The following is a 110,132-nucleotide window of genomic DNA, read 5'->3' as shown; positions in this document are numbered from 1 at the left end:
ATACTTATTTGTGCATAATTATGTATCATAGCTTTAATTTGCTTATCCAATGAGACCATAAAGTCTAGGAGGGGTCATGGTTTCAATTTTTTTTTCAGTTTCTTACAATGCTTGTTTCTTGCACTCTGTAGGTATGCATTCAACATTTGCAGAATGAAAGTCATTACGAGAAGTCATTAGTCTTGACCCTGACTAAAACTCATTTCTCATTTCCCCACTGTTTCTCCCCTTCATTTGCCCCTAAGTTTGGAGTCAAATAAAAATATGAACTCTACCAAGACTTCTAATTTCTGGAAGCATTACTTTTCATTTTAACAAAATTATCCATCTTAATAACATTATTACATAGTAGTTGACCTGGAAAACATTGCTGATTTTTTTCTTCCTCTTGAGTGGCAAAAAGGGAGAGCACAGCTTTCCAAGATCTTCAGATACCAAATACCATCACTAACGTCTGCCAATTGAAAAATCTAGTAAGATTTTTAATTTCCAAGCATGGTGGTTTCTAAATTATGGCACGTCAGTAGAGCTCCTTATGTACTCAGACTGATGTGTTTGCATTTACCCATCAATAACACTGCTGTTGGTCCAGGACTAAGGGAAATATTTACTGACCTAAAAGATTATCAGCACGATATGCCAGTTCTCCAAAGTGGGATGTAACAGATGATTGCTGAGGTTCAGAAAGAAACAGACATTGTATGCATGCCTATGCACATAAAATTTTTATCTCATTATACAAATTTGCTATTTTGCATAATAGTACATTATATAGTTAACAAATATACACATGCTCTGACTTTGTTATATCAGAGCCTTTGTTTTTGCTTCTCTTGAGCTTAAATTTCTCTCAGCTGTTGAATACAGCTTTAAAAAAATTTTTTAATTCTCACTTTTTAAAAAAATTTTGGTTTCCTATCAAAAAATAAACAATCATCTGAATTTAGGTTGGTTCCACTGTCTGTGTAAAAATTCTAGCTGGTATGCAAACTCAAATGGGAAGGAGAGGCTTGCTGATTCTCCAACATACAAAAATAAAAATTTTATAACTTACACTGGCTGAGTTGTAAAATGTCTTATAAATTTTGATTCTGCCTGTGGCTTGGAATTTAGCCCATGGAAAATACAATTTAAGATCTATACAATAACTTTCTCTACTGTACTCTCACCCATTGTTGTCACACACCAGTCACTTCAGAAATCACTAATTCCCTTGATCTCTGGCTTACATCTAATAGTGAAATTACTCACTTGTCAACATCTTACACACCCCTGCCATCTTTCCTGCCTGACATAACCTCAAATTTAGATGAACTAAATTTAGATGAACTATATATATATATATGTATGTGTGTGTGTGTGTGTGTGTGTGTGTATATATATATATATATATATAGATAGATATATCTATAGATCTATCTATATATATATATATATATATAGCCTCATGGGATTTGGCCCTTAATTCTCTAACCTGGTCTCGGTCCCTAGGTCATAATCTTACAAGTTTGTTTTCACTTCTGTAAAGTTTCTATGACCTTATCTACTTAGCACACTCTGCCTGAAATACTTATCCAGCATTCACCTCACTCTGACTTATCTTATCTTATGGGTTTCAGCTTAAACTCACTTTCTCAGAGAAAACTTCCCTAACCTCCCAAAGTTTTCTAGATACATGCTTTCATTGTACCTTGTAATTTTCTTTATAGCATTTATCATAAGTAGTTATTTACTTGACATTTATTTCCCTTGCTAGATGTAAACTTCATGAAGATTTTGGTCTTGTTCAGTGATTAATTTCCACATTACTTCCCAGGTCATAGCAAATATGCATACGTTTGTTGGTTGGTTGAATGAATGAAAGAAAAGTCATAGTAAGAATATAAAACATAAGAACAAATCCTTTACAGTGAGAACAGACCTTTTTATTCATATATTGAGATAAACTGCAAAGACTGAAAGACAAAAATTCATCATAAATCATTCAGCAGAACATTCATTAAAAATCAAATGTATTTTCTTTAACAGAGTTCTCACACAGAAAATTTCATTTTATGTAAGTCTGATACAACATTAAATATTTTACAACTCAGACATTTCATTTTTAAATCTAACTGTATAATTTTGAATGCACTATAGACAAATAAGATCTTTACCAATTTCACTTCATTTAACTTATACAAGGCTTCCATTAAAATTCCATCACACCTTGAAAATTACCTGCAGCTTTTAAAAAAACACATGATCTAAGCTTTATATGGAAAGAAAAGTCTTATGTAGCAATCCAAAAACTGAAAAAAACAAAAAAGGTAAGAAGCATTTCTTAATACAAATAAATTACAAAAATACCATTTATGTGTGAGTTTCTTTCTTTTCACTGATACAGTCATCCATCCAGAATCCAAAACAATTCATTTTAAAATCGATGCTTAAAATACTCCAATGTCACTGAAAAATCTATTATTTTAGTGGTACTATTAAATGGCAAAGTAGAATATCAGATTAGAATCTCCCAACTCCTGTACTGAAGTGAATGAGACATTCACATTCATGCCAGATGTCATCTGTTATGCATTACCAGACAGTTTCGCAATCAATAATCCCAATTTTTAATGAAAACTTACTAAAACATTGCAAAAAACACTTCTTACCCCTTACATATTTCCAGACTGCTATAGAAAATACAATTATATTTGAAGTATGGGCCTTATAGTAGGAATCTCTGTTAAAATATGGAAAAGATCAATAAAAAGAACTCGCACCAATGAAATTCTATGGACTGATTTTCAAATTTAGAAATAAGAAAATCCACTGCTAATGGAAGCCCTGCACTGTGCAAATATAGTGTGGTATATATTAAACAATCACACATTTGAGGTATTAGCTGGAAAATATATTTATATATATATATTTATCTATATATATACACCTATACATGGACACATCCAGAGAATATTCACAAATCTATTGGCCCCAAAACCAGCAGATAATAAAATTAAATGAAAAGAAATTACATACCAACAGGAAAGTTACACACAAGGAATTTACAAAAGATGTGGTTACATAATCCTTAATATAAGGAATATGTTCTGAACTAGTGTTTTGAGGGAAAATGTTTCCATTTATATGAAACTGTCTATTTAATAGTAATAAAACCAGAAAGGAAGCCTGAATTCGAGGACTGTATTGCCTGCCAGATGATCAAAGGGATGTACAAGAGTTCTTGAAGATGCTCATTCTATGCACTTTTTCTTTAAAAATTAAAAAAAAAAAAAATACCCAGAAACTATGACGTTATTATGAGACTATATAGAGAATTTAACAAACTTTAAGCAGTAGTCCAATGTGGCCAAGAGATAAAGTCTTTCAGCTATCTAGTACAGATTAAAATTAAGATCTATTATTCATTTTCAGAAGGTTTTGTTTAAAAAAAAAAAGATTATAAATGCCCTTTCAGTTGGTTACTCAGTATGAAGACAGACAACAGTATAGTAATACTGAACACAAGCTTCATATGGAGAAGCTAAGTAAGTGCACAAATTCTCCTTTTGAATCTTTTGGTCTTTTGACATAATTCTTACTTAACTAAAAGACGGCTTATTGGTCCTCAGGCCAACATCATGGAATATTTCACTGCCTTTACACAGGTGGGAGTTTTTAAATGAAATCTGTTGAATGAATTATTAAGTAATATTAACATGTCACATCTGTTAAATAACACCTGCATTTAAAAATTCTACAGATCAACAAAGGGAAGTCAAGAGGTTAATCATTTCTCTCAGGATCTATTTTACATACTAGTGTAACTAAAGATACAACAGGAAGAACACTTAAGCATTAAAGTGCAATTAACATAAAGAGCTGGAATTCTATCTTCCTGTTCTTACCAATAAAACCTGAGGTGACATACAAGCAGAGAGGCCTAATGTACTGGCACACATGTACCTTAAGGATTTACTTTTCTCTACCAAATCTTTGTAGATCATAAATAAGAATGGAATGATTACGAAACAAATACTTATTTAAACATTCAAATGCAGTCTGTTCCCAAAACATAGTTTCACTTATTATTTCTCATTGTCAAGAATTAAATTCTCAGATTTGCTCACAATAAATTCCAAAACTTACAAAGGACTAACATCTATCGGGAAACAAAAAAATCAAAAGAGGAGAAAAGGTACTATTTTACTTTCCCCCAAATTCCTGCAAGAACACTGATGTCTGTGTGTGTGTTTAAAAGGGATAAAAATGTAAAGCATTAATATAATTGCTTCCAAACTTCTAAAATACCAGTCAGAGAAGCTAGTAAAGCAATATTCAAAGACTGAGAGCATTTAGGCAATGATTAGAATAAAGAGGACAAGTTATCACATTAAATTGGAGAGCTCAGATAGCTAAAAATACGATGGCTAAACATTGGGATTTTTGTTAGAAGAGCAGAAAAAGTGATAATCTTATGTTTTAAGATAGCTGACACTGAAAATCAACTATACTTTGATTACAGAAACAAACAAACAGATTAGGTCATTTTACTTTGTAGAATTAACCCAAGATTCTAAGACACTTACTTGGACGGGCCTTTACATCATGACATAGGTGACATTAAGGACTTACTCTTTACTTGCATACTTTACATGTAGCTTAAATTGTCAGGCACTCGATCAGTCCTTTACCAAAGTCATTTGAACAGTTTATCAAACACATTTTATGAAATTTGCTGTAATGCAACTGAAATATAATACTGTCCAAAAGCCATGTATGACTTTGTAATATATAACTTCACTTAACATGATTAACTTCACCTGTTCCTTTAAAATCAGGATTAAGGGAAAAACAATCAGTCAACAAGAGTTCAATTCACATAAACATGAATCACAATAGTGTAAATTTCCCATTAAAACCAGAAAATTAATGGATGGAATTTTTTCATTTAAATTTTTATAAGTTTTTTGGTGCATATAAACTTTCAGTTAATTAGAATGCTATTACTTTATTTTTTTAAGAAACTCATTCTATAGGCTGAAGAAAACATTTTAGATTATATTTTCTTTTAGGCATGCTATTTTTTTTTTTTTTAAGGTTACATTTCTAAAGAAAGTTGGTTAAGCTGTCCAGTTTTTCTAGGACAGTATCTTGTTTAGTTAAACGACTAATTCAATCAAGGCATTTCTATTGATAAGAGAACATTTAAAAAAGAATGGTCATTTCAGAAGTTCTATTCAACATATGCTATATAAATTATACTCAGGAAAAAAACTTTAAATAAAAGAACACCACGCTCTAACCAGCATTCTCCCACACACAGAAAAAAACCAAAGATGTGTTTATGTTCTGTTAAATGAGTATGAAAGCAAAATCATTAAAATACTACAACTTGTTAAAACATAGAAGACTAGAAATCAAATAGCTTCATATCTCATATATAGGCACCAAAAACTTCAATTTTTCTAATTTACATTTTTGGATGTAACTGTAAGGAGCTTATTCCTATAGGATTAACTGAATTACTTAATGGTGAATAAATCTGAGCTCAAATTTTGTAAAGATAACCTGCTATAAATCACTATTCTACCTGCTGCTATATTTCTGTTCACTGTGCGTATGGCCAAACAGATCATGCTCTGATCAAGTAAGTGTGCTGTAATCTACGTATATGTTTAACAGTTGGCAATCAGGTTAAAAGGCACAAGCTTCATTTTAGTAGTAATTTTTCTTATTACTTAGACAATAGTAAGAACCCATTTACTTTTGGATCCTGCTTAAATGATCACTAAGAAGAAACTGCAGATTTCCACGGGGCAAGGGGTAAAACAGGTAGGTCCTTTTCTTCATAAATTTTAGCAGCCTTCAAAGACGTACATATGAACATGTGGGGGCCTTTTAGTTATTGGAATTGCAAATGATGTAACTGCAATTTACTGCTGAAGACCCTTTTTGGTTAATATTTATATAGCCATTTCCTCATATTTTCTTTAAAATCTATCAGTATAGCATTTCATTTCTATGCATGGCTTAGCAATTCATAAACTAAATAAATAGCAAAATGATACTTTACACCAGTTCATTTATCTCAATATATACTTTAGAATATAATGGCAATATTAAAAATATCAATTTTATCTAAGCTGATAATGCTACAAGATTTTACACAAGTTAAACAGCTTCTGTTTTTTTTCTTCTCTTTTTGATAAAGTTTCATTGTAAACTCCACACATTTGACATCTGACAAGAAAAATGTAATTTTGTCATAAAACATTTATTCCATCAATTTAAACTAAAGTGTCTCATGGAGTTAAACCCAAAAGAATTTAAATAAAAAGGCAATAAACTGTATATACACAAAATGATCATTCTATAAATATTTACATGACAAGGGAAAAAAATGGAGGATCTAAAAACCAGAAATTGCTACAGGTATGATAATCCTTTCTCAAGACATTTTTAGTTAGGAATCATATAAGCTTTTAAAGTAAAAATAATTACAGAAGCATAACTAAAATAATAATTTTAGTTTTCATTTTCTTACTATTTAAAGGAGCCAGTAGGTCATAAACAGTCCAAGATTTCAGGATCAACTATTCAGTTTAGTTTTCAATATCAAATCTTTTTCTTTAGCTCTCATGATGAAACTAAACTTACAGAAAAAATAGAAAGTACTCTAAAAGGTATAAATAAAATTCCCATTCATCCTCCTTTATAAATACTGGTCAGCCGCTCCAACTCTTTACAGTTGTCCATGCTTAAGGCTTCTGCCTTCCTTCGGAGTCGTTCATCATGGTAAACTTTTGCTGCATACTGCATATCTGTTTCTGTTAACAAACAAAAATATTTTGCTAAGTAAATAATTTAGATCAACTAGTTGTTTAAACTCATGATGCTTCATAGAAGCCCTTCAAAATATTTCTATTAACTGTTTTTTGTTTTTAAATTTATTTGGCTAGGCCAGGTCTTAGTTGCAGCACACAAAATCTCCAGCCTTCACTGTAGCATGTGGAATCTTTAATTTTGGCATGTGAACTCTTAGTTGTTGCATGTAGGATCTAATTTCCTGACCAAGGACTGAACTGGGGACCCCGGCATTAGGAGCTCAGAGTCCCAGCCACTGGACCACCAGGGAAGTCTCTTATTAGCTGTTTTCTTTTTTGAAAGAAATCCAAGTATTAGACCTAAAAGCCATGTAGAATCTTACCACGTAAAATAAATACAAGTTGCTCAGGAAAAGAAATAAGAATAGTATCCTATCAACCCTTTCCCTCCTCTACTCCTGTTCCCAAAGGTTTAAAAACAACTGCTCTAAAGCATCCTCTGGATCTCTTTCCCCAAAGATATCACATGCTATTCAATACTGTCAGTGGTTGTTTTTGCTGTGACCTTTACTAAAGTTCCAGATTAATTATGTTGAGGTCTGAGTAGAAAAATTTATAATCTTGTTCTGAGTTTATCTGAATTAATGCAGGGGCCCAGGTTTGATCCTTTCATGCCACAGCTAGAGATCCAAGTGCTACAACTAAGATCTGGGACAGCCAAATAAACCAATAATTTCTAGAAACCATATATACTAAACTTATTGAAGGAACACACACACACAAAAAAACCTTACTATACAATCAGAGTAGTGGTATTTAGCAAATAAGTACTTTTCAGCCTTCCTTCAATATGTAGGTAACATTAGTAAAGAAATATAGACTAGAAATCAAACATTCTTCAGGGAACCTATTCCTTGTCATTTTCCTGGTAGTCTCAGCCATTTCACTATTAACACTTCTAAAGGGTGGGAGCAGTTTAGGTAAGATGTAACCAAAAACAGAGACTAAATTAGAAGACATCAATCAGGACGATATTCAAAATAAACTCAAAGATAAGTGTATACTCTGTTTGTAAAAATCTTCAGAAATGATCAATCAGGATTTAACCAATCAATCAAAATCATTCCACTGCTTTTATTTACAAGTGCTGCTGCTGCTGCTATGTCACTTCAGTAGTGTCCGACTCTGTGCAAAAAATCCATCTGCAGATGATTCTTTTCACGTGAGGTAGATAAACCAAAGTTCATAGAGCTAGTAAAGGCAGAATCTAGATGCCAATTCAAATCTTTACCTCCTAGCCGAATATTCTTTCCATTACCTCAGATTACTGCTCGTATTTTATAAAACACCCATTTAACCAATCTAGACTTCTGACAGTATTAGAAGTGACTTCAAAACAGAAAAATGCTGGCGAAAGACTATCCAAGCCTTTAACCTATATATCAGATCAGATCAGTCACTCAGTCGTGTCCGACTCTGTGACCCCATGAATCGCAGCACGCCAGGCCTCCCTGTCCATCACCAACTCCCGGAGTTCACCCAGACTCACGTTCATCGAGTCAGTGATGCCATCCAGCCATCTCATCCTCTGTCGTCCCCTTCTTCTCCTGCCCCCAGTCCCTCCCAGCATCAGAGTCTTTTCCAATGAGTCAACTCTTCGCATGAGGTGGCCAAAGTACTGCAGTTTCAGCTTTAGCATCATTCCTTCCAAAGAAATGGAAATCCTTTGGAAGGAAGCATCATTCCTTCCAAATCCAGGGCTGATCTCCTTCAGAATGGACTGGTTGGATCTCCTTGCAGTCCAAGAGACTCTCAAGAGTCTTCTCCAACACCACAGTTCAAAAGCATCAATTCTTTGGCGCTCAGCCTTCTTCACAGTCCAACTCTCACATCCATACATGACCACAGGAAAAACCATAGCCTTGACTAGACGGACCTTTGTTGGCAAAGTAATGTCTCTGCTTTTGAATATGCTATCTAGGTTGGTCATAACTTTCCTTCCAAGGAGTAAGCGTCTTTTAATTTCATGACTGCAGTCACCATCTGTAGTGATTTTGGAGCCCAGAAAAATAAAGTCTGACACTGTTTCCACTGTTTCCCCATCTATTTGCCATGAAGTGGTGGGACCAGATGCCATGATCTTCGTTTTCTGAATGTTGAGCTTTAAGCCAACTTTTTCACTCTCCACTTTCACTTTCATCAAGAGGCTGAATTTGCTGAAGTTTATTTTAAAAATTTCAAATATACACAAGTTAAAGAGTACCACAATAAACATTCTAAAGCCCTTGACCTTGATTGACTAATTTTTCACATTCTGTCAAATCTGCTTTAGCATTCTACAGTAAAGGCTGCTGTTACTGTTGTGGTGGCGATTATTTTGTAGAACTTTTTGAGAGTTAAGTTACAGGCATCATGACCTTTCATTCCTAATACTTCAGCAAGTTTCTCCTAAGAACAAGGGCATTCTCTTACATAACCACAATACAATTTTCAAATCCATAAATTTAACAATGACATAATACTATTAGACATAATACTATTATCTAATACATAGTCCATACTCAAATTTTACCAGTTGTCCCAATGATATCCTTTATAACGGTTTCCTCCCACCCAGGATTCAATTTAGGATCACATACTGTATTCAGTTGTCATGTCTCTTTGTCTTTAAGAGCTTCGTCTTGTTTCATTGATATTTTTGAACACAAGCAAGTTGTTTTATAAATAATGACATTAAACAGATTTAGCTAAAACTTCTGATAGTAACTTTGAAAGACACATGGAAATGTGTACAATACAGCTGTAGACAATGTGGTATAGTGGACAGAAGATGGACTGAAGGGTCCATGAAACCAACTGATAAGTGATCTTGTTGAACTATTAAGAGATTAAATTATGCAAAAAAAAAACCCACTTGGCTCATGCTAGGGAAAGAGTAAAACAAAATTATAACAAACAGTAATATAGAATACATATGGGTACAAGGCATTATGCTAAGTGTTAACAAATATTATCTGTTCTGGTCCATATTTTAATGATGAGATAACTGAGATTTAGAGAGGTTAAGTAACTTGGCCTAGGTAACTGTGTTGATGAAGTCAGGATCTTGCAAGGGATTCCAAGAGCCAACACTTTAAACATAACATTACACTTTCATCCATAAACGTGAATTATCTTTCCTTTCTATTTATGCGGTCACTTCCCTATTATTTAATAGAATATAAGCATGCAAAACTCAAAAATCACCCGTTTTGGCTGGGGACTAGAACTTGTATTTGAAAGTGATATATGTAATGTACTCATCATTCTTTTAGCACAAAATAGGTAGGCCTTTCATTCATTCATGTGTGTGTGAGTATTAGTTGCTCAGTTGTGTCTGACTCTTTGCAACCTTGTGGACTATAACTCACCAGGCTTCTCTGTCCATGGAATTCTCCGGGCAAGAATACTGGAGTGGGTTGCCATTCCCTTCTCCAGGGGATCATCCTAACCCAGGGTCTCCCACATTGCAGGGAGATTCTTTACCATCTGAGACACCAGAGCCCTGTCATTCATTCATACAAATCCATTACTCATTCATCCAACAATTGTGCTAGGTACTACAGATAAAAAAATTAAGTGAAATAAAATTAAATAAATAAAATTTGGCAAATACTTCTCTTAAGACATTTGGCTAATGCACAGTTTCTCAACCTCAACAAAACTGGTATATAGGGCTAGATAATTTTTGTTGTGGAGGCTGTCCTGTGCACTGCAGAATGTTTCAGCAGCATCCCTGGCCTTAACCCATTTAGGTGCTAGAAGCAATCTCTTCTACTCCAACCCCATGTTGATTCACATAAAGTTTCCAGACATTATCAAATGTCCACTGGGAGGTGGGAGCAAATCATTCCCAGTTGAAAACCACTAAGGTAACCTTCTCTACACTGAGAACATACTGATTCACAGACTCAGAGACTCAAACACCAAGGAGGTTTCTACTCTAATTATCAAAATATAGAAGAAGAAACCAAGGCTAGAGATAAGAACTCTCTGAGAAATATATAAAGGTAATGTTTTATCAAATTTTCCCTAGTAGATAAGAGATAATGTTAACTGCTTCCATTTTCTGAGTATTTACTGCATATGAAACACTTTAGCTATTCCCTGATTTAATTTTCATAACAAACCCATAAAGTTAGGTATTAATGAGAAGACTGTAGAGCACACTGCCTAGATTCTGAAAGCAAATAGGTTTTGAATCACAGATTACCTTAATGACTTTGGCAAGTTATTAATTAATCTCTCTTTGGCACAGTTTCCTCACATGCAAATTGGGTATAATAACCTCACAGTGTTGTTGTAGATTTTAAATAAGTTAATATACATCAAGTGCTTGGGACAATGACTGAGAAAATAGGTATTATATAAACTACAGTTATTCCTCTTCCCTCTGATCATTATCATCCATCTTATACATGAGGTTAGAATATTTGTTACTACTCACTCAGCTAAAAATTTCAGAGCTAGGATTCAATTTCAGTCTATTTAATTCCAAAGTCTATACTATATAATCTACTTTATGACTTGGAACAGACAAAAAACTATAATGAACAGTTCACAAGGAACATTTCAGCAGATTCTTATGGTCAATCTTTTTATAGAAACAACTAAATTAAGGAAGCTGAGGCTGGAAGATGCTAAACAATTAAGTGTTCACAAGAACTTTTCTACATACAAAATAAGTAAAGGAAAATGAATTGTCAACAAAACTCATTGTACACTAACAGTGCTACCTGTTGAAGCTAAATTAATGAAGAATTTCAAAGTTAATTCTGAAACAGGATGTATATTAAAACTGATGACATTGTTTATGCCAAGACTTTCTTTCTTAGTGGTCATAAAATAATGATGCATGTTACAACCATCAACATCTTAAATACAATGAAATTTGATACTATCTACTTATTCCACCTATAGTTACTAAGAACAACAATAACACAAATACCATTGTCTTTGCCACGTGCCAAATATTGTTATAAGGCCGCAAGTACGTTAAAACACATTGTCTCACTTAAGTACCAGGCTCCGGGTAGGTGCCAGGCAATTTTAGAACATCCTTTGAGTAAAGAAATCTTCAGTAATCAATTCCAAGACTCTGAATAAGTTTTTAAATGTTAAACATTTAAAATGTAAACTTACTTTGTTGTCTTTCTTTCCAGCAATTATTTCGAATATTAGTCACATAATCTTCTTCCACACTCTTTTCTACCTTTTGTAGTAACATTCCTTTATATTCATTTTTAAAGTCCTTGTTGACATAATAAATGACACCTAAGTTTTCTGTCTGCATTTTAATTGTTTGTCCTGATCCACTGTAAAAGAAATGTTTGATCATTATTTTTTAATTAAAATTGTACATTCTGATTTGCTTCTACAAACCAAGCTAACAAAAACAATTAAAAATAATTAAAAAAATTACTATTGGTAATCAAGTATTTATATAATTTCAAATTACCTAAAGCTACTTTTTTTATGTGATAAAGTAATCATATTTTAATACATTATGTTCTTATAAGTTCTCTCAATTTTTAGTTAGCAAAAATCTTATTTGTAAGAAATAAATTATTTGTAGACCAATCATTTTAATACTATAAAAGAACTGGTGATATGGTTCTACAAAGTTTCCTTTATCTTCATTGTATTATACTAAAGTTTTTTAGAATGTATACTGCATTAAATTTGCTTTGTCCCGATCGCTTATAGAGTACAATATATTGTGGAAAAATACATAAAAAGTAATATTTGCTTTTATTTAATCAATATTTTATAAACAGAAGAGTAACATCATTTCCACTTTAATGACACAAATCTATGTATGTAGCATCAATCACAATTCTACTTGTCTTTTTTTTTTTCTTTTTATTTTTTAACTTTACAATATTGTATTGGTTTTGCCATATATCAAAATGAATCCACCACAGGTATACATGTGTTCCCCATCCTGAACCCTCCTCCCTCCTCCCTCCCCATACCTTGTCTTTAAAGTACTTTTGTCTTCTGAAGGTTTTTGTCTTTGATGTCAATCCATTACCTATTACATTAAATTGCTATCAAGTTCAAATATAGCACTTCTGTCCTTATCCACAATAGAACAGAAATGTAAACTAACAACACAAACTTACTGCTTAGGTAAACTATCTTTAAAATTAAAGATTTTTAAATGGTACACATGAAGTAAGAGAAGATTTGTCATTTAAAAGTTTAAAAGTGCACAGGGCCCTTTAAAGTTATCTAAGTAAAAAACAACAATTTTGGGGGGTAAAACTTCACTTAGCTACTTACGATCTGGGATATAAGGAATAAGGAGGATTAGAGACCATCAACTGGCTTAATAATGATACGAGGATCAATACGATAATGGGCATCAGCTGGATAAACACAGAAAAACCTCCCTGTAAAAAATCATCAAAGAATAACAAATTGCAATATAACTGTAGTTGTCAATAATCCAACAGTTGTCAAACATTTTTAGAGGAGAAATGACATTTGAGATCATCTGATTCAGTGCTTCCAAATCTGCCTGATCAAACCAACGTCCTGGGATGATTCTTAATAATACAACTTTTTAGGTGCTTCACCTAGAGATCCTGACACTGTTCTGGAAAACACTGATATAACCTGTTCATGGGGTTCTCAAGGCAAGAGTACTGAAGTGGTTTGCCATTCCCTTCTCCAGTGGACCACGTTTTGTCAGAACTCTCCACGTGACCCGTCCATCTTGGGGGGCCCGACATGGCATGGCTCATAGTTTCATTGAATTAGACAAAGCTGTGGTCCATGTGATCAGTTTGGTTAGTTTTCCATAATCGTGGTTTTCATTTTGTTTTTTCTTCCTTGGAAGAAAAGCTATGACCAACCTAGACAGCATATTAAAAAGCAGAGACATTACTTTGCCAACAAATGTCTGTCTTGTCAAAGCTATGCTTTTTCCAGTAGTCATGTATGGATGTGAGAGTTGGGCTATAAAGAAAGCTGAGCACCAAAAAACTGATGCTTTTGAACTGTAGTATTGGAGAAGACTCTTCAGAGTCCCTTGGACTGCAAGGAGATCCAACCAGTTAATCCTAAAGGAAATCAACCCTGAATATTCATTGGAAGGACTGATGCTGAAGCTGAAACTCCAATACTTTGGCCACCTGATGTGAAGAACCAGCTCCTTGGAAAAGACCCTGATGCTGGGAAAGACTGAAGGCGGGAGGAGAAGGGAACAGAGGATGAGATAGTTGGATGGCATCACTGACTCGACGGACATGAGTTTGACTAAGCCCTGGGAGCTGGTGATGGACAGGGAAGCCTGGTGTGCTGCAATCCATGCGGTCACAAAGAGTTGGACACGACTGAGGGACTGAACTGAACTGAACTGATATAACCTGATCTCATTATATAGATGAGGAAGTTCTCTGTCTCCCTCTTTTTTTTTTCTTTTCCATAGATACTCTATCAATATGCAGCAGGTTGCAAAACTATTTTTACCTTGGATTTGAGGGTGGAACGTAGACACTGATGAAAACGGCAGAACTGGGGCCCAGACCTTTTAATTTCTAGTCTAGAGCGCTTTCCATTTACCTTTCTCTTTCGTGTAATTTAACTGCTATATGCAATTAAGTATAACTGTATTAGAACAAGGAAAGTTACTTCTAATTTAAGTTTTTCAGTATTAATTCTAAACTCTTTAGACCCAACAATAAGAATTTACCTTAGGAACATGAACATTTGAGATTTATCTTCATTAGAATCATAGAATATCAAATGTGAAGGTGCCATATTGCCCAACCACCTGCCACCCTGACTTCTTCTCCTGGTCCCCCATCATCCCTAGGGGATTCTCTAGTCTATGCTGAACACCTCTGGCAAAAGAAAACTCATTACTTCCTTTTAAAACAACGTGATCTGTTTTCAGACAACTCTATCCTTTTCCTGAGCTGAAATTTGCCATTTTCTGATTTCTAATCATATCATAAACATACATCTCCTCTTTCTTCTTCTCTTTCATGTCCACTATGTCGATGCTGATGTTGATTGCTATAACCAGCTCGTCCATTTGAAAATGAATGTACACTACCTAGAAAATTAAAAGCAAGGTTAAATTAGGGAGAAAGTTATATTATATTTTCCTTTATATTTTAATTTTTTTAATTACTAAAATAATGCACATTTGAGTAATGAACTCTTACTGCCCTCCTGTAAATGAAAAGTGGACAAAACCCAGAATGATTCTTCTTTGTTTCCCTTAAAGTAAAGGAGAAACTCTTTCTTGATGAAAACTTTAGTAAGAATTCCTCTCTAATACTGCATACAAACAGGACTTTTGTTGTGGTTGGTTGATTTTACAAATCTGGGATCATTAATCTGAAACTCTGCCTTCTGCATTTATCAATGAATCATAAGTATCTCTAGAAATCAAATGATACTACTTTCATTCATTAAAAAAAACAGCTGTATAATAAACTATCATACAGGTGGACCACAACTTTCCAACATTTTCTTGTTGATGACATTCAAGCTGTTTTCAAAAAAAGGTGACCAATGAGCAAGGGCTATCACTGATAAAGTAAACTATGTTAAGACAAGCAAAAAAACTGCAAATCAACGATCAGAAAGTCACTATTTCCTGAAAGATTTCTAATTGTTCCTAGCATATTTTTAGTCAAAATTATTAGTCTGAATAATTTTTCTATGAGAGGGAATTACATATCCTAATATGTCAAGGTTATATTTTCAGTCATTAATTTGTTTTATATATCCTCTTTCTTTCAAGGATGTTTTACAAAATACCTTATCAATGACCACAGTGTTTCTCAATAATATTCAGACAGTGCTACCAGGCCAAATTATACTGCTACATTCATAAAGACTCTCCTAATTTTGAATGGGATGTTTAACTCAGCACCTTTTTAAACTGTGGTAAACAAAACTAGAGCTACAATTTTAAACACCTTAGAGAAGCTACTCTTTAAAAAAATTAATTTCCACACAAGCAACTCACAGTAAATGTAAGTAAAACTCAATACTACATATGCTGTACTAAAAAGTCTATTTAGTAGTACTTCTATAGCACTTTACTTTGATAGCCTAGTTCAAGTAATTATTTCTATCTTAATGTAAGGTGTTAAAACCCACTTTATATAGAACCAATGATTCAGACATTTTAATATTTCAATGGAAAATATCTCCACATGTATTCATAATATATCTATAATGTTATTAATTAAATATCTATGAAGATCTTCAAAGAACCCATGCCAAATAGTCCTCCAATAGACAGATTACTTCCTATAGTTGTAACAGCATTTAACTAAGACATTGCCACTCGATTTCCTACTTATAGATCCTTTTTTCAGCTTTATGTAAAATATAGAACATCTTTTTAAAATTAAAATATATTCTGGGAAAAATACAGACTTACAATAAAGCTAATAAGTCTACATTTTTATCATATTTTTATGAAGAACTATCACAGGACCATAATACTGTAAGAAATCTCAGAGGGAGGTACATAAGTGTCTAAATAGCCTAATTGGTGATAAGGATCTCTAGCTTCATAAAATATAATATTTATAATTAACACTAAAATACCTGAAGGAAATCCGCCACCAAAGAATATATTAAACAAATCTTCTGGAGTTATATCAGCTTCACAACCTCGATGGAAATTAAATCTACCATTGTTCTGCTGATTACATGCTTGTTCTTCATTGCCTGTGAGGTCATACTGCTTTCGTTTTTCTGGATTGCTTAAAACAGCATAAGCATTTCCAATCTCTGAAAAAGTAATGAGAAATTGATAAGCAAAGTTTTCACATTAAAAAAGACTGTACCATATAAAAGCTACTTGTCAAACAACAAAAAAGACTTGAGGCTAATCAGAAAAAAAAATACAACAGTAACAATTTCTTTTAAAGGTATTATATACATTGCTTATAATTATATGTATTATCTCCCAATATAATTTTTTATACTGTACAGTCTCCCTACTGCGTTGAAGATAAAGGAATGCCCATCTTGCTTTCTTACTATTGTGCTCTATCCCCTAATAGCCTGCTATGATTTCCTTTTTGAGTATCCTAATCTAGTCACTCACTAGTAACAGCAATAGCTACAAACTGCCAGGCTCTGAACCCAAATATCTTATTATATTATCCATTAGTATCCCCACTTTACAGATGAAGTCCCCGAGTTTCAAAAAGGTTAGGAGACTTGTTCAAGATCAAATTTATTTTAGCATAGTAAGTGAACTCTCTGCAACCTACACCATAAAACTTCTTTTTGCACACGCCAGCCCAGAGTGAGGTATTCTTCATTCTAATCCTGAACAATTTATTTCTCTTAAACTGTCAACTCCATGAAGGTAGGAACTGTGTGTTTCATTGCAATATCTCCATGGTCTAGCATAAAGTCTGAATTTTTTAAAAAAATGAATCCACATAGTCTCTAGTTTTCCTATCTTACTTTGCTACTTTTGTGATATTCATAAAAAGTTCGATTTCCTATCTCACATTTCCATGTCCAAAAGAGGACATTAATTACCAAAATGTCTTCTTGAGGTAATTTACAAAAACTGTACTGCTTTAATCTAACAGCAGGAATTACCCTATTCTTATTCTGAAACTTCTAATAACTAATCATTTCACAAATACAACTTGCTTCTCAAACTAGATCATAAGCCTCTTGCATATGGGATTATTTTAAAAATACTTTCTGGATCCCATGTGGTGGTTGTCATAGGTACTGAACAAGCAAATAGATGCTCATTAGATAGTTGTTTCTGGATGACTACATATCACATTGAAATTAATTATATGCAGATACTCTGGAACTTTTTTCTGATTCAGAGATAGCTTTCCAGTCATCTGTGAACACTATGGAATGAAAATTTAGATGAATAGTCCATTTATCTTGAGGAGATGGCCCAGAACTTTCTTTAGATTTCCAAATAGATCTATGACTCAGAAATATAGCAATCATTTATAATGTTGCTCTAATGGGAAAGCATAATCAGAGATCCAAGTAATGTACTTACAAACATCACCAAGGTACATACCCAAAAAAGAAGCATACTTATCAATATCTGCCAAAGTTGTACTTCCAGTATTAATAACAGTTTTAGGATTCTTAACCTCTATACACTGAACCTATTTCAGGTTCATAATACTATTACTTTTTAAACTATTAATATATTGGCAACTCAATTCTACTTCTAAGGCTTTGCTATAAAAATAATTTCCAAATGCTATGATATTTTAGATGACATTTGTGAAAAATTGTCATAATTCATAATTGTATATGTAAGACAATTTAGTCTATCTACTGTGACTAATTTACTATTTATTTACCTTGTGCTATACCTATAATCAAGATTTTTTTTCAGTTCTTTATCATCTTAAAAATTAAAACCAAAATTCATTTTGGTATTCAAAGCTCACAAAATACATTTCCATCCCAGTGTTGTTTACTTCACAAAAAGATACAGTCCACTTTATTAATTTTCCTTTAACTACACTGTTTATTTTGAGGTTAACTTTAGATTCATACGAAGTTGTAAAGAGTAATATAGATAGACTCTTCTACCCATTACCCAATTTCCCCCATGGTAATACCTTATAAAATTATTATATCAAGCATACTGACATTGATAACAATCAGGATATAAAACATTTCCAGCACCATCTCAGGCTGCCCTTTTATACCCACATCTACTTCCTTCTCCTCCTTTCCCTTTTAACTGCCTACAACTACTGACTTGTCTTCTCTATTTCTATAATTTTGACATTACAAGAATGTTAAATCAATGGAATAACAGTATATAAATGGAATGAAATCTCCTAGATTGACCTTTTTCAATCAGTATAGTTCTTTGGAGATCGATCCAAGCTGTTATGTAAGTCATTCATTCCTTTTATTGCTGATTAGTTCTCCATGGGATGGATGTATCACTGTTTCACTAATCACCCAATGAACAACATCTGCGTTGTTTCTAGGTTTTGGTTATTACAAATAAAACTGCTATGTACATTCATGAATAAGTTTGTGTGTAAATATATATTTTTATTTCTAGGATAAATTCCTAGAAATGCAATTGCTGGGTTGTCTATTAGTTAAATACTTAGTTTTGGGAGAAACTGCCAAATTGTTTTACAGAGTGACTATGTCATCTCATAACCTATCAGCAATGTGTAAGTGATCCAGTTACTCTGCATCTGTACCAGTATTTGGTGTTCCTACTTTTTTTTATTTTAACCATTCTGATAGGTGTGCAGTAGAATCTCATTTTGGTCTTACTTTGCAATATCTCTAATGGCTAATGAATGATGCTAAAAACTTTTTCACATGCATACTTGCCATGTGTATATAAGCTTTAATAGGATGTCTCTTCATGTCTCATATCCATTTTCTAATAGGGTTGTCTATTTTAATTGGGAGTTTGGGGGAGTTCTTTATATATTATGGACACTAGTCCTTTGTCAGATAGGTATGTGCTTGGCAAATATTTTCTCCTTCCTTGTTGCTTGTCTTTTCTTCTACTTCACAGCATCTTTGCAAAGCAAACAAATTTTTTTGATCAAGTCCAACTTATCTACTTTTTGTGTTATAAACTGTCTAGTGTTAAGTTTTAAGAAGTCATTACATAGCCTAAGATCCTAAAAATTTGTTCCCATGATTTTTTGCTAAAAGTTGAAGTGCTGTTTTACACTTTATAAGATTCATGTTGAACTCATTCTTATATAAAGCATGAGACTTATTTCAAGGTTAAATTTTGCTGTTTGTTTTGCCTATGAATGTCCAGTTGCTCCAAAACTATTCTGTTGAAAAGGCTATCTTTTCTCCACTGAATTGATTTTGCACTTCTGTCATATCTCTATGGGTTCCCATCCTGTTCCACTGATCTATGTGTCTCTTCTTCTGCCAATTCTATACTATTTTGCTAACCATAGTTATAATGTAAGTCCTAAAATCAGGTACACTTATTTCTCCTACTCGTTTAATGAATCATTTATTCAGGTTCTTTGTATTTCCATATGACTTTCAGAATAAACTTCCTTTCATCTACAAAGAAGTCTGTTAAGATTTTGACAGGAAGTGTATTAAATGTGTGTATCAACTTGGGAAGTCTTGACATCTTTACTACTGTGTCTTTGAATCTATGAACATGATATATCATTCCATTTATTTAGATCCTCTCTGATTTCTTTCATTAATATTATATAGTTTTCAGCATACAAATCTTAAACAAGTTTTGTTAAATTTACACCTAAATATTTCTTGTGTGTGTGTGATTATAAATAGTAATGCATTTTTAAATTTCAGTGTCTACATGTTAGTATGAAGAAATATACTAAATAGTATACATTAGTATGCAGATATATACTAAATAGTAATCGATCTTTTTATGTTTATCTTACACCCTGAAATCTTGCAGGATTCACTTATTGGTTCTAGGATTTTCTTTTTGGTACATTCCTTAGGTATTTTATACATGATCATGTTATTCACAAATAGGGACAGTTTATGGGCCTTTCATTTCTTTCTCTCACCTAAATGCACTGATTAGAATTTCCAACACTATGTTGAGTAACTTATATTTGTTTTGTTTTATAACTAATTTTCAGTTGTACTTTAGTGTGAATAACAGGGAAAAGTCTTCCTGAAAGTGGAAGTCCTCACTGACTTTTAAATCACTTCCCTCATTCTCATACCCAAGTTTTTGCCATCTTCTCTAACCAAAGAAATCACACTCATCTTGAGAATACATAATTTCCACATATAATATGGAAGCTTCTCCAATTACTCTGATTATAACTCTACTGTACCTATCTGGCTTTTCTTTGGATATCTTTATTCTATGTTTTGAATTTTAATTACAGTCAGTCTTCTGGGAGATCCTGGGTAAATCAGTTAATCTCTTTGAGATTCACATTTTCTTACTTGCAAAGGGATGACACTGGTTCCTGTTTACTTCAGAAGATTTTTAATAGCATTAAAGTTTTAAAAATGGGAATGAAAAACTATAAAATGCTTGTTGAATGCTAGATATTACTATTATTCCAAATGTTCTGTGTGAGATTTGTCTCCTCTTCATAAATTACAAATTCATTTAATAAGAGGATATCTCATATTTTCTTCTTGTATTTCTCTAGAACTTTAGCCCACAAGGTAGACTGACTTCTCTATTCTTAGAAAATCAGTCTAGATGTTAAGAATACTGAGGGGCTTCTCTTGTGGCTCAGTGGTAAAGAATCCACCTGCCAATGCAGATGACACAGGTTCAATCCCTGGTCCAGGAAGATCCCACCACATGCCTCGGATCAACTAAGCTCGTGAGCCACAACTACTGAGCCTGTGCTCGAGAGCCCGGAAACCACAACTACTGAAGCTCATGTGCCCTAGAGCCTGGCTCTGCAACAGGAGAAGCCATCGCAATGAGAAGCCTATGCAACATTACTAGAGAGTAGCTTCTGCTTGCCACAACTAGAGAAAAGCCCATGTATCAATGAAGACCTAGCACAGTCAAAAAGAAAGAAAAAAAAGAATACTGAACTACAAAACCTGACATAGGCAGTAGCATCTGATCCATTATTATTTAACAAACAAACAAACATACAGTTAATCAATGCCCTTTGTAATCAGATTCATGCATATGTCACCAGGCACATGTATTATTCAAACAGTCTACGAAATACTTGGAGTCTTTGAAGATAAATGCAGACAGGGCATATTTTGAAAATATCCACATCAGAGAGAAGGAAAGGGATATATTTCAAATATTTTTAAAGGTATGTTTATACATATTATGCAAGTTATTGTCTAGATGTAAATAAAATATTCCCTGCCTTGAGAAGTTCAAAAACCTAATTAAACGACAAAGAGCTATATGACCTTAGTTTATTTAATCTACCCTCTTTGCTGGTAAGCTTTTATTTTTACAGTTTTACAAAACACAATGAAAATATATCTTCTACCTAATCTCATTCCTTAACTAATTGTCTCTTTTTCTATTCTTGAAGGAAATTAAAAAAAAAAAAACGGTTTCCATCTTCTGTAAAAAGTATTTTAGCAATCACAGAGCAATAAATCTATACTTACTTCTTATACAAACAAAAAACTATAGTCTTTATTTAGACTAAATAGCTTGGTATCCCAGACACAGAAGTTAAGATCAATTGATTAAGGAGAAAATAAGATGATTCAGAAGGTCATGAAAAGATCCTATGAAGGATCTTGCCACTTGAATGAAGGAAACTTGCCACTTCTCTGTGATGACACACTAGCAGTAATATTGTCTAATTAACTACCTTTGTTCACCAATCTTCTGTGGCTTACAGTCTGGGTTTTCTTTTATTTCTTTATAGCTGCACCATGTGGCATGCAGGATTCCCCATCCAGGGATTGAACCTATGCCCCTTGAAATGGAAGCACAGAGTCGTAACCACTGGATCACCAGGGAAGTTCCAACAATCTGCGTTTTCTATGTAGTTTCTACTCAATGAAAAATGGGTTCATCAACCACCACCCTAGTATGATCCTCTTTGGAATTAATAAACTGGCATTCTGATTTACAAATAACCTGTGTGTTGAATAATGTGCACCTTTCCTCTACAGATGAGTCATCACCCAGCATGTTGATCAATATTGTTTCTAGTTTTGCAAATTAGAGCATTAGATTCTGAAATGTACCACATCAAAGTAGCATCACCTTTGTAAAACTTCTCTGAGTGTCTGTGTGGGATGACATTTATGTTGCTCATCTCTTCAAAACACAACACAAGCTGTAAAAATATTGGTAGATCCACTCACTGTTATTCTAAGACCAATAATGCTATTAATAACACAACTTCAATACAGAAATGGGAGAAAGAAGCATGTTCTTAGCATTAATGAAGAATTAATACTGAAATCATCTAACAGATCACAGACATGCAAATATTTCACTGCCAAACATTTTAAACATCTTACAAACACAAAAAATTTTAAATTAAATGAGTTTAATTCTGAATGTGAAAAAAAATTTTTTACCTTTGTGGGGCGAATATGTGGTAAAAGCTAGTGTTTTTGAGTAAAGAAACTTTTCCTGTACTTTCAATATGCTACTTTTAATTTAAGGAAACAATCAGAGAAGGTTCTCACTGTCACAGTGATATCTTAATTTCACCAGTACCACTTTGGCAGCTGCTTTTATTGAACTATATTAATAATCCCCAAATGTATGCAGATTGGCAACTTCCTTTAAGAAATAAAACTATTCTGGAAACAATTTTAACGGTATTTTGTTGAGTGACCAATTAAGTCATCTATTTTTTAGGAAAATTTAAAAAATTAGTATCTCCTTTCTGTTATTCCAAAACCCCAGCATTTCACCGTAAACATCATACGTTGGCTCTATGAATGCCAAATTCACAAAAACAAATAATAACTTAAGCATTTTCTTATTAACCAGAAAATAACTCCTATGAATAAATTGTAATAAACATGAAATTATAAAATCAGTTCTCTCACACTTGTTTACTAAATTGACAAAATAAAACTGAAGTAATAAAGAAAATGAAGAAAAATGAATAGTAGCTAAGAGGAAACAAACATTCTTGAAAAAAAAATCATGTTAGAACTACATATGAAAAATGCAAAAAATTGTCTGGAGTTAACAGAAATAGAAGAACACTGGACAAACAGTGATTCTAAGTAATTTTCCAATTCTAGACAGTCTCTAATATTTAAAAAACTCACAGAAAATATATTTTACTTTTAACTCCTTTAGATCCAGCTGGTAAAATGCTAGAAGCTCATGCATAGTCATCACACTACTTGTGTGGTAAACAAGAAAGCATGCTTGTGTATCTAGAAAAGTTACTTTGAAATTTGCAAAAGCTGACATGATGCTTTTGTGAAGCCAAACAGCATTTGTTTGGCTCTTGGTATAACAAGTTAAGTTTTAAAGGATTTTGAGGACCCATGCTTATGCTGGTCCTCACCAGTCTAAAATGCTTATGCACCAGTCTAAAGGTAGGACTTAGTATCTGAAATACTATAAAGTGAATTCTAAAAAGAGCTTAGAAAATTGCTTTAAAAGGTTTACTTTACTTTTAAAAGCATCTGTTGCTCCAGGTGCATGGTTTTTGTCTGGATGAAACTTCAAAGCAAGCTTTCTATAAGCTTTTTTCAAATCTTCATCACCAGCATCTTTGGTTACTCCAAGTACTTCATAGTAATTTTTACATTTGTTTATGCTGTGAACAAGAGAGTGTGTTATAAGTAAATTTCAAGGAAGAACTTTGAGTAATACTTCTAATTTTTTATTGATTCAGTTCAGTTCAGTTCAGTCACTCAGTCATGTCTGACTCTGAGACCCCATGAATTGCAGCACGCCAGGCCTCCCTGTCCATCACCAACTCCCAGAGTTCACTGAGACTCATGTCCATCGAGTCAGTGATGCCATCCAGCCATCTCATCCTCTGTCGTCCCCTTCAACTCCTGCCCTCAATCCCTCCCAGCATCAGAGTCTTTTCCAATGAGTCAATTCTTCGCATGAGGTGGCCAAAGTACTGGAGATTCAGCTTTAGCATCAGTCCTTCCAATGAACACCAGAATAGTATAAAGAACTATTTGTGGATTGTTTTCTCAATATTAAATGATAGTTTATCCATTAAGGGTCATTGCTCCATTCTCTTTTCAACCACAGACCATTTTTCCAACCCCTCTCTAAGAAGAATTAACCATGAGAATGTCCCTGTACAATTTATCTCAACTACAGAGAAGTAAAGCAAAGCTCATAACAAATGTGGATGTAGGACAGAGCACACTAAAATGAGAGAGTAAGAACAATTTTACAGTGCTCTTAAATACATAAGAAATCCCAAAACTCCTCTCAAGATGTCACAGCTAAAGATTAACAGACACTGCATTTCAAGAGTTTTGTTGTTGCATAATGCAAACCTAACCAAATAGCAAAGCAACAGTTTAGTGCATGTAAAACAACTACTGTATCCCATGGCTTAAATGTCAAAGCAAGTGAATTCAGCCAGGCAATGTTAAAGAGAGTTCACGTGTGTCACTCTCCATGAAAGATATAATCTCATAATAAAATACATTATGGGACTCAAACATATTTGTTACACCTGATTTTCATTTTGATGAACATACTCTTAAAAGACTACTTACATAGTTTATAACCCTAAATATGCAATATTTAAGCCCAGAGTCTTTGAAGTAGGTTAGGAAAAGAAGTACTGCGAATGGAGCAAAGAACAGTAATCCTTTTGGATGCTTACATTTTCTCATGACCTAATAATTTTCCTTCTCTAAAATACAGATATATTTTACATATTTTTTGGTGTGTACTTTATGATTTTAAATGTGTTCCATGTATGAGTGGCTTGATGACAGGTAGTAACAGGTTAATGGATCTGAGGCACAATTGTTCATTGACAGCTAGAGGACTGCAAAGGCTGACTCTAGGTGTTCAAAGAAAAGAGAAAAGATTGACCTTTTTTCGCTACTACACCTATTAGTCATCACAGTGCTTGGTACATGAGGGGTTCTCAGTAAATATTTATGGAATAAATGAACTTTAGTTCTCCTTTCGTAATGAAAGCACTCATCATTTGTTATATGAACAAGGGTAAAAAGAGAACACACTGAAAAGATTACAGAATTATTTTATAATCACATCAACAAAAATCTGTTAGGCAGTCTTCTTCATAGTAATAATAATTAAAATTAGACTCTTCTACTTTAGATAATAAATATTGACACAAGTCAATTTATTTCATAAGCATGGCATTTCCTTTATTTAGGAAATAATATTTATTGACTCATTACTGAGTCAATAACATTTATATCCCAGGGTTCTTGAGATCAGTTAGTGAACAAAACAGAAAATGATTACTCTACCTTTGTAGACACTCATTTTCCTAGATATGTTAAGAAACTATGTGACAAAAAAAAAAGAAACTATGTGACAGAAATAAAGGGAAGAAGGACATGTACAGAACACCTACTGTGTCCAGAAGAGGAGAAATTCTTTGAGAAGCCAGTAGAGAGGTAGAAAGTCAATGTCACCAATGGACAAACTGTAGACTACATATTTCAAGTAATGCTAAACATAAACTCATTTACTTAACTTTTCACACCTAAGCAAGAAATTACCATTCATGTATTAATTTTAATCCATATATTGTTCATCATACTCATTTTCACCAGCTAAATGCATTTGTCACAGTTTTTATAGTTTGCTCCTGCTTCTCCATTCTCATTGAAGAATTAAAAAAGAAAGGAAGTAAGGAAAAAGAAAATAAATTAAAAAGAGGTAAACTGTTACCTGCACTGGAAGGAAACATTGTGGACAAAGGCCAGAAAGATCTGTCTGGGAGCTCAACAAGGGAGAAGTATGCATGGCTCAACTTTTATGTCTTCCTTTATGTGCTAGAAAGCATACTGGCTGGGGCAGGGAGGCCTTGTTCTATTCTTTTTTCATATGTTATAGATGACTTTTTGTTGTTGTTATTATAGATGATTTTTAAATGTACTCCAAATTTAATTGGTATTTAGGAAAATAATTCTTTATTCCTGAGACAAAAGATTATTTATTTTATAAATTTAGCAAAATGATTTGTTTCCATTTAAAGAACTATAGCTTAAAACCAATCCTAATGAAATCCCCATAATTCAAATAATTTTAACAGTTATACAGAAATGTTCCTAACTGATAAATATAATGATGGCCAGTTAATGATTTCACACTGATCTTATATTTTTAAAACAAAAAGATGGGCTTTTTTTCCAATGAGATATTAAAAATCTCCTCAAATAAGACCTAGGACACCTTTTGCACTGTGATTTTTCAACACATTTCAACACTTGAAGACAATAAACAGTGCTTAGTTTCACAGAATATGAGTTTTACAAAGTTACACACTTTTTGTTCAGTCTTACTGTACGCTAGCTCTTACTTATGCAATGGATGCAGTATTATTGCATGGCTTCTCCCTTTGAGCCAAAATGTCACTGAGCAACTTGTTTGCATAATCATGCTAACCAGCAAGATAACATGGCTTTCTTCAGAAAAATCCCCAGTGTACAGGTAAAACAAAAACACACAGCATGTAAGTGTTTGCTGGTGATCTGTTACCTCACTAAAGCAACACTGATGAAGGCTAATATGATGAATAAGTGTTACATGATTAGCTAAAGCTAAGCAACTCTTATATAAAGTAGCAAATGAAATACTCTGAATAACTCAGGGATTCTATTAAAGAATGTTCTGATCATATTAATCCCCCCCAAAACTACATTTATGTAATACAATAAAAAGGTATGCTAAAATTGACCAGAGAAACCATCTCTAAACACAGGCACAAAACTAAGCTAATTCTTGTAACTCACTAAGAATTCAGTCTGAAACTTGGCTGGCTCCTCAGTGCTAGCCAGCAATCCTGCCTTCCTGTCTGCCTTTCTGGCTGCAAGTATTCCATACTTTCACTATTCTTCTCAAGCTTTCAATCTCATTTCTTTCTTCTAAACCTCAGAGGATAACTTCATCTCCAATTTCACAGAGAATACAGACCCAACAGACAGGATCTCTCTCAACATTTTATTTCCCTCTGCCCAATTGTGGCCACATACAAAAGTGGATCTGCACCCACCATCATCTTTCATTCTTCTATTCTCAAAATGTCCCCCTGCCTAACTACTGAAAAAGAGCGGAAAACAAAACACTGCTCTTCTTTATTTCTACCATATCTTGAGCTACTCCTGTTTTCCTTTCAAGGCTAGAGTAGAAGAAATGAAGAAAAGAGATTTTTTTAAAATAATATCAGATTCAGGAGATTCCTATTCTCCAAAATTTCAATTGTTTGGGGAAGGGGGTATATTTTCCAATATACAGGTGATTCTATAGTCTTTCTTTAAAAACAAATTTAAAATAATTCTAAATAAAAATCACATATAACAAAATTCACTCTAGGTCTTTTACTGAGAATATGTTCTCCTAGTAAAAAGTAATTTCTAGCAGAAAATACAATTTGGTTTTTGGAGAGAGATGGCTTCCTAGAACACATTTCGGCACACTGTTTAGTAGAAGCTTTTTCTTAAAGGAATTCAAAAGCAAATCTCTCATTTTTTCACTTATCTCACTTATTCAGCCTCTGACCCAACACTACAGTTATAAAAGTGGTCACCAACATTATTTATAATTCTTAAAGGACTTCACTACCATTCAGGCCAATCGAATACCCTTTATCATGATTTCATCATAGTTAGGGAGTCTTTGTTCTTATTGTTGTCACACACAGATAAAATGTTACATTTAAACTTTAGCATATGTATGAAAAAAAGTAAAATATAAATACATTGATACTTAATTTAAAAATAACTTCAATTCCAAATAATGCTGAGTTAAAAAGAACTAACTAAAAATAAGAATGGAGAAAAAAAGGAAAAACAAAAAAAAAAAGGAAGTACGGTTAAAAGAGGATAATAAGAAAGGGCAAAAGAGAAAGAAAACTAGCTTTACCTACTCTTCACTTAAGCTAGTTCCCTGCTATTCACTCTTCAAGTTGAACTATCTGATTAATCAGAGTCCTTCACCCTTATACTTTAGATTCCCTAGAGAGCAATTCCAGTACAACATCAATACAGCCTCCTTAAGGTGTATTGATGTTGTGTATAGAAAAAATAACAGTATTTTTTCTAGTGTTTCATACTCAGTTCATTTTCTTTCCAGAAAAGATTTTCTTAATTACAAAATTAATAAAGTTAAATCTCCAAAACCCAGTTCATAATTTACCAATTCTACCTAATTTTCCTGCTTTAAGTAGAGGTGTATCATGAAGTAAAAATATAACACTGAAGCAGAACAATGAGAGTAAGAAAAAATATTAAAAGGAGAAGACTATAGTATTTGCTATATATAAAGACAGCCTTAAAGAAAGAATATAAATAGAAAAAAAATTATCCTTCATTTATATAAGTAGAAAATTGAAAATGCTTTGCAATCGCACTCAATATTCTCCTCATATGAAATTCTCCTTCATACATATATATATATATACATTTGCTGTTGCTGTTGTTTGTTTTTTTGTTTGTTTAGTTGCTAAGTCTTGTCTGTCTCTTTTGTGACCCCCTGGACTATAGCCCATCAGGCTCCTCTGTCCATGGGATTGCCCAGGCAAGAATACTGGAGTTGAGTTGCTACTCCCTTCTCCAGGGGATCTTCCAGACCCAGGGATAAAACCCATGTCTCCTGCATTGGCAAGGGGATTTTTTTACCACTGAGCCATCAGGGAAGGTTTCACTGTACTGTGTCAAAAAATTGAAGCAATCTTCCTAAAAAAAAATTTTTTTGGTAATTAGTTTTGTGCCTTATATTTAAAAGATGGAAATTTCAATAGAATTGGTAATTTACACTACTTTATAAAGAATATGAAGCATAAGACACCAAGAGTTCAACTCCTCAATGTCTGTTCTTCTACTGAATTGTAATTAAAACCCATTTTTTAGGTGTTACAACATTAAACTTACATTAGCATCAACAACAACTGACATATATATAAGTCATATTCATTCCTACCTGAGAACTCCATCCACTTGGTCTTTGGTGTAGCCTTTTCCACTTTCACCACTACCAGATGAGCTGTCCTTTGTGCAATTAGGTTTGCTTTGATCACCACTACCTGATGGTTTTCGGCAATGAGGGCTATTTCCAGCAGTGCTTCCATTTTTCATGATAATTTCCAACAGTGCTGTAGAAAGATATGGAAAGCATACTCCATCTGTTTACATCAAGATACATACACATGGTCTTGAGAAGAAAGTTATAAAGCTGACAAAATGTGTACTCCAGAAAGATACACCATAGGGCCTTTTTAAATAGATAGTAAGCATTCCCTTATGTATAGCTGTTCACAGATCACTAATCACTATTTAGAAGTAGAATATTAAGTTTAATGTTAATAACTCAAAATTACTATCACCTAATTTCTTATGACATACTTTATTTGTAATATCATGGTGAAACTGCCAAATACCAAAGAAAACAATAATCCTTAAAGTAGCCAATGAGATTATCTACAAAGAAACAAGTTCCCTGGTGGCTTCCCTGGTGGCTCAGAGGATAAAGCATCTGCCTGCAATGCGGGAGACCCAGGTTTGATCCCTGGGTTGGGAAGATCCCCTGGAGAAGGACACGGCAACCCACTCCAGTACCCTTGCCTGGAGAATCCCATGGACAGAGGAGCCTGGTGGGCTACAGTCCATGGGGTCGTAAAGAGTCGGACATGACTGAGCGACTTCACACACACACACACACACACACACACACACACACACACACACTTATTTCCCAAAAGCAACAATGGCAGCTAAATTGAGCAATAGCTTCAAAATGGTCAGGGAGAATAACTGTCAACTTGAGTTCTGCACTGCTGCTGCTGCTGCTAAGTTGCTTCAGTCGTGTCCGACTCTTAGCAACCCCATGGACTGCAGCCCACCAGGCTCCTTCGTCCATGGGATTTTCCAGTCAAGAGTACTGGAGTGGGGTGCCACTGCCTTCTCCGGAGTTCTGCACTAATTTTCTGGAAATTATGTAAGATTAAAAACATTTTCAAACAAACAAACACTGATAAAATTATCACTAAGATTTCACTGGAAGATATTTACTACCTTGAGATACCACTTTACATCTACTAGGATGACTATAATCAACAAGGTGGACAATAACATGTTGACCAGGATGTATTACTAGGAAAATGGGAACACTCATATATTGCTAGTGGTAATAGGAAATGGGGTGCTTGCTTTGAAAAAAGATCTGGTAGTTTTTGCAAAGATTAAACATATAGTTATTATCTGACCCAATATTTCTATCTCTCAGTGTATATCCATGAGAAATGAAAACATATATACAAAAACTGGTTCACATATGTTCATAACAGTATTGTTCATAATAGGAAAAAAGTGGAAACAATTGAAATGTCCATCAACTGACGAGTAGATGAATAAAATGTGACAGGTCCATACAATGGAATACTATGACAATCAAAAAAAAATGAAGTACTGATATATGTTGCAATACGGCTGAACCTTGAAAACATATCAAGTGAAAAAAGTCAGTCACAAGAGACAATATACTGTATGATACCATTTATACAAAATCTAGAGGCAAATCTAGAGACAGAAAGGTCAGTTGTTGCCAAGGGGAGGGAAGGATGAACTCTGGGAGAAGTAAGAAGTGATTGCTAGTGAGTATGAGATTTCTTTCTGTGATGAAGAAAATGTTCTAAAATTAATGGTTGCAATGGCTGCACAACTCTGTGAATCCACGGAGTGGTATGCTCTGAATGAGCTGTGAGATATGTGAATTACATCTCAGTAAAGCACTATATATATTCCCTTGTAGCTCAGTTGGTAAAGAGTCTGCTTGCAATGCTGGAGACCTGGGTTCGATCCCTGGGTCAGGAAGATCCCCTGGAGAAGAAAATGGCAACCCACTCTAGTACTCTTGCCTGGAGAATCCCACAAACAGAGGACCCTGGCAGGCTACAGTCCATGGGTTTGCAAGAGTCAGACATGACTTAATGACTAAACCACCACCACCAAAGCTGCTATATAGATATTAAAAAAAATCCAGCAGTCATTGCCGCACAGCCTGTGAGATCTCAGCTCCCTGACCAGGTATTGAAACCAGGTCATGGTAATGAAAGTGCTGAATCCTAACAGTAGATCACCAGAGAACTGCCAGTAATTATTTTCAATATTCCAGAAAAACATCTGCTTCACTGAATATACTAAAGCCTTTGACTGTGTGGATCACAACAAACTCTGGAGAATTCTTAAAGAGATGGGAATACCAGACCACTTTACCTGCCTTCTGAGAAATCTGTATGCAGGACAAGAAGCAACAGTTAGAACTAGACATGGAACAACAGACTGGTTCCAAATTGGGAAAGTAGTATGTCAAGGATGTATACTGTCACTCTGCTTATTTAACTTCTATGCAGAGTACATTATGAGAAACACTGGGCTGGAAGAAGCACAAGCTGGAATCAAGACAGCTGGGAGAAATATCAATAACCTCACATACACAGATGACACCACCCTTATGGCAGAAAGTGAAGAACTAAAGAGCCTCTTGATGAAAGTAAAAGAGGAGAGAGAAAAAGTTGGCTTAAAACTCAACATTCAGAAAACCAAGATCATGGCATCTGGTCCCATCACTTCATGGGAAATAGATGGGGAAACAACGGAATCAGTGACAGACTTTTATTTTCTTGGGCTCCAAAATCACTGCAGATGGTGATTGTAGCCATGAAATTAAAAGACGCTTGCTCCTTGGAAGCAAAGTTATGACCAACCTAGACAGCATATTAAAAAGCAGAGACATTACTTTACCAACAAAGGTCTGTCTAGTCAAAGCTATGGTTTTTCAAGTAGTCATGTAGGGATGTGAGAGTTGGACTATAAAGAAAGCTGAGCGCCGAAGAATTGATGCTTTTGAACTGTGGTGTTGGAGAGGACTCTTGAGAGTCCCTTGGACTGCAAGGAGATCCAACCAGGCAATCCTCAAGGAAATCAGTACTGAATATTCATTGGAAGGACTGTTGCTGAAGCTCAAACTCCAATACTTTGGCCACCTGATGAGAAGAACTGACTCACTGGAAAAGATTCTGATGCTGGGAAAGATTGAAGGAAGGAGAGAAGGGGACGAGAGGATGAGATGGTTGGATGGCATCACTGACTCAATGGACATGAGTTTGAGCAAGCTCCCAGAGTTGGTAAAGGACAGGGAAGCCTGGCATGCTGCAGTTCATGGGGTTGCAAAGAGTTGAACACAACTGAGTGACTGAACTGAACTGAACATATAAGAGAACTTTCTTCCAAATCTTTTTCATAGCTCATGCATTCAAGAGGTCACCAAAGACATAAGATATTTAGTTTTTATAACAATTTAGTTGTAGATGGTACAGAAAGGCTCTTAATTAGGTAGCTATTTTGGACTCCTTTCTCATTTAAGTCAACATAGAGCATTGAGTAGAGTTCTCTGTGCTGAACAGTAGGCTCTCATTCAGTTCAGTTCAGTTCAGTTGAGTCGCTCAGTCATGTCCGACTCTTTGCGACCCCATGAACTGCAGCACACCAGGCCTCCCTGTCCATCACTAACTCCAGGAGTTCACCCAGACTCACGTCCATCGAGTCAGTGATGCCATCCAGCCATCTCATCCTCTGTTGTCCTCTTCTCCTCCCGCCCCCAATCCCTCCCAGCATCAGAGTCTTTTCCAATGAGTCAACTCTTCGTATGAGGTGGCCAAAGTACTGGAGTTTCAGCTTTAGCATCATTCCTTCCAAAGAACACCCAGGGCTGATCTCCTTCAGAATGGACTGGTTGGATCTCCTTGCAGTCCAAGGGACTCTCAAGAGTCTTCCTCAACATCACAGTTCAAAAGCATCAATTCTTTGGCGCTCAGCCTTCTTCACAGTCCAACTCTCACATTCCATAACACAGGAAAAACCATAGCCTTGACTAGATGAACCTTTGTTGGCAAAGTAATGTCTCTGCTTTTGAATATGCTATCTAGGTTGGTCATAACTTTACTTCCAACGCATATAACACACAGATACACATACACATACATTCATGCATCATGCATATATATACTTCTTAGCTCTGTCTACTGAGAGGATCTGGAGGCAATGACACACTTGTAGCAATGAGCTTATCAAGTGTCTATATATTAGTTTCCAAGTATCATTATCCACTAAAAAGAATCAGGACTCCTGGGGCAAGAATTGATTCCGAGGGCAGAGAAATGAGCTTGAAAACTTTTTTGTGTTTGAAAGTAAAGAAATTCAAAGAATGATGAGGACATGTCATAAGACACAGGAGCTTGAAGGGGCTCCTACTGATTAAATCTGAGGCAATCTGAACATCAAAATGAACAGTGATAATAATAGATTAAATAGGAATCCATGTTAATAAATAAGGTTGAATGTCAATTAATAAACTGTAGAAGGAATAATGGAATAAGAAAACCAACATTTGGCAACCATCAGAAATTTATTCTGGAAAGAATCATCAATGAATGCTAAAAGGAGCTTTGGAAGTTTGTTGTAGAATAGGACATTCAGAGTTTTAAAGTATTTTCCCACAAAATATTTATTAATTACAAGAGGGGAAAAAAAGTAAGTTTAGAGTAGACAAACCCGGTAACACCAGCTTCACCAAGTGATCAAAGTTAACCTCATCAGTAAGGACCAAATCAGCATGTTCCCTGATACGTTACACTAAGAATGCAACATCACTTCTATGGTATGCCTGCCAAAAATTCATAAGGAAATGTCAGCCAAACCTAAATTGAGGGAAAATCTATAAAATAGCTGGCCTGCATTCATCAAAACACAAAGATCAAGAAAGAAAAGAGACTGAATGCAAACTGGTACAGCCACTATGAAAAACTGTATGGAGGTTCCTTAAGAAACTAAAAACAGAGCTACCCGCAATTCCACTCTTGAGCATATATCCAGAGAAAAAATGGTTCAAAATGATATGTACACCCCAGTGTTCCCTGAAACACGGTTTACAATAGCCAAGACATGGAAACAACCTAGTCCATCCACAGATGAGTGGATAAAGAAGATGTGGCACATATACACAATGGAATATTACTAAGCCATTAAAAAGAATGAAATAATGCCATTTGCAGCAACATGAATGGACCTTGAGATTATCATACTAAGTGAAGTAAGTCAAACAGAGAAAGATAAGTATTTTATGATATTGCTTCTAAGTTCAATCTTAAAAAAAAATGATACAAATATACTTACTTACAAAACAGAAAGACTTGCAGACTTATAGAGGGAACGAGGTGGGGAAGTGTAGGGGAGAGGGATAAACTGGGAGTTTTGAATAAATACACTGCTGTATTTTAAACAGATAATCAACAAGGATCTCTCTGTGCAAATGGGAAAAGAATTTAATATACAGATACATGTATAACTGAATCACCTTGCTGTACACCTAAAACCAACAAAATATTGTTAATCAACTATACTCCAATATAAAATAAAAATTAAAAAAGGAAAAGAGAAAAGATGGTATCTAGATAACAAAATATGGCAAATAAATGCAACGTAACAGGGAGAACTGGCAGAATCTGAATGAGGTACTTACATTAATTTCATGACTCTGACAGCTATACTGTTGTTATGTATGAGTGTCCTTATCTTAAAAAACATACACTGAATTACCTAGGTGTAACAGGATATCATGTCTACAACTTACTCTTGATTGGTTCTGGAAAAAATATAAGAACAAACTGTATACCTGTGGGGGTGGAAGAGAGATAGCAGGGAGAAAGAAAGGGCATGATAAAGCAAATGCAGTAAAATTTTATCAAATAGGAAGCACTGAGTGAAATGTATACAGGAAGTGTACACTATTTTTAAGACTTTCCTATACGCTTCAAAGTATTTCAGAATTTTCAAAAAGCTAAAATGAAGAGGGAAAATTGAGAAAGTATATGCAAAGAAAATTTAACTGTTTTCAGTAATTTTATCAGTGAGGTAGTACTGGTAATGTTACACTGAAACTACTACATATATCATGTGGCATAAAGCAAATAAATAATCATGACATATTCTACCATTTGCCATGGCCTTGAAAACCAGGATTACTACTGTGGAAGGAAAAAGATAGAAATATATGCAAGAAAAGTTTAAAGACCCCAAAATACTTAACTTAAATTTCATTTACTAGTATAAATGTATAAGATGTTTTAACTTAAAAAAAAAAAAATTCCCTAGTCTGTACACTGAAAAGGCCCAGAAACAATGACAATCTATTAACCACAGCATCGTTTGTACCAGACCATGATACTAAAACACCATTTTCCACTAAAAGAAACCAGGGCTTATTGGAGTTACGTTTGATTCAAGATCTAGTACAGGGAATGTATAAGAGAAATCTGAAACTTTATGTCATACCAAAGAGAAAGAAAATTATTAAAGACTATTAGGAATGTGTCTATGAAACTCAGGAGGTAACCTAAACAGGTTCCACCAGCCACACCTAAAAAATGATATTATCTGCTTTTGGAAAACAGGAGTCAATTCCTTTTCTTGAAAACTGATAAAAGCAGTCAAGCACTTATCATATCTTGCCTTTCCTATATGAACTCTACCACTGTGTAACCCTAAGATAGGTGAGGGGGAAGTGTCTCTTTATAGAATTATTTCAGCCTATAAAAGAATAAATTATTTTGAAAAAATTGTGAAGCCAGATGGGAAAGTGGTTATATGTATTTATATTTACAGGTGGCCACAAAGTCCCTATGCATGCTAGTTAGAAGTTATCTGTACATTCCTTTCATTCTTTGCACAAACACATTCTCTCAGTTTTTCTAGACATCTTCCATGCTAACAGCTAGATGCTGGATATTGCTAAAGCAAAAGATCATATAGCTGTTTTAAATTTTCAAGTTATTATGATACTGAAAATCTTTCAGAGCCTAGGGGTTCTGCTTAACAACGGCTATGTATATATATGCACTCACACTAAGCATTTTGGCTCCAAACAGTGAAAATTTGAACAAGTTCCATTACCTCTGTGTCCCAATATCCAGTTTTATCATCTTAAAAATGGAATCAGCAAGGTTTTCTGTATTAACAATCACTGGAACCAATGCCTGAGAAGGTAATGTGGTTCAGTTCAAGTACTGCCAGAATTTGGAACTCACAACCTTTTTCTGACTTATTAAATGTCTTAGCTATTATATGAGATCACATTTATAATAATGAGCAGTATTACAAACATTAGTTGAACAGATATAAGATATCTCCTTATAAACCAGATTACTTTTGGTTTTAAAACTGTCCAACCTTATTTTGTATGTTCATTTTCCAGACATACAGCTTTGCTTGTATGTCTTAATTAATGTAATCTGTACTTAATTTATACATATCCCATATTAAGGACCAGTGAAAAAGTAAACATAGTATTAAAAATGTTTATGTGGCTAATCCAAAAGTGAATAACCAAGATCCATTTTTATTTCATAATGTTCTGCTGCACACCTATTATATATAATACCCATCACTAACAAAACCTAAAATAAGAATATATGATTTGGAAAACAGATTTTTTCATTCCAGGCAAACTGAAAATAGCTTTTATTTGTGTGATTATAAAAGTAATGTTGTTCAGTTCATTTAAAAAAGATAAAGTAAAGATCTCCTATAAATCACACACAAGAAAAAAAAAAAATCACTCAACCATTGTGATATATTTATATATCTATATATAAATATATATATAGCCAACTAGAGTAGCTAGTTATATATATCTAGCTATATATATATAAATATATATATTTATATATATCTAGCTACTCTAGTTGGCTAGCTGTCTAGCTTTTTTACATATTTTGAAACAAAATGAGAATAATCTACATATGTTGGTAGCATGCCCTTAATAGGTTTATAATTCAATGTATATATCATTTTATAGCAATAAATCTAGGTGCACATCATCTTTATTTTTTAAGACCTTATTCAGGACTATTGCAATAGGGGAGTGACAGCAGGCTGAACTCTGAATTCAGTAAAGACAACTGGAAACTTATAGTCAATGAGCACGGTAAGGTGGGTCACTTAACGGAAAATTACTGAGGCACATCATTGTTTTTAAGTGCACAGTGTATACAGGCAATTCAATTTATTTAATAATTCCCAATGATGGACTCTTTCCAAATTTTTGCTACAATGACAACCCTTATATACATTTTCCCATACTTGTCTATTGTGGGAAAATTTCATTTGTGAATATATTATCACAAAAAGCCTTACAGCTTCATTTATTTATGAACAAATTGTCTTCACTGATAAGAGATAAAACTACCTAAACAGGTATCATTCCAGAAAACCAGGATTTATAGATGCCACAAGTATATGCAAAAGACTGGTAGAAAAGATGATAACATTAAAACAGTTCCTGACAGCAGAGCAATTTTTAATCTAGGAGAGGAAGAGCTATATACATAAATAATACAAGAAATAAATGCAAAGCAGGGAGAACTACATATTAACTAAGAATGGAATGAGTACCTGAATTCACATGGAAATTAATCCTAACTTAAGGCAATTTTTTAATGTTAAACAGGTAAATAAAAAATGATAGAAAGAGACAAATATTATATAAGTAACTCCAAGCAATCATCCAAATACTTTTGCCATTGTACTAATACATGAAATTCTTATAGCACTTAATAAACTAACCTCATAATAATCCTGTGAAGACTACAGATGAGAAAACTGTGGCTTAGGAAAGGAAAAGGGAATGATAGGAACGGAACCATTTTTGTGTCTAGCAGAGATTTCCTATTTCATTTCTCTAAAATGTATAAGCTCCAAGAGGACAAGAACTGTCTTATTGATCACTGACTCCCTAGTTCTGAGAAGAGTGCCTGCCACAAAGAAGCATGGATTCAGTAAATATTTGTTGAATAAATATATCCGCATCCTACAGATGTCGTAATTGAGGCTCAGAAAGACAGTTATGGATATAAACAAATAAAACCATTAAATTAAGGTTCAAAACTAAGTTTAGTATTCTTTCTTCAACTATAATGTCTGAAACAGTTTGGTTATTAGCTGAAATGTGGAAATCATTTTATAATATTTAACTAGTGCTACCAAAATAACTGTTTTGAATGTATAATTTACACTTATCACTAAATTTTGATTAAGTCAGAAACAGAAAGAAAACGGTACTGTCTTCAAAGGAATAGCTGAATAATACTCCAGATGTGAAATGACAGTTTTAACTGTTTTATCATTTTAAATGAGACTAAAGGGAACAGAACTTTGAACTTTTTATCAGGTTTAAATTTTAAAATAAAGTAGCAAAAAAAAAGGAAGAAAAATCTTTACACATAGCTCTCACCTGAGGGGAAATAATAAAAAGAGGACTATTTTAATTTGCTATTGTACAGATAGAGGTTGCAAATTATATAAGTTATCTATTCATTAAGTAGACACAGGATGGCCGTTTTTGAAGCTGTAGACTGCCATTTGGTTCAAATTACTATGAAACTCTTGAAAATAATTAAAATGTTTTTCTCTGAAAAAAATCTATACTTCAAACTGCCTAACAATTAGAATTAAACACTAAAGTATTAAAACAGCAATGTAAAAAATAAAAAGCAATGTAAAGCATTAAAACTGAGAGGCTGTATCTCTCTGTAAAAATCTAAAACATATCAATAATCCAGTAAACATAAAGTTTAAGAAATCAAAATGCAATTTACTTCCTCTTGCTGATATTTTCCAAGTTTATATTTCCTATGTAGCATCATATACATATATTAATCCTTTCAAATGTAAACCAAACTTATAATATGAAAATATTTGAAAGTTATAAATCCAATTTGCTTAGAAGTCCATTTAAATAAACTGTAAAATAATATTCTCAACTAAATACTTAGAAAGCAAGCAATGTCCTAGATTCTTTTGAGGATGCAGTTTTTCCTTAAGGAAAACCCTTGCCAATTTTTTTAAGTGGTTTATCAATCAGATTCCTTACCTAGCAAGAACAAAATTGTAAAGGGGACAAAAACTCTGGAATTTAGCTAGAATTTAGACTCACATTTTTGCATTTACTATATAAAAACAAGAGAAATCAAAATGCAATGTTTTATTTTGCCTACCTTAGCATGAAAATACATCCAAGAGGAATATTAAGCTCTAAGTTATAAAGATGTGAAAGTGGTCTAGAATACATGAAATTCAGGGATAACAATTTTTCATTTCATTTTAAACAATAGCTTCAATTCCCTTCTACACTAAATATTTTATCAGGAGCTTATACAAATGTTCTAGATCTTTTCCGCCTCCTCTGTATTCTTAAATTATTCCAGTATACATCTGAGAACATTCTACGTAAAATACACTTTGTTAAGTATTTGCACATGATCTATTTCGCCTAACATTAACCCTGTGATGAAATCCTTATGTTATACATAACTAAACAAGGCTTGGCAATGATAAGTAACTCATCCCTGTCAGAGTAACTCAAATCTGTCAGAGGCAAAGTCCATATCTGAATAAGGTCTTCAGACTACACCACAACTGTAGCTAAACACTTTATGTCATAATCACATGTTGCCTTACAATACATTGTAATATTAACTTTCACTGTTACTGTCGTAACTTTCCCAATGTTCATGTCTTTAAAAGCAACAGCTGTATTGTGCTTTGATATCTTACAGTATCTTTAGTAGATTGATTCACGTTGCTTGTTTCATAGAAGAATTACAGACTATAGGTTTAAAAACTCTTTGTCTCACACTTGTTAAATAGAAATGACACCAAAATTATCAAGCACTATTAAATGCTTCCCATGTATTAACTCATTTAATCCTCATGCCACCCCTATGAAATTGGTACATTATTGTCCTATTTTGTAGACAGAAAAGCTACAAGCTAGATAGGTTATTTAACTTGCCCAAGATTAAGGTTACAAGGGAGTTACGGTCAAGGCTTCAAAAGCCAAGGTATTCTGTCTGGAGTGGTTACATGCTTAAAGTTAAAACTGTCCCTCAAGTCTGTGCGTGCATGTGTGCTAAGACACTTCAGTCACGTCCGATTCTTTGCAACCCTATAGATAGTAGCCCGCCAGGCCCCTCTGTCCATAAGATTCTCCAGGCAAGAAGACTAGAATGGGTTGCCTTGCCCTCCTCCACAGAATCTTCCCAACCCAGGGACTGAACCTGTATCTCTTTCATCTCCAGCATTGGCAGGCAGGTTCTTTACCACTAGTGCCACCTGGGAAGCACCCCCTAAGACTACATAATGACTAAATGAAATCATGCATTCATACAGTAGAAAGATTCAAAAAGTTTTAACTCTTGGCAATGATTTCTTGAATATGAAACCAGTGAAGTGAAGTCGCTCAATGGTATCTGACTCTGCGACCCCACGGACTGTAGCCTACCAGGCTCCTCCATCCATGGACTTTTCCAGGCAAGAGTACCAGAATGGGTTGCCATTTCCTTCTCCAGGGGGATTTTCCTGACTGAGGGATCAAACCCGGGTCTACAGCATTGCAGGCAGACACTTTACCATCTGAGCTACAAGGGCAGCTCTAATGAAACCAAAAGCATAGGCAATAAAAGAAAAAATAGACAAATGGGCCTATATCAAAAGGAAAAAACTCCCATGTATCAAAGGAAACAATAGAAAAAAGACAACCTACAGAATGGGAGAAAAAAAAACCTTCAAATCAGACATCTGGTAAGAGTTTCCTAGGTCGCATGAGTGGTTAAAAAACCCATCTGCTAATGCAGATGTAAGAGTTGTGGGTTCAATCTCTGGGTTGGGAAGATTCCCTGGAGGAGGGCATGGCAACCCACTCCTGTAATCTTACCTGCAGAATCCCATGGACAGAGGAGCCTGGCAGGCTATGGTCCATAGGGTCACAAAGAGTCAGACAAGACTGAAGCAATTTAGCACACCGGCATAACTCGACAACTAAAAATAACCTAATTTAAAAACGGGGAAAGGACTTGAATAGTTCTCAAAAAATGATATAAAAATGGCCAATGAGCAAATAAAAAGATCCTCAATATCACTAATCTTGAGAGAAATGCAAATCAAAACCACAGTAAGGTATCACCTTACTTGCCAGGATGGGTACTGTCAAAAACGAACAAAAAATCAAACAGAAAATAACAACTGCTGATGAGGATGTGGAGAAACAAGAATTCTTGCCCACTGTTAGTAGGAATGTAAAATTGTGTAACTCTTACAGAAAAAGGTATGGCAATCCCTCAAAAAATGTGAAAATTAAAATTACCAATATGATCCAGCAATCCCATTTCTAGGTATATATCAAAAACAATTAAAGCAGGATCACAAAGAGGTATTTGTACACCCATGTTCTTAGTAGCCTTATTTACAATATAGACTGTGATGGTTTTCAAGATATGGAAACTATCAATGCAATCTATTCCTAGATGGTGAATGGATATTGAAAATGTGGTATATGCACACAATGGAATACTATGAAGCCTTCAAAAAGGAACCACCATATTTATGCTACAACATGAATAAACTTCAGGGACATTGTACTAAATTAAATAAGCCAGTGAAAAATGGCAAATACTAAATAATTCCACTTACTATATAATAAGTATCCCAAGTAGCCACATTTTTAAAATAGAGTACAGTGGTGGTTACCAGGGGCTGGGTGGAAAGGGAAAACAGGGAATTGTTTACTTGGCATAAAGTTTTAGTTTTGTTAAGACAAAAAATTCTGTAGATCTGTTGTACCACAGTGTGAAAATGTTTAACGTTATGGAATTGTATTAAAAATGGTTAAGTTGGTAAGCTTCTGTTTTTGCCACATTAAGAAAAAAAATCACTTATTTTCTTTCATTTCCCCTCTTTCATTTTCCTCAACAGCAGGGAAATAAAAAGGACAAAAAAAAGTAAAGAAATTCAAGGACTTCAGTAAGTAGGAAAAAACTAAGAAAACAACAATAAAATGAAACAGGTAACCCCACACTCTTACTGACTTATTGCTAATTTTCTTCTTAACGTGGAAATATCCTGAACCTCAAGTGAAACTGTATCCTATGGACCAGATAATGGAATGTCGTGGTTAAAGGCCTTTTGAAGCTGGAGAGCTCAAATACTATTTTGACTTTGCTACAAATTACTGTTTGACCTTGGGTAAGATATTTTCATTCATTCACTCATTCATTCATTCACTCATCAAAAGGTCTGTTTCCATATGAGTGAGCCTGGTCAAATGAATTCTAGGATCGATCTGAGGAATAAATGAAATAAGTCATATTAAACAGTAGGTACTTTATAAGCACTCACGAAGTGCTGGCTATAATTACTTTAGAGCCTAGAGAGCAAGAGAAGAGCACTTGGATTTCGACTAAAGGAAGTCCAGAGCTCTTCCTAAAGATGTGTCTCATTTGTCGATAATTATGGTGCTATCAAATCAGATACTATTTAGCAAACCTTCACTGACTCTATCATTCTTGTGGTCCTCTCTTCTGAAGAACTCTCTCCCAGGGAAAAGCAATGTCATCTCAGGTGTTCGAAAATGTTTGCTTTGGGAACAGCGTTTTCTACCCCAGAGGCGGTGGAACCAGGGACCTGTATATTAACCACTGAGTTCCCTGTTCCTCTCACTTCACTAGGGACCTAGGCCTTAATCGCGGATGAGGATGGGGGGGGGCGTCACACAACCACACATCCAGATATAAAGCCCCATCTGGTAAGGCAGGACCAGATGAATCTCCTGGGAGAATGACAGCTGGACATTCAGGAAAACCGATAGGCGAACTGGCAACTCTAGCCGGGTGGCTCAGAGCCGGCATCTCGCAGGTAGGCCGGTGAGGAGGGAGTCTCGGGGAGCCCACGGCCGGCCCGGCCCGGATGTTCAGGGCCCGAGCGGGGGTGTGTCGGTGAGGAGCGTTCTGGGTGTCCGACCGGCGGGGTCCGGCGGGTGGGGGGCTCCGCGGCTCCATGAGGGGCGACGGTGGGGGCGGGGGCGGGCTGCGCGGCGGCCCGGGGACAGGGCGGGGAGGAAAGGGACCGAGGGCCTCACCGCGGGCCGAGGGCAGTGGGTAGAGCTTCTCGGCCTTCTGAAGGAAGCGCTGGGCCTTCTCGCGGTTGCCGGCGTTCAGGGCCTCCCGGGCGATCTCGACACATTTCTCCGCCTCATCCCGGTTCCCCTCCATGGCTTGCGCCTTCTTCCGTTTCCTGCGGGAGCTCAGCAACGAGGGGCGGAAGCCGCCGCCGCCGCCGCTGAGGAGACAAGGCCGGCCGGGGCTGGGGGCGTGCGAAGGCGAGCGGGGAGGAGCGCAGGCGACCGCGGCGGCGGGGCCCGGGCGCACTGGCGGGCTCGCAGCTCCGCCTCCTCACGGCGGCCTCCCCGCCCCCCGCGGGTCGCTACGGCGCGAGCCGCATCCCTCTGGCCCCCGGACTGGGCTCCGCCGCCGGGCCGTCAGAACCGGCTCGCTGGTCCTTGCCGGCGCGGACAGGCTCGGGGCCGACCGACCTGGAGGGTGAGGGGGGCGTGCGGGCGATACCAGGCCGGCTGGCCGCCGGAGGGGCTCTCTTGAAGGGGTTCCGTCGCGGCGTGGACCCAGCCGCCAGCCTCAGCAACGCGATGCCCTCCAACCCCCAGCGCGGCCCGCGAAGGCGGCAGCCCGCCTTCCGGGCGACGAGTGGGGGTGGTGACATTCGTTTTCAGGAAAATTCCCAGGGATCGAAAGCCCCACCTCCGGCCCCCCTCGGCCTCGGTCAGACTAGGGAGAATTCGGTCAGGTGAGGACCGGGCTGCCAGTCCCTGGGCACCGCTTCCGGCACAGCTGTTCAGGAACCCAGTAGGGTGTCCTTTGACCCTAATTCCCGTTTCATTGCCTTATTTCATTCATACTCCATTTTTCTGACTCAGGGCCATTAAACTTAGTACATCCCAAGAGGTACAAACACTTAATTTGTAGTTTGCACTTATTCTGGTGAAAATAAACACACTAGTAGCCATGACCAGAAAGGACAGGAATCAGTTCTTTGGCAATGTATTACCTCATATAGGTAAACTTGGGTTTTCTCCCTTCTCCCATTTTAATCATCACCTTTGTGAAATACTTGCCAGGTTGGTATCCTCAGTGGAGGCAAAGGGCCCACTTTTTGCTTGGTATTAAGAACTTGCCAGAAACTAAGTGTCAAAATGATCCACTTAACCTAATTACAAAGTAACTATTTTCACACATTGTTCAGTAAAGATATTGTCTGCTATAGCAGCAAATATGGTAACTCAGGACTTTCAAAGAAATCTTGATTCTTCTCTGTTAAATGTGAATAGTATGTTCCCCAAAGATGTTACCATATACTGAACAATTTAACGCAAGTAACCTTCAAAACAGCGTGTAGCACACTACAATTATCAGTCTAAACTGAAAAGTCCCTTCTGTGTAGGTAGCTACATACAGGACCTTCCTAACTGGTCTCTGCTCCCAACCCCACCCAAGCCCCCACAGTGCTCTGGTGTAGTGCCGCTATCACAAACAGCAATCAAAGCTAATGAACTGAGATGGTTAAACTGAGCCTAAAAAACATCAACTTGTGCTGAAGTTTTAAAATCTTTTAATAGTTCATTACACAGTATTTAAAAAAAAATACTTGGGCCTTTTAACTTTGTTGATCTACAGACAGAATTAACAGTAATTTAAAGGGAAGAAATGTGCTTACGTTATTGCTAGGTAAGATACCTATTCAACAAAGCTGTTCCTACTATAATCAAGCAAATTTTATACACAACTAGTTTGGGATATGACCTTTATTGAGCTTATCCACCAGAGTGGAAATAATGTCTGTACAAAACCAAATGTTTGTTACTATAACTTCTGCATCACAATTAAAATCCAAACAGTTTTTTAAAAACAGTCAACTCAATCAAAACCCACTACTTCAGAATCAATAGCTTCTTTGAAGCCACAGTAACACTTAAATATGGTTAAGACTCAAATGCAGAAATTTGGTTGGTTGGAAAGCTAATTAAACTTCCAACTTTCTCAAATAGAATTACAAAAAGGCAAAATTGTGTTTTTCACAGAGATACAGTCCACTGGAATCACCAACACTGGACAGCTGTTAGAGTATTTAGAGTCCTGAGATAATAAGGAATCCAGGCATCCTTTAGACAGTCTTCTGTTGTCCTTTCTTTCCAATCAGAGATTTGTGGATGTGTGGAATGACACCTAGAAGAGGGATAAAATAACATAGCACTTTAAAACCAACAGTTTAATGTTCAACTTGGAAGATGTCTTTCAATGTGAGGCTAAGTGCAGAGTAAAAATTCAGAAATACATAGAGAAATCAAATTTCATGATGCAACCATACTACAGATCAATGAAAATATACTGTGTCCTCTTTTAGACTGAAAATTACTAGAGGGAAATTTAAAAGCAAATTCTTTTCTCTAGAGAAATTTATAAGTTAATATTTACATACCACCACCAGCAATTGTAGCCTTGATGAGAGAGTCCAATTCTTCATCTCCACGAATAGCAAGTTGCAAGTGACGAGGGGTAATACGCTTTACCTTCAAGTCTTTCGATGCATTTCCTGCCAATTCAAGTACCTAGAAGGCAGAATGCAATCAATCTCCTTCCAACTTACATTAATGTCAAGATCCAGACAAGAATCAAACCTTCACGATGAAGGTGTATCTACCAACTGTCATCTCCCCCACTACCTGAATGGCAAGATAAGCAAAAGCCATAAAGAGGGCACGCAATTTTATTTCCTAAGGCCGCAAACTCAAGCTCAGGAGGATCCCCATCATGATCACCAGCCCCCCCTAGCGTTGTCGGAAGCTTCTCGCCGCGTTCAGAGCCTGGGAGTTTTCTTGCATCACTTTCCTCCTTCCCTCTCGCCGCCTCCCCCCACCCCCTCCCAACCTTTTCCAGATTATAGGCGTACACCCATTTACCTCTGCGGTGAGGTACTCCAGGATGGCTGCGCTGTACACAGCGGCAGTCGCGCCCACACGTCCATGGCTAGTCGTCCTAGATTTCAGGTGTCGATGAATACGGCCCACCGGGAACTTCGTTTTTAGCATACACAAACATAAATGCACAAAGATAGACGAGTCAAAGATAATTATACGCGCGCCAAAGGCAGGGGCATGGACGGTGGTGCAGCAACGCGCCCCAGCACAGACACACGTGATCGCCCCCGCCCCGATATTTATTGCATCGGTAAACCAAGTCGCGACACTATCACCCACGCAAAGACGAAACGCTAATCCAGAGCGATGATAAACAAGAGAGGAAAAGGAAAGAAAAACGCCACGATTCCCAGAATGCACGAACCACCACTGACCTGCAAACCGGCTCTCTGCGAGCGGGAAACCGCCTTTGTCTTGGCCTTTCCGGAGTCCTTCCCAGCCTTACCGCCAGCCTGCGGCGCGCACACGCCCGCGAGCGAAGGAGGAACGCAGAATATAGGATTACCAGAGCAGCGCGCCCTTCCCCCACCGCGCCGCGGCTCGGGCGCGAGCGCGGCCCCGTGCCCAGCCGGGGTCTCCGGCCCGCCGCGCGCCGCAAGGACGACCCCGCCCGCCCGTCCCCCGCCGCGCGCTCGGCGCGGCCGCGCGCCTCGGTCCGCCCGCTCGCCGCCCGCCGGCCCCCAGCGGCGCTGCGCGCGCCACCCAACCGTCACCGCCCGCCGCGAGATCCGAGGCTGCTCCGCTCGCCGCCGACAAAACACCTCCCACTGCTCTTCCAAATCCTGTCTCCGCGCGTTCCCAACCGTCGCCGCTTCACCCCCATCTCCGTGTGTAACGGGTTTTTCTCCCGCCGGCAAAAACCCGCGGAGTCTTCGAGCGTCTCCACCAAGTTTACCATTTCGAATTCTCCTGAAGCTCAAACAAGCAAGGCAGAGAAAGGACTAGTCAGACACCCAGCGAGAACCCGCCGCCTACTCCTTCGTCGCACCGCGATTCAAACTGCGCTGTCTCCCGCCTTCCCCGCTCCCTTTATACTGCAGAATGTTCCCTCATCCGGGAACTCGGGTTGCTCATCCCACCAATGGCTGCCACCCGCCCTCGGGACGCGTCCTTGAAGCTTCAGCCAATGAGAAAGCGAAGAAAAGGGCGGAGGGGCGGGCGCTTCACAGCTCGAATTCCTATTGGAGCATGCGGAAGGAGGTGGGGGAGGGCGGAGGGATTGGAACTGGGGAGAAGAAGGGCACAGCGGCGGGAGGGAAGAAACAGAGCGAGCTATGCTGCGGGAGCTCGGGGGCCCCCCCGCGCTGGCTGAGGTCACGTGTCCGAGAGGCGGAGTTGAGAGGCTCAGGGGAGGGGCACGCAGTATCGCGCACCCCACCATCACCCGTTCGCCTTCGTCTCCTAACCTGATTCCGGAGACCACGTGAAGTCTCCGCGGGGTCTAGCGCGCCCCACTTCCTGCCCTCCCCTTCCAAATGAGCACCTCGAAGGCAGAGACCCACCAGTCCACAGCCTTCTTCCGAGGCCCGGGGTACTCTTCCTTGATACCCTCAGCATCGCCCAGCTTTTTCAGTCTGACAGGTGGCGCGAACGCGTCCAGTGAGAGGAGCCCCAATTCCTTCCCTGACCACATCCTTGATAGTGATTTCAGTCTTCTAACCCCACTGGGCGAGTCTCGAGCCACCGACTGATCATGATACACTGCTCCCACGTCATTTTCAGTTCTAACTCCCTCGTCTTTCCTCACCATTTTTGAATGCCCTAACCCCGCCACCCCACCCCAGTGGGATACTTTCACGGGAAAAACGGTGATGAAAGCCCTCTTGCTGGTCAGAAAAGACACTTCGGTCTACCCCTAGAGGGCTTGGAGTGAGACGGTATTCTTTAATCAAATCATAACCCGTATCTTTCTGGAGATTACACATCAATGGGTTGTACCTATAGCCTGGTGTCTAAAGTTGATTTAATGAAACCTCAAAGCTATTCTGTGTCAACTTTTCTATGCTAAACAGTTTGCTACATGACAAATGTTCGGTAAATGTCAGTGGGGTAACTTCTAACGTGATTCAAAGACAGTTACAGATGGTCCATGTAATCAGTTGCAAATGATGGGCTAAAAAAATAGTACTGTACACACAGTACTATCATAATGCCAGCTACTTAGTCGTCCAACTAATAGATTAATAACACCTGTGTACATGTCCAGCTGCTTGAAGACAATAATGATCTAAATCTTTTATATTTATAGCATTTAATAGTGTATTACCTTTTAAATATATTTCTGATGTCAAAAAGTTTTAATATATGTATTCTTAAGTACTGTAGTTTGAGTTTCAGTTTGAAAGAGTTTATCAAATTAGAGGACCCCTCCATATCTGGTAGGTAAGTAAGTTCCAGTGAAGAAGTTCCCAACAATTTGACAGAGAGTTTTGTTATTTTCTTCCCCTTACAAATGAGGAATTTTTACATTGTAGTCAGTAGCAAGAGTTAATCAGTTCTCCCACTGAATTGTTACAATGACATTTTAAAACTGTGAAACCTGATGTAATAGTTAATCTGAGCTCTGCAGAGGCTTCCTGATATGTAATTTAGAAGCCAACGTTAATACCTTTTCCAGTTTGGATAATATGTACTCTTTGCTATGAGATCCAGCTATAGGAATTCACTGTTGCCTCACTGAACAGTGGTTAAGAGAATGTGCTCTGGAGCAAGTAGACAAGAACTCTGCTCTGCTTCCTTCTCAGTATGTCATCTTAGTTACTTTTTGGAGCTTCAAGTTTCTCTTCTCTCCATCCATGGGATTTTCCAGGCAAAAGTACTGGAGTGGGGTGCCATTGCCTTCTGCGTATGGAAAGAGTACAGTACTACCTATTCTCAGCTAGTTGTTGAAAGATTAAAGGAGAAGGTATGCAATGTATGCTCCAACGTGTGTTTATCACATAGCAGCAGATAATAATGATGGTGTCCTCTACATTGGATGCTGAAGTGAAGTCGCTCAGTCGTGTCCGACTCTTTCCGACCCCATGGACTACAGCCTACAAGGCTCCTCTGTCCATGAAAATTTCCAGGCAAGAGTACTGGAGCGGGTTGCCATTTCCTTCTCCAGGGGATCTTCCCGACCCAGGGATCGAACCCAGGTCTCCCACATTGCAGGCAGACACATTGGATGCTGGGGAAGGATGAAATAAAGTATCTTTGATTCCTACATCTTTTCCCTTGTCTAGCATACCGTCTTCGTTTGACATGAAAGTAAAAAGCCGCAATGCAACCCTGAAACCTACCTAGGCCCCCTGCATTGGGATAGCAGAGTCTTAGCCACTGGACCACCAGGGAAATCCCCACTTTAATTTTAGATTGCCTATCACTTGCTGAAATGGATCTTAACTGTTATAGTAAGTCAACACCCTAAATCTTGGGGAAAGAAACACACTTTACTCTGCAGCACTGAGAAACCCATCAGTATTTCTGAGAAGGGGAGAATACAGCATTCCTCAATTTTAAGGTACTAATTTAGCATGGGGTAAAAGCCAAATCATAAAAGAGAAAATTTTTGTGAGAAGACTGGTAAAGCTGATGTATGTCATTTAGGTATAAACCCTAAAACCATGTAACACTGAAACCAAGACAAGGATGTAAAATCTTGAAGGAAGACTGAGTAATATTTAGTAACTGGGTGTGGCATTTAAGAAAGTGTAGGAAGGATGTAGATAAATGAGAAAGGGCATACAAGAAGAAGCTCAGGTTTTTTGGATTGATGGTTTAGGATATGAAGTAGCATCTATAATAATGAAAATGCCAAAAGGGTAGACATGGATGAGCAGAGGAGAGAAGAAAGAGGAAAGCCAGGAACGTTATGAAAAGTTTAAGCTGACATTCGGGGAATCCAAGTGGAATTTTCTAGTAAGTATGTTGACAATGAGGGCAAGAGTTTGTGAAAGAAAAATTTTCAAAGATATATCCTAAGAAGCATACCTAATAAAGAAACTTTAGGTGATGATGTCAGCACTGTTACAAGATAGCATGAGGCATGTTTAACAGTTTATGTGAGCAAAAATTGGTTGGATCCACTTTTAAATTAAGTGAGCCATTTTAAAATTTGTAATTCAACAAAGTGGTGACTCAGATGGTAAAGAATCTGCCTGCAATGCAGGAGACCCAGGTTTGATCTCTGGGTCAGGAAGATCCCCTGGAGTAGGAAATGGCAACCCACTCCAGTATTCTTGCCTGGAGAATCCCATGGACAGAGGAACCTGGTGGGCTGTAGTCCATGGGGTCACAAAGAGTTGGACATGACTGAGTAACTAACATTTACTTAAAGTTTCTTGTTATTAAACATGTTTTAAAAAATCATCGATTTAACATGTAAAAACAGCAATCAATTGGAATTGGCAGCGCCAAGCTGGAAGTAGTTAGAGGCACTCCACCAACAGGAGCTGGGGGAGAAGACTTCTGTAGGGAAAGTCTGGAAGCAAAGAAAGGAAATTATTTGATTGGCTTTAAAAGATCTGATTAACTTAAAGCAATTGGTCATCTCTAGGTTTTGATTTCATAGCCTTGAGGCATTCACAGGTATAGATTTTAGCCTATTTTCATAGCATTAGAGCCACCTCAGTCTAATAACCTTGTTTAATTAATTTGACACCACAGACGCCAATACCAAGGAAAAGAGTGAATGCAACTGAAAGCTGAAGAGCAGTCAAAAAGATCTAGAGAAGTAAAACGTAGTGTCTCACTAGACGTAATGATTCCACACTAAACTAGAAAACTGTAGTTACTACATCTTGTAAGATGATGTTTACCACATGTATATTGCTCACTCTAGGTAAAGAACAATCTGTATTTGGTCTTTACTACTCTCTTCTGGAGAAGGCAATGGCACCCCACTCCAGTACTCTTGCCTGGAAAATCCCATGGACGGAGGAGCCTGGAAGGCTGCAGTCCATGGGGTCGCTTAGGGTCGGACTCGACTGAGCAACTTCACTTTCACTTTTCACTTTCATGCATTGGAGAAGGAAATGGCAACCCACTCCAGTGTTCTTGCCTGGAGAGTCCCAGGGACGGGGGAGCCTGTTGGGCTGCCGTCTATGGGGTCGCACAGAGTCAGACACGACTGAAGCGACTTAGCAGCAGCAGCAGCACTCTCTTCTGTTTACCAAAGATGATGATGTTGCCATAAATTCTGAAACTAAATGGCTTTATCAAAAGTCTTGGTTATTAAGTAAATATTTTTTGCCCAATGTTGTAAGATAATGAGGAAAGTCCATTTGGTAAATGCTGTAAATCAGAAATTCCACAAGGCTATCTTAGTACTGTTGGGAATCAAATGCCACTTTCATCCTGAGAAGTTAAGGGAGCACCACAAAAAAAGGCAAGTTTAAAGCCATTCAGTTTATATTGCACAGTCCTCTACAGACTCAGCCCCAGGGGAAAACCATATAAAAGATGTGACCATCACATCTATTGTTAAAACCTTGCACAGGTAAGTGTGACTCCCTGGGCCTCTCAATAGGATAATCATGGCTCAGAGAAGAAGCTGAACGTTTTTCCATTCCCTAAGACTTTCCCAGCTTTATTTTGTGTAGGTGCTATGTATGTGTGTTAGAGAAGGAAATGGCAACCCACTCCAGTACTCTTGCCTGGAAAATCCCATGGACACAGTCCACAGGGTCGCAAAGAATCTGACATGACTGAGCGACTTCACTTCACTTTATGTATGCGTGTGTGTGTGTGTGTTTGTGTGTGTGTGTGTGTGTAGGAATGGGAGTGGTTGCTTGAAATTATTTGTCAGCGTAGAGTAACCTAGTGAAAGCTAACTAATCCAACCAACAATCTATCTGAGAATCATCTTGTTTACTTTTGTAGCTGCTTTAAGTTTTCCCCAGTTTGCTATAGAATTACTTTCATTGAGATTTCACACTGTCTGGGCCCAGGCAGAGAATGAAAGAGCAATGCTTTTGTTCAAAGGAATAGATAAGGCTATCAGATCATGATTAACGAATCACTAGGTTTAGGATTTTTGAGGCATGATATTAAGCAAGATCAATTGCTCAAAATACTTTTTGAGCCTTGTAAATTCTGTACACTTACAAGGCATTTTATGAGTTTTCTATGGAATTTGACCTAGAGGTCAAATTTCAACCTAAACATGTCTGAGGTAGACGTGATCATGGCTTATCTTCATTTTAAAAGATGAAGAAACAGACTTAGGGGACATTCAGGGATAAAAGAGACCCGATGTACATTCTCTGTGGTCTTTTATAGTTTTGTACTTCTGAGTTAAAAACCTTGGGAGAGGATTTGATTAGTGCCCATGACCATATATACCTGTGATCTTCTCTGTCTTAAATGAAATAGATGCAATCTCTGAACAATTTTGAAGACATCAATGTTATTCTTTCTAGATGAATACCATTTTCATTATCTTCTCGTGTCCTGATGTGTTGTGAAATAAGTTATTAATTTCTTCGATAAGCCTTCTCTACTGCTCAGAACCTCAGCAGGAAGCAGCCTGAGATGAACTCTTCCTCCATTAATAGATTATTCCAACAAGTCTAGGCAAGAGCTGGCCAGGTCATTCATCATATTTCACCACAGGATATGGAAATTTACATGCTGGCTCTTTGTTTAGATTTTTATTTCCTGTTTTTAAAGTAAAACAGTGTACTCATTTTAATTCTCAAAAATGAAACAAATCACTTTTTGTCCAAACTTAGCTGACAATTCAGGAATTTTATAAAAATTTGAAGAAGAGAGAAAAGAGTTACTGTATATTATTATAATGTAGAACCTGTTTCACAATACTGATTTTGTAATAAAACTTTACTAATTTTACAGAAAGTGCTGTTTCAAATTAATGAATATTATAAATTACAGAGCACTTGATAAATGAATATATATATGATATGTATAAAAATAAACATATAGCAAAGGTATAATACTTTTACATATGGATATATATAAAACTCCAAGTGACCAGTAAATAGTTTTGCCAAGAACAAATATAGTTATCTCCAACTCTTTGCGACTCTGTACTGTAGCCCGCCAGGCTTCTCTGTCCGTGGGATTCCCCAGGCAAGAATTCTGGAGTGGGTTGCGATTTCCTTCTGCAGGGTATCTTTGTGACCCAGGAATCGAACCCATGTCTCTTACATCTCCTGCTTTGGCAGGTGGATTCTTTACCATTAGCGCCACCTAGAAAGATCATATATAACACTCCAAGTGACCAGAAAATAGTTTTGCCCAGAACAGTATTAGTAGATTTGCTTTAAAAAAGAATTTATAATAGCATTAATGATTTATAAATGTATCAAAGATCAAGAACTTTTATAATATATATTTGGAAATTTCTGTATTTTGTGTTCTCTATTAAGTAGGTTTACAAACATTCTTTGTGGCTGATTTAAACCGTAGTTCAGTTTCTGTTTCCAATGATATATTAAAAATTCTCAGATGGGATCCGAAATATTGAGGCTCTACTCTTGGTTGTCTGTGGCAATCTGATTGCCTCCCAAAAGTGGGGGACATGACTTGAGACTGCATTTACAAAGCATCACATTTTTATTCAGCCTGCTTATTTTGGAGGTAGGTCAAATCTCCCCAAGTCACTCCTAGGTGCTGAAACTTTGCGTTGAATGATAGCTCATGTAAAAATACAGACACATAGAGAACTGCACCTGTCATGGCTCTTTTGTTCCATTTGCTTCACACATATCCAAAGGCTATTTTGCAAGTGGGACACAGCGCCTTTTCACTGATATGATCTTTTTATGGGTTACAGATTTCTATAGAAACATTGGAACAAATATATTGAAGAATATGAAGCAGATAACCAGAGACTTAAATGACCAAGACTGGCTCATTGTTCATCAAATCCATTTTTTCTTCCTGAGCTTTCCACCAGAACTCCTGCTCCATGCAGAAGGGGTGGCCTGTGACTGTTTCTTGTCAAGATGTGTGGAAGTGGTGTGTGTCATTTCTATATCAGGGCTTTTGAAAAATAAATGTGCCTTCTCCACCCTCTTTTTCTCTATTGAGAGTTGGACGCAAAGCAGGAGACTTCCAAGTAAGATAAGAGATTAAAACCATGAGATCAATCTCACAAAAGCCACCTGCCAAGAAAAAACACCAGGCAAATACTTGTATGTTTGTTACAGCAGTTAGCCCTCCCTAACTAATTGCCTAGCTTACAGACACAAAACGTGAAGGCAGAGGTGTTTTTGAGAGACCTGTTGCTGCTGCTGCTGCTGCTGCTAAGTTGCTTCAGTCGTGTCCAATTCTGTGCGACCTACGTATGTGTAATCTATTATTATTAGTATGCTGATTTCATTTGCCAATACTGTAAAATAGAAGGATAAGTTTTGGCAAACATTCCCTACTAAAGAATCCTTGTTTTCATTATTCTCTACTTTTAAAAAATTAATTAATTAATTTGGCTGCTTTGGGTCTTATTGCTGCATGTAGGATCTTCGATTTTTGTTGAAGCATGCAGGATCTTTATTTTCAGCATGCAAGTTCTTTAGTTGAGAATGTGAACTCTTAGTTGCAGCATGTGGGATTTAGTTTCCAGGGATCCAATCTAGGACCCCTGCATTGTGAGTGCAGGGTCTTAGCCACTGGACACCAGGGAAGTCCCCATTAGTCCATACTTTTAAAAAGACTGTTATTGTAAAAATGTAACTTATGCACAGGTTTACTTTCCATGGCAGTATTTGTAAGAGCAAAAGACTGGAAATAACCCAGGTGATCGTTGATCGGTTCAGATCAGTCGCTCAGTCATGTCCAATTCTTTGAGATCCCATGGACTGTAGCATGCCAGCCTTCCCTGTCCATCATCAATTCGTGCAGCCTGCTCAAACTCGTGTCCATCCAGTGGGTAATGCCATTCAAACATCTCATCCTCTGTCTTCCCCTTCTCCGCCTGCCCCCAATCCCTCCCAGCATCAGGGTCTTTTCCAGTGAGTCAACTCTTCGCATGAGGTGGCCAAAGTACTGGAGTTTCAGCTTTAGCATCATTCCTTCCAAAGAACACCCAGGGCTGATCTCCTTCAGAATGGACTGGTTGGATCTCCTTGCAGTCCAAGGACTCTCAAGAGTCTTCTCCAACACCACAGTTCAAAAGCATCAGTTCTTCGGCTCCTTCCCTATTTGGAACCAGTCTGTTGTTCCATGTCCAGTTCTAACTGTTGCATCTTGACCTGCATACAGTTTTCTCAGGAAGCAGGAAAAGTGGTCTGATATCTCTAAGAATTTCCCATGGTTTGTTGTCATCCACACAATCAGAAGGGTTTAGCATAGTCAATAAAGCAGATGTTTTTCTGGGACTCTTGCTTTTTCTACGATCCAACAGAAGCTGGCAGTTTGATCTCTGGTTCCTCTGCCTTTTCTAAATCCAGCTTGAACATCTGGAAGTTCACATACTGTTGAAACCTGGCTTGGAGAATTTTGAGCATTACTGTGCTAGCGTGTGCTGCCGCTGCTCCTGCTGCTAAGTCACTTCAGTCGTGTCTGACTCTGTGCGACCCCATAGACAGCAGCCCACCAGGCTCGCACATCCCTGGGATTCTCCAGGCAAGAACACTGGCTAGTGTGTCGGATGAGTGCAATTGTGCAGTAGTTTGAACATTCTTTGGCATTGTCTTTCTTTGGGATTGGAATTGAAAACTGACCTTTTTCAGCCCTATGGCCACTGCTAAGTTTTCCAAATTTGCTGGCATATTGAGTGCAACACTTTCACAGCATCATATTTTAGGATTTGAAATGGCTCAACTGGAATTCCATTACCTCCACTAGCTTTGTTTTTGGTGATGGTTCCTAAGGCCTACTTGAGTTTGCATTCCAAGATGTCTGGCTCTAGGTGAGTGATCACACCATCATGTTTATCTGGGTCGTGAAGATCTTTTTTGTACAGTTCTTCTGTGTATTCTTGCCACCTCTTCTTAATATCTTCTGCTTCTGTTAGGTCCATACCATTTCTGTCCTTTATTGTACCCATCTTTGCATTAAATGTTCCCTTGGTATCTCTAATTTTCTTGAAGTGATCTCTAGTCTTTCTCATTCATTGTTTCCCTCTATTTCTTTGCATTGATCACTGAGGAAGGCTTTCTTATCTCTCCTTACTATTCTTTGAAACTATGCATTCAAATGGGTATATCTTTCCTTTTCTCCTTTGCCTTTAGCTTTTCTTCTTTTCTCAGCTATCTGAAAGGTCTCCTCAGACAACCATTTTGCCTTTTTGCATTTATTTTTCTTGGGGATGGTCTTGAACACTGCCTCCTGTACAGTGTCACAGACCTCCATCCATAGTTCTTCAGGCATTCTGTCTATCAGATCTAATCCCTTGAATCTATTTGTAACTTCCACTGAATAATTGTAAGGGCTTTGATTTAGGTCATACATGAACGGCCTAGTGGTTTTCCCTACTTTCTTCAATTTAAGCCTGCGTTTGGCAATAAAGATTTTATGATCATTGAAAAAGCAAGAGAGTTCCAGAAAAACATCTATTTCTGCTTTATTACTATGACAAAGCCTTTGACTGGGTGGATCACAATAAACTGTGGAAAATACTGAAAGAGATGGGAATACCAGACCACATGACCTGCCTCTTGAGAAACCTGTAGGCAGGTCAGGAAGCAACAGTTAGAACTGGACATGGAACAAGAGATTGGTTCCAAATAGGGAAGGAGTATGTCAAGGCTATATATTATCACTCTGCTTATTTAACTTCTATGCAGAGTACATCATGAGAAACGCTGGGCTGGAAGAAGCACAAGCTGGAATCAAGATTGCTGGGAGAAATATCAATAACCTCAGATATGCAGAGGACACCACCCTTATGGCAGAAAGTGAAGAAGAACTAAAGAGCCTCTTGATGAAAGTGAAAGGGGAGAGTGAAAATGTTGGCTTAAAACTCAAAATTCAGAAAACTAAGATCATGGCATCCAGTCCCGTCACTTCATGTCAAATATATGGGGAAACAGTGACAGACTTTACTTTTGGGGGGCTCCAAATCACTGCAGATGGTGACTGCAGCCACGAAATTAAAAGACACTCGCTCCTTGGAAGAAAAGCTATGACCAAACTAGACAGCATATTAAAAAGCAGAGACATTACTTTGTCAACAAAGGTCCATCTAGTCAAGGCTATGGTTTTTCCAGTAGTCATGTATGGATATGAGAGTTGGACTATAAAGAAAGGTGAGTGCGGAAAAACTTATGCTTTTGAACTATCGTGTTGGAGAAGACTCTTGAGAGTCCCTTGGACAGCAAGGAGATCCAACAGTCCATCCTAAAGGAAATCAGTCCTGATTATTCATTGGAAGGACTGATGTTGAAGCTGAAACTCAAGTACTTTGGCCACCTGATGCAAAGAGCTGACTCATTTGCAAAGACCTTAATGATGGGAAAATTGAAGGCAGGAGAGAAGGAAACAACAGAGGATGAGATGGTTGGATGGCATCACCAACTCAATGGACATGAATTTGAGTAAACTCTGGGAATTGGTGATGGACAGGGAAGCCTGGAGTGCCTCAGCCCATGGGGTCGCAAAGAGTCAGATACGACTGTGACTGAACTGAAGTTCATGATCTGAGCCACAGTCAGCTCCCGGTCTTGTTTTTGCTGAAAATACAGAATGTACTTCTCCATCTTTGGCTGCAAAGAATATAATCAATCGGATTTCAGTATTAACTATCTGGTGATGTCCATGTGTAAAATCTTCTCTTGTGTTGTTGGAAGAGGGTGTTTGCTATGACCAGTGTGTTCTCTTGGCAAAACTCTGTTAGCCTTTATCCTACTTCATTTTATACTCCAAGGCCAAATTTGCCTGTTACTCCAAGTATCTCTTGACTTTCTGCTTTTGCATTCCAGACCCCTATAATGAAAAAGAGATCTTTTTTGGGTGTTAGTTCTAGAAGGTCTTGTAGGTTTTCATAGAACCATTCAACTTCAGCTTCTTCAGCACTACTGGTCGGGGCATAGACTTGGATTACTTTGATATTGAATGGTTTGCCTTGGAAATGAACAAAGATCATCCTGTCATTTTTGAGATTGCACCCAAGTACTGCATTTCAGACTTTTGTTGACTATGATGGCTGCTCCATTTCTTCTAAGGAATTCTTGCCCACAGTAGTAGATATAATGGTCATCTGAATTAAATTCACCCATTCCAGTCCATTTTAGTTCATTGATTCCTAAAACGTCGATGTTCACTCTTGCCATCTCCTGTTTGACCACTTCCAATTTACCTTGATTAGTGGACCTAACATTCCCGGTCCCTATGCAATATTGTCTTTATAGCATCAGACTTTGCATCTATCACCAGTCACAGCCACAACTGTTGTGGATTGGCTCTGTCTCTTCATTCTTTCTGGAGTTATTTTCTACTCTTCTTCAGTAGTATATTGGACACCTACTGACCTGGGGAGTTAATATTTCAGTGTCATATCTTTTTGCCTTTTCATCCTGTTCATAGGGTTTTCAAGGCAAGAGTACTAAAGAGGTTTACCATTCCCTTCTCCAGTGGACCTCATTTTTCAGAACTCTCCACCATGACCCGTCTGTCTTGGCTGGCCCTACATGGCATGGCTCATAATTTCATTGAGTTAGACAAGTCTGTGGTCCATGTGATCAGTTTGATTAGTTTTCTGTGACTGTGGTTTTCATTTTGTCTGCCCTCTGATGGATAAATATAAGAGGCTTATGGAAGCTTCCTGATGGGAGAGACTGTGGGGGAAAGTGGGTCTTGTTCTGATGGGTGGGGCCATGCTCAGTAAATCTTTGATCCAATTTTCTATTGAAGGAGGTCGCCATTATCTTCATTACCTCCATCAGAGTTTGGTCTCAGGTCAAACAACAGGGAGGTAACACAGCCCCTCCCATCAACAGAAAGTTGGATTAAAGATTTACTGAGCATGGCCCCACCCATCAGAAAAAGATCATTAATAGAGAAAAGTGAAAAGTGAAAGTGAAATTGATCAGTCCGACTCTTTGTGACCCTGTGGACTGTACCTGCTAGGCTCCTCTATCCATGGGATTTTCCAGGCAAGTTTACTGGAGTGGGTTGCCATTTCCTTCTCCAGGGGATCTTCCCAACCCAGGGATTGAACCTGGGTCTCCTGCATTGCAAGCAGACTCTTTACTGCCTGAGCCACAAGGGGGCTTCATTAATAGAGAACTTATTAATAAACTATGGTTCAACTTAATGAAATAAGATGGAGCTGTAATGGGAAATTATATAAAAGAAAGAAAGTACGTAATAGGTTATCTAGCATGTTGTGTTTTGTATAAGTTGCATATTTGGTAATATTTGCAAAAAGAAACAATAGTGGATTGATAAGCCAAAAATCAATAAAAATTATGTTAGTAAGAGGGAGGGTAAAGAGAACAGGGATGGAAGCAAAACTTGTTTCACAGGTTTTACCTTGGTGTGTTTTAAATCTTTTTATATAATTAAAAAATAGAACTTAATAAGTAGTCTGTAAACATTAAAAGCAAACAACTAAATAAATCTGCCTGGATATTAAGTTAATGCCATTTTCTAACAGAGAGAAGAAAGTATATCCAAGTAAACTTAGAAGTAGTATTACTCTTAATCTTTAGTGGAATATATTATTGTTGTTGTTAAGTGGTGTCTGACTCTTTGTGACCCCATGGACTGCAGCACACCAGGCTCCTTTGTCCTCCACTATCTCCTGGAGTTTGTTCAAATTCATGTCCATTGAGTTGGTGATACTATCTAACCATCTCATCCTCTGCTGCCCCCTTCTCCTTTTGCCTTCAATATTTCCTAGCATCAGGGTCTTTTTCAATGAGTTGGAATATACTATAAAGGCACACACACACACACAAATACCAAGAAGTCTTATAATTCTTTAAATAGTCAATGTTGGGAATAATATCAGTATTGTTACTTTTAAAATTATTACAAGTATATAATAGGATAAGGAAGTACGTTAATTTTCTTAAGTATCAGTAATTTAGCATAAGGGGAAAAAGAGATATGAATATAAAACCAGAAAAAAGACCCTGTAATCTTATATTTGAATGGGAATATCAGTGAAAAAATATAAATTTTCCTTGGTTCTTTAAAAAACAAAAAGGCAAAGCTCTGTATCTTAAATCTCTCTAAGGAAAAGCCTTAGAAACAATGACCAGCTACTAGCAGTAAATAATGGCAAGATCCCTGTCTCTAAATACCATTTCCTACTAAAAGCAGTCATTGGAGAAGTGACTGACTCCAAGGGCTGGGGCAAAAAACGTATGTGATGGGTTTGTGATATTATAATATTATATTGTCCCAGAAAGTAAGGACACTATCAAAGATAGTGAAATCCTGCAAAAAGGACATAGAAAAAAGTGTGAAGATTCTCCCACTGGCCAAAATGGGGGTAATTTGAACATTGAAATAATACCTTTAAGTGTAAGCCCAACACATTGAAATGAGAAAAAGCAATGAGTTCAACTTAGACAGAGAAGAGGGGAAGAAATGGGACAGTGGAGAGAAGAGGGAGAGGGAGGAAGGAAGGGATAGGAGGAGGGAAGGAGAAAGAGAAGAGAAAAGAAAGTCCATTGAATGCCATTGGAAGTGTCCACCGTATCAACTCATTACTCTAAAAACTAACAGTTATAGGGGGAGAGGTGAACAGTACATCTTATCTCTATGCAATGAACTGTATTCCATTTTGAAGTGAAAAGTGAATGTGTTACTCGCTCATTCATGTATGACTCTGCCCCTACCATAGACTGTAGCCCACTAGGCTCCTCTGTCCATGGGATTCTCCAGGCAAAAATACTGGAATGGGTTGCCATTCCCTTCTCTGGAGTATCTTCCTGACCCAGGGATTGAACCTACGTCTCCCACAGTGCAGGTGGTTTCTTTACCATCTAAGCCACCAAGGAAGCCCATATTGCAGTTTATACTGAATTAATTAATGAGGAAAATTTCTTCTAAACAAAAGAATTCCAGTTAATAAATATAGAAGAAATAATAAAATTAGAAAAAAAAATCCCATTTTGCAACCTTCACATGAATCACTTAAAGTTCATAAATCTATGGTAAAACCACTTTTTCTTCGTAGTATATTCCACTGAAGATTGAAAGAAAAATATTTCTAAGTATACATGGAGTAATCTTTGTAAAAGAATATTTATAGATGAGGCTGTGTAGTTTATTTCATATCTATTTGAGTCTTTAGGACTAACTTCTTGTCCATTGGAAATCAAAGAACACCAGACAGGCAATGCAAAGGACCATTATTAGCCACATATATGAAGTGGAAAATTGACCTGGTTTTCCCAATAAGGAAATAGTAGTGAGAAGAGAAGGGGAAGAGAGAGGGAGAGATTGAGAGATAGAGAGAGAAAGAGAGAGAGAACTCTGTTCTAAATTGAGAACTTTAAAAAAAGAATTAAAGAGACAGTACAACCCAATAGTATGTGTGAACCTTCTTTGCAAGCTGATGTTTTGTCCCTAGTTTTGTTTTTCTTTTGTTTTTATGTTTAGATAATTGGGGAAAGTTGAATATGAACTTAGCATTAGATAATATTAATGAATTATCATTAATGTTATAAAATAAATTAATAGCAATTAGTTATGTAAAGAAATGTCCCTTATTTTATTATTTGTAAAGAGGCACACTAAAATATTTAGGGTAACATGTTTCTATTAAAAAATACTCAAAAATATTTATGAAAACATGTTTGGAATTTGCTTTAAAATGTTTCAACTGAAATAAAAAAATTTTTTAATGCAGGAAAGATAAACTTGGCAAAATGTTGATGATTGTTGAAATTGGGTATTTATATTTTGAAAATTTCAGGCAAAGTTCAAAAAAATTTTTTTGAAGGCAATGAAACTGCTACCATGTTATCTTCATGGTGGGGAAGGGAAAAAATTGTAAACTTTGCTCTGTAGTCTTGCAACGCTTAAGTTCAACACACATGGCCCCTCCTTTGTTGGGTCTGAAACTGTTTTACATCGTGGTTTGCCCTTTAATTTTGTTTTTTGTAAAGAGTAACCCCAATATCTGATTTGTACAAACGAGGATGGCTCCTCAGCCACTCTGGTTTCACCATGTGAGGATCTTTTATTGTTTGATGTTGCTAGCTGTCTTTAACAAACAAGTTTATCTCACTAAATGTTTTTATTGTTAATTTTGTTTTGCTTTGGCTGTACTAAAATAACATACAGGGAATTTGTACAAGAGTTCACAGTGTACCAATGTGAACCACAAAAGATAAGGAGCAATAAAACAGGACTAGAATAAAAGGAAAATTGAATTCAGACATGTGGATCTGACATTGATACTGCCCAGTTAGGGGACATTGGTCACATCAATCTCTGTGAATACTGCACTTCTCTTGGGCAAGATGGGAAGGGTAACATGGTTATTGTAAAGACTGCAGGAGCTAGGGGAGGTACTTTTTCAACTCTAAACCCTTATTACATTATTAGCAGGAAGAATGAATACTGGTAATATTTCAATGATTATTTTTACTTTCCAAAAGTGAAAAGTTTCCTAAATTAATTTTTAAAAGTAAAGCAAATAAGCACACCAAAGTTTTCCAGTAAAAGACGCCAGAGTAAAGAGATGATACTTTCATAATGTACCTGTTTCACTGTTTTATGCTTTTCTTCAATATACCAAGTCTTGGTGTTGGCTTTACCTCAGCACCTAATACAGTTCCACCTATTCAAAAACTTACAGGTAAATTTAGTACCATACTGAAGGGCAACAGGTAACATTGACTGTGGCTTAACTTGTTTTCAGTAATTTATAATTTCAATTTGCAGTCAATAGTGCTGTTATGCCCTTGAACTAAGCTTTTCTCTAAATTGTTTAAGGCACTTAAACATCTTGCATTAATGAAAAATTGGTTTACAATATAATTGTAAATCATGAAAAGAGAATTAAAGAGAAAACATATAACCTTTTGCCCTATTGTCTCTGCCAATGTAGGAGGAAGGGAAGGGCCAGGGAAGATCCTCTGGAGGAGAAAATGGCAACCTACTCCAGTATCCTGGCCTGAGAAACCCCCCTACAGAGGAGCCGGGCGGGCTACAGTCCATGGGGTCACAAACAGCAGGACAGGACTGAGCGACTGAGAGTAAGCACAAGCACTCTGACAGAAGAGACCACGCGAAAGAACATGAGTATCTCTTTCAAGTCATTAATGACTTAAGGGCTGCAGATACTGTAAAACAAGCAAACAAACAAACAAAAAAAGATTTCTTTTCCCAATGAATAGCAATAAGAAATGCATTTCATCCAATTCTACATTTTATGTCAGTAGAAGGATTAGATCAGCTCATCAAATACAGAGCTCCACAGTGGCTGTTTGCTTGGCGCCTGCCAAGCCCCGCTTCTCTACAGTTCTGTGCTGCCTTGTGGACTTAAACTATTATTCAGGTGAAAAGACAGAGAAAACAGACCATATTCCTATGGATACTGTTAATACTTTCTAACACCTTTATCAACTGGCTCTTTCATATTTCACGGCCCTCGCTTTTTACTATTCTTGTCTTTCAATCCAGACTGATCTTTTAAGATAAAAAATTACCTACATATCTATCTACCTGTTTTTGAAGGGGTTAAATGCTTACACACTTCAACAGCTTAAAAGGCTAAAAAAAGAGGTATGTAGTGAAAATTCTCTCTCCCATCCCTGTACCCCAGTTATCCAGAAATATGTTTCCCCCATATTTTTTTGATCACCTGCTTTTGTTCACATTGCTGTCTTTATCTGAAATGTCCTTCAGACATCTTTCATTTTTTTCCCCCTTCACTTCTTCAGAATGTAGCTCGTTATTGTCCTATAACAAGCATTCCTTGAACCATCAACTCTAAAATTGATTCCTTATTTCCCTTATTTTGCATAATTGAATACGACTTATACCTTGCTTTCTTTAATATATTTAAAATGCTGCTGCTGCTACTGCTGCTGCCAAGTCGCTTTAGTCGTGTCCGACTCTGTGCGACCCCATAGACGGCAGCCCACCAGGCTCTCCCGTCCCTGGGATTCTCCAGGCAAGAACACTGGAGTGGGTTGCCATTTCCTTCTCTAATGCATGAAAGGAAAAGTGAAAGTGAAGTCGCTCGGTCGTGTCCGACTCTGTGCGACCCCATGAACTGCAGCCTACCAGGCTCCTCGGTCCATGGGATTTTCCAGGCAAGAGTACTGGAGTGGGTTGCCATTGCCTATTTTCAGATTTCCTGAACAGAAGATTTCTGAATGGCTTATGGATTTGTAGGTTCCTTGAAAGCAAGAAATGATCCCTATCTCTTTTGTTTTCACGTAATAGGCAGTCTGGACTTGATGCCTAATGTGTTCTCTATCCTCAAACATCTTACCTGGTGCTTCTCAAAATTTACTGCTATTAGAATAAGCTGGGAAGATGTAGAAACTCATAATCTCCTACCTTCACCCCATTTCAATTACATCAGTATCTCTGGGGGTGTGATCTACACATAAGGACTATTTAAAACTTGCCACATAACTTGGCTTCCAATGTGAAGCTAAGTTTAAGAATCTGTAACTCAACCCACCTGCATGCCCTCCATCTCAGTCCTTGCCCGCATTTCATGAAACCATGCTCTTCCCATCAGTATCAGACATGCCCACTCCTGCACTCACAGCCATCTTTCCTGCTTTTCTCTGGTCACAGGTAAAAAAGTGTTCCTCTTCCTCCCGTAGCCCTTCTTCCAGCAGCCACATTTTCTTTGTTCCCCTTCCCTGAAAACCTTCTGGTAAGGTTTTGCTATGTAGATGGTTGTCATTTTTTTCCTTCTCCAAGTCTCTCTTCGACCCACTTATATCTGGCTCTCATTCCCATCAGGCCTCAAGAATGTCCTTGTCCATGTCACTTGTCACGTTGCCAAACCCAAGGGCCAGTTTTCTGCCTCCTCCTTACCTCTCAGCAGCATGACCACTCTATGCTCCAAACACTATCTTTCTTGATTTGCTGAATCCGTGTGGTTGCTCCTTCTCCTCTCCCTCTGTCCCCTCTTTATTGACTCTTTGCTACCGGACTGCAGGATGGCAGTTTCCTAGGGCTTCATCCTAAGCCCTCTGCTTTCTCCACACATTTCTGTGTACAACTTGTGCATAGAGATGATTTCAGGTAGCAAATGATTTGAAAAAAATTTTTACCTTAATTTCTTTTCAGTGATATTAGAAAAGACTACAGCCTACAAATCGAACTCACTTTAAGGCTATAAAGTGAAAGAGGTAAGTTTAAATAAAGTACACGACAAACTCCTTAAAACACCCTTTACATATCTTGGTTCTTTCCTTAAATTTCTCCAGACCACAGCTACCTTTGTTCCTTCCAAAATCCTCCATCAACTTCTAGGTTTCCCTTTTTCTTTAGCCTTCCCTTAAGCATCCTTTCCATTCTTCCCCACTCGTCTCCAGCAGAAACATCTTGATGTACTCCTGTACGCTCTAATTTGAAACTGCTTGTACAATGGAGAACGTAGTGTAGTGTGTGTGTTAATCACTCAGTCGTGTCTGACTCTTTGCCACCCCACGGAGTCAGGTTCCTCTGTCCATGGGATTCTCCAGGCAAGAATAGTGGAGACAGTTGCCATTCCCTTCTCCAGGGAATCTTCCAGACCAAGGGATCAAACCTGTGTTTCCTGCATTGCAGACAGATTCTTTATCATCTGCAAGGTGATTCTTTATTACCCTTCCACCACGGAAGCCCGAAGGGTCACCTAGTAGAGAAATCTTTAAAATGGGAAATGTATACATTACCAGGAAGCCACAGAGAAGTTACTTGATGTAGAAGAGATATTTTGGGGGAGAAAGAGATGTAGCAATAAAATGATGTATACATATATTTCAATAATAAAATCCATCTCAAATATGTTTTTAGTATCAAAGCATCTAGAATTGTTCACATTTAGAAATGCCGGTATACTGTAGAAACAGGGAGTCTCAAAAGCACCTGGGTCAAGATCGAGGCCCTCATCTTCATCACTAATTTATTTAAATATTTAATGAGGCTGAACATTGTCAATATATAACTCTAATTATTATTAATAGATTTGCATACCTTTTAATAGAATACCTAGACTAAATCTTTTTTCTAATATTTCTGTTAGAATCTCTTAAGCTCATAATAATAATTTCTGACATGATATATATAACAATTCTATTAGTATCTATAGGTTATATTTATTAGTTCATAATAAAGTAAACAAAGTATACTGTCTTTGTAGGACTGGAAATAAAACAACACAGAAGTCAGTGTCTTAGTGAAAGTGCAAGTCACTCAGTCGTGTCTGACTCTTTGTGACCCCATGGACTGTATAGTCCATGGACTTCTCCAGGCCAGGATACTGGAGTGTGTAGCCTTTCCTTTCTCCAGGGGATCTTCCCAACCCAGGGATTGAACCCAGGCCTCCCTCATTGCAGGCAGATTCTTTACCAGTTGAGCCACAAGGGAAGCCCCAGAATACAGGAGTGGGTAGCCTATCCCTTCTCCAGCGGATCTTCCCGACCCAGGAATTGAACAGGGTCTCCTGCATTGCAGGCAGATTCTTTACCAATTGAGCTCTCAGGGAAGCCCATCAATGTCTTAATGTGCAACCAATTTCTATTATTATCCTATTACTGCATTTTTTTTTCATTTAAAGTATTTTATTTCTTCAGACAGGAAGGCTACGAAGTTAAAAGCTTTATAACCAAAATTTAATATAATAATTCATTTTTCAAAGCAGCCGCAAGCTTTTCAACTCTGGACATCCAGGTTACACAACAACCTAAACCTTCATGCTTTCTCCGTAAATGTACATCTTTCTCAAGAGGCCTTGCATTCAGACTCCACAGCTTAAATTCCTGTTACAGGACTGAACCAAACTGAAATCAGGCTGCAACCAGCCTGTAGGCCCTGATGTACACAGGGCTCTGGTCAAATTCTCTCCCAATCCTGGATCTATCATGGTTCATTCAATATCTGTTTACTGCCAACAGTGAGCTCCAGAGGGCAGGAAACTGAAGGTTGTGCATATCTACACGTGGTTCACTTGGAGCACCAGCAGGCACTGCTCCTCCAAGATTCATTCTGTACCGTCTGTTCACGCAAATAGTAAACTCTGATTCCCGGGTTGAGACAACATCGGATGAGGCACAGACAACCAATGATGAAGAGAAAGCACTGCAGATGTGAAAAAAACCTATTACTGCATTTTGTCTTTGTTTTGTAATCTTCAGTGTGGTTGTTTAGTATGGGTGGTATCCTTTTTCAGCATCACAAACTATAACAACCAATAAACTGTAAATGAGGCAGGTAAATAAGGTGTAAATCCTTGGGAATGAAACAATACTTTATATATTTATGTAATGACTTTTAATAAATTAACCCTTGCATTTGTGGGGGCTCATACACTATATTCCTGAATGTTTACATGTTAAAAATTAAGCTAACATTGCTAAATATCTTTTATCTCCCTACACTGAAAGGATTACATTTATAATAACAAAAATTTTTAAATATGAGGAACTATGTTACTGTTTTATAACTCAAAGTCAGAAAATGTAAAGGATGACTGATTTTAATTATGGTTGGCATGTCTGGCCTTTTGTTGATGAACCGGTGATATTTAGATAATATAAAGGAATATGGAACTAATAAATTAGTATATATTTATTTAATAATAATTGTTACTCTTCCTTTCACTTTAGAAATGTCATTAATTATGCTATGATTAATATTTTAATGCAACATCTGTAGCAGTGTGCCAAATTAGACAATATATTTTGATTCAGTAGAACTTTTTGATAGTTTTTAAAAATGCTTTAACGAACCAGTGTGCATTTTATTTTATTTTTTAATCTTGCCACACAGTGCAGCATGTGGGATATTATTTTCACCACCTGGGATCAAATCTTTGTCCCCTGCCTTGGGAGCACGGAGTCTTAACCACTGGATCACCAAGGAAGCCCTGATAGTTTTTAAAATTAATTTTAATCAGGCAAAACTTTGCTGAAGCAATACCATCAGATTTTTAATATAATTCTTAATGCAGTTCTTAGATCTGGTAATGAATCATGAATTTTACATATCAAGTATTGTAGTAGGTTTGCGTATCATAAATTATTGTTACCCTAAAAGATTTTACAAAATATTTAAAATTTCATTGGCATCATTTTTATTGGAATTTATGCTGTCTCTTAAGGCAATATCTAAATCTGTATAGTAATGTAAAGAATTGATAGCACACGACTGATGCCATATATAGATTTACATGCTCAGTTATAATATGAATGACCATATTGAAAATCGATTCTCGGCTACCATGTGCAATTATGGTGATTGTCATGTTAATTTATGAGCAGTTTTAGAACCACAAACAACATGCATGAAAAAGTGGACACTAAGCACTACTGGAAAATAATATTTCCTTACCCAAGAAACTACAGCATTGCCCTGGATTTAGAATTGCCTTATAGATGTGCAGTGTTATCAATAAGTAGCCCTATTTTTAAATAAAGATACATATTTCCAGGGCGTAAAAAGTCAAATCTCTATTTTGTGAGTTGTGCGGTGATGGGTGGAGATGCAGATGTTTCAAAATGTCTTGAATGCCAAAGTGATCACTGATATTTGAGAAAGTGAATTAAAAATACATATCTACCAACCAACAAGGTTTAAAGTTGATGTAAATTATTGATGTTTATTTCTAATTAAGTGACAATTTTTAGAATGTTACTCAAAGTAAGCTTAAATATGCATAGTGCTGCTAAATTTCTGAGTCAATATATCATTTCAATACAAGTGAAATCCATAAATATTAGAAAGGCAAAATTTTGATTTAATGAAGAGTGGTCTGTGGACTACCAAGAAATAATTAATATTCAGGAAGTAGTATATATCGAGAACTGTGTGACAAAAATCTAAATATAAGCAAGGAATATATTTAAAAATATATTTTTTTATTTTATTATAGCAAGAACTTGTAACATGTGATCTGTCTTCTTAACATGTATTTAAGTGTATAAAACAATATTGTTAACTCCAAGCACAATATTGTACACCAGATTTCTAAACTTTATCTGAATAACTGAAACTCTATACCTATTGATTAGCAATTCCTTGTTTCCCCCTGCCTCCTACCCCTGGTAACCAGTGCTCTGATCTCTGCATCTATGAGTATGACTATGTTCGACACCCTCTGTAAGTGAATTGTGCAGTATTTGTCCTTCTGTGACTGGTTTATTTCATGCAGCATAATAACCTTCAAGTTTGTGCATGTTGTTGCAAATGACAGAATTTATTTCCCTTTTTAAGGCTGAGTAATACTCCATTCTATGTATATATCACATTTTCTTTATCCATTCATCCATCCATGTACAAGATACGGATGATCTTAAATGAGCCACATGTTAATATGTGAAACAGAGCAATGAATTTTATTACAAGCTTGTGAGATCTATGTAATTGCTTTTCTAGAATTGTATTTTTAGTTAGAAGTTGGGATGAGAAAATTGAGTTTTAAGAACCCTTAATCCCCTACCTTAGTTAACATATTTAGACCAGTTTGTTTGGAACGAAATGCCTTCTGGGTTTTTGATGATCAAAAAAGTCATCAGTTTATAAAGTAAACAACCAACTATATTCAGTGACTTAAAAAGTGTTTATTAAGTACCCACTCTATACTAGCTATTGTTCTAAACACTAGTTTATAACAGTGAACAAAAACAGAGTCCTGCCTTCAAAGAACATACATTCTGTAATGGGACAGAGTGGGGTAAAGACACAGATAGAGAACAAATGAGTAAATTATATACAATGTTTGAGCATCAATATTGTGAAGAAAACAAGTCAGTATAGGGGTATGGGGAGTGCTGGACAGAGGTTGCAGTTTTAAAGGGATTGTCATGGAAAACTTCACTGAGAAGGTGATCTTTGAGTCAGGAAGAGCTAAGTTTTAAAATATACAAGCATAGTTTTTAAAAATCTCAAACTTAAAGAAAAATTACAAAGAACTAATTTTGAGGCTTACAGACTTCGAGAACAAACTAATGGTTGCAGGGAGTAGGGGACAGATTGGGAGAAGGGATAGTAGGGAATTGGGAATGGACAGGAACACAAGGCTGTATATATACCAACAAGGACCTATTGTATAGCACATGGAACTCTGTTTAGTGTTCTATGCCAGCCTGGATGGGAGGGGAGTTTGGGGGAGAATGGATACATGTCTATGCATGACTGAGTCCCTCTGCTTCCCAGGCGATGCGGTGGTAGAAGTATAGGAAGGCCTGCCAATGCAGGAGACCTGGGTTTGATTCCTGGTTTGGGAAGATCCCCTGGAAGTGGCAACCATTCTGGTGTTCGTTTGCCTGGGAAATCCCATGGACAGAGAAGACTGGCCAACTACAGTCCGTAGCAACAACAAACAACAAAGAATTTGATAGCCAAAGTGCAGAACCAATCCACTAACAAATATTTTTAGAACTTCTACTAAGACACAGAGAATCACTGCTGACCAAACTTTTCATATTTCCAATAGTCTTTTAAGATTTCCATTTACAATAACCCAGTAATTAACGATCATAATGCTAAATGAGGCATCTTGAAAGGCAAAGTGAAGTTCCACTTACTTTGTCTTTACAGGAAGGAAAATATGAAATATACACATTAGGACTGATTTCAGAAAAACGACTGACAATTATTTAGTCCTTAAGTTTTCGTTGTCCGAAAAATTTGTGTGTGGAGAAAACTTCATTTTATTTATTAGACTCATTAGAAAATAAAGTGCTAGTGTTTGTATAAGAGCCAAGCCAAATGCAGGGTCCTACACTCACTGCCTTCAGCCAGCCGTTGTATCTTAGAGCAGTCACTGAACCTCTTAGGACCTTTTGCTTCCTCAGCTATAAAAAAATAGGAAAGAGAAAAGAAAGTGAAAGTGTTAGTTGTTCAGTTGTATCTGACTCTTTGCTATCCTGTGGACTGTAGCCTACTAGGCTCCTCTGTCCACGGAATTTTCCAGGCAAGAATCCGGGAGTGGATTGCATTTCCTACTCCAGAGGATCTTCCTAACCCAGAGATCTTGCTTCTCCTGTATTGGCAGGTGGATTCTTTACCACTAGGGCCAATTGGGATGCCCTTATAAAATAGGAAGGTGGTCTAAAGTAACTCAAAGATAACTGTGAACTCTAAAATTCTATATTTTAAAGAAGATTATGAGTTTTTTTTTTTTCCAATCTCTTAGGAAGAGCTTCAAGTGTATACTTTAAGCTTAAAGTATATACAAGTCATTAGAGGATAAAGTATTTTATGTTGGAACTTGCCCAATGGGGCAAAAGAGACTGATTAGAAATGAAATCTTCACTCACAAGATACCGCACAAGTCTAAGAATAAGATCTGGTTTTCTCTCAACTGGTAGAAAAATTTAAATAATGGCATATGGAATCCATAAGTAACTAATTTACTGTTTATGACTTACATCAGAGATCAGTTGTTGGAATTTCCCAGAAGGTAATTTCCCATTGTGGCTTGTCTTTCCTGATATATGGACCATTGGAAGGCACCTAGACTACAAATCAGAACAGTGACTAATATTTAGTTTGTATGGCGCTTCTGCAGTAAGTGTTTCTCCCATCTCCCCTTCTTTCTTAAAGTCCATGTCCTCAGTCTGACTTCTCAAGGCATAGCTTTAATGTCTTTAGGTGTATTTCCCCCTAACTTAAACCAATCATATTTCCTCACTTGGGGTGTTGAACTAGAGAATGTTAATACTGATTTAGATATAAGGGAAATTGTAAAAGAAAGACCATACCAGGCAATCCTAAGAGGTGAGCTGGAAAGTGACAGCCCACGTGTCTGCTCAGATTATTGGGTACAGAAAACCTGAAAAGGTTAAGGAGAGTGGAGAAAGGAAAGGAGCACGGAAGAGCAAAGACACAGCTTTCACAGCTTCTGTAAGGTAATGTCATATTTTTACAATGAACTGCAATTTACAAATTAAAAGACTAATACTCAGAAGGGGAATGACTGACTTTCCAAAGGTCACATGACTAATTACTATCACAGATATTTTGGAACCTCACTTTTTTGACCTCTAAACTGGTTCTCTTCCTACTACACTCTACTAACAGTACTGACTCTGCCATTGACCTTGTGACTTTGGAAAAGTCAGTTAATCTCTCTGGGTCTCAGATTCCAGGTTAGTAAAGTGCAGTTAAAACATAAGCTTTGCCCTACTTCATAGGGTTGTTTTAATACTACATAAATATTTTAATTCTTATTATGTTTTAGAGTTTATAAAGGGACAATGACACATGATTTCATACTGTCCAATTCCTACAAAGATGCTATAAAAATCAAATAAGAATGTATGCAAAAGCAGTTGCATGTAATTATCACATGCTTCTACTTCCATATACTACTTCCCATCTCTGAAGCTGTTGAAATTCTTGAGATACATTAATGAATTAAAGGTTCTCCAGTGATACTGGCCAAACAGACACCATATAGCCTGTTTGATAATGCTTAGAATAAAATAGAGGCATAATGAGAATTTTATAACTTGTAATGTCCAAATTCTTCAAACAGACTTTCAGGGCTATTAATAATCTGTCCACCACGACTTACAATATTCTTGTAAATATCCTCCAACTTTATTACTCCCAATGTTAAATGTTAAGTGAATTCTCTCTCCGTGTAGATCTCTTTGGGGGTTCATTTAGTATTCCTTTTCTTTTTAGCTGGACAATATATGTTAGTGAAAAGAGCTTGCTATAAATAGACCTTTAGCAATATGGTGGCCAGCTGCTGGGGTAGGGATGTATTCTACAGCCCTATGGTTGGGTCTTAGTCTTTTATTGAGCCTATGTCTCATTTAATAACCCATCTTGATTATTTAAGTTTACATTGAATGGAAAGAACTAGGTATTGCTTGAACATTATCCTCATTCTCTAGGATCTTTGGCAAGTCATTTTGTCTCTCTAAGCCTGTTTTCTGGTGATAGTAATATTTACCTTGTAAGAGATGTTTCCAAAATAAAATAATTCATGTAAGAGCATTTTGTGAATTCAAGGGCTACACCAGAGTACAGGGTTAAAAAGTTGCTATTTTGCAAACAGGTCCGTGTATTAACATTTTAATGCCTACACAGAAGTTTCAAAATTTCCCAACATTCTGCTGTTTGTTAAAGAATGCCGTCTAAGTTGTAAAACAATTTCCCCAATGGAATTCAAAAAAACGACTTTGAGATTAAAAAAATGTAACCTATGAGTTTTCTCCCTCCATACTGGGCCATGTGCTAAAAAGACTCGATAAGCATATGGGTGTCCATCCAGCTTGCACATGACCCCTCTGACACTGAATGTCACCCACCACAGACTATTCCATTTTCACAGCTTCCACTAATCAATCCTAGTTCCTCAAAGCCTCACAGAATATTCCTAACTAACTGCCCCTCAAATATTTGACAAGAACAGTGAATTCCTCTCGCTAGGTTTTCAAGTTTTTACCAATCTGACCACTGTGCATTAGACATTTTCAGTTTTTCTATTTTTCTCATGGTATCTAGAATAGAGCAGAGTATTCCAGATGTGGTATGAATTATAAGGAAAACAATCACTTTCTTTATTCTAGGTCCAGTACCTCTATTAATGTGTCCCTGTACGTGTGTGTGCTAAGTCACTTCAGTCGTGTCTGACTCTTTGCCACCCCATGGGCTGTAGCCTGCCAGGCTTCTCTGTCCATGGGGTTCTCTAGGCAAGAATACTGGAGTGGGTTGCTGTGCTCTCCTCCAGGGGATCTTCCTGACCCAGGGATTGAACTCACATCTCTTACGTCTCCTGTATCAGCAGGTGGGTTCTTTACCATTAGCACCAGCTGGGAAGCCCTAACATGTCCTTAGTTCGTATTCAAGTTTTAGTTAAAATCTTGACTTTTCTTTTTCTTTGCAATGGCTGGTGGCTGAGCCATACTTCCCCTGTTCTGTTTCCCCCAATGGCTTTTTAAGGTTCAACTGCAGGAATTTAATCTATTCTTTGTAGATTTTGTCCTGTCAGATGCAAAAGTGAAAGTGTATAGAAAACATTTTTGTTTCCCAACTTTTCATTTCACGTGAAATCTGTCCTAACTTCTTCCCTGTCCTTAGACTATGTAAAACCAAGAACAGTGCCCCTGTATCGCCAGTATTGGCTTTCTTTGTACTTGAACTAATGCGAGTTCAAGTTTCTGGTTTTTGCACCCAAAACAGCTGTTGCTGGAACATGGCCTTAACCCGACTAGGGCTGACTTTACTCATCCCTAGTCTGCAGGACTGGAGGCCAGAATAAGGAGCTGTCTCAAACTGAAAGATCAAGAATTGTGGAAGCATTGACTACACAATTGTTGGAATAGAAGAAAGTACTGCAATTTTCTGTCTCTTATACTGAAAATGGAAGCAGCTATGTGTAGAAGAATCAAGTATGGGGAGGCAGGGAATGAATGCAGTTGGGGGTGCAGGGAAGCAACTCCACTGGCCTTGGAGTTGGGGAATGTTAGTTATTATCTTAATTCTGCTGCATTCAAAGTGTGTGACACTGAACTAGTCACAGCCTTCTCAGCCTTTGGTTTTTTCATATGTAAAATTTAAAGAGTTACATGGATTACGTATGATATCTAATATCTTTTCAGCTCGAAATGTCAGCTTTCGGTGTAGCTCTGCACCACTTTGTCATTGCCCGTAGCAGCCCTCTGTATCCTTGCTTTTGTTTCTCTATCTGAAAGATATTTCTCCCCAAGTCCTGGAGACAGCCAGGACTGTCACAGTGTGTGACTGTGGTTCCTAGAATCAAAACCTTTCCTCTCCCTCTCTAACCGTGTCATGTACAGGTACAAGCCTGAACATGTGCAAGCTTTTTTTGTTCTTTGACTTTGGACAAGTTCATTCCTGCTTTCTCAAGTCTTCCCAGGCCTAAAGTGAAATCTAGGGTCAGAGGGAAAGATGTATGGAGGGAACATCTTGTCAGGAGAAAACAACAGACTTGAGTTATTCAATCAGAAAAAAGCTTAGAAGATTTTTTGGCATGAATCCAATTCTTGATGATTGATTAGGGCTTCCCTGGTGGCTCAGATGGCAAAGAATCTGCCTGCAGTGCAGGAGACCCATGTTCGATCCCTGGGTTGGGAAGATCCCCTGGAGAAGGGAATGGTAACCCACTCCAGTATTCTTGCCTGGAGAATTCCATGGAAAGAGGAGCTTGGTGTATTACAGTCCATGAGGTCACAAAGCATCAGACACAACTGAGTGACTAACATTGCACTTCATTTTCAATTCTTAATTGGTGGCTTAGTGGTAAAGAATCTGCCTGCCAATGCATGAGACGCAGGTTCGATCTGTGGGTCAGGAAGAACCCCTGGAGTAGGAAATGGCAACCCACTCCAGTACTCTTGCCTGGGAAATCCCATGGACAGAGGAACCTGGCGGGCTACAGCCCATGGGGTTGCAAAAGAGCCAGACAGGATTTAGTGACTAAACAACAACAACAAAATTCTTGATAAAGTACTTGTTTTTGATTTTTTTGGTTTATTTTTATGGTTTTGATTTTTTTTTATACTTGGACTTTATAGTTAAGCAAAAATGACATACTATGTTTTATATACTTATTCATGTGTATGCTTTAGTATTTTTACATAATTTTAAAATAGATTAATACAGAAACAGATTATCAAATTCAGAAGATACAAGAATGCATACATACCATTTCATCTACACTTCACTGTTTTCTGGATGTTTATCTTCCCTTCTAGGAAGGAATCACTACTTATACTAGCATTTTAAAAAATTATTTATTTATTTGGTGTGCTGAGTTTTAGTTGTTACATGTGGGATCTAATTCCCTGACCAGAGATTGAGCCCAGACTCTCTACTTTAGGAATGAGGAGTCTTAACTGCTGGACCATCAGGGAGGAGCCAAAGTTTTTTTTTATTTTTAGTGAGACCTTCTAGAGATATTTTTATCCATGCACAATCACACATGAATTCATGCACACACGAATATAGTCATAAATATAAAGACTGCTATAATTATGAAATTGTTATAATTGTTTTTCCCCTATGGCAACATATTATGTAATAAAGCATCTTCACCCACTTACCAGTAAGACTTGGCTCTGATTGCTATAGCAGCATTTGGAGAGCTTCCTCGTTTATTTAATCAGCTTTATAGTATTTCAGTGTTTGAGTGTATCAGAATTGGCTTATTTAGTTTTCTATTGCAGTTGCAAGTAATATTCTTTTACCTTTGTTGATTTGTGCATGTATATATCCATCCATAAGACTGGTTTCTAGAGATAGACTTGCTGGGTTAAAGGGCAGGTGTATGTGTGACCTTGATGGATGCTTCTAAATTTCACCCCCTGAAATAATGGTTGCTTTTATTTATATTCCCAGAGGCAATATGAAAGGGTTTGTTTCCCCTACACTCCTTCCAACACAGTGAATTATAAACTTTTGGGTTTTACCAATTTGATAGACGAAAGACAGTATCTCATTGTTGTTTTAAATTGTATTCTCTTACTGTGAGTGCAGTTGGCTATCTTTTCATGTGTTTAAGGACTATTCGTCTTTCCATTTTTATTAAGTATCTGTTAATATAATTTGCCAATATTTCTATATAGGTATCGTAAAGACAAGTTTGATCAGGTTATTTTGAATTCTGTAAAATAAAATCCAAATAATGGTCAGAAGTCAAAACAGAAGGTTTTTAATCTTAAAATAATTAAAGAGAAAAGATTTGAAAGAATTTCTGCTGATCATCTTCCCTTCAGCATTTCATTCTCTGTCTTCTTTTTCCTATTCATTTCTGTTCCTTCTCTCTCTTAACCGTTTGTAAGATTTTAAGTATATGTATGTAGTATATCTATTTACTGAGCACAGTTCTGTGGTCTGTTTCCTTATTGGGTAAAAGGAAAAAATAATTAGATTTAATTAGAATCAATTAAAAAATGATTCTACATTTCAGTTCAGTTCAGTTGCTCAGTTGTGTCTGTCTCTTTGCAACCCCATGAACTGCAGCATGCCAGGCCTCCCTGTCCATCACCAACTCCTGGAGTCCACCCAAACCCATGTCCATTGTGTCGGTGATACTATCCAACCATCTCATCCTCTGTCGTCCCCTTCTCCTCCTGCCCTCGATCTTTCCCAGCATCAGGGTCTTTTCAAATGAGTCAGCTCTCTGCATCCGGTGGCCAAAATATTGGAGTTTCAGCTTCAACATCAGTCCCTCCAATGAACACCCAGGACTGATCTCCTTTATGATGGACTGGTTGGATCTCCTTGCAGTCCAAGGGACTCTCAAGAGTCTTCTCCAACACCACACTTCAGAAGCATCAATTCTTCGGTGCTCAGCTTTCTTTATAGTCCAACTCTCACATCCATACGTGACTACTGGAAAAACCATAGCCGTGACTAGATGGACCTTTGGTGACAAAATAATGTCTCTGCTTTTGAATATGCTGTCTAGATTGGTCATAACTCTCCTTCCAAGGAGCAAGCGTCTTTTAATTTCATGGCTGCAATCACCATGATTCTACATTTATTAAAGGATAAATTAAAGATACAAATTTTTTGTGTGTCGGAGGTTTTAGTTGGAAGCAACAGAAACAATGGATGATTTGAACACAAATGGAACAGCTCTGGAATCTGTGGCAGGCGTTTAACTAGGTTACTCATCTGTGAATAGTGGTTTGAGTCAAGTAACAGAACTCTGAGTCTGTCACAGTCATTGAGCATGGCTTGATCACTACTGATAAAAGACCCTGGGGGCCACTGCTGGTACCGCTCTTCCTTTACCCTAGAAGATGGATGTGGCTGATACTGGCTTCTCTAGCTTAAATTTAGAGCACTCCTTTGATCTTTGGAACCATAGCATCTGATTTAGTTTGTCTAAGCTTTGTTTGGTCCGTGATCTGGTTGTGGTGTCTATGTTCTAACTCAAGAGAAGCTATGGAAGCCAGTATCAGGCATGCTCACCTTCTGTAGTCAAAGCCAGGCTCAAATAATAAAATGGGGGAGGCTCCATCATTGGAAGGGTGTTTAGATTCTGTATGGCCAAAAAGATTGACAGTCATCAGCAATTCTCACCTGCTTTTCTTCTCTGGGCAGAGATCTTCAAAACGTGACCGCTTGAAAATCAATCTGATACACTATTTCTTCTCTTGGCCTGAAATGTTGAGGGCTAAAGAGGAAAATAATTGGTCCCCTCTTTGAATAACTTGGTCAGAGTTTGGCTGAGAAAGGAAAGAGGAGGTTACAGGTAAAGAAATAGCTGCCAAAGCCAAAATTTATGCAAAGCCAGAGTTTGTGCCTGAAAGTACCAATTTGTAATCCTTCCTTCACAATACTCTGATATTAAAATTATACAGTCTCTTTCCATCTGCTTACTTTTTCTCAAAAATGATTTAATACATTTACAATTTCTCCATGAAAATGACAAATTTATTGTTTTTCTATCTTCTGGAATTTCAACAACAAAGTTAGGGCTAGCCATAAAGATACACATGGCCTAAAAAGTGAATATAATTCATTTTCCTCAGGCTAATTGCACTAGTTTGTTAGAGCTGCTACAAGCAAGTACCACAAACTGGGTGGCTTAAAACAACAGATCTGAACCTCTTGCAATCCAGGAGACTGGCAGTCCAGGTTCGCTAGAAGTCCAAGGTCAAGGTATCTGCAGGGTTGGTTCTTCCTGTGGGCTGAGGGGGAAGGCTCTCTTCCAGGCTTCTCTCTTTGGCTTGTGCTGCTGCTGCCGCTAAGTCGCTTCAGTTATGTCAGACTCTGTGCAACCCCATAGACAGCCTCCTACCAGTCTCCTCTGTCCCTGGGATTCTCCAGGCAAGAACACTGGAGTGGGTTGCCATTTCCTTCTTCAATGCATGAAAGTGAAAAGTGAAAGGGAAGTCGCTCAGTCATGTCCTACTCTTAGCGACCTCATGGATTGCAGCCCACCAGGCTCCTCCGTCCATGGGATTTTCCTTGGCTTGTAGATGGCTGTCTTCTCTTGGTGTCTACACTTCGTTTTCCTTCTGTCGGTGTCTCTGCATCCACACTTATCATTTTTATAAGGACAACAGTTATACTGGATTAGGGCCCATTCAAATGACCTCATTTAACTCGCTTATCTCTATAAAGATCATATCTCCAAATATGGTCGCATTTGGAGTGCTACCTATGCAGACTGCAACGTTTGAATTTTGAGAGGGACACAATCAACATTAATCCCGTTGCTAATCTTAATAAAATTTTGTGTTTAAGAGAGGAGGAAAGGAGACTGTAAAAGACTCCTTTGGCTGTATTGGTTTCTAATTTGAGAAGATAGTAGTGCCAAGGGCCAGGAGTCTGAGATAATGGCATTTCCAAACATGAACAGGCCTGAGAAGACCTCTCAGTATGCAATCTATGAGAGTGATGTTTTAAAAGAATAATTTGCAGACATGATCTAGGCAATTACATATATGTAGAATTTGGTAGGTATGTGTCCTGTGTATGCAGCACTAGAAACATTTTGTGTGTGTGAGAGACTTAAAAGCACAACTTCTCTAATTTGCTCTAGGTGCTAAAACTTATTCTGAAAACAATTTGACAATATTACAATAGAACTTAATCCTGCTATTTTTACTGAATTTTCCTTTGATTATAGGAAATCATAGATCAATACAAAATCTCAAAACTCACCAGTATTTTCATATGGATCCATCCAACTGAATGAAACCAACTTTTTGGAGCACCTAAATTTAAAGCAAAATGCAGTAAAGAAATATACTAAAGCCAGAAAATTTTGATGGAATCTTCTCTAATTCTTCTGTCTTATCTATCTCACAGGACACAAAAACAATAGTATAAACTACATAAAGCTCTACAAGTCCAAGGTATTTTAACCAAACTATGAGTGAAGCCTCACTTTTGCTTTTAGGTCACTGAGACATCTGGCAAATACTTTATGGGTCTCAAGCACCTCAGAAATAAAAGGATTGCAGAGATGTTGCAAAAAATTAATAGTATAAACACTTAATACCAAATGTTATTAAATAGCTTTATTAAAATTATGGCCTGAAGGTTTTAAAATAGATTGCAGTTTAAGACAGCTGATTCTCACCTGAGTCTCCTTTGCACTTAGTCTAAGTTTTTTAGGTTCCTACCATATTCCATCTTGGACTTTGGCAAATTGCATGTATATTTCACATCTTTGGCAAGTTATACCTATTTTATGCCATACTCTGCACTAAGCTCATGGGAAGAATGTGTTCTATTCATTTTCCTTTTCTTTGAGGGCTTCCTGCTTTACATGTTGCTGAATAAAGGAGTCACTGTAAACATTATCTTGGAAACACTTGAATGTGAATGAGCAAGGTAACCACATGATGGCAGTATGTTAAAGGAATAAAGAGTCCTTCACTTCAAGCCGTCGTTTTAACTTAAAAACATCTATATGATCAAAGAGAAAAACCTCAAATCTACCTACTTAGTGAAACCTTTATCTAGTTTATTTTTACAGATGCAGGAACTGAGGGTGAATGACGGTTTCCAGCTTTCAAAAACAGCAAGGATTAAGAGAGCTCTGAGCTCCGAGATTTTAAAATAAAACCAGACAATCAGGCTGTGACTCATCCTTCAAACTGAACGATTTTGGGTGACAAGTAAGGGAATTATTTGGCTAATTGTACAAAGAAGAATAATTTATGGATTGTGCCTAATTTTACTGTCTAGTAGTTATACAAGACATTTGGGGTTACTCTGCTGATTAAATTGAAAAACCTCTCAGTTACATACATGCATGCATTACTTTTGAATGAATAGCCAAAACATTGCAACGATGAATTTGAGCAACAATTTTGCCTTGTAGTCTGTGACTAAGAATTTTTATTTCACTAGCAAACAGATCAGTCAACATTTGAAAACCTCCAACTGCTTGATAATTGCCCAAGGAATGAGAGAGAGCCAGAGGCAGGTTCTTGTACTGGAAAAGTCTAGGTGTGATTAACAATGTCATCAGACAAGTCTTTCAAACTCTTGGTTTTCTCTTTTCTTTTTCATTGGCTTTGTTTTCAGCTAGGATTTCTTTTGTGATGGTGAACATCACTCCAGGTTGCATTTAGTTGGAGGTTTAGCTAGTTCAAAAAGAAAGGTGTCTATCCCATAGTTTCAACAAAATCTCTGGGGCTGGCTCCCATTGGCTGGTCTTGGATACTTACAAATTTCTGAACCAATCACAGTGACAGGGAGGAACGGGATGCTCTGACTTGCCTGTTCAATCATAGGCACTCAACTGGACCCAGAATGGAGTCATTTTCCTCTGCAGTAATAACATGACCTGAGAATGCAAGAATAATGGCACCCCACTCCAGTAGTCTTGCCTGGAAAATCCCATGGACAAAGGAGCTTGGTGGGTTGCAGTCCATGGGGTCGCAAAGAGTCGGACACGACTGAGCCACTTCACTTTCACTTTTCAGTTTCATGCATTGGAGAAGGAAATGGCAACCCACTCCAGTGTTCTTGCCTGGAGAATCCCAGGGATGGGGGAGCCTGGTGAGCTGCCATCTATGGGGTTACACAGAGTTGGACACGACTGAAGTGATGCAGCAGCAGCAGCAGCAGAAGCAGAGAATGCAAGAACAGAGGTTTCCCAAAGGAAAATCAGGATTCTGTTACCAAAATAAATGGGAAGGGATATTAGGCAGATTGTTGTTTAGTAGCTCAGTCATGTCCAACAGCTCCAGTACTCTTGCCTGTAAAATCCCATGGATGGAAGAGCCTGGTAGGCTGCAGTCCATGGGGTAGGTAGGAATCAGACACAACTGAGGGACTTCACTTTCACTTTTCACTTTCATGCATTGGAGAAGGAAATGGCAACCCACTCCAGTATTCTTGCCTGGAGAATCCCAGGGACGGGGGAGCCCGGTGGGCTTCCGTCTATGGGGTTGCACAGAGTTGGACACGACTGAATCGACTTAGCAGCAGCAGCAGCAGCAGCATGTCCAACAGACCCCATGGACTGTAGCCCACCAGGCTCCTCTGTCCACAGGATTTTTCCAGGCAAGAGCATTGGAGTGGCTTGCCATTTTCTTCTTCAGAGGATCTTCCCGATCCAGTCTCCTGCAAGTCTCCTGCTTTGCAGGCTGATTCTTTACCACTGAGCCACCAAGGAAGATAAACAATAGCTGCTCACCAAAAGAAATTTACAAGACGCAGTCCCTGCTCTCAAGAACCCTACACACTTATAAATAATCATGAACTGAAGAAGTATGATCATCAACATTATGTTTACAGTTGCTTTAGAGTTTTGGAAATACTTATTTCTTGCAATCCTTAAAATAAGTGTTTCAGATCAGTCCTGTTTTGTGATTAAGGACAAAGAGAAACATAAACATTAAATTATTTAACTGCTGCTTAGCATGTCCAACACAGAACTTACACCAAAATAGAAACATATTTATATTTTCCCAGATGACAGTAGCTCTACCTGTGTATAACACTAGGGCATGCTTGTGTGTGTGTGCTTAGTCTCTCAGTCGTGTCCCATTCTTTGCAATGCTATGGACTGTAGCCTGCCAGTCTCCTCTGTCCATGGAATTCTCCAGGCAAGAATACTGGAGTGGGTTGCCATGCCCTCCTCCAGGGGATCTTCTAAACCCATTATGGGTAGTTATTTGTGAGTCGAAAATACTTTCATATTATAGGATCTGTTTGCATGTGCCCAGTTGTGACCGCATGGACTGTAGCCCACCAGCTTCTTCTGTCAATGGAATTTTTCCAACAAGAATACTGGAGCAGGTTGCCAGGAACCCAGGGATTGAACATACGTTTCCTACATTGGCAGACAGATTCTTTATCACTGTGCCACCTGGGAAGCTCCCATACATTATATGATCTAATATGCAATAATCAAGCTGTGTTTGACAGAAGAAATACCACCTAGCACAGTGTTTTCTCAAATTGTGGTCTGCCTACAGAGTAATTTCCTTGAGTGTTTGTTATAAACACGAATTCAAGGTCTTCATTCTTCAGACTTCCTGAATCAGAACCTCTAGAGATGAGGTCCTAGAAATTAATGTTTTTAAGCCAGAGGCTCACATGAGTTTTATGCACCATGATGTTTAGGTATTTCTGACTTAACACATTTAATTACACACAGCCTTAGTGATCTAACAGTTATAGGAATGAAATCAGACATCTGCAGGATTCCACTCAGTCCCTCCTTTAGGTTTTGCCTCTTAGTCTAGTCATATTTCCCTTTTTATTCTCTTCCCTCTAAATTAAAATATTCATAAATTAGAAAGACTAAGAATTATGCCATCATGTCATCTAATTTGTGATATTCCAAATTAATCAGTGAATGAGTATCAATTTTTGTAGCAAATACCATAAAATAAAAACTTAGAATTGGAAAGGAAATTAGCTGAGTGGCTCTTAGGCTCAGATAAGGAAACCCATTTCCAGGAAAGTGGACTTGCTTAGCTAGGAAGTTGGTATGGATGGTCCTTTTGAAACTACTCATTTTTAAATGACTATCTCATTTGGGGAAATCATCATAAAATTCAGTTAACATTTAGAATTAAAACCCAGCTTTAGTTACATTTAATTGTGTGCGCACTAGAGCATAGAATTCAATTTTGGAATCCTGAGCCATATTTTATTACTTGTCTTTATGAATAGTTAATGGACATTTGCTATTCCTATGCATGTATTCCTCATTATATGCCCACAGTGGTAGGAGTAAGTACTTGTATTCCCATTTGCTAAATGAGGGATCTGAGGCATGTATAGATTAGAAGTAGGAACTAGGAAACAGGAGGTCAAGGGTTTCCTGGTAAGGCCAGCAGGCCCTGTTTTCTAAAATGAGCTAGTTAAGCTGAGTTGGAGATGGAAGACAATGACTGGTGTATGTTAATTTTCTTGACAGGGATTTTCCATAAGTGCAGTATAGCTTAGGTTTAGATTTGTGATGTTGGCCTGACCACTGAGGTGGCCTCCATTTGGTGAGTCCAGATGTACGGGTTAACTTTATTAATATAATATAACCATGTGTTACTTTTGCTTCATGATTTTAAGCTTACCTTACTTTGCTTTTCATTTTCCTTGGTGTTCCTACAGTTTATTTTCTTCTGCTTCATCTTTTCATCCTATACTTTCTTTTAGAGCAAAATCACTTCCTTTTTATTATACTACTCTAATTTTAACAGTTACTAAAAATGAAGATTCAAGTTAGTCACTTTTTATATTGTATTACTTTGGCAAAAACAACCTTTTCCCTGTTTTATTTTTCTTCAGATTGAGGCAGTTTGACTAACTTGGTTTGTTCAAACTGAGGGACAAGAGGAAATAAATCTGGGTGTTCAGCATAAAAAGAGCTAATGACAAAGACATGTTTAGGGACAGGGGCTTTTTGTCTTTGCTAGGTTATTCTTCATGTCTTTTTGATATCTCTGTTCTCTGGTTCTTATCTTTAAAAGACAGCTGCTTTACCCTAGGCATAAATCAGAATAGAAAAGCCAGTTACCCAGCAAAGCTGGGCCTGGAGGGAGGATGAAAGGGAATAAGCCTCCAGAGAAGGAGAAAGGAAGACTAAAGGACCCCTGGAGAGTCCACTGGGCCAAACACAACAAACACGCCGGTGAGCACAGACAGAACAGAGGCACTGACTAGGGAAGAAAAAGATGACGCCTTTGATGCCTCATAACCAGAAAAGAAGATCCCAGGCGAGTGACACACATGCCTTGGGAACAATTCTGCCCCAGAAGTACAAGGCGCACGCCCGCGATTCATGGAGTACATGGGAGGTAAGGGCTCAATTCCCGGGCACGAGACCAAACAGGAAAAGAGGGAGAAATGTGCTAATTGTAAATCATGGTTACATAACGTAGGAACCACACTGTATTTTTCCACAATGCTGCAGTTAAGAATTAATAGAGGAAATATTTGTTTTCTTGGAGAATATATTGAAGACACATTTATTTAAGATTATATGCATCAAAAGTTTTTTCAAAATGTATATATACACACAAATTTGGACTTCCTGACTTAATCAGTTAGTTTATTTAAAAACCTGTAAACAAAGAACTCATAAAACACTCATTAAAATTTAGCTGATTATTTGACACCAGATAGCTAGCCTTGCATTTTTCCATTTTTTAATCTGCTGATAGAAATCATATAAACATAGTTTAATTTATACGAACTTAGCTGAAAAGTTGGAGGACTAATATCAATTTCAGTTAATATTTTTATGTTTTGAAAGTTTGTTTGGTATCAAACAGAGCTTTTAAAAAGTTGAAGCTCTGTGTGAGGAAAATAAAAATCTACTACGAGACTTGCTTGCTATTACTGTTGTCAGCTCATTCATATTTTAACATCCTCTTACTCTGAGGTATTAGAAACTGGATTATTTTCTTGCAGGTAAATAAAGATGATGGGGGCTGCAGAGGTGGTGGAGGGGGGATGCTAGTGGTTTTGTGATGGCAAAGAAAATGTATTTATGAACTAATGAAAAAGTACACATTTTTAGACATCTATTACAGCTAGAAATGCAACTTTAGGTACTTTAATGGTACTGGTCTTGATTTGTACTGCTTCTCACAACTCCCCTTAAATCTACTGCTTTATCTCTGTGCATTTCTTTTCTCTTAGTTGATGGCTAATGGACATTGTACACCTGATAATCCCCAAAGAAATGAAACTAGACAGGACCTTTAAGGAGCATAAAAATTCAACTCTGAGCTGTGTACACGCACACACACACACACACATACATACCAGAAACCAAAAGAATTTAGGGAGAAGCTGTTATGTGCGCATAAGAAAAAAAGCTATGGAATATAGTAAGGTAGAACTTAGTTTTACAGAATATTCTTGAACAGAAACTATCGTAACTGCTATGCTATCAGGCAATACTGAGTCTGAATAACAGCAATTATATGAATATTTTAAGACTACAGATACTTCCTTATGTATAGGGTTTTTAAAAAATTAGTTTTAAAAAAACTTTTGCACCATATGGATACAGTGCAAAATTCAAGAATTATAGTAAGAGGAAGCCACTAATCCCCTATGACAAACTCCTACTTCATCACTCCTAACCTTCACCCACCAAATTCTGCCCCCTGGAGGCAACTACAGTTAAGATATCTTGTGTGTTGTCCAGAGATGTTATATGGAAAATTTCAAACGCTCTATTTTGTCTCTTGGTTGAAACTTAAGAACTTCAGTTTTCCATTGACTTAAAACAGCAAAGTAGAATTCTAGTCTTTGGTTCTCACATGGAAATGACTTCCATATCAGTCCAGACAACTGAGAGTTTGCTGATTATGCCAGGCATGGTCCCCATTCTGCCTTAGAGAGAGTTCTTTTCTCTCTCAAGATAAATAGACAACTCCTAGGAAGCTGTCCTCCCTTAATGGACCCTACTTCATTAGTTCATCGCCAAGAAATTACAGCTAATCCAAATGAAAATGTAAAATGAATGTGATTTATTTGTTTAGTTTGAATGATATGGGTGACCTGGACTGTGAAAAGAGACAGATTACTCTTTGTTTTTTATTGTTATAACCAAGCTTTCCTATCTGTTTTGGGTGAATTATCACCAGCCACCTGAAAATACACTAATTAAAAAAAACAAAACAAAAAACAAAACAGGGAGAAGCTATGCATCTTCCTCCTTGCAGAGTACTGATAAATTTATACAACTATCTTGTCTATATAAAATACCTATTATTAATAATTCAGCAATAGAGCTTTCTCTTTAAAAAATTGATGATGTCACCAAAATAGCTATAATTTGCAACCATTTAAAACTTACTAAAATGGTATGGCAGAAAGTCCTATCAAAATACCCATGGCTCCTATAATGCCAAAGTTTTGTTTTGATATTTATAGCAGATGAATGCCAGCACTGTGTTAGTTCTCATTGCAATAAATGTGAGATTAAATTGGAATGACAAACAAGCTATGATGACAGTTAATGACGGGAACACTCTCTGATACTCCCTGCTGCCATCTAAATTGGTCCATATAGCAGTCCGACAGGTGGGTTGCTGGGTGCAAATTGTTGTTATTGTTTAGTCACTGAGTCCTGTCCGATGACCCCATGGACTTTAGCCTGCCAGACTCCTGTGTCCATGGAATTCTCGAGGCAAGAATACTGGAGGGGGTTGCCATTTCTTTCTCCAGGGGATCTTCCCTACCCAGGGATCAAACCTGTGTCTCCTGCATTGGCAGGCAGATTCCTGACTACTGAGCCACCTGGGAAGAAAGACTGCTGGGTGTAAATAGGACCATTCAAATTTGGCAGAACAGTTACACAGTGATTGTATTCAAGATGAGCATCTCATATCTCAGAAAGTATCCTAGTTGTATTGCTAGTTATGAATCATTATGCCCTTAGTATGTGCCAGCAGGAAGTCACAAGAGTCTACACCTCTTCAATACTTATTTTCCTAGGTCAACCATCATTAAAATGTTCATTTGTCATTATTTATAAATTAAATTTGAGTCTCTGAGGATAAAAGTCTTTTTTCTACCTTCTAAATTAAAATTTTATTTTAACGCTATAAACAGACTTTTTTTTTTTAATCAAGTATTTCACAAGGTTTATCATTTAAAAACAGCAGTCTTCTCCTCCTTCCTTCTCCTGATTATTGTTCCTCAAAAACTACTTTCAACTTTTAGATCTTTCTCCTGGTATTTATAAATAACATTCATGTAGTACTATTTTGTTCAGTGTATTAATATTGATAAATTCTTATTTCTAACCTCTGCACTCCTGTCCTTCAAACACGAAGTTACCCTTTCTTTGTTCTAGTATAGCTACAGCTTCCTCTTTGCTAAACCAATATTCAATGTTTATTATTATGCCCATTTAAATATCATTTACAGCTGACCCATGTAGTATATTATAGGGGAGGAAAAATGTTTTCCTTGACCCTTTTGATTGAGTCTGAAAGTTAAACTGACAAAGACAGATTAATAGGAGGAGGAAAGCATAATTTATTTGACATGTTTTTACATGACATAGGGACCTTCATAAAGAAATGAAGATCTGAAGAAGTGGTTAAACCTGAATGTTTTTGCTAGGTCTGATGAAGAATGGACAGCTGTGAAGAAATGTGATAGGACAAAGGGTGTGAAGTCAGTGACGTGACAGGGAAAACTTAGCGAGACCTGTTCATCCGGATTCTGGGTCCTAGAGAAAAGGATGTTCCTTTCTTATAGGTATAGGGAGGGTACCTCTACAGGAGAGATCGTGTGACCTGCTTCAGGGGAGAGGGGCAGGGGAAGGTCAAAGAGACCCTCTTGCTTATTCAGTTTTCTCAGACTCTTTCAACTTAAAATATTAAATATGCCAGGGTGCCATATTTTGGGGTCTCCTATTCTGAGCTCCATCAACACAATGATTACAATTACTTTCTTCTATAATTTTGTTGTCTCGACAGTTATACTTTCATCTTTTTATTTTTTGGATTAATTTTCCATATGCTTATATCTAATTCATCCTGTGTTGCTTTACAAAGTGTTACCTTCCTCTTAATATATTCTAGAAGAGGTGGAAAGAATACACAGAAGAACTGTACAAAAAAGATCTTCATAACCCAGATAATCATGATAGTGTGATCACTCACCTAGAGCCGTACATCCTGGAATGTGAAGTCAACTGGGCCTTACGAAGCATCACTAGGAACAAAGCTAGTGGAGATGATGGAATTCCAGTTGAGCTATTTCAAATCCTGAAAGATGATGCTGTGAAAGTGCTGCACTCAATATGCCAGCAAATTTGGAAAACTCAGCAGTAGCCACAGGACTGGAAAAGGTCAGGTTTCATTCCAATCTCAAAGAAAGGCAATGCCACAGAACGCTCAAACTACCGCACAATTGCTAGTAGAGTAATGCTCAAAATTCTCCAAGCCAGGCTTCAGCAATACATGAACCGTGAACTTCCAGATGTCCAAGCTGGTTTTAGAAAAGGCAGAGGAACCAGAGATCAAATTGCCAACATCCACTGGATCATCGAAAAAGCAAGAGAGTTCCAGTAAAACATCTATTTCTGCTTTATTGACTATGCCAAAGGCTTTGTGTGGATTACGATAAACTGTGGAAAATCTGAAAGAGATGGGAATACCAGACCATCTGACCTGCCTCTTGAGAAACCTATATGCAGGTTAGGAAGCAACAGTTCGAACTGGACATGGAACAACAGACTGGTTCCAAATAGGAAAAGGAGTACATCAAGGCTGTATATTGTCATGCTGCTTATTTAACTTATATGCAGAGCACATCATGAGAAACGCTGGGCTGGATGAAGCACAAGCTGGAATCAAAATTGCTGGGAGAAATATGAATAACTTCAGATATGCAGATGACACCACCCTTATGGCAGAAAGTAAAGAAGAACTAAAGAGACTCTTGATGAAAGTGAAAGAGGAGAGTGAAAAAGTTGGCTGAAAGCTCAACATGCAGAAAACTAAGATTATGGCATCTGGTCCCATCACTTCATGGCAAATAGATGGGGAAACAGTGGAAATAGTGGCTGACTTTATTTTAGGGGCTCCAAAATCACTGCAGATGGTGATTGCGGCCATGAAATTAAAATATGCTTATTCCTTGGATGGAAAGTTATGACCAACCTAGACAGCATATTGAAGAGCAGAGGCATTACTTTGTCAACAAAGGTCCGTCTAGTCAAGGCTATGGTTTTTCCAGTGGTCATGTATGGATGTGAGATTTGGACTGTAAAGAAAACTGAGCGCCAAAGAATTGATGGTTGTGAACTGTAGTGTTGGAGAAGACTCTTGAGAGTCCCTTGGACTGCAAGGAGATCCAACCAGTCCATCATAAAGGAGATCAGTCCTGGGTATTCATTGGAAGGACTGATGTTGAAGCTGAAACTCCAATACTTTGGCCACTTGATGTGAAGGGCTGACTCATTTGAAAAAACCCTGGAGAAAGGGGATGACAGAGGATGAGATGGTTGGATGGCATCACTGACTCAATGGACATGGGTTTGGCTGGACTCTGGGAGTTGGTGATGGACAGGGAGGCCTGGCGTGCTGTGATTCATGGGGCTGCAAAGAGTCAGACACGACTGAGCGACTGAATTGAACTGAACACTTCGGATAATCTTGGATTTCCCTTTTCTCTTTAAGACACACCTTCCCTCCTACTGCTCCAATCTGGAAATTTGTTCTCATCACCTGCTTCTCAGGAGCCTTCCTGGAATGCCCATCACAGCATCCCAGAAATCCCCTTTGCCCTCCTCCTGTACTGGATCCCTCATCCTTGGATCCTGAGATGTACCTCTTCTTGGTTTACTCTCCTTTTCTGATGGAGTGCATCCTCTAGTAATTTCCTACAAGACTGCGTGAGAGGTAGATGTGGAGACATTTCTGTATCTGAACAGGAAAATGTCCTAAGTCTACCATTAACTTATGTGATAGTTAGACTGGGTGTCTAGAATTCTAGATTTCAATGGCTTTATTCTTAAAATTTGCAGGGTTTGTTCTACCATGCTGCAGGTAGCAGCTTTGAGGCTGAGATATCTGAAGTATTCTGATTCATGCTTCTTGGTATGTGACTTCCCTTTCCTTTTCCCTCTTCTCTTCTCATCCCCGACCCTCAGGAGCTTTTAGAATCCCTTTTCTTTAGCCAGTGCTCTGAAGTGTCTCAGTGATACTTGTTTATATGATTTGTTTCCTTCCTGTAGTGCTGGACATCACCTTCAGTTATAGTGTGACCTTTCAGTCTGGAAATTCCTGTCTTTCAGTTCTGGGAAATTTTCTTAAATTGATTGTTTGATAATTTTCTCCTCTTCATTTTTACTCATTTCTTTATGGAACTCTTATATTTGGAAATCAGATTTCCTGGAAAGATGCTCTAATTCCCTAACCTTTTTGTTTGCTGTTCTCTCTCTCTCCCACGGCCCCCACCTCTCTCATTGGTTTCCTGTCAATTTAATGAGGTTTCAGGAGGGAGTAAACTCCAATACTTTGGCCACCTGATGAGAAGAGATGACTCATTTGAAAAGACCCCGATGCTGGGAGGGATTGAGAGCAGGAGGAGAAGGGGACAACAGAAAATAAGATGGTTGGATGGCATCACCAACTCAATGGACATGAGTTTGAGTAAACTCTGGGAGTTGGTGATGGACAGGGAGGCCTGGCATGCTGCGATTCATGGGGTCGCAAAGAGTCAGACACGACTGAGGGACTGAACTGAACTGAACTGAATACAGGAATATATATTTGTTGCATGATATTTAATCACAAGTCTGACAATTGTGAAAAAACTGAAGTTTTGCAGTAAACTAACTGTTCCCTAAGAGCTAGTGGCTAAGCCCTGCTGCTGCCGCTGCTAAGTTGCTTAAGTTGCGTCCGACTCTGTGCGATCCCATAGATGGCAGCCCACCAGGCTCCTCTATCCCTGGGATTCTCCAGGTAAGAATATTGGAGTGGGTTGCCATTTCCTTCTCCAGGCTAAGCCTTAGTGGCCAGTATTAAACCGGTAGTTGATATGGCATTATCCTTTTTATTTTTTAAATATGAAATGACCTTACATGAAAACTTATGAGGATGCCTGACTAATTATTAACTAGTCTAGAAATGCATCCACAAAGTTTAGGATAGGGAAATTATTCCCAAGTAGGAGAAAAAAAAATCCCTTGAATGAAATCTTTATCTTGTCCATAATGTTAAGCCGGTCCCAAATTTCGGTGACATTCGATTATATGGCATTATATGGCATTCTCTTGGCCATATAAACACCCAACACTCAAAATACAAACGTGTCATTTTTACTACTAATCTGAAATGCTACTACTGAAAAATAGTAGTGTATACTACTACTAAATACTACTACTACTGAAAAATACTACAGTTGCTTAATTTATATATAGGAGAAGAAAATGCCAGATTTTATCCTAGTTTGAGCTTATATTTTTAGACTTCTACACAGATAATTATGATTCAAGGGACATTCAAGAATGCATGCTCCTTTAACTAATTATTGTGGTTCTCTTTTAGCTTAACAGTGGCTTTCGATATTCCTTATATGTTCCCCAAGCTTTCACTCCTCTAATGTTAACCAGGACTAGTTTTTTTCTGTAGCATGGACATACATGTGGATTGCAGGCGCTGCTGCCAGCTTCCCCTCCAACATGAGGACCAGATCTGTCATTCAGGAAATAGGTGCAAAGATTATTCCTGGGCTAAACACTCACAGGAAGGGTGAATACATAAGATGGCATAGGAGACATGTAGCAATCATGAGAGATGAGTCACGCACTTAATTGGAGAAGCCATAAGTTTTATTATCTTTTTTTTCCTCTCAGGTTTTATTTTATTATAATTTATTAGAGAGTATCTTGGAGAAGGCAATGGCACCCCATTCTAGTACTCTTGCCTGGAAAATCCCATGGGCAGAGGAGCCTGGTAGGCTGAAGTCCATGGGGTCACTAAGAGTCGGACATGACTTCGAGACTTCACTTTCACTTTTCACTTTCATGCATTGGAGAAGGAAATGGCAACCTACTCCAGTATTCTTGCCTGGAGAATCCCAGGGATGGGGGAGCCTGGTGGGCTGCCATCTATGGGGCCGCATAGAGTCAGACACGACTGAAGTGACTTAGCAGCAGAGAGTATCTTTCCCCTAGTTGTTTAGTTGCTAAGTCATGTCAGGCTCTTTGTGACCTCATGGACTGTAGCTCGCCAGGTTCCTCTGTCCATGGAATTTCCCAGGCAAGAATACTGGAGTGGGGAGCCTTTCCCTGCTCCAGGGGATCTTCCCACCCCAGGGATCGAACCTGCATCTCCTGCATTGGATTTTTACTAAGCCATTGGGAAACCCCACTTTTCCCCCACCACAGTTTACCTGTTGATCAGTTATTTATTGCAACTGAGGGCATGAAAGGGTAGTAGGCCATGAGAAAAGGGTTAACAGCAAGTTTGGGCTGATCCAGGCCTGCCTTGGAATGTCTCCTCATGGTACTGTTTCCCTGGCCACAACAGAGTGAAGATAAAATGTGGAATGTTGTGTCTATCTTGCTTTATTTACCCTTGGTCTGTGCAGCTGGGGTGCAGTGAGTGGTGGTGCAGGCCTTAGGCTGACCTGACTGGAACGGTTTAAAAGACAGGTGGAAAGTTGAGGGCGGCCTCACGGAGGCCCAGGGACCACACACACCTGCTCTGTGGCCGCCCTGCAAGTTGTGGCTGAGGGGTGGCTTCCAGGCCCCCGGATGAATGCAGAGATTATACCACCTGTATTTCCTCCCGCATTTCCCTCCATAAAGCTGAGCAAATAGACTGTTAGACTGAAGCCAGTTTGTGGCTTGTGAGCCTGGCTGTCAAGTTGGACTAGTAACAACCACTGAGGTACTGTAAAAGCAAATTCAAAACTGTTATCTCAGGTTCTTTTTTTTTTTTTTTTTTTGGTAATTAAAGCTATTTTCATTTTGTAAATTACCAGTGTATTTTATGGTTTCCTATTTCTCAATAAATGAATTCAATGGGTTTTCCCTAACTGAAGCTAAGGACAAGCTAGAGATAACCAGTAAGTATTGTAAATTAAGTTCAAGTTCTGCTCCACTTAGACTCATTCATTGAACTATTAAAGAAGCTACAGTGTATGAGGCAGGTAGCTGGGTATACAAAGAAAAATGAAAATAAGCAGAACAACCTTTTTTTTGTGGAGCCTATACAATGTGGGTTTATGCGTGAGTGGGGCTGGGAGTGGTATCACTGATGCTGTAACAGAGGTGAGTACCCATCGCTATGGAAGAAAAGGAGGGTCCTCTAACCGTCCTGAAGAGCTCAGGTGAGATGGGGGCGGTTAAAGTGAGTCCACAACAGTGGGGAAGGAGAAGAGCGAACATATGAGAGACAGGAGTCTGATGACACAGAACTTGGAATTGATTGAATGTAAGGGAAGGGGTTTGCCCAGGTGGCTCAGTGGTAAAGAATCTACTTGCCAATCAGGAGACACGAGTTCAATCCCTGGGTCAAGAAGATCCCCTGGAGAAGAAAATGGCAACCCTGTCCAGTACTCTTGCCTGGAGAATCCCATGGACAGAGGAACCTGGCGGGCTACAGTCCATGGGGTCGCAAAGAGTCGGACAGGACTGAGAGGCTGAGCACCTGTGCACGGGAGGTGAGGAGGGGTGAGCTGTGAGGGAGAAGACAGGGTATTTAACTCTGGACAAGTACCATCCTCTTCTCTCCCCTGGAACAATGTAGTCTGCATCTTTATAAAAGAGCTTATCATTCTGTTTTGCAACTTGCTTATATCTCCCCCCACAACTTTGAAATGCTTGAAATCAAGGCCCAGGTCCTATGTTTATCTTTGTAACCACAGAGCGTAGCACAAACTATGTCCTCAGATTTATAGGACTGACTATAGCCAGGGACTGAAATACTGATTTCAGTCTTTTATCACAAAGGATGCACTTAAAACTCTTTTTTCTCGTAATGAATTTTGTGTTTTAATACATTTCTACTAAGCAAATTGCAATATAAAAATAATCTCTGGCTTATGATCCTTGCTGATATAAACACACACCATAATCCTTAAAAAATTCCAATCAAAAGTAAAGCAACTTGATGTTTTGGTTAGTTTTAGCAGTGCTACTGTAGTTAAATATTGTGTGTGTGTGTGCTCAGTCACTCAGTCCTGTCCTATGAAATACTAAAATAGCTTGGAATTTCCTTTCTTCCCTTCATGCTGATTTTTAGGATTAATGCTTGGTGATGTAGCTAACTTTAGCTCATTTTTGCTTAAAAATTCAGCACAATGTTGAACTTTTAATGCTGGCTTGGTTGCTACTTCTATGAGAAGAGAGGGTAAGAGATGAGAATGAGTGTGTTTTTATCTTTACAGTGCTTTAATTCTTTAAAAAAAAATCTGGAGTGAATATGACAAAATATAAACCTACTCAATATGGCTGGTGGGTACACGGGAATCAAATTTATTTTCTGAATGCTTTAAAATTTCATACTTTAAAAGTGAAATGGCTGATTTCAAATGCCTTTTTAAAACAAATACCCATTAAAAAGTTAACACATTTACTCATGATAAAAAAAAATACTGTGAAATTCTCTTCTAAATACTGATTGAAAACATCTGCCCTTAACTTTAGAAAGGATAACTTTAAAAACATCAGAGTAAACACAGAATTTCAATTATTGACAATAAGGGAAGACAGATCATAAATTATATGAGAATTTTAACAATTGAAAATTTGATATTTAAAATTAAGATTTCATTGAAGCCTATAAACCCTAAATTATCACCTTTATTCAGATGACTCAGACATCTAGACATCTGTAAAATTCCTAACACCCATAGCCAGCAGCCTGCTGTACCACCTTTCTTGAGCCCAGTGTGATCCAAACAAAAGTCAGCCACCTCTGCCTCCTCTCCCACTGAGTGCATTCTAATCTGTTCCTCTTAATCCAGTGATTGGAGTCACTGCAAGTCAGAAGCCCAGGGCAATTTTTTTGGTCATTAAGCCTTGCAATGTTAGCATTCACTTCATCCCAGGCTTCTTTACAGGAGTCTTTTTAAAACTGTGTCTACTTTATGAAGGTTGTAAGTAAACTAGCATTAGTCCATGAACTCAAACATACACAAACTGGGACACAGTCAATGAGTGAAAGCATGTGCATGAATGAGGGTTCCCAGGCAGCGCTGTGGAACAGTCTTGTTATCCTGGGCTTATCTCTACTCCCCCAAGCAACGTATGATCATCTGACACACAGACCAAATGAATCCCTGGGCTAAATATCAGTAGAGCTTAAATTTTTTAATGTATTATGTTCACAGAAGTTTGAATATTTTCCTTACTCCCCAGTGGAACATCTTGTGTACTTCACTTTGACAGCTGTGGCTTTATAGTGTGATCAGAGTGACAGTTTTGAAACTCAAAATGATCATGTTCCCCCCTAACTCATGTCCCTCTCCCCCTCTTCCATAGACATGAACACTCCAGAGATTACCTATTGCTCTTAAAATAAGACCAAAATCCTAACATAGCCTTTGATCAAAACTTTTCTTAATTTTCCCACTGTCTCCTCCAGCTTCATCTTCCCCAAACTAACCCTTGCTCTTTGATACAAAGAAATGAAAAGTTGAGCTTTCTTGTTATACAGTTTCATTCTAGTACTTACCACAGTTGTAATTTTACTTGCATATTTTATTATTAGTATTTATCTCCCATATCATAAGCAATAATGTTTTCAATATTGTTTTTGTTTTGATCACTACCTAGTATCTAGCATAGTCCCTGGCTCATTTCTTTTTAATGAACAAATGGTCTAAAGAGAAAGAAGATAAATCATTCTCTCAAAATATTTATGTTTACATAATGCATTTGCCTATGAACCCAGATAAAAGAAGGATATGTGAAAAAAATTCAAGCATCAATCAATAAAGGGGAAATATAAGTAAGTAATATTTATGAGCTTATAGGAAGAAAATGGAAGCTCCTTAAAATTGGAAAAGAATAAAAATGGTTTTAGATTTGGAGGAAGACATAGACTCACTGCTTTGAGCTGATGGCATAAAATTATAGATGACAGTAACAAATTTGACCTTTACTTTTTATCAGTATTGCCATTTGGGTATGTAGATTGTGGAAAATGGCCTAGATGTTCTTAATAAGTTAGCCTATATATATTTTTTGGTCCAAATGAATTATATACTTAGAAGGCTTGCAGGTGAAATTAATAAATTGTATTATGTGGATGTGTATACATACATGTAGGCTAAGTTGCTTCAGTCGTGTCTGACTCTTTGTGACCCTATGATTGTAGCCCTCCAGGCTCCTATGTCCATGGGATTCTCCTGGCAAGAAAACTGGAGTGGGTTGCCATGCCCTCCTCCAGGGGATCTTCCTGATCCAGAGACTGAACCCATGTCTCCTAAGTCTCCTGCATCTCCACCACTAGTGGCACCTGGGAAGCCCCGAAAGTAAGCCCTATTGGCTTTCAAAACCAAGTGCCCAGAGGGTGAAATCAGGTGAGCCAGGTGACAGTTCACGTACAGCGGGTTGAATTTCATCACAGGAACCCTGATTTGGGGGAATCCTGATCTTTTATACCAGACAGGAAGCCTGACTAACCTTTGCTTTGGAGGGTGTGTTTATTTCCTAGGTGACAAAAATACCACAAACTGCTGAAAACCACAGACACTTATTCTCTCACAATTCAGGAGGCCAGAAATCTGAGGTCAAGTTATTGGCAGGTTTGGTTATTTCTTGGAGAAGGCAATGGCACCCCACTCCAGCACTCTTGCCTGGAAAATCCCATGGACGGAGGAGCCTGGTAGGCTGCAGTCCATGGGGTCGCATAGAGTCGGACACGACTGAAGCGACTTAGGAGCAGCAGCAGCAGTAGCAGTTGGTTATTTCTGGAGGCTCTGCTCCATACTTTTCTTCCAGCTTCTAGTGGCTCCAGAAATCCTTGGTGTGGGGGAGGCTCACCACATACAACTCAAGTACAACTCCTTGAATGCAGTATCTGTTTACCTGTGACCCATGAGACTAAAGAGACAAGTCATCTGACTCCACACACCCAACATATGATGTTGGAACCAGCATAGGAAAACTGCCATAGACATTACAGTTCAAAAATGGGGAAAGTGGGAGTCACAAAGGAGTTCCCAGTCTAGAGCAGTTCTGGGGTACCCCCAGACAAAGACTGGAAGTTCCTTGATTGGATTCCAAGGTCTGGAATGACTCCGGACCTTCTCCATGACTTCTGGCTCCATCCTCTGAGCCCTTGGCTTCACTCTCTGATTCATCCTTCCTTTCTTCATCACAGAAATCATGTTTTGCAGGTGAGTTTTCTTAGCTTACTTCCTGTAAGTAGAAAATCAGAGGTTCAATGACCTCTTTTTATTTTGCACCCTCTCTGTCCCTATGAGTATCTTTGCTGATATAATTCTCTCAAATCTTTCTGGACATTCTGTGAGGCTCATTAGAGTTCACTCCATTGCACAGAGCCACCATCACACATCATTTTCTACTTTTCTTTGCCCATTGTTTTCATCTATCCCTTTGAAATTTGTACCTCTTGCTTCACACTATTCCCTATTATCCTTCTGTTCTTTATAGCATTTATTATCATCCAATATAAATTTTACTTTTTAAAAAATTTATTGTCTGTTCACTCATTTTCTAACCCAACTATAATTTAAGCTACAATTGGTCAGTGAATTTTGCTTGTTTTGTTCACAGTTATCAGAACAGTGTCTGACACATACAAAATACTGAATTAATGACATAATTTCAAAAAGGATTTGAAGAGTTTCAAAACAGACATTCATCTTCTGTGAAACTTTGTGACATATAGAAATATGTGAAAGAGTATTTGTTCAGGAAGCAGAATCAATAGAGATGACTTTGGATGCCCTAATAGGATTAAAAAATTAAAGTCTCCTCCAATGCACACACATATTCGAACAGACCAAAAAAAAAATACAAAAACACTTCAACAATAAGGAACACCACTACTATCACAAATGCACTCACACAAAGACTGAAACAAAGACTTTTCAATACATTATTGTGAATAACCAACCAAAGAGGAAAGAGATATGTTATCAAAGTTGAAGTTACATTATAGAAATTAGAGTAATATACAACTTATTGTGTAAGTATAAATATTTATAATTATAACTCATCATTTTGTTCATATTGGACTATGCTAATTATTTTTTCTCTAGTGTATCTTCAATATGACCATTAAATATATTTAATTATCTTTGTTTTGTGCTTATAAGAACTCTAAATGAAAGTCTGTAAAACACCATCTCTTGTTCTCCAAGTTTTCAATTCCTGATTGATTTGTTTGGTTAAAAGACTTGAGTGGAAAAGTCTATTTTTAAGCTCTTGATCTTGGAATCAGTAATAGATATTTAGCTTTCATGGCAGCTATAGAGAATTGAGTTTTTAAGTTTGAAGCTACATTTTTTTCTTCTCCTAGAAGAAAAATCATACCTGAGAGGGAAGATGTCAATCACACTGTATTTTTCTCAGAGTCTGAGGCCCTCCTCAGAATCCAGCTAGGTAAGGGTAAGAGAAGGGTATGGGGCCCTGAGCTGTCCATGCTGGTGAAGCTCTTCATGGTCTTGCTGCATTTCAAGGCTGCCCCACAGGACTGAGTTTCCTCTCAGCCACTGACCTCTGCATGAATCAACATCTCAGAAGGTGCTTGCCATATTTCTGAAAACAGTAATGGCCACATTGATTCTGTTGATGGACAATGTAAACTTGTTTGAGCATCAACCCATGGCTGAAGTACAAGCTTCTTATGGGAAGAACCTCACTTAGTAGAGCTTCCTGAAGGGAACTTACAGGTATGTTCAAGTTGCTAGAGAAGACTGATGTTGGGAGTACCCTGGTGGCCTAGTGGATAGGATTTGGGCTTTTACTGCCATGGCCCAGGTTTGATCCCTGGTCAGAAAACTGAGATTCTGCAAGCAATGCAGCATGGCCAAAAAAGAAAAAAAAAAAAAAAAAATTGATGTCAAAGCTCCTGCTAATCCACCAGCTCTTTTAGGAAGTATCCTCCACCATCAGACGAGGCTACTGGTATGGGCTGAATTTTGTCCTCCACCAAATTCATACGTTAAAGTCCTAACCTCCCTGCTGACACTGTACCTCAGAATGTGACTGTATCTGGAGACAGGGTCTTTACAGAGGTAATTATGTTAAAATAAGTTCATTAGTATGGGCTTTTGGTGTCCTCATAAAAAGGAGGAAATTTGGTCACAGAGATGTAAAGAGGACAGATGAGGCAGTTATAGGGAGAAGACAGTCATTTATAAGTCAAGGAGGAAGGCCTAGAAAAAACCAATCCTGCTGACACCTTGATCTGGAGCATCTGGTTATACATTGTGAGAAAATTCCTTTCTGCTGTGTAAGCCACTCAGTTTGTCACATTTGGTTATGTCAGCCCTAGCAAGCTGTGGGTTTTCTCATCTTCCGGAGACCCGCTGGCTCACCTGGACCTCTTTAGGGAGGAAGCTGAAAGTGCCATCTGAAGGTCTTTTAATTCTGTCATTGCAGCCAGAAGTGTCAGAGGAGACCAGGGCTGTGGGTCCTTCAGACTGGCAGAACAGGGCAGGAACCTCCCTCCCACCTTAGCCTCAGCACCATATTTCTGCCCAAACAGCAAACATATTAATTCTCTTTTCTGCTTCCTCTTTTGTTTCTGCCTTCATTTTTCCCCCCTTTTTTCCCTTAAGATCCTATTGGTCAGTATCCAATCCTAAGTAGTTACCCAAGCCAGTTATATTACATCACCCAGAAAATTAAAAGTATACCACCCAGAATGATTAAAAATAAAAGACTAGTGATAATGTTCCCCTATAAACAGAGACCTATGCGGAACATCCTTCATCTGTAAACCATATGAATCTCATCCTGAAATGCCTTTCTTCTAGAATATATTCATTTCTCCCACGTCTGAACCGTAAGTATATCCCCACACTTCTCTTCTTGTTCCTCTTTATTTTTGTAGCTCCTAGTCATATCAGGAAGCATGGTCTCTCTGCTTTACATCTGGCTGTATTCCCAGAGCTTCCATTTCCATGTGGCACATCTTTATGCTCACTTGGGGTACCCCAGTGCCCAGCATATTGTTGGCCAGAGATACCTGAAAGGTAACTCCTTTGCTCATCTTGTGCTCATTTTACTAGGGGAAAGGGAAGGAGAGGCGTTTGCTGGTTAGAATTTGTTTATGTATCTCTAGGTTTACAGAAGATTTTAGTTAATAATTGACTGAGTCCCTTTTTTCTCTGATACCCTTTGGTTTCACCCAGGAGCTGGTGTGGTGAAGGATCAAGAGATGGCAATGCACTGGTTTAGGTAAGAAAAACAACCCCTACCAAAAGCAAACCTCTAGAGCTGTCATTTCAGGAAGTGCTGAGATAGAAAACCTTATGATTTTGGCGCTTCTTCTCTAGAACAAAAATAAGGTACACTTTCTTGAAGTGTTGGTAACTTCTTTTTCCACTCAGCAGTGAGGTAGGATTAGTGACGGAAGTGATGTCTCATGCATTTCAAAACAGTCTACAGATTAGCTTTAAAAGAGCTAAACTGGAGAATATGTACTATTCTAGATCAAGATCCAGAACATCAATAATTTTATTAACCAGCACTGTATTAGCATTACCTTGCTTATTAAAGTTTTGAACTCTTGACAATTAGAGACAGATTCATTTGAATTTAAAAGTAGAAATGCATTTATCTATTGTTTATTCTATTTTGGGCCTAAATTCCATTCAATATACAAATTTTTCCACGGGCAGCTTTTATAATTCTGATTGTATAGCATTGGTGTGATGAGTCCTCACAGAAAAAAACATATTATATTTGCAGTTTGAGAAAGTAATAATAACTTTGGAAACAAAGACTTGAATGCTTTACCTAACACTCTAAGGGTTAGACAATGGGAATAAATAGGCTCTGAGATGTTAGAAACTCCATTCTACATGGAGACTGTGGTAGAAAACAAGGACAAGTTAGGACTAAGGTCAAAGTCACTTGATATAGAGAACTGGCTTAGGGTTCATGAAGTCTCAATTTCATCAAAAGTAGAAACCCCTGAAAATGGAATTTTGCCATAGTATTCTTTAAAACGATATTGTCCAATATGGCAGTGACTAGCCACATAGGCCTCTGAGCCCTTGAAGTGTGGTTAGTGTGAATGGAATGTGCTATGCATGTAAAGTACACACAGAGTTTCCAAGACTTCATATGAAGAAAGGAATATAAAATATCTTACCAACAATTCTTTGTATTGATTATACATTGAATGATAATATGTTGGATATATAGGATTAAATAAAATATATTATTTAACTTTACTTATTCCTTTTAAAACTTTTGATGTGGCTATCAGGACATTTAAAATTACCATGGCATGCATTTTATTTCTATAGGGTAATGCTGATGATCAGAGTCTCCTATGATCCAGAGAAGTGTTTGGTTATCTGAGTGAGCAGTGAGCACAGCCATGGCTTTGCCATTGCCCTCGTATTGATGAGATCATCCTTCTCAGATGCTTTTTGTCTTCTTGCTAGAATAGTGGGTGACAGGCTTGGCTACATATTAGAGTCCCCTGGCGAGCTTTTGAAACATACTAATGCCCAACTCCAGACTGACTGAGTTGTGCTGAAAAGCATCCTGGGTAGCTGTAACATGTAGGGAAGTCAAACCACTGCTCTAGAAGTCCACATTGATTTATAAAGTAAAAACGAACCAGCAGAGGAAGTCATTTCAGTAACACATTTTAAAACGAAGTTTAAAGTGGATATTCTGACCAAATTCACCTACCAACAGAAGCACCTTTGAGAATCAGGAAGGGAATGACATGGCTCTAGAATGGCTAAGCATGGTTGGTATTTAACTCTGCTTGGCTGGAAGCCTTGCTACTGAGACCTAGGCCACACACCAGCAACACTGGTATCACCAGGCGGGTACTTGTTCGAAATGCAGTATTTGAGGCCCTAACCCCAGCCCTACTGAAACATTATAACAAGATTCATTTGTTATAGTGAATGAAGATTCATAATCTTCATTATAACAAGATTCTGGGGTGGCTAGTACATGGATTAAAATTTTAGAAGTGTTGCCCTAAATAATATTTTGTAAACCAGACCTTCCTTACATGGGGCATACAGTTAAAAGCCAATTTCAAAAACATTTCTATTTTTCAGTGATGGAGTCCACTGTCAGGAATGGGATGGGGAAAGTATTACAAGGCAAGATTCCTCCCAGCATATTTTAAACATATCTTTTATGGTTCATGACTCATTAAATTTATTTATTAAATTAGTGCCTCATTAAAGTTTTCTTTTTGTCAATTGTGAAGCTTTCTTATCTAAATGTCTGGTGGCTCAGATGGTAAAGAATCCACTCACAATGCAGGAGACCCAGGTTCAATCCCTGGATTGGAAAGATCCCCTGGAGAAGGGAATGTCAACTCACTCCAGTATTCTTGCCTGGAGAATTCCATGGAGGGAGAAGCCTAGCGAGCTACAGTCCATGGGGTCACAAAGAGTTGGACACGGCTGAATGACTAAGCACACACAGCATGTTGTAATTTTAATATTTTTTTTTTCCTGTGAAAAGTCTATTCATGCAGTCTGCTCACTTTCCCAGTGGATGTTGTTATTTTCCTGCTTACTTTTCAAAATGTTTATGCATTAGAGATAGAAAACTTTTGTATATTTCCTTGTAATTTGGACTTTTCCCACCTAATCATAAATAAATGAAAAGAACTGCAAAGTAGCAAGGCAATAATTATATAAATTGCACTGCCCAATATGATGGCCATTAACCACATGTGGTCATTTAAATTTAAATAAACTAAAAAAATTCAGTTTCTCGTTGCACTATCTACATTTCAAGTATTTAATACTCAAACACAGCTAATGGTTACTGTAGTGGAAAGCACAGATGCCAAACATTGTCATCTTTGTAGAAATTTCTGTTGGAAAATATTGGCACATTACATATTTCAGTAACTGGAAATAGTGCTTAAGAATCAGGTTACATGCTACTGAATTCCTAATATTCCCAGATGGTCCTTTCCTATATTTTGATTTCCTATATATTTTGGAGAGAAGATTGTAATTATTTTAATGTTTGGAGAAGCTGATGAATGAGTTTGGAACAAATAAGTGATTGAAATAGTCTTACAACATCAGTTTTGTTTTTTTTTTTTAATGCTTTGCTTGTTTCAAATAAGAGTTTTCGTTGTTTTTTTTTTTTTTTTTAATGAAAGAGGCTTATTAACATTTGTCCCAATGTAAAAGACAGAAGTAATGGTTTTTCAGAGTGTCCTTCAGTCATGCCTGACTCTGCGGCCCTATGGACTGTAGCTCGCCAGGCTCCTCTGTCTATGGGATTCACCAGGCAATACTATTGGAGTGGGTTGCCATGTCTTCCTCCAGGGGATCTTCCTGACCCAGGGACCAAACCAGCCTCTCTTACGTCACCTGCACTGGGAGGCAGGTTCTTTACCACTAGTGCCACCTGGGAAGCCCCATGATTTCCAGTAATGGTTACATATTTGTATTAGCAGTGCCTTTGGTTGTATTAGGGGAATCCATTTTCACAACACTGTTTCCTTGTTTTTTGTTGCATATTCCTCTCCAATCTGATTTCCACTTCCATTTTCTTTTCCTCTCTTTTTCAGACGAGCCTCCCAGCAGAACCATCCTCATGGTTCCTTTAACCTTGCAGTAGGAAAACTGAAAAACATAACTGGATCCATGGAAGTAGGGTAATGAAAATTAGCAGTCTTCTCCCTTCCAACTGAGATGTCATTCCTTCTAAACCTGCCCCCATACATTACCTGAAATTGACAGATGAAAGCATTTTATATATAGTGCACTTCCCACTCTTGCCTTTTTATCTACTTACAGTGCTATGAGTTATGATAAAAGTCACAAAGTAAAAGGATCTAAGATTCATATATGTGCATAGAGCCCATGGAATAAATTCATAAGGTATCTGATGAGTCCAAAATGAAAGGCCAGGTTATTTCATGATCCTAAGAGTCTCCTGTGAATTTTTAAGGTTCCTAGGAGTCCCATCTTTACAGCTGTAGAGCATTTTCTCATAAACAGAACAGAACATGGAAGAGTATAAGGTAGAAAGCTCTTTTGGGACACAAATTCTGTTTGTGTTTATGAGATGAATCCCCTTTTGATTATTCGCAGTCCCAAGAGAAATACTACTTTTTTCTCTGGAGAAGTTTTTCTTAAAGTTTTTGAGTAGTTCATAATCTATGATATTTTCATGCAGAGATTCTGAGTCAGAAACATCTTCTTTCATAGGCCTTCCCCAAATAAACTTCAATTTTCAGCTTGTTTTAAGAAATGCAACTGACATGTATTCCATTACCACGTTCTATGTGTAATTCCCACCCCCCAATTGTAGACTCCAATCCAGCTCAAGCTGATGAGTAGATGAGGTTCAGAAAGAAGGAGTCTCAGTGAGAGCCTGAAGGATGGTGTGGGTCTAGGGACTTGGTGTAACACGCAGGTATATCGGTTTCACGCATTACTTGGTAATGAAATTTTGAAATGACCAATGGGAGGCAGCCAAATCATATGGTGCAGTCAGTGTTCTCTTTCACAACTGCTGGTGGGCAGTTTTACAACTGACTGATGAGCAGGTTGAATGGAGCCCCTCTCCAGTTACCACTCTCAAACCAAAATATAGAATTTGCTTGTAAGAAAGGGGTGTCTCAGACATTACCTAAGAGTCTTGGCTGGAAAAATTTTTCTAAATGGGGCAAAAGTATCCAGCTGGACTCTGATGTTGTAAGACTGTTTCTTGGGGTAGTTTTTTATTTTATTATGAAGACACTCATGATGAAACCCAGATGAAATGGCAAGTGTTTCACTCAGTACCTTAGAATGAGTCTAAACAGGTGTTAACATGGCCCTTAGCCTAAACACTTGGACATGCAGGTTCTTTGAATTCACTTTTTCTTTGTGATTCTACTAAGTAACTCTCTCTCCTAGGGACATAGAGATGCTCCTTCATGTTGCTGCAAGACAGGGGATCCAAGAGGCCCAGGAACTTCTGGAGAATATTATTTGGACTAAAAGCAAGCCCTTGCCAACTAAAAGAGTGGGGAGTTTTTTATAAACATTAACACATGTCACGCATGCTTTTTCTGAAGCAGGGTCTGTGTGTCTCTCGTCAACCGTGGCCTTGCACTGTTTTGTGGAACTGTCAGTGGAAGTGGATTTTACTTACAGTTTTATATGCTGCTGCATCTTCAATTTGCTGTTCCAAGTCCTTTAAAGCAGTAGTACCCAACCTTTTTGGCACCAGAAATTGGTTTCATGGAAGACAATTTTTTCCGCGGACCAGGGGATGGGCGGGGGATGGTTTCGGGAAGCTTCAACCGCATTACATTGATTATGTGCTTTATTTCTTTCATTATTGCATCAGCTCCAGCTAGATCACCAGGCATTAGATCTCAAGGCTGGGTATTGTTGCTTTAAGGCAAGGTGTTGCCTATATGTTTTCCTGGGGTCGGAGTTTGACCTCTTCTGGATGGAGAGGTATTTTCTTTTGCTTGCATGACTGCTCACCTCAGTTAAGTTTCAAGTCAGTGAGCACTGTACACAGTGGTGGGAGGGAAGGAAGAAACCTGTCACACTAGAGACTTGGCTTCTTAGATGTGTGAGTTGGCGCCCACACATCCATGGTGAAGGAGATAAACTCTTCATTAGCCTAATCTATGACATGTGGTGTTCTGCTTAAAATAAACTCGTTTTCATCTCTACATTTCAATTTTCTGCTCGATTAGGTTTCTATGGTGTTTTATTGTATTCGCTTTTTGTATTACAAAAAGGCCTTTATGGGGAAAAATAAGAAGGCCATGAATATTGTCACTAGGAGGGAAAAGGCTAAAGTAGAAGAATTCAGAGTTATTGAGCTCCTGACATGTGTATGGTTTTTCCTAACTGCTTTCAAGTATGTTAGTATTAACTTGGATCAAAGCCTTATGAGGTGGGTAGTATTATCATTCCCATTTTATAGATGTAGAAACAGGTGTAGAGAAGTAATATGTGTAGAGTCATAGCATGACTGGTAAAATAGGTTTAAATTTCTTAACTAGTTTGACTAACACTTCTCCCTTAAATTATTTTTTTTCCCCCTTAAATTATTAACATCTCATTCCTAAGAAATTCAAAGACGCTCCAAGAGCAGGTACATGACTCTATTACTAGTACACAATGAGAACTTACCTTAGCCAATGACTCAGTCATGTTTTCTAACTGTATTATTTGAGCACAAGCCACATATTCATATTCTTTTAAAGTAGTATTTTTAATCTTCAATATAGCTAGCTGCATTTATTACATTTCGATTATAGCATGATTCTCTCCTGGGAATTTAAATTCAGAAACATGATGTAAGAATGACAAAAGTGTTACAATAGAATTCAATAACATAATTAAGCTGTGTATAAGATACTTGTTTTGCCTTTAAGTTCAAGTGTCGAGTTTATACTAGGTGCACGTTCAGGATGACTGAATCTCAGGCAGTCTCTTTGTCCAGACTTGAACATATAAACATTTAAAGGATGAAGATAAAAATGGTCAAATATTTTCTTTTTTCCTGCTTTTCATTATTTTACAAGCACTTTAAAACTCTTCAATGTAGAAAATCCAAAATTCATAAACTAAGGTCTTCACTTGAACCTCTGTTAAGTATTTCTGTCATTCCTAGAAACACTTCAGGTTTTCTTTACATTTTTCCAGAGGACACAGTCTTCACTTCAGTCTATGTTGTTTAAGGTATATTAATAACTCTGAAAAATTTATCCTGAGCCACGAATTCCATTTGCATAATACTAGGACAATAATTTCAACCATCTTGTAAATGTGCATTTTTTTTACCTTCACGATGATACCCACTTTCTGCGTACTAAGTTGATAAGTTGTGTCCAACTCTTTGTTACTCCATGGACTGTAGCCCTCCAGGCTCCTCTGTCCATGGGATTTTTCAGGCAAAAATACTGGGATGGGTTGCCATTTCCTTTTCCATGGGATCTTCCCAACCCAGGGATCCAAGTCTCATCTCCTGTGTCTCCTGCACTGGTAGGCAGATTCTTTACCACTGAGCCACCTGGGAAGCCCTGATACTCACTTCAGTGTATTTCATTTTAAAGTCGTATTTCAAAGACATATAAGTATTTCTTATAGTGACCCTGGTGGCTCAGCCGGTAAAGCGTCTGCTTACAATGCGGGACACCTGGGTTCGATCTCTGGGTTGGGAAGATCTCCTGGAGAAGGAAATGGCAATCCACTCCAGTACTATTGCCTGGAAAATCCCATGGACAGAGGAGCCTGGTAGGGTATAGTCCGTGGAGTCACAAAGAGTCTGACACAACTGAGCGACTTCACTTCACTTCACTTCGTAGTGACAACCAAAACTGGCCATTGTGAGGATATACCGTAGAAATAATCACTAACTGGTGTTAAATTTATTTTTAAGAAATTCTTTCAGGTGACTTCTATAAGCATCTCAAGCTAATACTGATTTTGTTTGCATTCAGTTCAGTTCAGTTCAGTCGCTCAGTCGTGTCCGACTCTTTGCCACCCCATGAATTGCAGCACGCCAGGCCTCCCTGTCCATCACCAACTCCCGGCGTTCACTCAAACTCACGTCCATTGAGTCGGTGATGCCATCCAGCCATCTCATCCTCTGTCATCCCATTTTCCTCCTGCCCCCAATCTCTCCCAGCATCAGAGTCTTTTCCAATGAGTCAACTCTTTGCATGAGGTGGCTGAAGTACTGGAGTTTCAGCTTTAGCATCATTCCTTCCAAAGAAATCCCAGGGCTGATCTCCTTCAGAATGCACTGGTTGGATCTCCTAGGGACTCTCAAGAGTCTTCTCCAACACCACAGTTCAAAAGCATCAATTCTTTGGCGCTCAGCTTTCTTCACAGTCCAACTCTCACATCCATACATGACCACTGGAAAAACCATAGCCTTGACTAGATGGACCTTTGTTGGCAAAGTAATGTCTCTGCTTCTCAATACGCTATCTAGGTTGAAGATAATGTCTTTTAATAGTTCATTGTTGCTGAAATAAAGTAATAAACTAATTGAAAAGGCATAACTACAATTAGAAAGACTATGTATGTACTCACTTTAAAACCTCTTCACTTTTAACCTTTATGCCAGAGTGTTAAATAGAGCATGACCTGCCAGTCCTCTAGGGTTGAAGCTAAATCCCTCATGCAAAACTGGAGAGTGAGAAGGATCAGGAATCCCCTGAAGCCAAAGCAATACTTCTACCTTTCCTTCCTGGAGTTGGAGAAAGAGTCAAGTGAGAAATGCAAGAAATAAAGAGGAAGAGGGGAAGAGGAACAGAGAGAACTTGTTTGTGTCCATTGAATCTGGATTTAGAAATGGAAACAATGTATTTTAAAGTTTATTAAAAATTAGTATTTGGCATATCTTAAAAACTGAATTAAACTGTTGGTGAGTTGCTCACCCAGGTAACCCAAAGGCAGTACTAATATCTGAATAAACTTTTTCACCTAGGATCCAACTTACTGCAAAAACTATTGATGCATTTTAAATTCTTAATATGACTTAGAAATTTACACATGTTCTTTTTGTGCCAAAGTAAACATGTTAAGTCCTCCTCTTGTTCTTTTTTCACTCTAAATTCATGCTGTTCTGTCAAGGAGGCAGGAGACCAAACGAGTGTGCACCAGCTTTGGAAACAATTGCATGAGTTTTGCAGTCTTGAACATGTGGATTTACCTTTCTAAGTTGCCTCAGCTGTGCAATATCAACTACCCCATAGAGTCACTGTAAGGATTAAATGAGCTAATGTTTAAAGAGCACAATGCTTTGCATAAAGTAAGCAACTGTATTGAAGATGGGTATAAACGTTGTCTGGTATGAGAAAATGAGAGAGTCGTTGTTTTCTGTCAGAGTGAAGCAAATGAAACTAAGCCTCAGGTCCTCACTTGCTGGAACCCCTCGCAAATGTACTCAGAATAAGATATTTTAACCCGAGTTGACTCAGATCACTTTCACTTCTCATTTTGACTTCTTCTCTATCACATTTGCCCTGGCATAACCCAGCATTGAAGGACTGCAGGCATTTCTGGATTTCAGTTGTGGGAAGTTGAGTTGAGAATATGTTTAGTTTGGGTTAGTGCTTCCCTGTTGGCTCAGACGGTAAAGAATCTGTCTGCAATGCAGGTGACTCTGGTTTGATCTTGGGTCAGGAAGATCCCCT

The 110,132-nt window shown here is 37.8% G+C and overlaps 3 protein-coding genes across 6 annotated transcripts; 1 reads left to right on the top strand and 2 right to left on the bottom strand.

Moving 5' to 3' along the window:
• Nucleotides 1-3,428: 3,428 nt before the first annotated feature.
• DNAJB14 (DnaJ heat shock protein family (Hsp40) member B14) lies at nucleotides 3,429-44,053 on the bottom strand. Of its 3 annotated transcripts, XR_011464475.1 has the most exons (9): nucleotides 43,450-44,051; nucleotides 29,407-29,578; nucleotides 23,922-24,067; nucleotides 16,425-16,610; nucleotides 14,816-14,910; nucleotides 13,131-13,240; nucleotides 11,988-12,160; nucleotides 8,356-9,022; nucleotides 6,669-6,809 (listed from the first exon to the last, which is right to left on the bottom strand). XR_011464475.1 is itself a non-coding variant. In XM_070372100.1 (8 exons), exons 1-8 carry the CDS (start codon nucleotides 43,580-43,582, stop codon nucleotides 6,685-6,687), a joined length of 1,140 nt encoding a protein of 379 aa, XP_070228201.1. In that variant the 5' UTR covers nucleotides 43,583-44,049; the 3' UTR covers nucleotides 3,429-6,684. The 3 variants fall into 3 exon arrangements, 2 of the variants coding, with proteins under 2 accessions (XP_070228201.1, XP_070228202.1); XM_070372100.1 differs by lacking the exon at nucleotides 8,356-9,022 and having other exon boundaries at nucleotides 3,429-6,809; nucleotides 43,450-44,049; XM_070372101.1 differs by lacking the exons at nucleotides 8,356-9,022; nucleotides 29,407-29,578 and having other exon boundaries at nucleotides 3,429-6,809; nucleotides 43,450-44,053.
• Nucleotides 42,637-106,639, top strand: LOC102269339 (secretory immunoglobulin A-binding protein EsiB). Of its 2 annotated transcripts, none has more exons than XM_070372103.1 (5): nucleotides 42,637-43,226; nucleotides 100,857-100,998; nucleotides 101,158-101,203; nucleotides 104,541-104,627; nucleotides 105,877-106,639. In XM_070372103.1, exons 1-5 carry the CDS (start codon nucleotides 43,149-43,151, stop codon nucleotides 106,001-106,003), a joined length of 480 nt encoding a protein of 159 aa, XP_070228204.1. In that variant the 5' UTR covers nucleotides 42,637-43,148; the 3' UTR covers nucleotides 106,004-106,639. The 2 variants fall into 2 exon arrangements, with proteins under 2 accessions (XP_070228204.1, XP_005910370.1); XM_005910308.2 differs by lacking the exon at nucleotides 42,637-43,226 and adding an exon at nucleotides 84,843-85,136.
• Nucleotides 44,977-47,414, bottom strand: H2AZ1 (H2A.Z variant histone 1). The gene is made up of 5 exons (XM_005910307.3): nucleotides 47,255-47,414; nucleotides 46,734-46,811; nucleotides 46,342-46,455; nucleotides 45,861-45,990; nucleotides 44,977-45,607 (listed from the first exon to the last, which is right to left on the bottom strand). The coding sequence occupies exons 1-5, from the start codon at nucleotides 47,255-47,257 to the stop codon at nucleotides 45,546-45,548; spliced, it is 387 nt and encodes a 128-aa protein (XP_005910369.1). The 5' UTR covers nucleotides 47,258-47,414; the 3' UTR covers nucleotides 44,977-45,545.
• Nucleotides 106,640-110,132: the final 3,493 nt, after the last annotated feature.

Source organism: Bos mutus, chromosome 6 (assembly GCF_027580195.1).
Source record: "Bos mutus isolate GX-2022 chromosome 6, NWIPB_WYAK_1.1, whole genome shotgun sequence".
NCBI lineage: Eukaryota > Metazoa > Chordata > Mammalia > Artiodactyla > Bovidae > Bos > Bos mutus.
This window is presented reverse-complemented; position numbering and strand designations above follow the sequence as displayed.

Coding starts and splice junctions, on each gene's coding strand:
- H2AZ1 (XM_005910307.3), bottom strand. Junction 45,991..46,341: donor TGGAGTACCTCACCGCAGAG/GTAAATGGGTGT, acceptor TCTGCCTTCTAG/GTACTTGAATTGGCAGGAAA. Junction 45,608..45,860: donor GGCTACAATTGCTGGTGGTG/GTATGTAAATAT, acceptor TCCCTCTTCTAG/GTGTCATTCCACACATCCAC.
- LOC102269339 (XM_005910308.2), top strand. CDS start 85,014: ATGACGCCTTTGATGCCTCATAACCAGAAAAGAAGATCCCAGGCGAGT. Junction 85,137..100,856: donor ATTCATGGAGTACATGGGAG/GTAAGGGCTCAA, acceptor TTATTTTTGTAG/CTCCTAGTCATATCAGGAAG. Junction 104,628..105,876: donor ACTGGATCCATGGAAGTAGG/GTAATGAAAATT, acceptor TCTCTCTCCTAG/GGACATAGAGATGCTCCTTC.
- DNAJB14 (XM_070372100.1), bottom strand. CDS start 43,582: ATGGAGGGGAACCGGGATGAGGCGGAGAAATGTGTCGAGATCGCCCGG. Junction 29,579..43,449: donor CCCACTGCCCTCGGCCCGCG/GTGAGGCCCTCG, acceptor ATCTTTCTACAG/CACTGTTGGAAATTATCATG. Junction 6,810..11,987: donor CTGGAAAGAAAGACAACAAA/GTAAGTTTACAT, acceptor GTTTGTTAACAG/AAACAGATATGCAGTATGCA.